The following is a 142,308-nucleotide window of genomic DNA, read 5'->3' as shown; positions in this document are numbered from 1 at the left end:
CTGAGCTCAGGAGTTCAAAACCAGCCTGGGCAACATGGCAATACCCTGTATCTACTAAAAATACAAAAAATTAGCCAGTCATGGTGACAGGCACCTGTAATCCCAACTACTCAGGAGGCTGAGGCAGCAGAATCACTTGAATGTAAGAGGTAGAGGTTGCAGTGAGCCGAGATCATGCCACTGCACTCCAGCCTGGGCAACACAGCAAGACTCTCTTTCCGAAAAAAAAAAAAAAAAAAAAAGAATTCCTACATCTTTCCTATCAAACCTTTTGAATTGAGCTGCTGCTGCTGACCGGGTAGGAAAGGAAGGGGTTTAAATGTTTCTCTGCTTACTCTTTGATCGAGGAGCTAAAATGGCAAAATTAGAGTAAGATTCTGATGTGCAGCTGATTGGAAGGCAGGAGACACATGCCCTGACCTCAACTCTGCTTCTTGACCAGCTTGATTTCCCATGTGTACAAGGAGATCATTAAAGTACATCATTTTCCAATTACATTTTGAAGATCAGAAAGGAACTCCTGAGAGATAATTTAGGGTCGACAGGCGTTCAACAAAAATAGCACATTTTTAAAACGTTTTTGGGCCAGGCACGGTGGCTCACACCTGTAATCCTAGTTCTTTGGGAGGCCGAGGCGGGTACATCACTTGAGGTCAGGAGTTCGAGACCAGCCTGGCCAACATGGTGAAACCCTGTTTCTACTAAAAAAAAAAATTAGCCAGGCGTGGTGGCACATGCCTATAGTCTCAGGTACTTGGGAGGCTGAGGCTGGAGGATTGCTTGAACCCAGGAGGCAGAGATTGCAGTGAGCTGAGATTGCATCACTGCACCCCAGACTGGGAGACAGAGTGAGACTCCATCTCAAAAAAAAAAGAAAAAGAAAAAGAAAAAATGTTATTGGCTTCCAGGTCAGCTATAGCTTTTAAAAAATGACTTTAAAACACTGACCAGCTGGGTGCAATGGCTCAGGCCTGTAATCCCAGCACTTTGAGAGGTCAAAGCAGGAAGATGGATTTAGGCCAGAAGTTCAAGACCAGCCTAGGCAACATAGTGAAACCTCATCTCTATTAAAAATTTTGGCCAGGCATGGTGGCTCACGCCTGTAATCCCAGCACTTTGGGAGGCCGAGGTCGGCAGATCACCTGAGGTCAGGAGTTCAAGACCAGCCTGGCCAACATAGAGAAACCGCATCTCTACTAAAAATACAAAAATTAGCTGGGCATGGTGGTGGACGCCTGTAATCCCAGCTACTCAGGAGGCTGAGCAAGAGAATTGCTTGAACCTGAAAGGGGTTGTGGTGAGCCAAGATTGTGCCACTGAACTCCAGCCTGGGTGACAAAGCAAGACTCCATCTCAAAAAAAAAATTAATTTTTAAAAATTAGCCAAGCATGGTGGTGCACACCTATAGTTCCAGCTACTCAGAAGGCTGAGGTGGAAGGATCACTTGAACCCAGGAGGCTGAGGCAGCAGTGAGTTGTGATGAGGCCACTCCAGCTGGAGTGACAGAACAAGATCCCATTTCAAAAAATCAAAAACAAAAAACACTAACCTAGTTCATCCTTAAAGTCCCTGCCAACTCTGAAATGCTATGATTGTAATTAACAAAACAAACAGTCCAAAGTTGAGTGGTAATATAACAAATTGTGTTCAAGCAAACAAGCAAGCCTAACTTGGATCCTGTCTCAATTATCTGCCACTACCATTATCAATGCATGCACAGGTAAAATTCAGCAAAGCTTAATGACTGTAGTCTAGCCTGCTGAGACTATTATCTAGCTGATTCTGCAGTGGAATGATAACCTTCTGCGTTGAAATTTATGATGGAAAGAGCAGTTGTTTGGGAATGCAGAGATCTAACCCAGTGGAATGGCATAAAATCAGAGAGGAGAAGCGAGGTGTCTCATCCAAGGTGTCGTGGAAAGAACTTGGTCTGGGAATTAGAAGGCCTGTGTTGTAATGCTGACCCTGAACCTAGTTTGCTCTGGAACCTAAGGGTCTTTCCAACTCTGACACTCTTTCCATTCTTGCTCTCACATCTAATTGCTATTAATAACCACTGAAGAATGTCTACATAAAATTTCTCTTTCATTGCTTTATCTCCCTGGAATGTAGCATTATTGTGTGTGTATTGAACGTGTACTGCATACCAGAACATGTGCCGGCAGGCTTCACATCAGGCTCAGCCACTTGTATCTGCAACAAAGACAAATTTATCCACACCCCTAAAGTGCAAATATGTTTCTTTTTTTTTTTTCCCTGCAGAGGGAGATTCGCTGTTGTTGCTCAGGCTGGAGTGCAATGGCTCCATCTCGGCTCACTACAACCTCTGCCTCCTGGGTTCACAGGATTCTCCTGCCTCAGCCTCCCGAGTAGCTGAGATTACAGGTGTGTGCCACCACACCCAGCTAATTTTTGTATTTTTAGTAGAGATGGGATTTCTCCATGTTGGTCAGGCTGGTCTTGAACTTCTGACCTCAGGTGGTCCACCCACCTTGGCCTCCCAAAGTGCTGGAATTACAAACATGAGCCACAGCGCCCAGCCTCTTTTTTTTTTTTTTTTTTTTTTTTTGAGATGGTGTTTCACTCTTATTGCCTAGGCTGGAGTGCAATGGTGGGATCTTGGCTCACTACAACCTCCGCCTCCCGGGTTCAAGCAATTCTCCTGTCTCAGCCTCCCAAGTAGCTGGGATTACAGGTGTGTGCTACCAAGCCCGGCTAATTTTTTTTTTCTTTTTTTCTTTTTTTGGTTTTTTTTTTTTTTTTTTTTTTTTGTATTTTTAGTAGAGACAGGGTTTCACCATGTTGATCAGGCTGGTCTTGAACTCCTGACCTCAGGTGATCCGCCCACCTCAGCCTCCCAAAGTGCTGGGATTATAAGCATGAGCCACCACACCAAGCCTCCTTATTTTTTTCTAAATCAAATCTAGCACTGAACTAGCTTGCACTCACCAAGATCAGTGAGAGGTCTCTCTTTAGTCATTTTTTGTCATCTTGTCTCCTCCCCCTTGGATATTGATCCACTCACTCACTCATTTAACAAGTATTTATGGTGCCAGGCACTGCGGATAAACAGAATAAAGTCCCTTACCTCTTAGAATGTAGTCTTGTGGAGGAGAAACAAACAAGTAAGCCAGGCATGATGGTGTGTACCTGTTGTCCCAGATACTCAGGAGGCTGAGGCAGGAAGATCACTTGAGCCCAGGAGTTCGAGGCTGCAGTGAGCTGTGATCACATCACTGCACTCCAGCCTGAGAGACAGAATGAGACCCTATTGCTAAAAAATTAAAATAAATTAAATTTTAAAATTTAAAGAAACAAGTAAATATACAGCATGTCAAGTGGTAATAAGAACCAGGGAGGAGGCTGGGCGTGGTGGCTCATGCCTGTAATCCCAGCACTTTGGGAGGCCAAGGTGGGTGGATCACCTGAGGTCAGGAGTTTGAGACCTGCCTGGCCAACATGATGAAACCTTGTCTCTATTAAAAATACAAAACATTCGCTGGGCGTGGTGGCGTGCGCCTGTAATCCCAGCTACTCGGCAGGCTGAGGCAGGAGAATCACTTGAACCCAGGAGGCGGAGGCTGCAGTGAGCTGAGATACACCATCGCACTCCAGCCTGGGCAACAAGACTAAAACTCCATCTCAAAAAAAAAAAAAAGCAGGGTGGGGGGCAAGGCGCGGTGGCTCATGCCTATAATCCTATCACTTTCGGAGGCCAAGGTGGGTGAATCACCTGAGGTCAGGAGTTCGAGACCAGCCTAATCAACATGGCAAAACCCCATCTGTACTAAAAATACAAAAATTAGCTAGGCGTGGTGGCAGGTGCCTGTAATCCCAGCTGCTTGGGAGGCTGAGGTAGGAGAATCACTTGAACCTGGGAGGTGGAGGTTGCAGTGAGCCGAGATCACGCCACTGCACTCGAGCCTGGGCAACAGAGACTCCATCTCAAAAAAAAAAAAAAAAAGAAATAACACCCCGGTTAGTAAGTGAAATGTTCTACTCACTCAAGACGGGCACCAAAAAGAATGCCTTCACCTGTGCCTTCCCTGTTCTGGTCCCCCACTCCTGTTGTCACATTCACTGTCTGGTCCCCAGGCAGGCCCTCCACCCTCCTCACCTCCATGGAGACACGCTGTGCCCTCATCTAAGTCCTGACGTGACTAATGACCCTGCCCCCTCTGCTAAGGAGTGCCCCCTTTCTGCACAGCTCTGGGGTCTGAATCTCTGCGTGTGTGTGCTTGAAAGAGAGAGGCTGGCTCACTCACAGTGGGCTGTTCGCACTCACTCCCTCTGGGCTGAGGGACAGTGTGGGGCTGCTCGCAGGTATTTGCTCATCCCTACACGCCTCACAGCTACCTCCGCTTTGTGGCTGTGCAGCTGGTAGGTCTCGAGGAACACGGGGGAGGCTGCCAAACAGAGAACCCCAGAAGGAACAAGGAGGCAGAGGCCTGCTTTGCTCTCGGGGCACCAGACTTAAGAAAAGGGTTCTAGGCTGGGTGCAGTGGCTCACGCCTGTAATCCCAGCACTTTGGGAGGCCGAGGAGGGCGGATCATCTGAGACTGGGAGTTCGAGACCAGCCTGGCCAACAAGGCGAAACCCCATCTCTACTAAAAATACAAAAGTTAGCCGGGCGTGGTGGCAGGCGCTTGTAATCCCAGCTACGTGGGAGGCTGAGGCAGGAGAATCACTTGAACACAGGAGGCAGAGGTTGTGGTGAGCCGAGATCGCACCATTGCAACAAGAGAGAAACTCCATCTCAAAAAATAAAAGAGAAAAAAAGAAAAGAAAGAAGGAAGGAAGGAAAGAAAGAAAGAAAAGAAAAGAAAGAGAAAGAAAGAGAAAGAAAAGAAAGAGAAAGAAAGAAAGAAAGAAACAAACAAACAAACAAACAAACAGAAGAAAAGAAAGAAAGAAACGGTTCTCAGGCCGGGCGCGGTGGCTCATGTCTGTAATCTTAGCACTTTAGGAGGCTGAAGCGGGTGGATCACCTGAGGTCAGGACTTCAAGACCAGCCTGGCACATGCCTGTAATCCCATCTCCTTGGGAGGCTGAGGCAAGAGAATCACTAGAATCTGGGAGGTGGAGGTTGCAGTGAGCTGAGATCACATCGTTGCACTCCAGCATGGGCAACAAAGTGAGACTCCATCTCAAAAAAAAAAGAAAAGGGTTCTCTTACCCATCAGCAGTACCAACCCACCTCTTCCATTAGGGTTTGGCCTAAGCGGGGGAACAGAAACTTCCACTAGTCTGCTCACACACTCTTTGCTTGCAAATACATACTCCTCACTCTTCTCAAGGGTCTCGGGTAGAGAGGGGACAGGGAGCAGAGAAATGTTTCCGTACTTTTCTAAATCTTTCTTTCCTAACCCCGGTCTCTCACAACTTTAACTTCAAAAGGAGGCATTTGCTGCCTTTGTTTTCTGTTTCAGACTTGTCTGGACTGGAGAGGCCTCCAGGATATATGCAAATACATGAGGAAGGGTGGGTGGGGGTTGCCACCATTAAGGCTTCCTGTGTCTTCTTCGTATCATGGTTGTCCCAGCCCTCAAACCAAAAACAAAGTCTGATTAGGATTGTCTTTCACACAGGACAGTTTTGGCATTTTTTTTTTTCAAGACTGCGTCTTGCTCTGTTGCCCAGGCTGGAGTGCAATGGCATGATCTCAGCTCACTGCAACCTCCGCCTCCCAGGTTCAAGCAATTCTCCTGCCTCAGCCTCCCAAGTAGCTGGGACTACAGGCACACACCACCATGCCCAGCTAATTTTTATATTTGTAGTGGAGACAGAGTTTCACCATGTTGGCCAGGCTAGTCGCCAACTCCTGACCTTGTGATCCACCTGCCTTGGCCTCCCACAGTGCTGGGATTACAGGTATGAGCCACCATGCCCGGCCCAGTTTTGGCATTTGGAAGCACAGAAATGCTGGGTGTGGTGGTTCATGCCTGTAATCCCAGCACTTTAGGAGGCCGAGGCAGGCGGGTCACGAGGTCAGGAGATCAAGACTATCCTGTCTAACAGCGTAAAACCCCCGTCTCTACTAAAAATGCAAAAATTAGCCGGGCATGGTGGCGCATGCCAGTAATCCCAGTTACTTGGGAGGCTGAGGCAGGAGAATCACTTGAACCTGGGAAGAGGAGGTTGCAGTGAGCTGAGATTGTGCCGTTGCACTCCAGCTTGGGCAACAAGAGCGAAACTCTATCTCAAAAAAAAAAAAAAAGGAAGCACAGAAATACAAAAGCTGCTGGGTTTTTTGTTTTTTGAGGCAGGGTCTTGCTTTGTTGCCCAGGCTGGCCTTGAACTCAGGCTCAAAGTGATCCTCCCACCTCGACCTCCCAAAGTGCTGGGATTACAGGAGTGAACCACCATGCCCGGCCGCAAAAGCTACTGTTAACACTTTGGTAGGGCAAAGGAGACCCAACACAGGGCGCAGGTTACCCTTCCTATGAGAATAGAGAGGACAGCCTTTTTTCTTTGGCTAAGGAGAGCACAGCAGGAAAAAACATTAGCTGCTGATTTTTTCCTCCATGGCCCATCCTATTGTTACTGGAAAGGGGTCCCAATCCTGACCCCAGAAGAGGGTTCTTGGATCTTGCACAAGAAAGAATTCAGGGTGAGTCCATAAAGTGAAAGCAAGTTTATTAAGAAAGTAAAGGAATAACGAATGGCTACTCCATAGGCAGAGCAGCCTCCAAGGGCTGCTGGTTGGCTACTTTTTAATGATTATTTCTTGATTATGTGCTAAACAAGGTGTAGATTATTCATAAGTTTTCTGGCAAAGGGGTGGCCAATCCCCAGAACTTAGGGTTCCTCTCCTTTTTAAACCATATAGGGTCTGATGTTGCCATGGCATTTGTAAACTCTCATGGCACTTGTGGGAGAGTCTTTTAGCATGCTTATGAATTATAATTAGTGTATAATAAACCGTGAGAATTACCAGAGTTTGCCACCTTGGTTTAGGGCTTTTTTACCACATGCGGTTTGTGTTTTTTTTGTTGTTGTTGTTTGGTTGGTTGTTTTGTTTTTGTTTTTGTTTTTTTTTACGGAGTCTTGTAGTCTTGCTCCGTCACCAGGCTGGAGTGCAGTGGCACGATCTCAGGTCACTGCAACCTCTGCCTCCTGGGTTCAAGCGATTCTCCTGCCTCAGCCTCCCGAGTAGCTGGGACTACAGGCATGCACCATCACGCCCAGCTAATTTTTTTGTATTTTTAGTAGAGACAGGGTTTCACTGTGTTCGCCAGGATGATCTCGATCTCCTGACCTCATGATCTGCCCACCTCAGCCTCCCAAAGTGCTGGGATTACAGGTGTGAGTCACTGCGCCCGGCTACATGCTGTTTTATCAGCAAGGCCTTTGTGACCTGTATCTTGTGCCGACCTCCTATCTCATCCTGTGACTAATAATGCCTTAACCTCCTAAAAATGCAGCCCAGTAGGTCTCAGACTTATTTACCCCTCCCCTATTCAAGATGGAGTCGCTGTGGTTCGAACACCTCTGACACCGTCACACATTTATGTCCCAAATTCACAGCAGCAAGAAGCACCTAAGAGACCTTTTCAGATGGCCCAATTAACTCCTGTGGTCAGGCACTGTGCTAAATGCCAGATATGCAATAAATAAAACATAGCCCCCGCCCTCAGGTTCTCAAAGTCTACTTGGGGAGACAAACATTTAAACAAATAACTCCAGCGACGTGAGAGATGCTCTCACAAAGATGCATGCACAGTGCGATGGGGGCACAGAAGAGGAAACCCAGGTCTCAGAAGGGAAAGGCTCACAGAGGTGGTGGTACTTGGGGCACATTTTTTAAAATAATAATTTTGGTTTATTGTCGTTGTTGTTTCAGAGACAGAGTCTTGCTCTGTCACCCAGGCTGGAGTGCAGTGGTGCAATCATAGCTAATCATAGCTCACTACAGCCTCAAATTCCTGGGTTTGAACAAACCTCTTGCCTCAGCATCCCCAGTAGCTGAGACTACAGGTGTTCGCCACCATGCCTGGCTAAATTTTACAAAAAAATTTTTAGGCCGGGCACGGTGGCTCACGCCTGTAATCCCAGCACTTTGGAAGGCCGAGGTGGGCAGATCACAAGGTCAGGAGTTCGAGACCAGCCTGGCCAACATAGTGAACCCTCATCTCTACTAAAAATACAAAAAAAAAATTAGCTGGGCATGATGGTGTGCGCCTGTAATCCCAGCTACTCAGGAGGCTGAAGCAGGAGAATCACTTGAACCTGGGAGGCAGAAGTTGCAGTGAGCCGAGATTGTGCCACTGCACTCCAGCCTGCGGGACACAGCAAGACTCCATCTCAAAAAAAAAGAAAAACAAAAATTTTTTTAGAGCAGAGGTCTTACCATGTTGCCCAGGTGCAATAGATACTTTTTTTCTATAAAAATGACACTCAGCTGGGCGCGGTGGCTCACGCCTGTAATCCCAGCACTTTGGGAGGTGGAGGTGGGCGGATCATCTGAGGTCGGGAGTTGGAGACCAGACCGACCAACATGGAGAAACCCTGTCTCTACTAAAAATACAAAATTAGCCGGGCGTGGTGGCCCATGCCTGTAATCCCAGCTACACGGGAGACTGAGGGAGGAGAATCGCTTTAACCCAGGAGACAGAGGTTGCGGTGAGCGGAGATCGTGCCATTGCACTTCAGCTTGGGCAGCCAGAGGGAAACTCCGTCTCAGAAAACAAAAAAACACTCAATCTTTGTAAAACTTCAAGCAGTAAGAGTCCAAAGAAGAAAGTAACAAAACACCTCAGCCCCATAACTGAGAAAGAGCCAGTATAAAGTTTTAAAGTGTGACTTTACTGGAATTTTACATGAGAAAAAGAAGCTGCTGTTAAAATGAAGGAACTTAGGCCCAGCGCAGTGGCTCACACCTGTAATCTCAACACTTTGGAAGGCCAATGCGAGCAGATCACTTGAATTCAAGAGTTCGAGACCAGCCTGGCCAAGATAGTGAAACCCCATCTCTACTAAAATAGACAAAAAAATAGCCGGGTGTGGTGGCACACACCTGCAATCCCAGCTACTTGGGAGGCTCAGGCATGAGAATTGCTTTAACCCTGGAGGCAGAGGTTGCAGTGAGCCGAGATCATGCCACTGCACTTCAGCCTGTGTGACAGAGTGAGACTCTGTCTCAAAATAAATTAACGGGCCGGACGTGGTGGCTCACGCCTGTAATCCCAGCACTTTGGGAGGCCGAGGCAGGTGGAACACCTGTGGTCAGGAGTTTAAGATCAGCCTGACCAACATGGAGAAACCCTGTCTCTACTAAAAATACATAAATTAGCCAGGCATGGTGGCACACGCCTGTAATCCCAGCTACTCGGGAGGCTGAGGCAGGAGAATCACTTGAACCTGGGCGGAGGTTGCAGTGAGCTGAGATAGCGCCATTGCACTCCAGCCTGGGCAACAAGAGAGAAACTCCATCTCAAAAAAAAAGAAAAATTAACTAAATTAAATTAAGGAACTCAGTGGGGCTTGGTGGCTCATGCTTGTAACCCCAGCACTTGGGAGGCTGAAGCTATCAGAGGCATTTGAACCAGGGCAACTTCATCTTGAATAGGGGCTGGGTAAAATGAGGATGAGACCTATTGAGCTGCATTCCAAGTCAGTTAAGACATTCTAAGTCACAGGATGAGATAGGAGGTCAGCACCAGATACACGTCATAAAGATCTTGCTGATAAAACAGGCTGCAGTAAAGAAGCCGGCCAAAACCCACCAAAACCAAGATGGTGACAAGAGTAACCTCTGGTCGTCCTCACTGCTGTACTCCCACCAGTGCCATGACAGTTTAACAATGTCATGGCAATGTCAGGAAGTCACCCTGTAAGGTCTAAAAGGGGAGGCATGAATAATCCACCCCTTGTTTAGCATATAATCAAGAAATAACTATAAAAATGGGCAACCAGTAGCCCTCAGGGCTGCTCCATAGATGGAGCAGCCATTCTTTATTCCTTTACTTTCACTTTACTCTATGGACTCACCCTGAATACTTTTTTTTTTTTTTTTTTTCTCTCCTTGAAACAGAGTTTTGCTCTTGTTGCCCAGGCTGGAGTGCAGTGGTGCAATATTGGCTCACTGCAGCCTCCATCTCCCTGGTTCAAGTGATTCTCCTGCCTCAGCCTCCCGAGTAGCAGGAATTACAGGCACGCACCATTACACCCAGCTTTGTATTTTTGGTAGAGATGAGGTTTTACCATGTTGGCCAGGGTGGTCTGGAACTCCTGACCTCAAATGATCTGCCCACCTCGGCCTCCCAAAGGGCTGGGATTATAGGCGTGAGCCACCGCGCCAGGCCTGTCCTGAATACTTTCTTGTGCGAGATCCAAGAACCCTCTCTTGGGGTCTGGATCAGGGCTCCTTTCCAATAACAAAGTGGGTGGATTGCTTGAGCCCAGGAGTTCGAGACCAGCCTGGGCAACATGACGAAACCTTGTCTCTGCAAAAAAATACAAAAATTAGCCAGGCATGATGGTGCGCGCCTGTAGTCCTAAGTATTCAGGAGGCTCAGGTGACTGCTCCACTGCACTCCAGCCTGGGTGACACAGTGAGACTCTGGAAAAAAAAAAGAGAGAGAGAGAGAAAGAAAGAAAGAAAAGAAAGAAAGAAAGAAGAAATAAAACAGAAGGAACTCGCATAAAGGCCCAGAATACAAAAGTGACAATGAACTGGGTCTGCTTGGAATGCAGTGTGCAGCTGCAAGACGGCAGCACGCCTGACTGGCCACTTTGCAGTAAGGACTGTCTGTTTTAGGTACAAATCCAATGCCTAGTGCAATGCCGTGGGAGATGTCCCATCAATATGTATTTAAAGCATAAAGTAATACCTGGGAGGCAGGCAAGTAAGCATCAAGAAAAGAGAAAGGCCAAAGGGGGCCATTAAGAATAAAGAAATGAGTTAGTGTCATAATAGCATAATAGCAGCCCCATTTAATGAGCTCTTAAATACGCCTAGTCCTAAACCAAGCATTTTTCATTGTTGGCCCAATTAATTCTCACAACATTACATAAGTAGTAGTATTATTGTCATTTTACAGCCAAGGAAACACCCAAAAAGATTAAATGAACTGCTAAGGCCAGCCAGGTAGTAATTTAGAACTTGAACTCAGGTTGATGCTTTGAACATGTGCTTTCTGCCTTCACAAAGAGAACTTCTGGAAAGTTTCTGGTGTTAGCAACATCATGAAAATAACACATAGTTCCCCCATCCCCACCAAGGGACTTTGTGGACTTAGATACATAAATTATTTCTATTTAAAACCAATCTTAAGCCAAGTGCTGTGGCTCATACCTGTAATCCCAGCACTTTGGGAAGCCTAGGCAGCTGGACCACTTGAGCTCAGGAGTTGAAGACTAGCCTGGCCAACAAGGCAAAACCCCGTCTCTACAAAAAATACAAAAATCAGCCAGGCATGGTGGCATGTGCCTGTAATCCCAGCTACTTAGGAGACTGAAGAAGGAGAATCACTTGAATCCAGAAAGTGGAGTTTGCAGTGAGCCTAGATCATGCCACTGCATTCCAGCCTGGGCGACACAATGAGACTCTGTCTCAAATAAATAAATAAATAAAACCAGTTTAGGGCCGGGGCGGTGGCTCACACCCGTAATCCCAGCACTTTGGGAGGCTGAGGCAGGCGGATCACCTGAGGTTGGGAGTTTGAGACCAGCCTGGCAAACATGGTGAAACTCCATCTCTACTAAACATACAAAATTAGCGGGTGTGGTGGCGCATGACTGTAATCCCAGCTACTCGGGAGGCTGAGGCAGGAGAATCACTTGAATCTGGGAGGCGGAGGTTGCAGTGAGTCAAGATCGTGCCATTGCATTCCAGCCTGAGTGACAGAGCAAGACTCCGTCTCAAAAAAAAAAAAAAAAAACACAAAAATAACAGTCTAGGCCAGGTGTGGTGGCTCATGCCTGTAATCCCAGCAAGTTGGGAGGCTGAGGCAGGCAGATCACAAGGTCAGGAGTTCGAGACCAGCCTAGCCAACATGGCAAAACCCCATCTCTACTAAAAACACATAAATTAGCTGGGCGTGGTGGTGAGCGCTTGTAATCCTAGCTACTCAGGAGGCTGAGGCAGGATAATCACTTGAACCCAGGAGGCAGAGGTTGCAGTGAGCCAAGATCATGCCATTGCACTCCAGCCTGAGCGACGAGCAAGACTCCATCTCAAAAAATAAATAAATAGGCTGGACCTGGTAGCTCACACCTGTAATCCCAACACTTTGGGAGGCCAAAGCAGGTGGATCACAAGGTCAGGAGTTGGAGACCAGCCTGGCCAATATGGTAAAACCCCGTCTTTTCTAAAAAAAAAAAAAAAAAAAAAAAATTAGCAGAGCGTGGTGGTGCACACCTGTAGTCCCAGCTACTCGGGAGGCAGAGGCAGAAGAATCGCTTGAACCCAGGAGGCAGAGGTTACAGTGAGCTGAGATCATGCCACTGCATTCCAGCCTGGGCGAAAGAGCGAGACACCTTCTCAAAAATAAATAAATAAATAAATGTTTGTTTGTTTGTTTGTTTTTGAGGGGAGTTTTGCTCGTTGCTCAGGCTAGAGTGCAATGGTGCGACCTCGGCTCACTGCAACCTCTGCCTCCCGGGTTCAAGCAATTCTGCTTCAGCCTCCTGAATAGCTGGGATTACAGTCAGGCACAACCACGCCTGGCTAATTTTTTGTATTTTTAGTAGAGATGGAGTTTCTCCATGTTAGTCAGGCTGGTCTCAAACTTCTGACCTCAAGTGATTCAGCCGCCTCGGCCTCCCAACTTGCTGGGATTACAGGCGTGAGCCACTGCACCTGGCCAAAAACCAGTCTTAATACTTTAGAATCCTGTCAGAGGCGTATGAACCAGAGCAACTCCATCTCGAATAGGGCCTGGGTAAAATGAGGCTGAGACCTATTGGGCTGCATTCCCAGACAGTTAAGGCATTCTAAGTCACAGAATGAGATAGGAGGTTGGCACAAGATATAGGACATAAAGACCTTGCTGATAAAACAGGCTGTAGTAAAGAAGCCGGCTAACACCCACCAAAACCAACATGGCCATGAGAATGTCCTCTGGTCATCCTCACTGCCACACTCCCATCAGCACCATGACCGTTTACAAATGCCATGGAACAACAGGAAGTTAGTCTATATGGTCTAAAAAGGGGAGGCATGAATAATCCAGCCCGTGTTTAGCATATCATCAAGAAATAACCATAAAAATGGGCAACCGGTAGCCCTTGAGGCTGCTCTGTCTGTGAAGCAGCCATTCTTTTATTCCTTTACTTTCCTAATAAAGTTGCTTTCACTTTACTCTATGGACTCGCCCTGAATACTTCCTTGGGCAAGATCCAAGAACCCTCTCTTGGGGTCTGCATCAGGACCCCTTCCCTGTAACACCTTTCTGGCAACCACTGAAGGGACTATAGTGCAGAAACCCCCAACCCAAAGGCTAACTCTGGGTAAGTGTTGGGGTCTGGTAACAATCATATGTAACATCCGACCCCAAAAAATCATGAAAAGTGGTTAAAACACTAGAGCAGGCTGGGTGCAGTGGCTCACACCTATAATCGCAGAATTTTGGGAGGCCAGGGTGGGCAGATCACTTGAGCCCAGGAGTTTGGACCAGCCTGGCTAACATGCTGAAACCTCATTTCTACTAAAAATACAAAAATTAGCCATGTGTGGTGGCGTGTACCTGTAGTCCCAGCTACTTGGGAGACTGAGGCAGGAGAATGGCTTGAGCCTGGGAGGCATAGGTTGTAGTGAGCAAGAGCATGCCACTGCACTTCAGCCTGGGCAACAGGAGTGAAACCCTGTCTCAGAAAAAAACAATATCAACAACACGAGAGCAATCGGATTTAAAACATACACTCCTTGGCCAGGTGCGGTGGCTCATGCTGTAATCCCAGCACTTTGGGAGGCCAAGGCGGGCGGATCACCTGAGGTCAGGAGTTGGAGACCAGCCTGACCAACATGGAGAAACCCCGTCTCTACTAAAAATACAAAATTAGCTGGGTGTGGCGGTGCATGCCTGTAATGCCAGCTACTCGGGAGGCTGAGACAGGAGAATTGCTTGAACCCGGGAGGCGGAGGTTTCGGTGAGCCAAGATCATGCCATTGCACTCCAGCCTGGGCAACAAGAGCAAAACTCTATCTCAAAACAACAACAACAACAACAAAATACACCCCATTTCCCAGGAACGAGTGTTTTTTGTTGTTGCTGTTGTTTTTTCCCTGCTATTATGATGAATCATTTCAGCTACCTACTTTTTGTTTTAGTTTGTCAGTTTGATTGGATTTTGCCCCATGGGGAAGGAAAGGAGAGCAGGATGAGGGGCACAGCCAAGGCCTGGAATCCTGGCACTCACCTGCAGTCTGAGGCAGGTAACTTGGGCAGCTGCCTCTAAGGTGGTGATTTCCCTGAGATGTGGGGGCAGGAGAGAATTGGACAACCAGAGGGAAGATTGGTCTAACTGCAGCAGATTGGGTAGATAAGATAAGTGAGGCCCTGAAATGATCACATGCAATGGAAAAGTTCTTTAAAAAAAAAAAAAATTTTTTTTTTTTTTTTTTTAATTAGCAGTCATGGTTCTGAGGTTTGGTTCCATGTGCCCTTTCCTTGTACTGCCTTCCAAGGTCCTGATTCTCACACAGTCCCTTATTGGTTCCAATGGCCCAGGACCCCAGTCCTTGCCACCAGCATGATGGATCTTGTGAGTAGTCCTAGTTCCTACTCAGACCTGATCCAAAGGAGAAGTGGGCAGAGACCCAGGTTCCAGCTCCAGCACCAGCTGCCTCTGAGCCATTTCTGCTTCCTACCAGGTGAAGCTCCTGGGAGGGAAGGGGCCCAGGACCTGGAATGATAAAGCTCCCTGGAAAGCCAGCCATGGCCAGTCTGCAGCCCCTGGGGACTCTGTGAGAGTCTGGATGCAGACAGGCCAGGGGCTGCCACCTCAGGAAAGCTGAGGACCTAAATGTCCACTGGGAAGAGATGGGAGGGAGGCATGGTTCTAGGAGGGTACTGCTGGTCTGCCCTTCCATTCATCTGGGAATCCATTTCCTTGTGGAAAGTGCAATCAGAGAGGTTCTTCACATCCTTACAACAGTCTTAGTGGCCCCTTCTCTTTGGACTCTCCCAGGATGCAAAGAGTGTTTCTGGAGATTAGTAGGCTCAAGAAGGGAGGGGAGTTAGCAATAAATTTTGAACAATCTTCAAACACTTTGGGTAGCTCTTAAGGATGAACTTGTTCAGCTTCTGAGACAGGTGTGTGACAAGTAAGACTGTGACTGATCTTCAGAAGAGCCCTGAGAACAGGAGATCACCAGCAGCCAGGAGCTGTGGAAGGTTGCCTTGGGGGAGCAGGGGTCCTGCTAACCCAGCATAACTTCTATTCTGAAGGTAGTGCCCAGAGCAGAGGTTCCCAAAACATGAAACACAGATGAGCTCCATCAAAATCACCTGAAAGCTCCATCAAATTCACCTGGAAAGCATCGATAGCCAAAGCCTGCCCCCTCTGCAGCCTCCACCCACTGAATCAGAAGAGGGTCCCGGAGATCTGCATTTCACTCTAAAAGGCAACCTCCAGTGCTCCTTAGACTTGCTTAGAAAACACTGTAAATCTGAAGACTTATAAAACTCTAAGTGTCTCAGAAACTCAGGGTGAAGAATCACAAGTTCTCTACTACCCTGCCCCATTTTTAATCACACTCATCACAGACCACAGAGCACCTGGCAAACCCAGGAACGGTGGGTTGAAGATATGTTTTCTTCTAGCAGATTAAGAGCTGAGCAGAGTTTCCTGTGCCCTGTGCTTCATTAGCACATTGGTGGTGTCGTTTCCGGTGACTGACTCTCTGTTTCCATTCTGGCAAAGTGGTTTGCTCTTTTCACTCTGCTTTGGGTGTTGAAGGAAGACGAGCTTCTCACGGAGCCTCTCTTGAGCCTCTTGGCAGTTTCCCCCTCTGTGCCCCTCACGTTTCCACCAGAAACGTGAAGGCAGAGGCCACAGATTCTCCCTGAGCCACCTCACTTGGAAGCACCATGTCCGGATGAGATCGCACTTCCTGCAGTGGGCATTAGCCACGTCCAGGTAGAACCAAACCTGTTGCTTTTGTATGTTGGGTCAACTTGGCCTGACGTTTCAGAGGTAGACACGAGATAGGGAGTTTGTTGCGGGGGTGGGGAGAAGTGGTAGACATGCTGGCTAACTGATTATGATTAAGAGAAACTTAGAAGCTGAAGCCAGAGAGCATCTCAAAGGTTCCTGATACAATGGATGGTGTCACTCCAACCCTTTCGACAATCAGAGGGAGGACCTTGGAGTCCAGCACTCTGCATGTGACTCCCCGCAGCCTGGACAGGTGAGTGACTCAGGGTGGTGAGCTCCACCCTGCCCTGATTTAGGCAGAAGGTCCTAGTCCACCCTTAGGAGCTTCTTACACAGCAGTGCTGCCACCTCTCAACACCCAGGCTCAGGTCTACTAAACCACCAAACTCCAGGCTTGGAGGCATTTGCTCAGGGGTGCTAGGGGGAAAGGAAGGTATTGAGGAAAGAAAGAAGATATTGTGGTAGAGGAAAAACTGTGATAACACTGGCCCTTAAAGCTAGTTGCTTAGACTGGTTGGATTTCTCACCTCTCAGAGGCCCTGAACCCTATCATCAGTCTTTCCTAGGTGTCACCATGACAGAAACAAAAGGCTGAGTTTTCCAAGGATGTGTTTTGAGATCCAAAAACTTGTCATGAATAAAAAATGTAGTGATAGATGTAATAAAGATACGTCCTTAGGCCGTAAAATCTTACAGAACTAATCATGGGTATGAATTACTGCTACTACTTTCAATCTCATACAAACAAAATTAAAAATCCATCCACAGTTGAAACTTTAAAAACATTGGTAGCTGACTGGGCGCGGTGGCTCACGCCTGTAACCCCAGCACTTTGGGAGGCCGAGTGGGGCGGATCACCCCCACTCTTGAACCAGCCTGGCCAAGACCAGCCTGGCCAACATGGTGAAACCCCGTTTCTACTAAAAATACAAAAATTAGCCGAGAGTGGTAGCATGCTCCTGTAGTCCCAGCTACTCAGGAGGCTGAGGCAGGAGAATCACTTGAACCCAGGAAACAGAGGTTGCAGTGTCATGTCATTGTACTCCAGCCTGGGCAACAAAAGCGAAACTCTGTCTCAAAAAATAAAATAAAATTGCAGTCGTTTGGGGAAATAAATGTTATTATCATGGCAAACACATGTCACTTGCAGGTAGATATAAGCATCAATGAGCAATGAATCAGAAGCCTGAAGCATCTCTCCAAAACTATTTCTTCATTTATTTTTATTTATTTCTAACTGGCAAATCAAAATTATATATATTTATCATGATAGCCTGTTGTTTTGAAATATGTATACATTGTACAATAGCTACATTAAACTAATTAAGATACACATTACTTCACAATTTTCTTTTGTGGTGAGAATACTTAAAATTTCTCAGCAATTTTCAAGAATATGACACATTTTTATTAACTATAGTCATCAACACTTTTTTTGTTTTGTTTTGTTTGTTTTTTTTATTTTTATTTTTTTAGACAGAGTCTCGCTCTGTCGCCCAGGCTGGAGTGCAGTGGCGTGATCTCGGCTCACTGCAGCCTCCACCTCCCAGGTTCAAGCTATTCTCCTGCTTCAGCCTCCTGAGTAGCTGGGATTGCAGGCATGTGCCACCACCCGCGGCTAACTTTTTTGTATTTTTAGTAGAGATGGGGTTTCTTCATGTTGGTTGGGCTGGTCTCGAACTCCCTACCTTAGGTGATCCGCCCACCTCCGTCTCCCAAAGTGCTGGGATTACAGGCGTGAGCCACGGGGTCTGGACCATCAACACATTTTTATGAACTATAGGCATCATGTTATACAACAGATCCCTTGAATTTTTCTTTCTAACTGATATTTTGTATCCTTTGACCAACATCTCTGCAACCCCTCCCTGGTAACCACCTTTCTACTCTCCACTTCTTTTTTTCTTTTTTTTTTTTTTTTTTTTGAGACAAAGTTTCACTCTTGTTGCCCAGGCTGGAGTGCAAGGTTGCAATCTAGGGTCACTGCAACTTCCACCTTCCAGGTTCAAGCGATTCTCCTGCCTCAGCCTCCCCAGTAGATGGGATTACAGGCATGAGCCACCATGCCTGGCTAATTTTGTATTTTTAGTAGAGTTGGGGGTTTCTCCATGTTGGTCAGGCTGGTCTCAAACTCCCTACCTCAGGTGATCCGCCCACCTTGGCCTCCCAAAGTGCTGGGATTACAGACATGAGCCACCATGCCCCGCCTTGGTAGTTCTATTTTTAATTTTTGAAGAACCTCCATAGTGTTTTCCATAATGGCTGTACTACACTTAAAACTATTTCTATATTAATTCATTTGTTTATTAATTCATTCATTTAACAAATATTCATCAGGGCCCTACTAAGTACCAAGCACTGTTTAAGGCACTAGGTGAACAGGATAAACAAGTCCATAACCTCCTGAAGATTATAGTCAAGTGGGAGAGTCAAATAATGAACAGAGCTGAGCGTGGTGGCTCATGCCTATAATCCAAGCCTTTGGTAGACCAAGGCAGGAGGATCAATTGAGCCCAGGAGTTCAAAACCAGCCTGAGCAACACATGGAGACCCTGTCTCAAAATTGTTTTTTTTTTTTTAAATAAAAAATGATAAACAGATAAGCATATGAATGTATAATATCAATCAATCGGGCTGGGCGAGGTGGCTCACGCCTGTAATCCCAGCACTTTGGGAGGCCAAGGTGGGCGGATCACCCAAAGTCAGGAGTTCGAGACCAGCCTGACGAATATGATGAAACCCCATCTCTACTAAAAATACAAAAATTAGCCAGGCGTGGTGGTGCGTACCTGTAGTCCCAGCTACTCGGGAGGCTGGGGCAGAAGAATCACTTGGACCCAGGAGCGGGAGGTTGTGGTGAGCCAAGATCATGCCATTGCGCTCCAGCCTGGGAAACAAAAGCGAAACTCCGTCTCAAAAAAAAAGATATATCAATCAGTCATCAGTGCTATGAAGAAAAAGTGGAGCACAGCAAGGGGACTGCAAGTAATAGGGTGTGGCCATGGAAGACGTGTCTGAGGAGATGACATTTGACATTTCAGAAGAGACCTGAATGAGAGGGACTCAGCCATGCAGACAGCTGGGAGAGGAGGATTCCTGGGAGAGGGAGTGGCAGGTCTGACACAGAACTGTGCTCTGCATGGGCAAGGGATCCTGGCAGTCAAAGTCAGAGGGAAAGTGGTAGGAAATAAGGTCAGAGGTAAGCAGAGGCCAGATCATATCGTGCCGTCAAGTCCTCTCTGAGGAAGGACTACAGACTTTATTCTAAGTCACTCGAAGCCGGGGAGAGTGATGAGTAGAGGAGAGATGTGATCTGATTTACCATTTAGAATTATCACACTGGTTTTTGTGTGAAGACAACGAATGTTGAGGCCAAGAGTTAAAGCAAGGAGACCATCCAGGAAAGTTATTGCAAAGATTCCTGTGAAATGCACAGCGGCTTAGACCCGAGTGGTGGCAACAGAGGAGCAAGAGGTGGTTGGGTTTGGGATAAATGCCCAGGGTAATGCAGTCAGAATCTGCTGGTTGACTGGAAGTGGCGCATGAAAGAAAAAGAGCTCCAAGAATGGCTCCAAGATTTTTGACTAAGCCACTAGATTATGGGAAACACCTGGGAGTAGCAGGTTTATGTGGGGAGAACAGGAGCTCTGTTTTGGTTTGAGCTGTCTGTTAGGCAACTAGTTAGAAATGCTCACTACAAACTTGGATGGGCTGGGCGCTGTGACTCACACCTGTAATCCCAGCACTTTGGGAGGCTGAGGCAGGCGGATCATTTGATGCCAGGAGTTCAAGACCAGCCTGGCCAACATGGTGAAATCCCATCTCTAATAAAAATACAAAAAAAAATTAGCCGGGCGTGGTGGCGTGTGTCTATAGTTCCGGCTACTCAGGAGACTGAGGCAGGAGAATCGCTTGAACCTGGGAGGCAGAGGTTGCAGTGAGCCAAGATCATGCCACTGCACGCCAGCCTGAGCAACACAGCGAGACTCTGTCTCAAAAAAAAAGAAAGAAAGAAAGAAAGAAAGAAAGAAAGAAAGAAAAGAAAAGAAAGAAAGTTGTATAAATAAGCCTAAAACTCAAGGGGACAAAAACCTTCCCTGTTAAATGCCCTGGTTTCTAATAATTGGGGGTAGCACGTCAGTTCCTGATTCCCGCTGTAACTTCAGTTGGCAGCTTCCTGTTGCATTAGGCATAGCCATCTGGGGTTGTAATCATCTGGACGCATTTCAACACCCAAGCAAAACCGAGCAGTGACACCAGCCCTGCCAGGGAATTGCAAGGTAGCACAGAACATGAATTGGTTAAACTTCACACAACAGCAGTGTGTTGCTTGGAGACCAGCTCCACAAATTGGTGCGGGGGGGCGGCGGGGGGGGGGTGTTATTCAAGTTCATGCAAGCTGGACTCTGTCACAGAGCCACTCCTTAATTGTACGTTGGCTAATCCTCTCCTCCAACCAAGCCAGGAAGCCCACGAGTAGGGAACAAGAAGGGGCAAGGCCAAATGACTTTGACTTTGCAGGTTTGGAGGACAGTGTGGCAGAGTGGAAAGAGCATGGTCTTTGGACGCAAACAGACCTAGATTCATATTCCTTCTCTGCTCCTTCCTACCTAGGTGATCTCTGACATGTTACTTTACCTTTCTGAGTCTAAAGCTCAGGTTACTTGGCCACAAAGTGTGATAGGATTGTTAAAGATTAAATAAGTTTCACAGGCCGGGCGCCGTGGCTCACGCCTGTAATTCCAGCACTTTGGGAGGCCAAGGCGGGCAGATGACAAGGTCAAGAGATTGAGACCATCCTGGCCAATGTGGTGAAACCCCGCCTCTATTAAAAATACAAAAATTAGCTGGGCCTCATGGCACGCTCCTGTAATCCCAGGTACTCTGGAGGCTGAGGCAGGAGAATGGCTTGAACCCAGGAGGCGGAGGTTGCAGCGAGCTGAGATCGTGCCACTGCACTCCAGCCTGGGCGACAGAGAAAGACTCCATCAAAAAGAAAGAAAGAAAGAAAGAAAGAGAGAGAGAGAGAGAAAGGAAGGAAGGAAGGCAGGCAGAAAGAAAGAAAGAAAGAAAGAAAGAAAGAAAGAAAGAAAGAAAGAAAGAAAGAAAGAAAGAAAGAAAGAAAGGAAGAAAGAGAGAAAGAAAGAGAGAGAGAGAGAGAGAGAAAGGAAGGAAGGCAGGCAGAAAGAAAGAAAGAAAGAAAGAAAGAAAGAAAGAGAGAAAGAGAGAGAGAGAGAGAGAGAAAGGAAGGAAGGCAGGCAGAAAGAAAGAAAGAAAGAAAGAAAGAAAGAAAGAAAGAAAGAAAGAAAGAAGTTTCACATGTGAATCCCTGGCACCCGGTAGGCATTTGAAAGGAATAGTTCCCTTCTCCCCTGTCCAAGTCCCCTCTCTCCATAAAGTCAATATTCAGAGATAACCCTCTCTTCCACCACACCCCACCTGGGCTTTCCTTCACTCGGCTCCCATTCCAAATCTTCAGGCTCTAACTCCTAAAGGAAATGTCTCCTCCAGCCTCTCCACCCTCCTACAGCTAGCACATGTCATTTGATTGTTTTTCTAGAAATAAAGACCAGATCACCAACATCTTTTCTGGGTTTGCGGGACTCCTCGCCATCCTCCTGGTCGTTGCAGTTTTCTGCATCTTGTGGAATTGGAATAAACGGAAGAAGCGTGAGTCCCTTGTTTGTCCTGAGTTGAGACACAGTAGGATTATTAATCTAGCCTGGAATTTAAAGCCCAGCTTATTTACCAGGGATAAACTATTGGCCTGGGGAGTCCTCAGTTCTTACCCGATACATTGGCCATTGCCTCACTCAAGATCCTGAACTGTGGCTCCAAAAGCCCAGTGCTGATGGAGTTCCCCTGGGAAAGACATTGCCCTGGTGCCCCTGTGTCCAGTTTCCTCTTTACGTTCTGTCCATCAAGTCCCCTATTCCTCTCACTCAAATGAAAATTCCTGTAGCTTGAGTCTGAAAGGGTATTTTTGTGAGAACTGGCAAGGATGGGGAGCATTTTCAGGGGCCATCTCATTCCCATGAGTCTCTTCACTCTGTGCAGCTGACCCCCGCCATGACTCCCATCTCTCTCATTGCCTTGCAGGACAAGTTCCTTACCTCCGAGTTACCGTCATGCCCTTGCTGACTTTGCCACAAACCAGACAAAGAGCCAAAAATATTTATGACATCTTGCCTTGGCGACAGGAAGACCTGGGTAGGTTTTTCCTTCTAATCTATGGAGTCCAGATATTCGAACTTCTACTCCCAGAATGTGCCTCTCACCCTCCAGAAGCAATTTTCTTTAAGTTCTCAAACCTGTTTGCCCTTCAGAGAGTATCAGGAAAAATGGGATAGAGAGACTGTCAGCTGCAACTCCAGGGGGGTCTGGAGGGCTCCAAAAAGGGAGCAGAGGGTCATCTGGGCTGGGAGTTTTGTTTTTTCTTAATGTTAAGGCAACAGAAGAAAGCCAAGTGTGTCCAGGCATGGGGAAGACACCAAGGAAGAGAACTCGGTGCCAGCATCACAGGCAGAGGATGGGGTGGGGAGGAGGTTCTCACACAGGAGCTTGTTTCTCAGCCTCCCAACCCCTGTGATAGCATCCTCCAGTGCCACAGAAGCTGAGGGGCTTCCGGTTCTCAGAGTGTCATCCCCATAACTCTGACCTCAGAACATGAGAGAACACCAGACCCAAGGCTGGAAATTCCAGACACCACGCAAACCCGCTTCATCCATGATGCAGGGATTATTTGGACTGAAGCACTCAGAGGACTGGCTATCTTCAGGATTTGTTCTCTGTCCTTTCAGGGAGACATGAGTCAAGGAGTATGCGCATTTTCAGTACTGAGAGCCTCCTCTCCAGAAATTCTGAGAGCCCAGAGCATGTGGTAAGAGTCAAGCTTCTTGGGAGAATGACATGTCTCTGGCAGAAGAACTGTGGGGAAAGAGTTATAGGGCTTAGATCTGGTTTCACTGCAAACAAACAGCATGCCCTTTGGCACTTGCCCTGCAGTCCTATTAATAAATTGGGAAGACTAGCCTCAGGATCTCCTATACCCAAAAAGAAAAATTAAGGACAGAGGCAAGTGCTTGGAGTTATAAAAAGGGCACCAGGGTACAGATATTCAAGTGCATAATGTCAGAACTAAAATTGATTGGTATATATATTTTTTTCTTTTTTCTTTTTTTTTTTTTGAGATGGAGTCTTGTTCTGTCACCCAGGCTGGAGTGCAGTGGTGCGATCTCGGCTCACTGCAACTTCTGCTTCCCAGGTTCAAGCAGTTCTCCTGCCTCAGCCTCCCGAGAAGCTGGGATTACAGGCATGCGCCACCATGCCCAGCTAATTTTTGTATTTTTAGTAGAGACGGGGTTTCACCATATTGGCCAGGATGGTCTCAATCTCTTGACCTTTTGATCCACCCGCCTTGGCCTCCCAAAGTGCTGAGATTACAGGCATGAGCCACCGTGCCCAGCATTTTTTTTTTTTTTTTTTTTTTTTGCTCACTCCAACCTCTGCTTCCTGGGCTCAAGCAATCCTCCCACCTCATCCCCCCAAGTAGCTGGGACCACAGGCACACACCACCACGCCTGGCTAACTTTCATATTTTGTGTAGAGATGGGGTTTCACCATATTGCCCAGGCTGGTCTCAAACACCTGAGCTCAAGCAATCTGCCCGCCTTGGCCTCCCAAAGTGCTGAGATTACAGGTGTGAGCCACCATACCCTGCCAATTGATTGTTTTAACAAAGACATGACAACATGTTTATTCAAATGAATGTTGCTCCTTTCAAAGTGATCACCTCAGGAGGGTATGCAAATATTCCAACAATGCCATTGATGCTCAAAACACACTTAAAAACCTGCTTTGGATATTACTTCCAGGCCTTATGTCAATTATTTCAATTACCCTCAGGAGCAGAAATATCTGTTAAGTCATTCAGCACTGTAGCTGATATAGAAAGTGTTTGATCAAATGAGGTTGTTATAGGACCAACAGGTTTGTGTGTCTGCTGCCCGGTAACAGAACATACACTGTCACTACTAAAAATACAAAATATTAGCCGGGCAGTGGTAGGAGGCACCTGTAATCCCAGCTACTCAGGAGGTTGAGGCGGGAGAATCGATTGAACACGGGAGGCAGAGATTGCAGTGAGCTGAGATCGCTCTACTGCACTCCAGCTTGGGCGACGAGAGCGAAACTCCTTCTCAAAAACAAAAATAAAAACAAACTTATGATGTAAATATTATGATAATCTTCATTTTATAAATTAGGAAATGAAGACACCGAGAGATTAGGTCAGGTGCTCATACTCACTTGGCACAAAGTGGTGAGGCTAGGATTTGTACCTTAATCTAAGCCTCACCTTTAGCCACTATGTTGTACTGCCTCTCAGTGGGCTCTTCAGTTGATAATATTTTCGTCCCACCCGCACCCCCCCACCAATTGATTCCCATACTGTGGCCAAAAACTAGTTGTGATTTATCATCACATTTGCACTGTTGCTCTTCTTTTTTTTTTTTTTTTTTCAAAATATGCCAGTGGTATTTTCCAAGAAGAAAGGCTTTGTCCATATTTCTGCTTGCATCTGACCACTGGCTTCCTTTTCTTCTTCATAGCCCTCCCAAGCAGGCAGTGCCTTCCAGGAGCATACAGCCCACATCCATGCCACAGAGTACGCGGTGGGTATCTATGACAACGCCATGGTCCCCCAGATGTGTGGGAACCTCACTCCCTCGGCACACTGCATCAATGTCAGAGCTTCCAGAGACTGCGCAAGCATTTCTTCAGAGGATTCGCATGATTATGTCAATGTCCCCACAGCAGAAGAGATTGCTGAGACTCTAGCTTCTACCAAAAGCCCTTCCAGAAATCTCTTTGTTCTTCCCAGTACCCAGAAGCCGGAGTTTACTGAGGAAAGAGATGAGGGCTGTGGAGATGCTGGTGACTGCACCAGTTTGTATTCTCCAGGAGCTGAGGACAGTGATTCACTCAGCAATGGAGAAGGTTCTTCTCAGATCTCAAATGACTATGTCAACATGACAGGGTTGGATCTCAGTGCCATCCAGGAAAGGCAGCTCTGGGTGGCTTTTCAGTGCTGCAGAGACTATGAAAATGTTCCAGCAGCAGATCCCAGTGGAAGCCAGCAGCAGGCTGAGAAAGATGTGCCATCCTCAAACATAGGTCATGTCGAGGACAAGACAGATGATCCCGGGACCCATGTCCAATGTGTCAAAAGGACATTCCTTGCTTCAGGGGATTATGCAGACTTTCAGCCATTCACACAGAGTGAGGACAGTCAGATGAAACATAGAGAAGAGATGTCAAATGAGGACTCCAGTGACTATGAAAATGTGCTAACTGCCAAGTTAGGAGGCAGGGACTCTGAGCAGGGGCCTGGCACTCAGCTCCTTCCTGATGAATGAAGACCCAGGTACCCAGCCATAAAGCCACATTGAGTAGTCTATCCCACAGGAATGACTACTGCAGAGTCTAGTGCAGACCCGTGATCACCTTAGTGCTTCAGTGGATTCACTGGTTAGATTAAAAAGAGGCTGAGATGAGCAGGGAACTAAGAGGCCACACAAAAGCAGAGGTTTGGGAATTCCAGAAGGGAATTCTTCTCAAGCAGAGTGTGGTTATCTCCTGTACCAGCCTAAGAATGTTTGCTGAAACTGCTTCCTAGAACTGTGAAGAAAGCAGGAAAGTAGTGCACAGTAGTCTAAGATTATTACCTTCATTAATACCAACAGGCTGCAAAGCAAGAGTATAGATTATTGTATAATCCAGGCAGAGGTCAAAAGGAAGGAAGAAGTTGGAGTGGAGTGGGGTGGGCAATTTCCATTTTAAAGAGTGTAGGCAGGCCAGGTGCAGTGGCTCATGCCTGTAATCCCAGCATTTTGGTAGGCCGAGGAGGGCAGATCACTTGGTGCCGGGAGTTCTAGACCAGCCTGGCCAACATGACCCATCTTTACTAAAAATACAAAAATTAGCCAGGCATGGTGGTGTGCCCCTGTAATCCCAGCTACTCAGGAGGCTGAAGCAGGAGAATCGCTTGAACCCAGGAGGTGGAGGTTGCAGCAAGCCGAGATTGTGCCACTGTACTCCAGCCTGGTGACAGAGCGAGACTCCCTCTCAAAAAAACAAAACAAACAAAAAAGAAGTGTGGGCAACCAAATGTAGGTAAGGATGCAGAAGAATAGGAACTCTCACTGGTGGCTGATGGGATTGCAAAGCGTCAGGGCAGCTTTGAAAAACTTTTCAGCAGTTTCTTATAAGCATAACTTATCATATGGCCCAGCCATTTCACTACTAGAAATTGACCCAAGTGAACTGAAAACTTATGTTCACACAAAAACTAGCACATGACTGTTTATAGCCGCTTCATTCATAATTACCAAAAACTAGAAATAACCCAGATATCCTTCAACAGGTGATTGGATAAGCTGTTGATATCCATTCCTTGAGTTTATCCATACTCAACAGTAAAAAATGAACTCTTGGTTCACACAATAATATAGACATATCTTAAATCCATTTTGCTAAGTGAAAGAAGCTAGGCCTAAAAGTCTACATGTTGGGCGATTCTATTTATATGACATTCTGGAAAAGGCAAAACTATAGGGATGAAGAACAGATCAGTTGTTGCCAGGTTTGGGAAAAGGAGGGAAGTTTGCTACAAAGGGGCTGCAAAGGGAATAGGCTGATGGAGCTGTTCTGTATTGTACCGTGTGGTGGATACACGACAATATCCATCTGCAAACACAACAACTATACACATGGCCAGGCGTGGTGGCTCACGCCTGTAATCCCAGCACTTTGGGGGGCCGAGGCAGGGGAACACAAGGTCAGGAGATCAAGACTGTCCTGGACAACATGGTGAAACCCTGTCTCTACTCTCTCTAACATTTGTAAACCTGTCTCTAATTTGTAATTTGTAAACCCTGTCTCTCATATTTGTAAAAATACAAAAATTAGCTTGGCATGGTGGTGTGCGCCTGTAGTCCCAGCTACTAGGAGGCTGAGGCAGGAGAATCACTTGAACCAGGAAGGCGGACTGCATTCCAGCCTGGGCAACAGAGAAAGACTCTGTCTCAAAAAAAAAAAAAAAAAAAAGAACTATACACTAGACAAAGGGGCTTTTATTGTATGCAAATTTTAAAAAAATGAACAGACTGTCAAGGGAACCCAGGATGGTATGCAAATTGTGGTAAATGAATCTAATTGTATTATAAATGTATGATATCAACTCACTGAAAGGGATGGGGAAAAAAGAACTGACAAAGTTGGAAAACAATGTTTTGACTTATAACTGTAGATAAGGACACAAAGAACTGTATACAAAAACTGCACTCTCATTGGTAAATTTGTATCTCACAGAGGCATGGCTTAGCAATTCTAAAACGACTTTATATGTATATTTGGGTTAAATAAGTCAATCTATTGTAGATAAGGAGAGACAGGTTAGTGTAAGAATTGAATTGCAGGGCACCCATCTGGTGTCCAGAAAGCTGGAAAATTGGTCAGCTGTTGGGGGGAGAAAACCCACACATCTGGTGTCAGAAGTGTCGTGAGTGAAAACAGACCATCACTCCACCAAGTGGCCAGCATTTAAATTCATGCCACACAGAGGGAACCATGACAGTCTGGTACTGATGACCAAGCAGGGTTAGCCAGGGCAGCAGCAAGCGCATCAAAAGGACAATCCCATAGTCACGTAAGGAGAAGTTTGTATCATATGTGAGAATGAAGCTTAAATGGACTGAACAAAATCTTAAACATTGGCATGACAGAATTCTCATAACTAAGAGGGGATGAAAAGTTATGGGATCTAAATTAGAAGTTATGAAGACATCTGTCACCCAGTAAGGGTGGGAGGGACAACGTATCAGTTGGGGGCAGGTCCTGGAATAAACTAAGCCAGCTCTTTTTTATTTTTTGAGACAGAGCTTTGGTCTTGTCACCCAGGCTGGAGTGCAATGGCATGATCTCGGCTCACTGCAACCTCCACCTCCCAACTTCAAGCAATTCTCCTGCCTTCGCCTCCCAAGTAGCTGAGATTACAGGCGCCTGCCACCATGGTTATTTTGTATTTTTAGTAGAGACAGGGTTTCACCATGTTGGTTAGGCTGGTCTCGAACTCCTGACCTCAGGTGATCCACCTGCTGTGGCCTCCCAAAGTGCTGGAATTACAGGCGTGAGCCACCACGCTGGGCCTTAAGGCAGCTTTTGCTTGTTTACACACCAACAAGCTGGATACCTCAATCAGCCAGTCACACTTACATACTCTCCCAAATCAAGAATGATTAATGCACTGTAGATTGTCTCATATTTAGATACGTAACTTTTCTGTTTATTTCTTGTTTTAAGAAATTTTTGCAAATGAATCAATGAAAAATTTTTTATTGAATGTTAATTTTTTTCTTTCCATTTATGGTTTTGTTTTCTCACATTAGTTGCCAGGAAATGTTGACTAATTGTCTTATCTCATACACTCGATGATGCTAAATATGAGGAAATTTTTTCAAGATTAGGATAGGATGAAAAAGTAGATATAAAGATAACCAAGTCCAGGCACAGTGGCTCACGCCTGTAATCCCAGCTCTGTGGGAGGCCACGGCAGGCAGATGACTTGAGCCCAGGGGTTCAAGACCAGCCTGGGCAACATGGTAAAACCCATCTCTACAAAAAATACAAAAATTAGCTAGACATGGTGGTGCCTGCCTGTAGTTCCAGCTACTCGGGAGGCTGAGGTGGGAGGATCACTTGAGCCCAAGAGGTTGAGGCTGCAGTGAGCCATATTCTTGCCTCTGCATTCCAGCCTGGGTGATAGCAAGACTCTGCCTCAAACAAACAAAGATAACTAACCCATTTTGATTCCTTAATTAGTTAAATAAAATGAATTAATTACCCAAACCTACATTATATTGATTGTGTCTTCATTCAGGATACTGTTTAGTACAAAATACAGAGGTTTGCTAAGTTCCCTCCTTCCCTCTAGAAGCACCCACCCTCTAATGGTGAATGGAAGATGAGGTCTTGCTGTCCCTCTGGCATCTGTTCTCCTTCAGCACCCCCTTACTATGACAGGCTTTATCGTCAATTCTGGGTTTCCTGTGGGCTGAGGGCCTATACTGACTTGCAAATATTTCCAGAAACTCTCAGTCAATAAGCCGGTGTCCTGCTCCCCTGAAGTTAGAGAGAAATGGAAGTAAACAGGCCTCCCTTTCCTCTTACCAATCGTTTCCTTCAGCATTCCCAGCTCCAGACTGGGAAGGTAGATATCTGTTTCTACCCTGAAGAGTTAGGATCATTTCAGAAGAATATGACAACATAGCCAGAAAACTCTAACCTTTTCTTTTGTCTCCGATGCTTCTTTGACTCTCCAGGGGAAATGAAAGGCACCTGAAGCCCTTCACAAGAGCGCAATTTCCCACGCAGGGCCAGCTTCCTGGGCGTGCTGCCTAAGCAGTTGCATGGGGCCTGGCACTCAGAAGGGCCCTGCACTTGGTTTAATATTGTGATCTTGCCATCTTGAAATTCTTACCTTTGAAAGAAATTCTTATCTTTGAACTTGTGTTTTGTAAATGAAGTCTGTTGGGACAATGGAGAATGCACATGGGAAGAGAAGATACTCATAATATGCATGTCCATCATCCGTTGCCTCCCATTTATATATAGTTTTTGCAGTGCCTTATGAGTAAAGAATTCTGGCAGACCCACATTTCATAGAAGTTCAGCATGATTCAGAGTGGGTAAGTCAGAGGCACTGGAACCAGAGCGACTCCATCTTAAATGGCAGCTGGGTAAAATGAGGCTGAGACCTGCTGGGCTGCATTCCCAGAAGGTTAGGCATTCTTAGTCACAGAATGAGATAGGAGGTCGGCACAAGATACAGGTCACAAAGACCTTACTGATAAAACAGGCTGCGATAAAGAAGCCAGCCAAAACCCATCGAAACCAAGATGGCGACGAGAGTGACCCCTAGTCATCCTCACTGCTCATTATGTGCTCATTAGAATGCATTAGCATGCTAAAAGACACTCCTACCGGCACCATGACAGTTTACAAATGCCATAGCAATGTCTAGAAGTTACCCTCTATGGTCTGAAAGGAAGATGAACCTTTAGTTTTGGGAAATCTCCACCCCTTTCCCAGTAAACTAATGAATAATCTGCCCCTTGTTTAGCATATGATCAACAGATAACCATGAAAGGCCAGGCGTGGTGTCTCATGCCTGTAATCCCAGCACTTTGGGAGGCCGAGGCAGGCAGATCACTTGAGGTCAGGAGTTTGAGACCAGCCTGGCCAGCATGGTGAAACCCCGTCTCTACCAAAAATAGAAAAATTAGCCAGGTGTGGTGGCACACACCTGTAATCCCAACTACTTGGGAGGCTGAGGCAAGAGAATCACTTAAACCTGGGAGGCAGAGGTTGCAGTGAGCCAAGATCACTGCACTCTAGCCTGGGTGACAGAGCAAGACTCTATCTCAAGAAAAAATAAATAAGTAAAAAATAAAGCTGGCATTAGGCTGGGCACTGTGGCTCATGCCTGTAATCCCAGCACTTTGAGAGGCAGAGGCAGGCGGATCACCTGAGGTCAGGAGTTCGAGACTAGCCTGGCCAACATGGTGAAACCCCATCTCTACTAAAAATACAAAAATTAGCCAGGCTTTGTCACGGGCACCTGTAATCCCAGCTACTTGGGAGGCTGAGGCAGGAGAATTGCTTGAACCCAGGAGGCGGAGGTTGTAGTGAGCCGAGATTGCTCCATTGCACTCTAGCCTAGGTAACAAGAGTGAAACTCTGTTTCAAAAAAATAAAAAATAAAAAAATAAAACCATAAAGCTGGCATTGCACAATATAAAGATGAAGTCATGCTAACTATGTTAAATGCTAATTTTCTTGGCTGGGCGTGGTGGCTCATGCCTGTAATCTCAGCACTTTGGGAGGCTGAGGTGGGTGGATCACCTGAGGTCAGAAGTTCGAGACTAGCCTGGCCAACATGGTGAAACCCCATCTCTACTAAAAATACAAAAATTAGCTGGGCATGGTGGCATGTGCCTGTAATCTCACCTACTGAGGAGGCTGAGGCAGGAGAATTGCTTGAACCCGGGAGGCAGAGGTTGCAGTGAGTCAAGATCCCGCCATTGCACTCCAGCCTGGGCAACAAGAGGGAAACTCCGCCTCAAAAAAAAAAGAAAAAAAAGTTAATTTTCTTTACTTAGAATGGCATTAAATAGTAAATTTAAAACACCATGTCAAAAAAGACTAGATAGGCTGGGAGCGATGGCTCACGCCTGTAATCCCAGCACTTTGGGAGGCCAAGACGGGTGGATCACGAGGTCAGGAGATTGAGACCATCCCGGCTAACACGGTGAAACCCTGTCTCTACTAAAAATACAAAAAAAAAAAAAAAAAATTAGCCGGGCGTGGTGGCGGGCACCTGTAGTCCCAGCTACTCGGGAGGCTGAGGCAGGAGAATGGCATGAGCCCGGGAGGCGGAGCTTGCAGTGAGCCCGAGATCGCGCCATTGCACTCCAGCCTGGGCTACAGAGCGAGACTCCGTTTCAAAAAAAAAAAAAAAGAAAAAGAAAAGAAAAAAGAAAGACTACATATAGGGATGTCCAATCTTTTAGCTTCCCTGGGCCACATTGAAAGAAGAATTGACTGGGCGCAGTGGCTCACGCCTGTAATCCCAGCTCTTTGGGAGGCCGAGGCGAGAGGATTACCTGAGGTCAGGAGTTCGAGATCAGCCTGGGCAACACGGTGAAACTTCATCTGTACTACAAATACAGAATTAGCCGGGCATGGTGACACATGCCTGTAATCCCAGCTACTCGGGAGGCTGAGGTAGGAGAATCGCTTGAACCTGGGAGGCGAAGGATGCGGTGAGCCAAGATCACGCCCTTGCACTCCAGCCTGGGCAACAAGAGTAAATCTCCATCTCACCAAAAAAAAAAGAAAGAGGAAGAATTGTCTTGGACTACACATAAAATATGCTAACACCAATGATAGCTGATAAGCTAAAAAAACAAAAAACAAAAAACAAAATCTCCAAAAAATCTCGTTTTAAGAAAGTTTATGAATTTGAATATGTGTTGGGCTATTTTCAAAGCCATCCTGGGCTGCATGGAGCCTGCAGGCTGTGGGTTGAACAAGCTTGGACTAGAAGAAAGGGGAAAGCTTTATATTTTAGCACCTTTAACAGTATGTTTTTTTTTTTTTTTTTTTTGAGACGGAGTCTCACTCTGTTGCCCAGGCTGGAGTGCAGTGGCGTGATCTCAGCTCACTGCAAGCTCCGCCTCCCGGGTTCACGCCATTCTTCCGCCTCAGCCTCCCGAGTAGCTGGGACTACAGGTGCCCGCCACCATGCCCGGCTAATTTTTTTGTGTTTTTAGTAGAGATGGGGTTTCACCGTGTTACCTAGGATGGTCTCAATCTCCTGACCTCGTAATCTGCCCGTCTCTGCCTCCCAAAGTGCTGGGATTATAGACGTGAGCCACCACGCCCGGCCTGTTTTTTTGTTTTTGTTTTTTTTTTTTTTTTGAGAGGAGTTTTGCTCTGTCACCGAGACTGGAGTACAATGGCACGATCTCGGCTTGCTGCAACCTCTGCCTCCCGGGTTCAAGCTATTCTCCTGCCTCAGCCTCTTGAGTAGCTGGGATTACAGGCATGTGCCACCATGCCCAGCTAATGTTTGTATTTTTAGTAGAGGAGGGGTTTCACCATGTTGGTCAGGCTGGTCTCAAACGCCTGACCTCAGGTGATCTGCCAGCCTTAGCCTCCCACAGTGCTGGGATTACAGGCGTGAGCCACCATGCCCAGCCAACAGTATTTTTTTTCTATTTTGTGAACAAGTGTTTCCACATTTTCATTTTGCACTGGGCCCTACACATTATGTAGCCAGCCCTGGGCCCACGGGCCTGCCCTCCCTGCCCTCATGCTTATGTGCTTATTTGAGTCTCTTCTCAGGAATGTGGACGTCCCACCTCTCTACTCCAACTGAGGAAAACACATCCTTTCTCACAAAAAGAGCTCCTGCTCTCTTTCCTTCACTCTCCCCAGCACGCTGTGCCCCAAGCCAAGATCACACCACTGCACTCCAGCCTGGGCGACAAGAGTGAGACTCCACCTCAAAAAAAAAAGAGGACTTTGCAGGTATGAGTAAAGGTCTTGAGATGAGGAGACTATCCTGGATATCAGAGTGGGCCCAATGTAATTAGAAGAGCCTCCCAGGTTCAAGCAATTCTCCCGCCTCAGCCTCCTAAGTAGCTGGGATTACAGATGCATGCCACCATGCCCGGCTAATTTTTGTATTTTTAGTGGAGACAGAGTTTTACCATGTTGGCCAAGCTGGTATCGAGCTCCTGACCTCAGGTGAGCCGCCCGCCTAGGCCTTCCAGAGTGCTGGGATTACAGGCGTGAGCCACTGCGCCTGGTCTTACAAAATCCTTTTTACCATGCAAGGTAACACAGTCACAGGTTTCAGGGATTAGGATGTGAACATCTTTGTTGGGGGGCATTATTTTATCTACTACAATGACATAATTTAATATGTCTGATGATAGAAGAACATGATAATATCTGAAGCCCTGTGGTCAGATTCAGAGAAGTAAAAAGATATGAGCATACGTAGGCATGCACACAAATCTAGGTTTCTAAAGGAGAAACGAGGGCCGGGGACAGTGGCTCACGCCTGTAATCCCAGAACTTTGGGAGGTCGAGGCGGATGGATCACGAGGTCAGGAGATCGAGACCATCCTGGCAAACACAGTGAAACCCCATCTCTACTAAAAATATAAAAAATTAGTTGGGCATGATGGCACGCACCTGTAGTCCCAGCTACTTGGGAGGCTGAGGCAGGAGAATCGCTTGAACCCGGGAGGCAGAGGTTGCAGTGAGCCTAGATTGCACCACTGCACTCCAGCCTGGGCGACAGAGCCAGACTCCGTCTCAAAAAAAAACATGAGCCTAGATTGCACCACTGCACTCCAGCCTGGGCGACAGAGCCAGACTCCATCTCAAAAAAAAACAAACAAGAAAAAGAAGAAACGAGGAAGTGGAAAAAAAGGCTGTTGGGCCTGAAACATTTGCTGGTTTCTTGATAAATTAATTTCTTTTTTTTTTTTTTTTTTTTTTGAGACAAGGTCTCGCTCTTGTTGCCCAGTCTGGAGTGCAATGGCACAATCTCAGCTCACTGCAACCTCTGCCTGCCAGGTTCAAGCGATTCTCCCATCTCAGCCTCCCAGGTAGCTGGGATTACAGACGCCTGCCACCATATCCAGCTAATTTTGTATTTGTAGTAGAGATGGGGTTTCATCATGTTGGCCAGGCTGGTCTCAAACTCCTGGCCTCCAGTGATTTGCCCAAGTCAGCCTTCCAAAGTGCTGGGATGACAGGCATGAGCCACCGCAGATGAACTGATTTATATTATGTATCAGATATGGCATTCATTTAAGGAAGATGTTTCTTCCCTGGAGCTCATAGCAAACATCAGAGCAGAAGCCAGCCATGTAAAGCCATCATTGCTCAGAGAGACACCAGGCAGACACATCAGGGGAGGTCTCTACGTGGCTAAATAAATGCTAGGTCCATAAGTAAGCTGTACTCAGAAGCAGAGAATCTCTGACAAAGTTTGAGTTTGCCGTAGGTGTCCTGGAAAACTGACTCTGTAAGAGGGGGAAGCCCATTCTTGACAATCTCAGGTCAAGACATAATTCTCCAAGTTTCTTGTGGGATTTCACATGAAAAGAATGTGTATTCAACTGCTGTTGAGCAAAATGCTTTGAAAACATCAGTGAACTCAAGTTGGTTGACAGGGTTTGTTGTTCAGGTCATCTATATCTTTACTGATGTTCCATCTACTTGTTCTATCAGTTGCTCAGAGAAGAGTGCTGATGGATTCAAATATAATTGTGGATTTCTCTGTTTTTCCTTTCAGTTCTACCTCCGTAAAGCCTTCATGGGTTTTGAAGCTCTATTGTTAGTTGCATGCATATTTAGGATTGCTAATGGCTTCTTGGTGAATTGACTCCTTTGTCATTATTTAATGCCCCTCTTTATTGCTGGTAATATTCCTTGTTCTGAAGTCTATTTATCTGATATTAATATAGCCTCTCCTGCTTGCTTGCTTGCTTGCTTGCTTTGACTTAGAAAATGTTTCAAAGGGCCAGGCATGGTAGCTCACCCCTGTAATCCCAGCACTTTGGGAGGCCAAAGCAGGTGGATCACTTGAGGCCAGGGGTTTGAGAAAAGCCTGAGCAACATGGTGTAACCCCATCTCTATGAAAAAATACAAAAATTAGCCAGACGTGGTGGTGTGCACCTGTATGTAGTCCCAGCTACTCAGGAGGCTGAGGTGGGAGGATCACTTGAGTGCAAAAGGTTGAGGCTGCAGTGAGCCGAGATCACACCACCGCACCCCACCCTAGGCAACAGAGCAAGATCCTGTCTCAACAACAACAACAACACACAGTTAAATGAGGGGAGAAAGAGGAAACTGCCAAGGAACTAGAGAATGAGCAGCCAGAGAGTTTGGGGAAAAAAAAAACAGGATAGAATTTTGTCTTGGCCAGGCACAATGGCTCACACCTGTAATCCCAGCACTTTGGGAAGCTGAGGCAGGCAGATTACTTGAGACCAGGAGTTTGAGACCAGCCTGGCCAACACAGCAAAACCCTATCTCTACAAAACATACAAAAATTAACCAGGTGTGATGGCGGGCGCCTGTGGTCCCAACTACTCAGGAGCTGAGGCATGAGACTCATTTGAATCTGGGAGATGGAGACTGAAGTGAGCTGAGATCATGCCACTGAACTCCAGCCTGGGTGACAGAGTGATACTCTGTCTCAAAAAAAAAAAAAAAAAAAAAAACCATGAAAGAATTTTGTCTTTTAAATGAAGGGAGGGGAGTTTAAAGAAAATGGTGGATGAGGTCAAATTTTTGCATATTGATTTGTAGTTGGACAGACCTGGTTTACAACTTTCCTTTGCCACTTCCCAGCAATGACACTTTTAACAAGTCACTAGTTTATAAACATTTGTAAGAAGAGGTTAATAATCATACTTATTTTATAAAGTTATTGTGTGGATTAAATTAGATAATGTAAATAAAGCTATTAACACAGTGCTGGCACATAATAAACTACCAATAAATGCTGGCTAATAACATGAAGAAAAATAAAAACTGAAAAGGATCTATTGAATTTAAAACTAATGACTTTACCACAGTAATTTCAGGGAATCCATGAGAACATACACCCAAATGAAACAGATTAAAGAGTGTATGAGAGCCAACAAAGCAGTCAAGGAAATTGGAAGGAAGATAAGATGAGAAATTAGGAGTGCCAGAGGGAAAGGCAAGATTGAGCATAATAGAATAGGATGCATGTATGTTACTAGGCTTTGGGGAACAACTAGAGTGGGATAAATTAAGCTGTGAGAGAAAGAGGGGACAACAGATAGGACCAAGAGGGACCACTCACTGATGCTTTCACTGACTATTGCAGTCACTTCTGCCCAACATCACCACTAGTTCAGTCTTTCTGAAACACAACTTTGCTAATGTCACATCTTCTACCATTTTGTCTCCATTTCAAAGCCTTCCAGGAATTCTTGTCGCCAATGGAGTATGATCCCGATGCCTTCTCAACATTCAAAACCCTCTACAATCTAACTCAAACCTACCTTTACAATGTCCTCTCCTCCTGTAACCTGTGAGCTCTTCTCCATCATCCCTTCAGGGATCTCTGTAATATAATTTCTTTCTTCCTTGAAGTGGTTTGGCTATGTCCCACCCAAATCTCATCTTGTATTTCCACGTGTTGTGGGAGGGACCCATAATTGAATCATGGGGGCAGGTCTCTCCCAAGATGTTCTCATGATAGCAAAGTTTTAAAGGGATCTGATAGTTTTAAGAAGGGGAGTTTCCCTGCACAAGCTCTCTTCTCTTGTCTCCCGCCATGTGAGATGTGCCTTTCACCTTCTACCATGATTGTGAGGCCTCCCAAGCCACAATTCCCTTATATTGGAGTAAGTCCAATAAACCTCTTTCTTTCTTTTAAAGTGCCCAGTCTCAGGTATGTCTTTATCAGCAGTGTGAAAACACTAATACACTCCTCTTCACTTACCTCTCACCTCTGCCCAGGTTAAGGTTAAGCTCAAGTCTCACCTGCTTCAGAAAGTACTTCCTGAAACACCATTTTCCAATGACCATCTCCTCCTTTCTAACTCCGCTAGAACTGAAGTAAAGGGTGCACATGCCCATAAAATGATTATTTTGTTGTTCTGTTTGAATTAAGTGCTAAATTTACAAATCAGAAACTTTCACTAAAAATCTGAATTCTTAGCTTTTCTTGAAAAATCAGAAGATGCAGCAACACAGGGACTGATTACCTCTCTTTTTTGTTTTTTTTGAGACGGAGTTTCACTCTGTTGCCCAGGCTAGAGTGCAATGCTCCATCTCAGCTCACTGCAACCTCTGCCTCCTGGGTTCAAGCAATTCCCCTGTCTCAGCCTCCTGAGTAGCTGGGACTACAGGCGCACACCACTATGCCCAATTAGTTTTTACTTTTTTTTTTTTTTTTTTTTTTAGTACAGACGAGGTTTCACCATGTTGGCCAGGCTGGTTTCAAATTCCTGACCTCAAATGGTCCAGCTGCCATAGCCTGGGATCACGCCAGCTGCCTCAGCGGTGGCTCACGTCTGTAATCCCAGCACTTTGGGAGGCCAAGGCAGGTGGATCACCTGAGGTCAGGTGTTCGAGACCAGCCCGACCAACATGGAGAACCCCCCGTCTCTACTAAAAATACAAAATTAGCCGGGCACGGTGGCTCATGCCTCTAATCCCAGCTACTTGGGAGGCTGAGGCAGGAGAATCGCTTGAACCTGGGAGGCGGAGGTTGTGGTGAGCTGAGATCCTGCCATTGCACTCCAGCACAGGCAACAAGAGTGAAACTCCATCTCAAAAAAAAAACTGTAATCCCAGCACTTTGGGAGACCGAGGCAGGCAGATCACTTGAGGTCAGGAGTTCAAAACCAGCCTGGCCGACACGGCGAAACCTCATCTCTACTAAATATACAAAAATTAGCCAGGCATGGTAGCAGGTGCCTGTAATCCCAGCTACTCGAGAGGGTGAGGCAGGAGAATCACTTGAACCTGGGAGGAGGAGGTTGCAGTAAGCCAAGATCACGCCACTGCATTCCAGCCTGGGTGACAGTAAGACTCCGTATCAAAAAAAAAACCTACATACAGTAAGGTTCTCATTTAATATTATCAATATGTTCTTGGAAACTTCAACTTTAAGTGAAACAGTGATAGCAAAACCAATTTTACTATAGGCTAACTGATATAAACAAAAGTTGAGTTCCTACAGCATATTTCTGGTCATATAAATATCCTCAAACATATTTCTTTTAATTTTAATTTTTTTAGAGATGGAGTCTCACTCTGTCACCAAGGCTGGAGTGTAGTATCATGATCATAGCTCATTGCACCCTCAAATTCCTGGGTTCAAGTGATCATCCTGCCTCACTCTCCCAAATAGCTGAGGCGACGGGTGTGCATCACCATGCCCCACTAAATTTTGTATTTTTTTTGTTTTTTTAAAGACAGGGTCTTGCTGTGTTGCCCAGGCTCAAACTTCTAAATAAAGACCAAAACATTGAACATTAAACATTCAATATTAAACACTGAAATAAATGCGAGTTATAGATACATTTAAGAAAGGTCAGTAGGCCGGGAGCAGTGGCTCATGCCTGTAATCCCAGCACTTTGGGAGGCTCAGGCCAGTGGATCACTTGAGGTCAGGAGTTCGAGACCAGCCTTGGCCAACATGGTGAAACGCCCTTGTATTAGTCAGGGTTCTCTAGAGGGACAGAACTAATGGAATAGACACACATATAAAGGGGAGTTTATTAAGTATTAACTCACACCATCACAAGGTCCCACAATAGGCTGTCTGCAGGCTGAGGAGCAAGAAGAACCAGTCTGAGTCCCAAAACCGAAGAACCTGGAGTCCAATGTTTAAGGGCAGAAAGCATCCAGCAAGGGAGAAAGGTGTAGGCTGGGAGGCTAGGTCAGTCTCTCTTTTCACATTTTTCTGCCTGCTTATATTGTAGCCATGCTGGCAGCTGATTAGATTGTGCCCACCCAGATTAAGGGTGGGTCTGCCCTTTCCCAGGCCAGCACACTGATTCAAATGGTTTTTTTTTTTTTTTTTTTTTTTTGAGATGGAGTCTCACTTTGTTGCCCAGGCTGGAGTGCAGTGGCACAATCTCGGCTCATTGCAAGCTACGCCTCCCGGGTTCACGCCATTCTCCTGCCTCAGCCTCCCCAGCAGCTGGGACTACAGGCACACGCTGCCACGCCCGGCTAATCTTTGTATTTTTAGTAGAGACGGGGTTTCACTGTGTTAGCCAGGATGGTCTGGATCTCCTGACCTTGTGATCTACCAGCCTCGGCCTCCCAAAGTGCTGGGATTACAGGCATGAGTCACCGCACCCAGCCTCACTGATTCAAATGTTAATGTCCTTTGGCAACACCTTCACAGACATACCCAGGATCAATAGTTTGTATTGTTGAATCCAATCAAGTTGACACTCAGTATTAACCATCACACCCGTCTCTACTAAAAATATAAAAATTAGCTGGGCATGGTGGCAGGCACCTGTAATCCCAGCTACTCAGGAGGCTGAGGCAGGAGAAACACTTGAACCCAGGAGGTGGAGGTTGAGTGAGCTGAGATTGTGCCACCACACTCCAGCCTGGGTAACAGAGCAAGACTCTGTCTAAAAAAAAAAAAAAAAATTAGTAAGAACAAGCTAAGTATTTACCCAGTTATTCCATTTCAGGGCCTTGGTAGCTGGATCTTATCCCAGCAGCTCAGGGAGAAGAGCAGAAACCAAACCTGGACAGGCTGCTGCTATTCCATCACAGGGTACACTCACATCCAGGCTCACTAAGACTGGGATCATTTAGACATACCAGTTCACCTAATTTGCACATCTTTGGGATGTGGGAGGAAACTGGAGTACCTGGAGAAAACTCACACAGACACGAGTGAAATGTGTAAACTCCACCCAGACAGTGTACTCGGCCTGGAATTGATTTATTTTTTCCTCATCATCATTTTAATGAAATGACATTGAATGAGACAATGTTATTTGAGGACCAAGTAAAAAATCCTTATGAGGAAATAAAACAGCAAAAGGATGCATTGGAAGCATTGGAAGGGGAAGGCAGGCCTAGAAGTGTTGATTTTTGATGATACCAGTTCAGATCCCACAGTCAGAGAAAGAAGTTTAAATTGTGTCATCTGCAGTTAGTAAGTTATTTGTGACTCCTGTCTAAGGCTTCTCGGTAGAATGCTCTGTTAGTCACTATCTTCTCACACATGTCAGACAGCTGAGACCCAAAGGCAGGGATAAAAAGAGGCAAGATGAGACTGGGCGTTGTGGCTCACACCTGTAATCCCAGCACTTTGGGAAGCCAAGGTGGGCGGATCACCTGAGGTCAGGAGTTCAAGACCAGCCTGGCCAACATGGTGAAACCCCGTCTCTACTGAAAATACAAAAAAAATTAGTTGGGCATGGTGGCAGGCGCCTATAATCTCAACTACTCGGGAGGCTGAGGCAGGAGAATCGCTTGTACCTGCGAGGCAAGATCGCAGTGAGCTGAGAGCGCGCCATTGCACTCCAGCCTGGGCAGAAGAGTGAAACTCTGTCTCAAAAACAACAACAATAACAACAACAAAAAGGCAAGATGATGGACGGTGGTGATGAACACTGTGGGGGAAGGGACTAGCTACTCACATGGTGGTTTCTCTCCCACTCCAATCTCTCATGTCGGGTAGTACAAACACAGGGTTACCCTCAGTTTGTAAAGCCCGCAGGGTGGACTAGAGCCTCAGGGTGAAGGCTGGGTCAGCATTTGAATCCAGATTATATGAGAGTCAACACATCCTACTACCGATCTGCTATGCAAATAATGAAGCTTAACCTTCAGGTACCCTTTCTTTCACAAGCTCCCTTCAAGGCTCTGGACAGGGCCTTAGCAATGCAGTCATTCTAAAACTTGCAAAAGTAAGATTTTAATGACAATGGTTAAAAGCCCTGTTTCTTTTCACTCTGCTGTCCTTTCTAGTACCTTCCCCTTATTGGGCATTTTGGGATCTGGCTAAAAGGGGGTTGGGATGCAATTATTTTGGGTTATGTGATTTACAGTCACTTTCATGGGGCTAGAAATAGTTTTCAAGAATACCCCTGTTGCCCACTGTAGTGACTCATCTAGCATTATGACCCAATGTTGTAGGGCCAGAGGTCACATTTTGTTTTAAACCTGCCCTACAGCATCTGGCACTGGAAGAATGTAAATCATTGAGGAGTGACAAGGTTTGAAACATATGGCATCAGAGGCTAGTCTGTGGAAAATTCTTCACACGTCTAAAATTTTTTTTTTTTGAGATGGAGTCTCGCTCTGTCGCCCAGGCTGCAGTGCAGTGGCGCAACTTAGGCTTACCGCAACCTCTGCCTCCTGGGTTCAAGCAACCTCTGCCTCCTGGGTTCGAGTGATTCTCCTGCCTCAGCCTCCCAAGTAGCTGGGACTACAGATGCATGCCACCACACCTGGCTGATTTTTGTATTTTTAGTAGAGAGGGGGTTTCACCATGTTGGCCAGGCTGGTCTTGAACTCCTGACCTCAGGTGATCCACCTGCTTTGGCCTCCCAAAGTGCTGGGAATACAGGTGTGAGCCACTGCACCTGGCCACACATCTAAAATTTTATTTTATTTTTATTTATGTTTTTTTCAGATGGAGTCTTGGTCTGTTGCTCAGGCTGGAGTGCAGTGGCGTGATCTTGGCTCACTGCAACCTCTGCCTCCCGGGTTCCAGCGATTCTCCTGCCTCAGCCTCCTAGGTAGCTGGGATTACAGGCGCACGCCACCACGCCCGGCTAATTTTTGTATTTTTAGTAGAGACGGGGTTTCACCATGTTTGGCAGGCTGGCCTTGAACTCCTGATCAGGTGATCTGCCCGCCTCGGCCTCCCAAAGTGCTGGGATTACAGGCATGAGTCACTGTGACTGGCCACATCTAAAATTTTAAATGGACGAGTCAGTTATCACTAACAGCTGGCATGGTAGCAAGCCTCCAAGAAAGACCCCAATGATCCCTGGCTCCTGTTACCATGCCCTTGCTTAGTCCCCTCCCACATAATGCCAGTGTTAATCTGTGTGATCAATAGAATACAGAAGAAATGGTGGTATGTAATGCCCAAGGCTAGGTCATAAAAGGCATTGCAGCTTATAGTGTCTATCTTTACTATTTCTCTCATCATTCATTCTGGGAGAAGCTTGTTGCCTATATCCTGAGCAGCCCTACGGAGAGGCCCTCAGGGTGAGAAACTGAGGTCTCATCTCCTGTTAACAGCTATATGAGTTGACTTGGAAATGTATCTTCTAGCCCCAGTCAAGCCTTCAGATGACTGCAGTCCTGGCCAACTTGATTGCAAACTCATTAGAGACTCTGAGTCAGAACCATCCAGCCAAACTGCTTCTGAATTCCTGACCCACAGACACGTGAAATAACAAATGTTTGTTCCTTAAGCCACTACATTTTTGGGTGATTTTTTACATAGCAATAAATAATAGATTTAGTAAAAATGGTAGCTCTTGCCTGGCCAAGAGGGTATTAAATAATTCAATAAAGTCTTAGTGCTTATATATATCTAAGAAACTTGATAGAAGCTGTACCAAATTTGACAATAATCATATATATATATTTTTTTCTTTCTTTTTTTTTTTTTTTTTTTTTGACTGAGTCTCACTCTGTCGCCCAGGCTGAAGTGCAGTGGTACACAATCTCAGCTCACTGTAATCTCCACCTCCCAGGTTCAAGGGATTCTGCTGCCTCAGCCTCCCAAATAGCTGGGATTACAGGTGCACGCCACAACATCCAGCTAATTTTTGTATTTTTAGTAGACATGGGGTTTTACCATGTTGCCCAGGCTGGTCTTGAATTCCTGGGCTCAAGTGATCCACTGGCCTGGGCCTCCCATAGTGCTGGGATTACTGGCATGAGGCACTGTGCCCAGCCACAGAGGTTTTTTTTTTTTTTTTTAATGTGTAATTTGTTGTGATTTCCTTTTCTAGTCTAAATAAAGATTCTCTTGAACCTAATTTTGTCTCAATAATTTTGCATTTTTTTCCCAAACTTTTGCTCTCAAAGCAAAAACACACTGAACGTCCCAAAAGGTTTTGTCATTCACTGAAGAGGTCTAGAGATGTTTAAAATCCATTTAGAATTTGAAGGGCAGTATGAATAGGGGGAATCTGGCATTGTGTCCTTGGTTTAGATACTTCACCCCCACTTATAACATACAAAGGGCAAGCCCAGCCCCACCCCTGAGAATTCTGTGTGTATATATGGGGGGGGGGTGGGGAAGGTTGGCATGTGCACTCTCCTGACTCTTAGAGGGTTTCCCAACTAGTTTTCTCTCTCTGCAACAGCCTTAGGCTTTTTCTTCTGCCTTTTTTTTTTTTTTTTTTTTTTTTTTGTGAGACGGGGTCTCTCTCTGTTGCCCAGGTTGGAGTGCAGTGGTGCAATCTTGGCTCACTGCAAACTCTGCCTCCTGGGTTCAGGTGATTCCCTGCCTCAGACTCCTGAGTAGCTGGGATTACAGGCGGGTGCCACCACACCCGGCTAATTTTGTATTTTTAGTAGAGACAGGCTTTCGCCACGTTGGCCAGGCTGGTCTTCACCTCCTGACCTCTAGTGATCTGCTGGCCTGGGCCTCACAAAGTGCTGGGATTACAGGCGTGAGCCCCTGCCCAGCTTGCCCTCTTCAATGTCCTTATTACCCTATTATTTTTTCTTTCCCCCCCTTGAGAGATACTAATGGAAAATGAAACATGATTGTTTCCATCAATAAGGGACTGGTGAAATAAATTGTAAAAAGAGGCTTACAGAGAGCGGGATGGGAGCTATTAAAAAGAATGTAGACCGACGTGGGCAGATTACCTGAGGTTAGGAGTTCCAGACCAGCCTGGCCAACATGGAGAAACCCCGTCTCTACTAAAAATACAAAATTAGCCTGGCGTGGTGGTGCATTCCTGTAATCCCAGCTACTCAGGAGGCTGAGGCAGAAGAATAGCTTGAACCCGGAAGGCGGAGGTTACATTGAGCCGAGATTGTGCCATTGCACTCCAGCTTGGGAAACAAGAGTGAAACTCCGTCTCAAAAAAAAAAAAAAAAAAAAGAATATGGTAGGCCTCTAAGTGCTGATGACCATTAAAAGATATTCAAGATATATTGTAAAGTGAAAAAAGCAAATTGCAAAACGGTATGTATAGTTTTAGCCTGTTCATATTTTCATTCATTCTAAGATGTACATCCTTTCCTAGCCTGTCACCTAGGCTGGAGTGCAATGGCGTGATCTCGGCTCACTGCAACCTCCACCTCCCAGGATCAAGCAATTCTCTTGCCTCAGCCTCCAAGTAGCTGGGATTACAGATGCGTGCCACTGTGCTGGGCTAATTTTTGTATTTTCAGTAGAGGCGGGATTTCACCATGTTGGCCAGGCTAGTCTCGAACTCCTGACCTTGTGGTTCGCCCGCCACAACCTCCCAAAGTGCTGGGATTAGAGGTGTGAGCCACCCTGCCCGGCCGGCCTGTCAGTTTAATTGGCAGTTGTTGGTTTTTTTCTTCCACTTAGAGGCTTGTAAAATAAAAGTGTATCTTACAATCAATGATACTTTAGGTTTACTGAAATATAACTATAAACTATATATAGCACACTAGTCAGGCCAGGACTGCATCTTGGAAAGTCCTAGGTTGGAAAACCCTTAAGCTATGTGGAGAGCCCTCTGGTAAATTTTAAAAACCCTAGGTGTCGTGGCACAGACAGAAATTGGTTACCAGTAAGAGTCACACAGACCAAAAAAATGAAGACCAAAACAAAAGAAAAAGAAAAAGAAAGAAAAAAAGAAATTGGCTACCAGGAACTTGCTTATTAGGTCTGTTGACATGGCAATGCCAGAGCACTGTCACGTAAGGCAGAGATTGGAGCTAAGATTCTAAAGTTGTGGTTCTTACTTTGAAAGGAGATAAAAGCCCAGATATGAGGAGGCTCAGGACCCCTCTGCTCTGATAAATTCCTAGTCTTGGGCTGCCTGGGACTCGCACATCACCAACCCGGCAGCTGGAAGAACAAGCACACGAGGAAATAAAAAGTGCCTGAAGTCCCATCTGCTTTATCAAGTGTTTCCTTTCTTAGTAGCACAACTATATCCTTTACCCAAGTTAGGTAAAATGTTGCCACCTAATTAGAGTTCTGCTGAGCCACTACCCCAGGGGGACCTTGGGCTCCTATTATATGTGTAACATATTTAAGTATATTTTCAGTGTAAAAGCCAGAAAGGATATATGGTAAGTTAATGAGAGCTATTTCTCAAGAATGAGATTAATAGAGATTTTAACTTTCTACTCTCTATATTTCTGTATTGTTTCTAAAAAAACTTACGTGTATTAAGTTTTTTACGTGTTTTTTTTTTTTTTTTTTTTTTTTTTTGAGATGGAGTCTTACTCTGTCGCCAGGTTGGAGTGCAGTGGTGCGATGTCAGCTAATGCAACCTCTGCCTCCCAGGTTCAAGCGATTCTCCTGCCTCAGCCTCTCGAGTAGTTGGGACTACAGGCGAGTGCCACCACGCCTAGCTAATTTTTGTATTTTTGGTAAAGATGAGGTTTCACCATGTTGACCAGGATGGTCTCGATCTCTTGACCTTGTGATCCGCCTGCCGAGGCCTCCCAAAGTGCTGGAATTACAGTCGTGAGCCACCGCACCGGCCACGTGTATTACTTTTATAACCGGGGGAAAAAGTAAAAACATTCAAAAGGGAAAATAAGGGACAATGTTAATAATGAAGCAGGGATGAGACTGCTGATTGCGACCTCCAACTAACTCTCCTGAATTTTGTCACGAGCATGAATTACTTTTCCAATACACAAATTTGCTTTAAGAAATCAAAGAAACACCCCCAAAGCCCAATCTCACTTCTTCAAGTAAAAATAAACTAACAAATCATTCTACATTGCATGCTTAGGAAAAGTACAGTTTATTTCTAAATTAAATGTATACATGGTTTGGGAGATTTACTCATTAAGCAAACACTTTGGTAAGAATAAACTGAGCGCTTACTGAATGGCAGTCTCAGTTCCTGCGGCCCTCCCGCTTATTACCTCATTTGATTTAAAAACAAAAACAAAACGTTATGAAAGCCGGCTTCGAGGCATTCCTCTGAAGGGAAGGGACTCCCCGACCCAGCGCCTCCCCCGTCACGTGACCCTGTGACCCGGAGCAGCCATCTTAGGCATCGCCTCATAGAAGAACTACATCTTCCAGAATCCTCGCGCCCTGCGTCGTGCTGGCACTTTTACCGGCCGGGCCTTAGAGCGGAGCCTGTAGCCAGGCGCCATCTTTGACGCTGGCAGTCTTGGTTTTCTGCTAGTGCTGCTGCTGCTGGGAGGACGACGGACGGCAGCGGCCAAGCAAGAAGAAAGACGTGGCAGCAAGCGGGAGTCGGGCATAGTGTCATCGGTTCGGTAAAGTTTCTGTTCTCTGGTAACTAGACCCGTTTTTTTGATTCCCGGGTGGCTTGGGGCCGGGGAGGTGGGGGAGAGGGCGAGGGGAGTGGCAGCGGCCTCCCCTCGCCCCTGGGTCGCGGCCTATCCCGGGAAGTCAGAGCGGATCCTTCAGCTTCGCCGTAACGACCCCTCCCCCCCACCTCCCGGTCGCGGCCCTCGCCGGGGCTGGCTGGGAGCCCCAGGCTCCCGCTCACTTTTCCCATCCTCCCCACCCCCACCCCGTTCACCCCACCCCCACGGCGCCTGCTCCTTTCCCAGCCAACCTTCCTCCCCTCCCCCACATCCGGTGTTCGCTAATCTCGAGGAGCCCGGAGCAGCCCCCGAAAACCGACTGTTCCCCCGAATCCCGAAGAGAGAACTGACACTAGATTGCTTTCTTCGGGGCAACAGTTTCTCTAGTTGAGCGGACCCTCACTGCCTAAATCAATCAGACTGAGTGCCGGGCGCTGAATTTACCTACTCTCATTCCTCTCCAGGGTCCCAGTACTTTGGAGCTTGTCTCAAACTCCACATACAGAAAGCCACCGACCTTATTCCGGTATCCTACACCCATTCCCCACTCTCATTACACTCCCACCCCTGGCCCTCAGCGTCGGAGTCAAGAGCAACAGGGACACTCCGTTCTCCTTGTAGGATTGGTGAAACCGTAATGAAGAACACCCCTAAACTCCCATAATCGGTGCGGATTCCTATGGGGAAGGCCTATATTGTTGACATCTTCCAGGCCTTGGTTCTGGACCTTGAGAAGGAGGCTGTGGAACTAGAGATAGCGATGCTTTTTAGGGTAAATGTATGTAGGTATTGGGGGAAGGGGAGGGATCAATCGAAAAGAAATGGAAGTGGTTTAAAGTTCATATTTCACTTTTTGCTATCTCTATAGCGTACAACTTGTGAGTTACTTACAGGCTGTAAAAGCTTCTCCAGTCTAAAAATATCTGAAAACTAAACTTGAATTAACTCTTAATACAAACAGTACTTTGAAAATGCAGCATTTAACCTTGTTTTAAAATTTTTTTCTCAAAGCATTTTTTTCCAGCCACTCACATTTTAAAAGGTTGTATTACTTTTAGTTAGAACTGAAAGGGCTCAACTAGCATTTGCTGTGACCAGTATGCGGAGTCTGTGTTGGCTTTCCAGAATTGACTTTTTGGGTTGTATTGGCAAATCACAGTCCTAAATGATGAATGTTGAATGATGCACTATGTTTTTGTTTAAATGAGATTTCCTGAAAATAGTTAATTTCAGAATTAAGGGAAATTGATGTCGCTATCATGAGGCATCATAAAAATATGTATTTTACAAGGTGAAGGCATTTCAAGTAGATATAGTTCTTGATGAAGCAGGAAGAACATGGATCTGGGATTTGGAAGACCTGGCTTCTAGCTGCTACTAACCAACTCTGTGACTCTGGGAAAGGGGGACTCAGTTCTTACTTCTGTAACATGAGGACACTGGACTATTTGAATTCAGAACTTAGAAAATTGGAAGGGACCTTAAAGCCCTCTAAGAAAGAGTTCGGGAATGTTCTCCATTGCTGTCAGTTTTCCTCCAAAAATAACCTGGCTTGGAAGTTATCGGTCCAGTGGGAATTTGATTCCCCATAGAAACTGGAGAAAAGGTAATGCAAGTAGAGAGGAACAGCTGTATTTCTGCTTGAGTAATAAACCCACTAACAGATTCTGGTACGAATTGTGGAGACATAAAGAGAATGAGTGTATGTACTCTAAGTGTACCAGTTTCTTCACTCTCTCCTGGCAGAAGATGCAGCACTTTTAGTGATTCTGGGATTCTGGGATGTGTTCCTATTAATTCTAATACAGATGAAGAAGATGTGGTAGAGGAAAAGATGGTAGCAGAAGGAGTGAATAAAGAGGCAAAACAGCCTGCTAAAAAGAAAAGAAAGAAGGGTTTGCGAATTAAGGGGAAAAGGCGTCGAAAAAAATTGATTCTTGCCAAAAAGTTTAGTAAGGATTTGGGATCTGGGAGGCCTGTTGCAGATGCCCCTGCTTTGTTAGCTTCCAATGACCCTGAGCAGGATGAAGAAAGTCTTTTTGAGAGCAATATAGAAAAACAGATCTATCTACCTAGTACTAGAGCCAAGACCTCCATTGTGTGGCACTTCTTTCATGTTGACCCCCAGTACACCTGGCGGGCCATTTGTAACCTCTGTGAGAAAAGCGTCAGCAGGGGTAAACCAGGTAGCCATCTTGGTACATCTACTCTTCAACGACATCTGCAAGCAAGGCATTCACCTCATTGGACCAGGGCCAACAAGTTTGGAGTTGCTAGTGGAGAGGAGGACTTTACCTTGGATGTGTCTTTATCTCCCTCTTCTGGAAGCAATGGAAGCTTTGAATATATTCCTACTGATCCATTAGATGATAATAGAATGGGTAAGAAGCATGATAAATCAGCATCTGATGCCCTAAGGGCAGAAAGAGGGAGATTTCTCATCAAAAGTAACATTGTCAAGCATGCTTTAATTCCTGGAACTAGAGCCAAGACATCTGCCGTTTGGAATTTTTTTTACACTGATCCTCAGCACATCTCAAGAGCTGTGTGTAATATATGTAAAAGAAGTGTGAGCCGGGGTAGGCCAGGGTCCCACTTAGGGACTTCAACACTTCAACGACACCTGCAAGCCACACATCCTATCCATTGGGCTGTTGCCAACAAAGACAGTGGTGCTGTTGCAAATGGATTAGATGAAGCTGAGACTGAGAGAAGTGATCTCTTGAGTGATACCTTGCATGGAGAAAAGTCCACAGGCAGCCAAGATTTAACAGCTGAGGACCTTAGTGACTCTGATTCAGATGAACCTATGTTAGAGGTTGAAAACAGATCTGAAAGTCCTATTCCCGTTGCAGAGCAAGGCACTCTGATGCGTGCGCAGGAGAGAGAAACAACATGTTGTGGAAATCCAGTCTCAAGTCACATAAGTCAGGCAATTATCCAAATGATTGTGGAGGATATGCATCCTTACAACTATTTCTCAACCCCAGCCTTTCAGAGGTTCATGCAGATTGTGGCCCCTGATTATAGGTTGCCATCAGAGACTTACTTTTTCACTAAGGCTGTACCTCAGTTATATGATTGTGTCAGAGAAAAAATTTTCTTAACTTTAGAGAATGTTCAAAGCCAAAAGATACACCTGACTGTTGACATATGGACCCATGACCCATCCACTGACTATTTTATTGTGACTGTACACTGGGTTTCTTTGGAAACTGCGTCTTTTCTCAATAATGGCAGGATCCCCGATTTTAGAAAGTGGGCAGTGCTTTGTGTTACAGGTTTGGCTAAAGACTGTTTGATAACCAATATTTTACAAGAATTAAATGACCAGATTGGTCTGTGGCTTTCTCCAAATTTCCTTATCCCTAGCTTCATTGTTTCTGACAATTCCTCTAATGTGGTACATGCAATCAAAGATGGTGGTTTTACCCATGTGCCATGCTTCCTGCATTGTTTAAATATGGTCATTCAGGACTTTTTCTGCGAGCACAAAAGCATTGAGAATATGTTAGTGGCTGCCAGGAAAACTTGTCATCATTTTAGTCATTCGGTCAAGGCCCGTCAGATACTGCAAGAGTTCCAAAATGATCACCAACTTCCATGGAAGAATTTGAAGCAGGACGAAACTGGCCATTGGATTTCTACTTTTTATATGTTAAAATGGCTCTTGGAGCATTGCTACTCAGTTCACCATAGTCTTGGTAGAGCCAGTGGAGTTGTGCTCACCTCCCTTCAGTGGACTCTAATGACTTATGTTTGTGATATTCTTAAGCCATTTGAGGAGGCTACCCAGAAAGTGAGCGTGAAGACCGCAGGATTGAATCAGGTGCTACCCCTAATCCATCATCTACTCCTTTCCCTGCAGAAACTCAGAAAAGATTTTCAAGTCAGAGGTATTACTCAGGCCCTCAATCTGGTGGATAGTTTATCTCTGAAACTTGAAACAGATACCCTACTAAGTGCCATGCTTAAATCCAAGCCCTGTATCTTGGCTACTTTGTTAGATCCTTGCTTTAAAAACAGTTTGGAAGACTTTTTTCCTCAAGGTGCTGATTTAGAAACTTATAAGCAGTTCCTTGCAGAAGAGGTCTGTAATTATATGGAATCTTCACCAGAGATCTGCCAAATTCCAACTTCAGAAGCTTCTTGTCCCTCAGTTACAGTGGGAGCTGATTCATTTACCTCATCTCTAAAAGAAGGCACCTCCAGTTCAGGTTCTGTTGATAGCTCAGCTGTAGACAATGTTGCCCTTGGAAGCAAAAGCTTCATGTTCCCTTCTGCTGTAGCAGTTGTGGATGAGTACTTCAAAGAGAAGTATTCAGAGTTCTCAGGAGGTGATGACCCTTTAATTTACTGGCAGAGGAAGATAAGCATATGGCCGGCTTTGACCCAGGTTGCCATCCAGTATCTAAGTTGCCCCATGTGTAGTTGGCAATCTGAATGTATCTTTACTAAAAATAGCCACTTTCATCCAAAACAGATCATGAGCCTGGACTTTGACAATATAGAACAACTGATGTTTCTGAAAATGAACTTGAAAAATGTTAACTACGATTATTCTACGTTGGTTCTGAGCTGGGATCCTGAGCAGAATGAAGTTGTTCAAAGCAGTGAAAAAGAAATACTGCCTTAATTTCTTTTTCTCCATTTAAAATGGGCAACTTTTTGCTGTGTTACTGTATCTTAATAGCTGTAGTTGTTAAATATAATCATTATCTTTATAAACACATCTGGGGAAACCTGAAATCACACAAGGGCTGAAAATTCCTCAGAGGCAATATAATTTTGATAAAATGAAGATTAAAGATTTCATAGCTATAACTGTGGCGCTAGCACTTGAAAATTTTGCTTATACCAATGAGAGAGAAGATATTTTTAATTAAAAAAAAATATAGTGCAGCATTGAAAGGCCTTAGGCTTTCTTCCTGGTAGATTGAACTAGTAATTGGTTTTAAGTAAGATTTCCCCCACCATGGGAAATTTTATTGCTCTGAAATCAACGAAATGAGAAAAAAGTACACTGGCTGGCATTCCTCCTGCCCCTGTTTTTCTGTTTCCTTAAAAACCCTGATGCTTAATTACAACTTGGCAAAAAGAAAACCTGTGAAATTGTTTTATATTTGGAAATTTCTAATTGCCTCCTCATACTGGTCAGCTTTATAATTTCAAATTGTTGAGTGTGATAGTGTTACCCTTTAGAATTGGATCTTATATAAAAGGGAAATATTAGAAAACAATTAGGAAAATATACTTTTAGTCTTTGAAATGCCTGTTTTAACCTTTATAAAATATTATAAAAATAACAAAGATTGTGTAGGTACTTTCAAATAATTTATGGGTAAAAACAGACTAAAACGTTTGCAAGAATTGGAAAAGGTTGAATGGGAATTGTAATGAGAGCCCTTTGAACATGCTTGGAAAAACCCAGTAGACATTTCCCAAAGATTGTTTCTGTAATTTTAGGTAATCTTTTTAAAAACATACTTAATGACCCATAATACTGTATTAACTGTGCAGTTGTTTTGGCCACTGAATTCTTAATGAAAACTAAGCAGTCGGTATTTTTATGTGTTAGGAATCATTGGTGAAATGAGTGAATTGATCTCATTTTAAGATCCCTTTCTACTCTGAAAGTATGTTTCTGAGATTGAGTAGGAGGCCAGAAAATGATGACTTTTAGTAAAAGTCTATTAAAAGTTTCAGACTGAATAACTAATGTGAGATCCCAATTTTTCCTTTTTTTCATTTTAGATTTGGGGATATTCCCTGCCCAAAAAATTCCTGGAAAATTGACTAGTATTAAGTGTGAGTAAAAGGTGTCCACTTTTTTTTAAGTTTTGATTTTAGTTTTGTCTTGGATAGTATTTGGCAAGATTTAGCCTAGAAATTATGTAGTATTTATTACATAAGAATCAAAATTGCTTTGTTACTGGGCTGGTTTCAAAGTTTAGAACTCATTTCTATGTATCAAAATCGGGTTTTTTTTTTGTTTTTGATTTTTTTTTTTTTAATTCTTAAATGGTAAATATGCCATTGTGAAATGAAATCTCAACTCCAAAAGTTTACCCTTTTACTAACTGGAGTAAATGTATACTTACAAAGTCTTTAGCTGTAGCCATTAGTAGTAAAGAATTTGGACCTAGGCTGCGTAAGCAAGCCTTTCCAGGGCCACTATTTAATGGCAAACCAGTGATACTGGTGTTGATACAAAATAAGAAATAAATTTTCCCTTAGATAAAGGTTTCTGTGTTTTGACAGTGCCAGTTTAGAATGGCTATAATGCTGCTCTGCCTTCTACAGCTTGCTGCACCACTCTGTAGTTACTCTATTACCATACGTTTCTATCTTTTTTGGTTAAACACTCCCTGATGACGATGATGGATATATATACATACATCCATATTATACATAATGATATATGTGTAAGGATTTACCTTCGTCTTTATTTTGTGGGCTGGGCAAAATTTAGTGTAACAATAACTTCATGATACTTTGGTATAAGAGTAAGTTCTTTATTTTTATAATGAACCCAAATCTAAAGTCTTTTATAGTGCATTTTAAAAGGGGAAACTTATCCAAATGTTATATTTCTCTACATTTTTGTGTATATGTGTGTGTGTGTATAAGCCAGTTAGTATATATCTGTATGTATATTATATACATAAAACACTATATTTTTACATACAAGTATGCTTTTATTATACAGATAATAAAGATGGGGGAAGGTTTCTGTTTTTTTCTTAATAGGTGAAGAAATCTTGAAGACCAGAAATTGGATCTTACTGAAAAACTGATGTTTTTTTGTTTTTTTTTTAAATTATATTGTTCAGCTATGGAAGATGGATTTTTTTTTTCATGATCCTTTAACTCTCAAGTTCATCTTTAAATGAACTCTTTTGTTTTGTTTTGTTTTGTTTTGTTTTGTTTTGTTTTTGAGGAGATAACTAACCCTAGCTGTCTCCAGTCTGACAAAGGTTATTTGAATGGACTTAATCTCCCAGTAGTTGGGAGATGTTTTAAAAACACATGCTGTGTTTGAATTGTGGCTGAGAGGTTTTCTTGGCAATGTGAGGAGGAAATTTTTTTCTGCCTCATTATTATTAATTCATGGATTGAGTGTTGGTTCGACCTACAGGCGTAATAGATTGGAACTCAGTGAAGACACAGACGTTCCTGTTCAGAGCAACCAGCTAATGTAAGTGGGGAAGCAGGCATTTTTCGCATGAAAGGAGTGAACATTCTTGTCATTTAAGGCATACTTTTCATGGATCAGTAAGAAATTAAAAGGCCATTGTTCAGACATTTTTGCTTGTACATAATTGTTTACAAATTTTTAGTTTTGGGGTGGAAACATATTTTTTTCTTTCTTTTCTTTTTTTCTTTTTTGGAGACGGAGTTTTACTCTTGTCCCCTAGGCTGGAGTGCAATGGTGCGATCTTGGCTCACTGCAACCTCCTCCTCCCAGGTTCAAGCAGTTCTCCTGCCTCAGCCTCCTGGGTAGCTGGGATTACAGATGTGCACCACTACACCGGATAATTTTTGTATTATTAGTGGAGATGAAGTTTCACCATCTTGGCCAGGCTGGTCTGGAATTCCTGACCTCAGGTGATCCACCAGCCTCAGCCTCCCAAAGTGCTGGGATTACAGGCATGAGCCACCGCCCCTGGCCCATAGTTTTTCTTTCTTTGTTTTGATAATATATGTACATTGTAAAAAAGGTAAAAACAGCATAGCCAAAGTGAAATCTTCCTGTAATTCCATCTCCTTGGAGAAAAGCACTGGGTTATTTTGTTTCGTTTTGAAACAGGGTCTTGTGCTCTGTCACTGAGGCTGGAGTGCAGTGGCATGATCATAGCTCACTGCAATGTCAAACCCCTGGGCTTAAGAGATCCTATTGCCGAAGCCTCCTGAGTAGCTGGAACTACAGGTGTGCCCCACTGTACCTGGCTACTTTTTTAAACCTTTCGTAGAGATGGAGTTGCTCTGTGTTGCCCAGGCTGTTCTCAAACTCCTGGGTTCAAGCAGTCTTCCTGCCTTGGCCAACCAGTGTTGGGATTACAGGTGTGAGCCACCATGCCTGGCCTCCCATTCCTTTTTAAATAACAATTCTAGATGATTTTATAATCAAGTTCCAGTAATAAACTCTCATTGGGATTTTGACTTGAATTACATTCGATGTGTGCATTATTTTGGGGAGAAGTAATTTCTTTAATCCTCTATTTATTCATTATCCAGGTCTTCTGTGCCTTAGTAGTTTCATAGTTTTTTGGTTTTGTTTTTAATTTAATGTGGGTCTTGCATACTTCTTCATTTTCTTCCTGTATATGTTTTTTTTTTTTTTTTTTTTGAGACAGAGTCTCGCTCTGTCGCCCAGGCTGGAGTGCAGTGGTGTGATCTCGATTCACTGCAAACTCCGCCTCCCGGGTTCACGCCATTCTCCTGCCTCAGCCTTCCGAGTAGCTGGGACTACAGGCACCCGCCACCTCGCCCGGCTAATTTTTTTGTATTTTTAGTAGAGACGGGGTTTCACCGTGTTAGACAGGATGGTCTCCATCTCCTGTCCTCGTGATCCGCCCGCCTCGGCCTCCCAAAGTGCTGGGATTACAAGCATGAGCCACCACGCCCGGCCCTTCCTGTATATCTTTTTATTGTGAATGGTCTCTTCCTGTATATCTTTTTACTGTGAGTGGTACTCTGCCATCATCTGAATGATTATTGCTGGTATGAAGGAAATTTACTGCTTCTTGTAGATCTTACATTTTTATTATTTTCAATTTGTTTTAGTTGATAGATTTTCTAGTTTGCAAGCGTGTAATCTGCAGGTTCTGGATTTTTTCTTTTTTGCCTCATCTTTTTTTTTTTTTTTTTTTGATATGGAGTATTGCTCTCGTTGCCTAGGCTGGAGTGCAATGGTGCTGTCTTGGCTCATTGCAACCTCTGCCTCCCGGGTTCAAGTGATTCTTCTGTCTCAGCCTCCCAAGTAGCTGAGATTACAGGCGCATGCCACCATGCCCGGCTAATTTTTGTATTTTTAGTAGAGATGGGGTTTCATCATATTGGCCAGGCTGGTCTCAAACTCCTGACCTCAGGTGATCTGCCCAACTCGGCCTCCTAAAGTGCTGGGATTACAGGCGTGAGCTATTGTGCCCGGCCTGTCTCATCTTTTTAATATATGTTTGTAATTTATGCCTTTTTTTCCTTTTGAAAAAATTGAGTAAATAAATGTCCTATTCATCAAATATCAAGAAATATTCATTATTGATTTCAAGATGTAGTATTAAGGAAACCACAGAATCGAAATACCCACTTCTGATACAGTAGTGATTTTTTTTTTTTTTTTTTGAGACGGAGTCTCGCTCTGTTGCCCAGGCTGTGGGGCGATCTTGGCTCACTGGACCTCCGCCTCCTGGGTTCAAGCAATTCTCCTGCTTCAGCCTCCCGAGAGTAGGACTACAGGCGCCCGCCACCACACCCGGCTAATTTTTTGTATTTTTAGTAGAGATGGGATTTCACCATGTTGGCCAGGCTGGTCTCGAACTTCTGACCTTGTGATCTGCCTGCCTCAGCCTTTCAGAGTGCTGGGATTACAGGTGTGAGCCACCGCGCCCTGCCAGAATCAAGTTTTAGTACAAAGAAAGCATTTCCCAAGTAATGAGTCTCAAAGGAAAAAAATAGAAGAGCAATGTAATTAAACTTTCCTTCGAAGAAAGGACAGAAACGTATCTGTTACGGTAAATTTGGAAAGATCAGTATTTCATAGTCCCATAATATGTTTTACATGATGTACTTAAATGCAAATGTATGAAAGCAGGGATCTGTGGCAATCCAAATTCATCCACCAGAACTCCATCCTTGTTTTTTGTGACAGTGGGAAGACCTTCTGGAATTGCAGGTGCAGATGCTGCCTCATCTAAATAGAACTCTTGGTCAGCCACAAGCTCATCACCCAGTGTATCCAACTCTGCTTCTAGGTCGTCTTCATCTAATTCAGGGCCGCCATAACTGCGACTCAGTGCTTCTTGGATTTCATTTGCATCTTCCATCATGTCCACTAGCTGGTCTTGTAAATTCTCAATCTGGTCAGTTTTCACTTGCTTGTCTACCTTCATTTCCTTTGCTCCCAGTTTCATAGCATCAACCGTGGTCTTGGTATCCTTCAATGACTGGATGGTGTAATTAACTTGTTTCATGTTGAATGACTCTTGGGTGCGATTGTCCTGCTGCTGCTCATACATCCGCTTTTGTTTTAAAACTCACAAGGCTTTCTGCGTAATCATCTCCTTTGTAGGACCCCCTGTCATCTTGATCTGGTCCTTATACTTCACTAGCTCAGCATCCAATCTAGAAATCTTGTCAGTGGATTCTGCCCTGCTGTCCACCATGCCAATGCAGTCATTCAGGCTGGGCAGCGGAGCCTTAATTTCACTTTCCTGAAGAATCAGTTTATCTTGAGTGGCTGTAAAGGAACCCATACACCTTTTTTTCTTTTTCCTTTTTTTTTTTTTGAGACGGAGTCTCGCTCTGTCACTAGGCTGGAGTGCAGTGGCATAATCTTGGCTCACTGCAGCCTCCGCCTTCCGGGTTCAAGCGATTCTCCTGCCTCAGCCTGCTGAGTAGCTGGGATTATAGGCATCTGCCGTCATGCCCGGCTAATTTTTGTATTTTTTAATAGAGATTAGGTTTCACCATGTTGGCCAGGCTGGTCTCGAACTCCTGGACTCAAGTGATCAGCCCACCTAGGCCTCCCAAAGTGCTGGGATTATAGGCATGAGCCACCGTGCCCGGCCTAACACCTTTTTTTCTTAATGCATATACTAGAACATCTGGAACAGTGTTGAAAGATGGTGAAGACTGTTGAATGGGTGTCCTTTTTTCGTTTATCTTGAGTTAGTTTACCTCTAGTGTTTTACCATATTGCATATGCTGATGATTTCTGGTGATTATGTGCATTTATGCTAGGAAGTACCTTACAATTTACCAAGTTTTTGTTGAGTGGATATTGCTCCTCAGGTTCCTTTTTTTTTTTTTTTTTTTTTTTTTGCTATTTTACTTGATAAAGACTACTTCAAGTACTTTTCTTCACTTTTTAACCATTTTTTCTTTTTTGAAGTCTTTCAAAAATTACTACAGGATTTTGTTTTTTGTTTTTTACCCCTTTTACTCTAGTAAATATAATGAGTTTCCTAATGTTAACCCATTCCTAGTCCCAGAATAAACCTTTTTGATTATGTAGTGTTATTTTATTTATTTTATTTCAATTTTTATTTAGAGATGGGGTCTCATTGTGTTGCCCAGGCTGGTCTCAAACTCCTAGCCTCAAGTCAGTAATCCTCCCAAAGCTCCGGGATTACAGGCATGAGCTACCATTCCTGACCATGTTACTATTTTAATATACAGCTGGTTCAATTTGCTAATGCTTTATTTAGGGTTTTTTATCTGTGTCATAAATCAGATGTCCAAAGCAGCTGTTTTACACATTTTTAAAATTTGTATTTATTTATTTAGAGACAGTGTCTTGCTCTTTTGCCCGGGTTGGAATACAGTGATGTGATCATAGCTCAGTGCAACCTCAAACTCCTGGGCTCAAGGCTTCCTCCAGCGTCAGCCCCCTGAGTAGCTGGGATTACAAATGTGACTCACTATGCCTGGCTATTGGTAAAAATATTATGACTGTTTTTTGGGTTTGTAATATATGTGGCACAAAGTTTTGTTTTGTCTTACTATTTTTTTTTTTGTTGGTTTTTTAGAGATAGAGTCTCGCTCTGCCTCCCAGGCTGGAGTGCAGTGATGTGATCATAGCTCACTGCAGTCTCAAACTCCTGGGCTCAAGTGATCCTTCCAGCTCAGCCTCCCAAGTAGCTAGGACCACAGATGTATGGACCATGCCCAGCTAAATTTTTTTTTCTTTTGGGAGAGAGACATGGTCTCACTATGTTGCCCAGGCTTATTTATTTATTTTTTGAGAGAGGGTCTTGCTCTGTTGCGCAGACCAGAGTGCAGTGGGGCAGTCACGGCTCACTGCAGCCTCGACCTCTTGGGCTCAAGCAGTCCTTCTGCCTCAGCGTCCCAAGTAGCTGGGAGTAAAGACATGTGCCACCATACCTGGCTAATTTTGTAATTTATTGTAGAAACTAGGTCTCATTATGTTGCCCAGGCTGGTCTTGAACTCCTGGGTTCAAGTAGTCCTCCTGTCTCGGCCTCTCAAAGTGCTGGCATTACAGATGTGAGCCACCATGCCTGGCCTGTTTTGTTTTTTTTCTACTTTTATTGAGTACTTTTTTGTAAATTCTTTTTCTTAAGTTAGAATACTTGAGTATTTTTCAAAAGTATAAGTACATAGGTGATATACTTTTTGAGAATTTTTGTATCTAAAAACTTCTAAGTTCTGAGCTATCTGTGAAATGTAGTTTGAAATTCTAAACTTGAAGGTCATAATCTCCTTTACATTCTGGATGAATAGCATTTTGTCTTTTGGCATTTAGAGAGTCAGATGAGAAGTCTAATAATGTCAAGTCTGATTTTCTTTCCTTTGTTGTCAATCTGATTTTTCCTGAAAGTTTGTATGATTTTGTCTTTACCATTGGAATTCAAAAATTTTACCATGTCTGTGTATAGCAGAGATGTCTTTAAAGAAAAGTTCTGCCTGGCATTTGATGATACCCTTTAATGTAAAGACTCAAGTCCATCAAATTTAAGGAAATGTTCTTATATTGTTTCTTTCATAATCTCTACAAATTCCATTCCTTTTTAGGATTTCTATTTATAGAAATTGAGTTTTCTGGAATTATTTTCATTTCATATACAATTTCCCTCTTAGTGACATATGTTGGCATTTTTGCTTTGGATTCGTGGAGATGTCGTGTCAGTAATCTCTTGTAATTCAGTTATTATGTTTTTCATCAGTGTTTATTCTGTTCTTTCCTCTACTGAAATCTATTTTTGAAGGTAGGGGCTGGAAATTTGAGTCTTCATCTTCGTCGTCGTCATCGCCATCTTCTTTTTTTTCTTCATTATTATCATTATTTTATTTATTTATTTTTTTGAGAAGGCGTTTTTCCGTTGTTGCCCAGGATGGAGTGCAGTGGCACAATCTTGGCTCACTGCAACCTCCACCTCCCGGGTTCAGGTGATTCTCCTGCCTCAGCCTCCCAAGTAGCTGGGATTACAGGCATTCGCCACCACGCCCAGCTAATTTTGTATTTTTAGTAGAGACGGGATTTCACCATGTTGGTCAAGCTGGTCTCGAACTCCTGACCTCAGGTGATCAACCTGCCTCGGCCTCCCAAAGTGCTAGGATTACAGGCATGAGCCACCACACCCAGCCTGAGTTTTCTTATTTTTGAAGCTTTGTTTTCTTCTCACTGTTTTTTTTGTTTTGTTTTGTTTTGTTTTTGAGATGGAGTCTTGCTTTGTCTCCCAGGCTGGAGTGCAATGGCATGATCTCGGCTCACTGCAACCTCCGCCTCCAGGGTTCAAGCGATTCTTCTGCCTCAGCCTCCCGAGTAACTGGGACAACAGGCGCACACTACCGTGCCCGGCTAATTTTTTATATTTTTAGTAGAGGCGGTGTTTCACCATATTGGCCAGGCTGGTCTCGAACTCCTGACCTCGTGATCCGCCCATCTCCGAAATCCCAGGTTGCTGGGATTACAGGCCTGAGCCACCGCACCCAGCCCCACTCTTTTTTCATAGTGGTATGTTCATTTGTAGCAATGCTATATCCTTTAAAACTTGCTGAGAGCATGAAGATTTTAAAATAATATGTCCTTTTTCCTACATTAACTTCTAGAGAGTGGGTTGAGAAAGGTCCTATTATTTTTCTTGGCTTCATATTTTCAAACGGTTATTTTCTGTTGAAAAGTAACCAGGTTAACCGGGTGCGGTGGCTCACGGCTGTAATCCTAGCACTTTGTGAGGCTGAGATGGGCAGATCACTTGAGGTCAGGAGTTCGAGACCAATCTGGCCAACATGGTGAAACCCCGTCTCTACTAAAAATACAAAAATTAGCCAGGCATGGTGGCAGGCGCCTGTAATTCCAGCTACTCGGGAGGGTGAGGCAGGAGAATTGCTTGAACCCAGGAGGTGGAGGTTGCAGTAAGTCAAGATCACGCAACTGCACTCCAGGTTGGGCAACAGAGCGAGACTCTCTCAAAAATAACAAAACTAAACAAAAAAAAAGTAACTGGGTTTTTCTTGGCAACCTAGATACTTTTTTTTTTCCTTTTAAACTTAAGAAATTTATGGATGTGCATCTTTGTTTTGTGTTTTTGCATGGGATAGTATTGATTATAAAGTCATCGGAGCATCATTTAAAAGCTGGAGTGGTGTTTTTTTTGTTTTTGTTTTTTGTTTTTTTTTTAAGAGATGAGGTCTGTCTGTTGCCCAGGCTGTTCTTGAACTCCTGGTCTCAAGTGATCCTCTTGCCTTGGTCTCTCAAAGTGTTAGGATTATAGGCATGAGCCACTGCACCTGGCCTTGCCGTTTTCTTGAATGGCAATTATATTTGTTTTTATCCTAGTGAAAGTTACAGAAGCTTAGTGTATAAAGATGATATATAAAGAAAGTTTTCTTTTTTTCTTTATCTCTTATTTCCTTTTTCTTGTTTTACATTGTAGCTGTTAGGTTTTTTTTTTTTTTTTGAGACAGAGTCTCACTCTGTCGCCCAGGCTAGAGTGCAGTGGCGCGATCTCAGCTCACTGCAACCTGCACCTCTGGGGTTCACGCCATTCTCCTGCCTCAGCCTCCAGAGTAGCTGGGACCACAGGCACCCGCCACCACGCCCAGCTAATTTTTTGTATTTTTAGTAGAGATGGGGTTTCACAGTGTCAGCCAGGATGGTCTCGATCTCCTGACCTCGTGATCCACCCGCCTTGGACTCCCAAAATGCTGGGAATACAGGCGTGAGCCACCGTGCCTGGCCAGCTCTTAGATCTGACGAAGGAGTTTTTTCTGTTGAAACATTAGTAAGGGAGTGTTATCTACTCAGGATTCCATTTCTCCACACTCTGCCCAACTTTGAGGGCTCTTTGCAGAAGATGATTTGAAAATTAGTTGTGGGCCAGACGCTCACGCCTGTAATCCCAGCACTTTGAGAGGTTGAGGCGGGCAGATGACCTGAGGTCAGGAGTTTCACACCAGCCTGGCCACTATGGTGAAACTCCATCTCTACTAAAAATACAAAAAAAAAAAAAAAATTAGGGTGTGGTGGTAGGCGCCTGTAATCCTAGTTACTTGGGAGGCTGAGGCAAGAGAATTGCTTGAAACCAGAAGGTGGAGGTTGCAATGAGCCGAGATTGCGCCACTGCACTCCAGCAGCCTGGGTAGAAGAGTGAAACTCTGTCACAAAAAAAAAAAAAAAAAAAGCCAAGTGTGGTGGTGGGCACCTGTAATTCCAGCTACTTGGGAGGCTGAGGCAGGCGACTCGCTTGAACCCAGGAGGTGGAGGTTGCAGTCAGCTGAGGTCGTGCCGTTGCACTTCAGCCTGGGCAACAAGAGCAAAACTCGAAACTCCGTCTCCAGATAAATAAATAAATAAAATTAGTTGCCAAAAAATTGTAAATTCTGCTGTGTCTTTGCATTTCATAGCTACCATTTCATTGTTTCAATTACTTTGTTGCTGGTCTTTCTAAAACCGGTAACAGTTTCAAATATGTTCTTTGGAATGTTGATTTCGTGAGTGAAATTGACCTCTAAGCCTTTTATTCCCCTTAAAAACTTTTTTTTTTTGGAGGCAGAATCTTGCTCTGTTGCCTAGTCTGGAGTGCAGTGGCAAGATCGTGGCTCACTGCAACCTCTGCCCCCTGGATTCAAGCGATTCTTGTACATTAGCCTCCCGAGTAGCTGAGATTACAGTTGCGGGCTACCACGCCTGGCTAATTTTTTGTATTTTCAGTAGAGATGGGGTTTCGCCATGTTGGCCAGGCTGGTCTTGAACTCCTGACCTCAAATGACTTTTTTTTATTATTAAACTTTTTCCTTTGTTGCATATATGTCTGAAAAATATTCAGATAGCTTTGTCTTTGTCTTTTTTTTTTTTTTAGACAGGTCTCACTTTCACCCAGGCTGGAGTGCAGTAGTGTGATCTTGGTTCACTGCAACCTCCACCTCCTGTGTTCAAGTGATTCTCACACCTCAGCCTCCTGAGTAGCTGGGACTATAGATGTGTGCCACCATGCTTGGCTAATTTTTATATTTTTTGATAGAGACGAGGTTTCACCATGTTGGCCAGGCTGGTCTTGAACTACTGACCTCAAGTGATCCACCCACCTCGGCCTCCCAAAGTGCTGGGATTACACGTATGAGTCACCACACTGGGCCTTAACTTTCATTTTAAATTCAGGGGTACATGTGCAGGATGTGCAGGTTTGTTTCACAGGTAAATGTGTGTCGTGGGGGTTTGTTGTACAGATTATTTCATCACCCAGGTATTAAGCCTAGTATCTATTAGTTGTTTTTCCTGATCCTGTCCCTCCTCCCACCTTCTACCTTCTGATAGGCTCCAGTGTTTGTTGTTCCCCTCTATGTGTCCAAGTGTTCTCAGCATTTAGCTCCCACTTATAAGTGAGAACATGCTGTATTTGGTTTCCTGTTTCTGCATTAGTTTGCTAAGGATAATAGCCTCTGGCTCCATTCATGTCCCTGCAAAGGACATGATTTTGTTCCTTTTTATTGGATGCATACTATTCCATGTTTTGTATTTTTTTCAGACTTCTGTCTTGTTGCTTCCCGTCCTCACCAGCATTTAGTGCTTTCAGTATTTTGGATTTTAGCCATTCTAAATTTTTTGTTTTTTTTTTTTTTTTTGAGACGGAGTCTCACTCTGTTGCCCAGGCTGGAGTATAGTGGCATGATCTCGGCTCACTGCAGCCTCTGCCTCCTAGGTTCAAACGATTCTCCTGTTTTTGCCTCCTGAGTAGCTGGGATTACAGGTGTGTGCTACCACGGCCAGCTAATTTTTGTATTTTTAGTAGAGATGGGGTCTCACCATGTTTGCCAAGCTCGTCTTGAACTCCTGACCTCAGATGACCCACCTGCCTCGGCCTCCCAAAGTGCTGGGATTACAAGTGTGAGCCACTGTGCCCGAATGGATTTTAGCCATTAGAAAAGGAATTTGCAATCCCTAATGATGCATGATGTTGGGCAAGATTTCAAATGCTTATTTTCCATCTGTATACCTTCTTTTGCCTTTTTGAATTGGGGAGTTGTTTTCTTATTTTTGAGTTTCAAGAGTTATATATTTTGTATATCAGACCTTATCAGTTATGTTTTGCAAATATTTTCTCCCAGCCTGTGGCTTTTTCATTCTTTCTTAAGCTTCTTTTTTTTTTTTTTTCTTTCTTTCTTAAGCTTCTTAACAGAGCTTTCACAGAGCAGACCTTTTTAATTTTAATGAACTCCAATTTAATGTTTTTTTGTTTTTTGTTTTTTGTTTTTTTTCGGATGGAGTTTTGCTCTTGTTGCCTAGGCTGGAGTGTAGTGGCGTGATCTCAGCTCACTGCAACCTCCGCCTCCCGGGTTCAAGCAATTCTCTTGCCTCAGCCTCCTCAGTAGCTGGGATCACAGGCATTCACCACCATGCCTGGCTAAATTTTAATGGTTTTTATTGAAAACCAATTTATTGGTTTTCTTTTGTATTTAAGTTGTTATCCATGTTATTTTTTGTGAAAAGTATAAAGTCTGTGTCTAAAATTATTTTTTTATATGTGGATATCCATTTGTTCCAGTAACATATGTTGAAAAGACTATCCTTTTCCCCTTTGTCAAAGGTCATTTGACTATGCTTGTTATCTGTATTAGTTCCTAGGACTTCCATAACAAAGTATCACAAACTGGGTAGCTACAGAAGTTTGTTGTCTCACAATTCTGAAGGTGAGATGTCTAAAATGTTTTCAGCAGGGCCATTCTCCCTCTGAAGCCTGTAGAGGAATGATCCTTACCCATTCTGGCTTCTGGTGTTTGTTGGCAATCCTTGGCATTCCTTGGTTTGTAGATGCATCACTCCAGCCACATGGTCATCTTCTCCTTGTGTGTCTTCTCATCACGTTCCCTCTGTACATGTCTGTCTCTTTCATTTTAAGCTGGCAACGTTTTTTGCTAAGATGGTTGCCTGAATCTAGTCACACACCTAATCTCCAACAAACTGTTGCCCACCCATAGCCTTTTCTCTACAGAGCATACATTCTTGTTTTTTTTTTTGCAATATGGATAGAGTGAGAATTTTCTAAATTTTCAAGTTCAGATTCTTTATTCCTTTTTGCTTCATAGTTCTTGCCCCAATATATCTCTCTCCTTGTATTTCACTGTAAGCAGCAGGAAAAGCCCAGGCTGTTCCTTCCACACTTTGCTTAGAAATTTCCTCAGCTAAAACCCAAGTTCATTGCTTCCAGGTTCTGCCTTCTGCCCAACACAACCCAATTCTAAGTTCTCTGCCACTTTTTAACAGGAATAACCTTTCCGGCCAGGCGCTGGCTCACACCTGTAATCCCAGCACTTTGGGAGGCCGAGGTGGGAGGATCACCTGAGGTCAGAAGTTCAAGACCAGCCTGGCCAACATGGCGAAACCCTGTCTCTACTAAAAATACAAAAATTAGCCATACGTGGTGGTGCAAGCCTGTAATTCCAGCTACTTGGGAGACTGAGGCGGGAGAATTGCTTGAACCTGGGAGGCAGAGGTTGCAGTGAGCCAAGATGGCACCATTGCATTCCAGCCTGGGTGACAGAGCAAGACTCCATCTCAAAGAAAAAAAAAAGAATAACCTTTCCTCCAGTTTCCAATAACACGATCCTCATTTCTGACTGAAACCTCACCATAAGTACCTTAAGTACCTTTAACGTTCATATGCTTTAGCAGCAGTTTCTTCTAGGCCTTTTCTATCAAGTACCTCAAAAGTCTTCCAGCCTCCACCTATGACCCAATAACAAAGCTGCTTACATATTTTTAGATTTTTTTGTTTTTGTTTTTTTACAGCAGCATTCACTTTCTGGTATGAAACTCTAATGGCTGTATATTGTCACATTACATGAATATACCGTAATTTTTTTAAATCATTTGTTTATTTTTGAGATAGAGTCTCACTCTTTTGTCCAGGATGGAGTGCAGTGCATGATCTCGGCTCACTGCAACCTCCACCTCCCAGGTTCAAGAAGTTTCCCTACCTTAGGCTCCTGAGTAGCTGGGACTACAGGTGTGTGCCACCACACCTGGGTAATTTTTGTATTTTTAGTAGAGATGGGGTTTCGCCATGTTGTCCAGGCTGTTCTCAAACTCCTGACCTCAAGTGATCCACCAGCTTCCACCTCCCAAAGTGCTGGGATTACAGGCATGAGCCACCGTGCCTGGCCATATATCATAATTTTTAAAAATAGTCTCCAATTTTTGAACAGTTAGGTTTCTAGATGTTATTCCATTATTTTCTTCCTTTTCTTTTTTTTTTTTTTTGAGACAGTGTCTCGCTCTGTTGCCCAAGCTGGAGTGCAGTGGCGCAATGTCAGCTCACTGCAACCTCTGCCTCCTGGGTTCAAGTGATTCTTGTGCCTCAGCTCCCCCGTGTAGCTGGGATCACAGGTGTGTGCCACCACACCCAGCTTTTTTTTTTTTTTTTTTTAAGAGATGGGGTTTTGCCATGTTGTCCAGGCTGGTCTCGAACTCCTGGACTCAAGTGATCTGCCCACCTTGGCCTCCCAGAGTGCTGGGATTATAGGTATGAGCCACTGCACCCGGCCTATTTCATTATTAAAACAAGATTGTGATAACATTTATTGTGCATTGTTACCTTTAATACTTTTACATATTATAATACATTCTAGAAATGGAATTGTTTGTCGAAGGGTATGTAAACTTTAAACATTTGGGTACATGTTTAGTACCCATGTTCAGTGTCAGACTCTTAATCCAGGTTGTTAACATCAAGGTGACTTTTCATCATGGCATACCATTCTTGCATTAGGAATTATTAGTGGGAGATATGACTGAATTTGATTTAATTGATTTCAAGTTGTAGATCACTATTTCTGAAACCTGATCTTCTGGTATGTACGTTTGTGGAAACCCTTTCCATATTCTCGTATGTGCTCTTGTTATATGCTTTTGTAGAAGCTTGCTTGGACGTTTTAGTGTGGAGATCAGGGTATGCCATGGACTAGGGGAGAAAATATTTGTTGTTTTGTGGAATCACTATTATGGAAAGCCCCAAAGACTACTTTTGCGTCTTGTTTATAATTGGTGTACAGCTCTAGTCGTCTTCATTAACGTAAGCTAGATCGATAGACCTTTTCAGAAGTAATTGTTTTCATCAGTTATTCTAGCTAAACAGGGTTTTCTCACCTAGTTATGATTATATACTTTTGGAATAAAAATGCTTGTGAAAATATTTGAACTTTTTCATTTAGATGAAACATTCTACTTTATCATATTTTGTTAGCAAGTATTTTGTGTTAGTAACCCAAGTCCCATTAATAATCTAAAATGTATGTAGTCTTTTGAGACTTTCAAATTAGTAGGCAAAAATACATATATACATACATATATACATATATGTATAATGTAGATCAGGCTGGGCGGGATGGCTCACACCTATAATCCCAGCATTTTGGGAGGCCAAGGGAGGAGGATTGCTTGAGGCAGGAGTTCAAGACCAGACTGAACAACATAGCAAGGTCCTGTCTTTACAAAAAATTTTTTTAAAAAATTAGCTGGGCATAGTGGTATGTGCCTGTAGTCCTGGATACTTGGGGGAGGCTGAGGTGGGAGAATCCCTTGAGCCCAGGAGTTCAGTGTTGCTGTGAGCTGTGATCACATCATTGCACTCCAGCCTGGGCAACAGAGTGAGACACTGTCTCTAAAAAGAGTTAAAAATAAAATGTAGATCTTTAGTTAACAATGCTTATTTACAATGCTGTAACTGTGTAACAAGCATCACAGAGAATATAAAAGAAGGGCATGGCCTTTCTAGTCAAAATTTTACATTGTAGATGGGAATGTACAGTATTCGCAATCAGTGTGTTTACAAGGCTCTGTATAAGCAAGGTTGTATTAATAAAATTTGATTCTAACAATACGATCTCATTAGCCATGGTGATTTGAAGGAGGAAGAATTTACCTGAAATATTTTAATTCATTGTCTCCTCATTTTAGGATTACAGTTTAAAGACAATTTCTGTGATCAAGTTGTCATTTGGAAGATTAAACCCATTTCACGAGGACTTGGAGCCTGGTCCTTGCTTTGAGGAAGCAGTGGCTTGTTTCAAGAAGCCACTTCTGATCTAAGAATCTACCCAGCATGCCTAATCAAGGAGAAGACTGCTATTTTTTTTTCTATTCCACATGTACCAAAGTAAGAATTGACATCTTTAAATCAGTTCTTTCTACAATTTGCTTAATTGAATTGGATAAGATTTTCCCAACATTTTAAGTTGTTTTTATTATATATATATTTTTTGCCCACCTTTATTATTGGCTGTCAGTTTTTTAAAGGATAATGTATTTAGAGTAATTCAGTGTTTTTTTCTTTTCATTTTATATATAACTAATTTTCCCATCTTGTACAAAAGTGAAAAGGCACGTGGTATGTAGTCATCATTCAGTGTTCAAAATTAATCTGTTCAGGGTGCCTTTGGAAATGGGGCCACTTTGACCTATGCCTTACTCACTTTGATTTTATATACTTTATATTAAATGAGTGAGTGAATAGTTAGTGAATTGTGTTGTACTTCCAGAAACTGTCATGGGTTGAATTTGACTTCTTTCTTCTCCCAGATTTCCTGCTGAGTACTAAGAATATAGAGTCATCATACTAAATATGCTTTTGCAGTTTTTTGGCTTAATCTTTGTCAAAACTTCTGTTTTTCTCCTTGATTCTTTTGCAGCTCTATTTATGTATACCTACTGCTTTCTGTGATTTTATGACTAATTCTATAAACGTATATGTTAAAAAAATTTGTTCTTCAGTCATCTTGATTTTTTTTTTTTATTTTTTAGTTTTTGAGACGGAGTCTAGTTCTGTCACCCAGGCTGGAGTGCAGTGGTATGGTCTCGGCTCACTGCAACCTCTGCCTCCCAGGTTCAAGCCATTCTCCTGCCTCAGCCTCCCAAGTAGCTGGGATTTCTGGCGCCTGCCACCACACCCAGCTAACTGTATTTTTAGTAGAGACGGGGTTTCACTGTGTTGGCCAGGCTTGTCTTGAACTCCTGACCTTGTGATCTGCCCTCCTCGGCCTCCCAAAGTGCTGGGATTACAGGCGTGAGCCCCCACGCCCGGTGATATTATGTTTTAAATGATGAGTTTTGAGCAAAGCTGTGATAATTTTATCTTACCTATAGCAGTTTGCACAACAGTAGCGTTTTATTTCAGATATTACCGTTGCATAAAGTATGCAGTGGAGCACAGTTATATTGTATATATGTTAATTATATTTAAATTCTATTTACTTTCTGATTTTCCATCAAAAGCTAGAGTTACACAAGGCGAGATGTCAGTTTTGAAGATGAACTGTAAAATACATTTTTAAAGAGGACCTAACACTCCTACTTGTCTTTTTCAACTCTTTTTTTCAGCTTGTGTCACTCATGCCAGATCAAATGAAGGGTACTGTCAAGAAATAGGTTATAGGAAATAATTTGTTGCTCTCGGTTTGTTGCTGTCATTCCATGTCCATTGTTTTTTACCTTACCAGTCCTTTCTTACTCATTTGTGCTTGTCTAAATTCCAGGAGCTCTTGTTATGGATATTTTACCTAGGATGTATTTCAATGCTACAAATAGAGTGTTCTCTATTTGTTTACAGGGCGACAGCTGCGCATTCCGTCACTGTGAAGCTGCACTAGGAAATGAAACTGTTTGCACATTATGGCAAGAAGGGCGCTGTTTTCGACAGGTGTGCAGGTTTCGGCACATGGAGATTGATGTAAGTTTTTTATTTCCGTTATCATAATAAGTAGTCTGGAGACCTGGTGGGCCAATAAAAAATATAGGGACAAAAGTGACTTTTAAAAAATATATTAAGGCTGAGTGCAGTGGCTCATGCCTGTAGTTCCAGCACTTTGGGAGGCTGAGGCGGGTAGATCATGAGGTCAGGAGATTGAGACCATCCTAGCCAACGTGGTGAAACCCCATCTCTACTAAAAATACAAAAAATTAGCTCAGTGTGGTGGCATGTGCCTGTAATTCCAGCTACTCGGGAGGCTGAGGCAGGAAAATCGCTCGAACCAGGGAGTTGGAGGTTGCAGTGAGCTGAGATCGCACCACTGCACTCCAGCCTGGTGACAGAGCAACACTCCGTCTCAAAAATATATGTATATATATATACACACACACACACACGTGTATATATACATATGTATATGTGTGTATATACACACGTGTATATATGTATGTGTGTATATATATACACAACTTTCCTCTATGCAATTTTTTTTTCATTCTTTTTTTTTTTTGAAACGGAGTCTCACTCTGTCGCCCACGCTGGAGTGCAGTGGCGCAATCTCTACTTACTGCAACCTCCACCTCCCAGGTTCAAGCGATTCTCCTGCCTCAGCCTCCTGAGTAGCTGGGATTACAGGCGCCTGCCACCATGGCCGGCTAATTTTTGTATTTTTAGTAGAGACGGGGTTTTACCACGTAGGCCAGGCTGGGCTCGAACTCCTGACTTCAGGTGATTTACCCACTTTGGCCTCCGAAAGTGCTGGGATTACATGCGTGAGCCACCGTGCCCAGCTGACTCCAATTTTTTTTTTTTTTGAGACAGAGTTTTGCTCTTGTTGCCCAGGCTGGAGTGTAATAGCATCGGCTCAGCTTAGTGCAACCTCCACCTCCCTAGTTCAAGCGGTTCTCCTGCCTCAGCCTCCCGAGTAGCTAGAATTACAGGCATGCACTACCATGCCTGGCTAATTCTGTATTTTTAGTAGAGATGGGGTTTTGCCATGCTGGTCAGGCTGGTCTCGAACTCCTGATCTCTGGTGATCCACTTGCCTCGGCCTCCCAAAGTGCTGGGATTACAGGCATGAGCCACTGCGTCCAGCCGACTCCAGCAATTTTTTTAAAAAGATTAACATTGATATATTACCGTCATTTGATCCTTTGATCTCACTCAAATTTTGCCAGTTTTATTTTAATATCTTTTATTTTAGAAAGAGCAAGTCCAGGCTGGGCGCAGTGGCTCACGCCTGTAATCCCAGCACTTTACTAGGCCGAGGCGGGTGAATCATGAGATCAGGAGTTCGAGACCAGCCTGACCAACATGGTGAAAGCCCATCTCTACTAAAAATATAAAAATTGGTTGGGTGTGGTGGCACGCGTCTGTAATCCCAGCTATTCAGGAGGCTGAAGCAGGAGAATCGCTTGAACCTGGGAGGCGGAGGTTGCACTGAGCTGAGGTTGCGCCACTCCATTCTGGCCTGGGTGACAGGGCGAGACTCCATCTCAAGAAAAAAAAAAAAAAACAAGTCCAAATTCAAGTGTTGCACATAGTTGTCGCAACTCGTTTTGTCTCCTTCTGTTGAGAGCAGTTGCTCAGTCCTGCCTTGCGTTTCATTGCCCTTAACACTTATGGTAGCTATAGGGAAATTGTTTTTAAGAATGTTCTTCAATTTGGGTTTGTTTGTATTCCCCCTCATTACTAAATTAAGATTATATAGCTTTAGCAGGAATATCACAAATTATATGTGTGTGTGTGTGTGTGTGCGCGCGTATATATATATATATATATATATATATATATATATATATATATATATATATTTTGAGTTGAGACAGAGTCTCGCGCTGTTACCCAGGCTGGAGTGCAGTGGTGGGATCTCAGCTCACTGCGACCTCTGCCTCCTGAGTTCATGTGATTCTTGTGCCTCAACCTCTCGAGTAGCTGGGACAACGGGCATGCCTCACCACACCCGTCTAATTTTTTGTGTTTTTTAGTAGACACGAGGTTTCGCGATGTTGGCCAGGCTGGTCTCGAATTGTTGGCCTCAAGTTATTCACCTGCCTCAGCCTCCCAGAGTGCTGAGATTACAGGTGTGAGCCATGCCCAGCGAATGGTATTTTTGTTGCATATCATCCCGTGGCACACAGTTTTAATTTTCTCATTACTGGTGATGTTAACTTTGATCACTCAATTAAGATGGTATCTGCCAGATTGCTTCATTATAAAGGCTTTCTTTTTGTAATTAATAAATATTTTGTGGAGAGGTACTTTTAGACCCTTTACCCCATTTCTCATCAGACTTCAACTTTTTCCCCGTTATTGATGTGAATTAATGCAAACTTGTGGTGATACGTTTGGCTCTGTATCCTCACCTGAATCTCACCTCTATTGTAATCCCCATGTGTTAAGGGAGGGACCTGATGGGAGGTGATTGGATCATGGGGGCGGTTTCCCCCACGCTATTCTCATGATAGTGAGTGCGTTCTCGTGAGATCTGATGGTTTAAAAGTGTGGGACTCCCTTTGCTCGCGCTCTCTTGCTGCCATGTAAGACTTGTTTGTGTCTTGTGTCCTGTTCACCTCCTGCCATAATTCTAAGTTTCCTGAAGCCTCCCCAGCCATGCAGAACTGTGAGTTAGTTAAACCTTTTTTTAAAAATAAATTTCCCAGTCTCAGATAGTTCTTTATAGCAATGTGAAAATGGACTAATACATGTGGTTTTCTATTTTAATCAGTGTGTCGTACTCTGTTACTATCATTACTTTTATGCTCAGATTGATCCAGATTTGGCCAGTAGGAGCCTTTCAAACTGATTTTTGTGTTCTTTTGATGTTTCCGTCATTCTTTGAGCATCTCTGCTTTTTGGCCTGACAAGATTTTCCAGGCTCATCCTGTACTTTTCCTACTTCAGCCCTGTATTCGGCCATTTATCCAAGGTGCCCTGGTTTCTTTTAGTGAAGAATGGTATATAGAAGTTAAGATTTGGGCTGCTCCTAGAGTGTCATCACTTTCAGGTCCTCTCAGTGGACAGAGCTGAGGAATATATAAATGTATACACTTAACAGACATTTACATCATTATGGTTTTTGGTTTTTTTTTTTTTTTTTTGAGACGGAGTCTTGCTCTGTCACCCAGGCTGGAGTGCAGTGGTGCGATCTCCGCTCACTGCAAGCTCCGCCTCATGGGTTCACACCATTCTCCTGTTTCAGTCTCCCGAGTAGCTGGGAGTACAGGTGCCCGCCACCACGCCCGGCTAATTTTTTGTACTTTTAGTAGAGATGGGGTTTCACCGTGTTAGCCAGGATGGTCTCGATCTGCTGACCTCGTGATCTGCCCGCCTTGGCCTCCCAAAGTCCTGGGATTACAGGTGTGAGCCACCGTGCCTGGCCCTATGTATTTAATAATAGATACATAGTATTACAAATTGTGAGTTCATATAGATGCTTCCAGTTCATCAGTGCCACAGGACTTAGTCTAGGCTTCTCCTTTTCCATACCTGTAACTCTTCTCCAGAAGTGAGAAACTTGGTTTTCATTGTTCATAATACTTTTATTTATTTGATCAGTCTCCTAGTATAAAAACCAATATTGTGTCACAGCTTTTTCCTTCCTCTCAGGCTCTGACATGACACACACAGCTTCTCCACAAGGACACCTTTCTCACCATGTTTCAACTCTAGTACTCTGTGCTAAGCCTCCCTGCTTGCTTTACCATAGGGACCTCTTTCTCACCCTGCTTGGACCCCAACATCCTACTTTTGACCCCCAACGCGATCCCTATAATGGATACTGTTTTCACACCCTTGGGCTGTGATACTTTGTGCTGAGCGGCCCTCACATGTGAGATGCTGTCCTGACCCTGCGCACATACTCCAACTCTGTACCAGGTTCCCTTGGGAATACCCTGCCTTCCTCACCCCACTTGGTCTTTGATGCCATTCTAGACTGACCCTACATGAGTATATATTCTTCATCCTACATTGTGATCTCTTCTGCACAGAGACATTGCTAACCCTGCTCAGGCTCAACACTTGTCAGGGTACCCTTTCATGCACATGTCCTCTTAACCCTCCAACCCTCCGTGGGTTCCAACACCCTATGCCAGTTCCACATGGTCATGTGGATACCTTCCTATTCTCAGTCAGACTCCAATACCCTGCTCTGGGCCACCATGTCCTTCCCTTCTCCCATCTGAATGCCTGTCTCCCTCAACCCCATCTAATGACTTTGGACTGAATTGTTAGAGTGAGACTAAATATGCAGTTCATGTGCCTGGGGTCAGCTACTCCAGTCTGGTTTCGTATTTCTTGTCTCTTAACTACATTCTAAGCTACCTATCTTGCAAATAGCAGCAGATATCAAATAAATTGATAAAGGAGTACTCTGCAACTTTTATATTTTATGTTATAACATGAAAAGTCATGTTGTAACATTTTTAGTGGAGTGTATATTGGCACACCTCCTATGGAGGGTATGGCAGTGTCTCCAGGAGCATCTCTTCATTTAGAGATTCTCTAGGATGTATTCAGAGTTGAGATTTATTGCAGCAATAGAGTAAAGACACTGTCAGATCATAAGAGAAAAAGACACTGGAGGAATCTGGAAGAATCCGTGTGCCTGTTTTTTTATGCCCACTCCCTTTAGGGGTGACACAGAGCACACTCTTTTCCTAGTCATGAAAATGCAGCAATGCATGTGTGGTGTTCCTGCCCAGGGAAATCCATTAGAGACTCAGCATCCAGGATTTTCATTGGTGCTAGCCATATAGGCACTCTTTACCAAACATGTACCCAAATTCCAGACTCCCAGAAGGAAGGCAGATGTTCAGCATTAACCATATTGTTTGTACAAACAGTCTAGGCATACTCAGCCTTCTCCCTTCCCCACTTACCAATTAACTTGGAGCGTCTAAAAGCCAAGGTCCCAGATGCTAGCCAAGAGCAAGCCTTGCAAGCAGGCATTTCTAAGGACAGTAGTCTAAGAGCTGCTATGTTAACTCTTTTCTGCACTGAGGCTTATTGGCTGTATTGCTTGAAAGAACTAAATGCTTATACTTTTTACACATAGGTATTTACCTGCAAAATAAGATGTGTGCAGAATTGCTTATTGTAGCAATTTGTAATAGTAAAATACTGGAAATAACCTAACTATCCTTCATTTAAAATAAGGTTTTACTACATTCATACTGTAGAGTGCCAGGTAGCTGTTAACAAAAAATTTTGAAGGGGAAACTAATTTATTGATACGGAAATAATCAGGATATATTGTCAAGTGAAAAACCTAAGGTGAAGAGCAAGGTGGGTTAAAAAAGGAGAGGGAAGCCGGGCGCCGTGGCTCATGCCTGTAATCTCAGCACTTTGGGAGGCTGAGGCGGCTGGATCACCTGAGGTCAGGAGTTTGAGACCAGCTGGCCAACACAGTGAAACCCCATCTCTACTCAAATTACAAAAATTAGCCGGGCGTGGTGACGCAGCCATGTAGTCCCAGCTACTCAGGAGGTTGAGGCAGGAGAATCGCTTGAACCTGGGAGGTGGAGATTGCAGTGAGCCGAGATTACACCACTGTACTCCAGCCTGGGCTACACAGTAAGACTCCCATCTCAAAATTAAAAAAAAAAAAAAAAGAGGGAAAATAATTTATATTTGTTTTTCACTTGCATATGAATTTTAAAAATCTCTGGAAGTATAAAGGTGAAACTTAACAACAGTGGCTATGGGAAGGTGTCAGGGATGAGAAAGAGTCTTTTTATCATGTACCCCTTCTGTGTGCAATTCATTTTCATTATTCATTGGTTCCATATTTGCGAATTTGCCTACTTGCTAAAATTTATAACCCCCAAATCAGTACTTGGCCATTCGTAGGCATGTTCAGAGCAGCAAAAAATTTGAGTCATCTGATATGTGTCACATTGGTTCACAAATTGAGTCACATTTCCAGGTGAGGTGGAACAGAGCTCTGCCTCCTTCTGATACTGTAAACAAGTGTCCTTTTCATGATCTATTTGGTTCCACGGCTTTTGGTTGGTGGTGGTGCTGCTTAAAATGGCTCCTAGGCCTATTGCTGAAGTGCTTTATAGTGTTGCTGAGTAGAAGAAAGCTGTGATGTGTCTTATAGAGAAAATAGATGGTTAGGCCGGACACGGTGGTTCACGCCTGTAATCCCAGCACTTTGGGAGGCCGAGGCAGGCAGATCATCTCAGGAGTTTGAGACCAGCCTGGACAACATGGTGAAACCCTGTCTCTACTAAAAATACAAAAAAATTAGCCGGGCATGGTGGCACGTGCCTATAATCCCAGCTACTCGGGAGGCTGAGGCAGGAGAATTGCTTGAACCCGGGAGGTGGAGGTTTCAGTGAGCCAAGATTGTGCCACTGCACTCCAACCTGGGCAACAGAGCGAGACTCCGTCTCAAAAAAAAAAAAAAGAAAAGAAAATAGATGTTAGATAAGCTTTGTTCAAGTGTGAGTTACAGTGCTATTTGTCTTGCGTTTCATATTAATGAATGAAGAATATTAAATGCACCCAAAACAAAGTTATGTATTGATTAGTTGATGAAAATGTGACCAGAGGCTCACAGGAACCCAACTCTATTTCCCTTAGGAATAATGGTTTAGTATTTACTAATTCAGTGTTCAAAGTGACTTTATAGAACATAACTACTGCAAATAATGAGAATCAACTGTTTTATCTTTGGATCATGTGCTGTATTACTGTTAAAAATGTGAAGACATAATTATGTAGGAGAAATATTACTGTGGAGGATTTTTTTTTTTTTTTTTTTTTTTGAGGTGGAGTCTCACTCTGTCACCCAGGCTGGAGTGCAGTGGCTCCATCTTGGCTCACTGAAACCTCCACCTCCCGGGTTCAAGTGATTCTCCTGTCTCAGCCTCCTGCATAGCTGGGACTACAGGCACCCTCCACCATGCCCAGCTAATTTTTGTATTTTTTAGTAGAGACGGGGTTTCACCATATTGGTCAGGCTCCTGACCTCAGGTGATCAACCCACCTTGGCCTCCCAAAGTGTTGAGATTACAGGCGTGAGCCACCACGCCTGGCATGTGGAGGATATTACTAAGGAAAAATGTACAGAATTACATGGAATACCTTTCTTTTTAGTATGCATATAGTCACTTGTGATTTTTTTTTTTTACAAGTAAAAACTCATACCAAAATAAGTGATTCTCTGGGTAATAGCATAATTGGCATTTATTTCCATTTTCCAAGTTGTCTTCGTTGCACATATATTACTTTTCAATTAGAAACAAAATCTAGCAAATGTATTAAACAGATCAAATAAATGTCATGTGACTTCTGTGTATAGAAGATACTGTTACAGAAGTCATTCAGTAATTTGAAAATTGCTTCCAGGAAAGATGTAAAATTTAAGCAAAGGTAGGCTTAGGAACAAGGAAGATTGGCATTAGGTTCTGCCTTGAGAAAGGAAGAATTGAATAATTGTTATTCCTGTCTAAAAAACAGTGGTAGCTATTACATCTACCTTTCGGGTGTGACAGAGGACTAGTAAATTCTTCCTAGTTCTTTGAAAGTAACGGTATTTGCTGTACTTTTATTTTTACTTTATTTTTACTGCTCCTTGTGGAGCAGGGCTACTCTATAGGTAGTGTGCCCACAGTAGCCTATACTTTTAAAAAATATTATACTTTTAGAAAATATCAATAATATTAAAATTAATAAATATTGATTAATAATTATTTTTAAAAATTATACTTTAAAAATATTAATAGGTAATTATGCATATGACATAAACTTAGAACATAGTTTTAAAAAACTGATTTTGCCAAATCACCTTTCAGAGATGTGGAGCAAATTTACATTTCCATTATGTGTTTGAGACTGCCTGATTCTTCCACGTCCCTGAAAACAGTGTATAATTGAATTTTATCACTCTATCAATATAGTAGATTTTGACCTTTGCCCTTTTTGATACATTTAAGCATCTTTTTGTAATGGTTATTGTTTCTCTGTCTCTCTTCTCCATATTCTTAAATTTCAATGCTGGTGTTTTTTCCTGGAATTTTAAACTGTAGGCTGTTTATGATGATTAGAGATTCGACATAATGCAGTTCATCGGAGGTTAGTTAGTTTTTGGGAGTACTTCTCATATCTTTTTTCCCCCTTTTTTGAACTATTAAAATGTATCTAGAAAAGTGCAAAATCGTAATCTTACAACTTGAAGAATTTTCATAGAGTGATTATACTTATTTGATCAGCACCTAGTTCAAGAAATAGAGTATTAGCAGTAATCTATCTTCCCATTCATCCCCTTGTTACTAACCACATCCCCAAAGCTGATCAGCATCCCAACTACTCTACCATGGAGAAGTTTTGACTGTTTTCATCTTTTCATAAACAGAATCGTATAGTATGCACTCTTGTGTCTGGCTTCTTTCATTTCACATCTGTGGCATTGAGTATAGCAATGGTTTATTCCTTCTCATTACTAGATGATATTCTGTTGTACGAATACTTTACAGTTTCTTTATCCATTCTAGTATTGATGTACACATGGGTTTGCAAAATTATAGAGCTATTGAAAATAATATTGCTGTGAACATTGCTTATACACAGCTGTTGGAGAACTAATGTATATATTTTTCTAGGACATACATCCTATGATTCAGCAGTTTATTCTATTCTAGATGCACAGGTATTCTTTTTTTTTTTTTCCTCCCAATTTTCCTTTATAAAAGTAAGGTGACTGGCCGGGTGCGGTGGCTCACACCTGTAATCCCAGCACTTTGGGAGGCTGAGGCGGGCGGATCACGACGTCAGGAGATCGAGACCATCCTGGCTAACATGGTAAAACCCCTTATCTACTAAAAATACAAAAAAAATTAGCCGGGTGTGGTGGCAGGCACCTGTAGTCCCAGCTACTCTGGAGGCTGAGGCAGGAGAATGGCGTGAACCCGGGAGGCGGAGCTTGCAGTGAGCGGAGATCGTGCCACTGCACTCCAGCCTGGGTGACAGAGCAAGACTCTGTCTCAAAAAAAAAAAAAAAGTAAGGTGACTTGGGAAGGATACCTAACATCCTTAGTGTGTTGTTATAGGTGCCTTACTTTGAGAATTCATGAATGGGAAGAATTTTCTCAAACCCTTGAACTCTCAGCTTCAAGTAATAACTGCAGTTTATTGAGTTTGACCTATGTGCTTAGTGCTTTATATACATTATTTTATGTACTCTTCATAAGAAACCATTTATTCCCGTTTTATAGCTAAGGAAAGTGAGGCTTAGAGGCATGAATTATCCAAGGCCACCTGGCCAATAAGTAACATAATAGAGATTCAGACCGTTATCTTTGATTTCATAAACTTAAACTACTGTATCATCCTGCTTCTCTAAATTAAGTGTAGACATTTTAGGGGTTCCAGGATGAGGGTAAAAAGGGAAAGAATAACATAAACTACTCTCCTGCTCCATTCAGCTCTCCATCATGCCTAAGTTATGTTATTTTCAGCAATCTCTCTTCCTTCTAAAAATCATCTCATCTCACATGCCTCGGATTTTTGAACCCTGTATGAACTGTCTAGAAAACAAACTACCACATGAATATACGTATCACTGTTTTATTTGAAAGCAATGTGTTTTTCCCTCTTACAGAAAAAACGCAGTGAAATTCCTTGTTATTGGGAAAATCAGCCAACAGGATGTCAAAAATTAAACTGCGCTTTCCATCACAATAGAGGACGATATGTTGATGGCCTTTTCCTACCTCCGAGCAAAAGTGAGATCAGTTTTTAATTTTAAAAGAATATCAAATGAACACCTATTATGCACACTGTACAACAGTACTTTTCAGACATTGACTCCTTTCCGTCTTGTGAAACAGCAGAATTATTTCCACTTTACAGATAAGTGAACTGAATCTTATTAAGGTTAAATGATTTATCCTTGGCCTTAGAACCATTATATATCTTGGCATGCCATTTAAGTTATTATACTTACTTCATTTCTCATATTCTTATCAGACCCATAAACGTTTTCAAAATAAATTTGATTTTCTAGGTCAAAGGTTGGCAAAACTGGTCCTCTGCCTGTTTTGTAAAATAAGTTTTATTGGAATATAGCCTTGCCCATTCATTTACATATTTTCTATTACCAGTTTTGTGCTAGTGCTATAGAATTGAGTAGTTGAGACAGAAACCATATGGCCCACAAAGCCTAAATTATTAACTGGCTCTTTACAGAAAATATTTGCCAACCCTACTCTAGACTATAATCTAAAATAAAACTAAAAAGCTAGTAGTTATTCCCAAAGTTCATTTTAAAGTAATTTAAAAGTGGAATTGGCCATTTAAAAGCCACAGTTGCTACGTGATTAAAATTTGATGGCTACATCTTTTTACCTCAATTTAAGGGAAAAAAGTAGACTTATTCCTTTCTGGTTTGGTTCAAGTAAGTGTCATATGCTTGGTCTTAGAAGCTACTTCTTTGCTGAGCAAAAAGCCTAGAATTGCACTATTAAAATTAAAAGTCTAGAATTTGTGAACAGGTACTATGCTGCTTCTAGTCTTCTGTTTGTTCTGTTTTGAGTGCCCACTTTGTGTTTATGTACAGTGGAGAGTTAGTGGAGAGTTAATTAGGTAAAAGCACATCTTTTCCCTCCCTGGGACTTTAGAACTTAAATGAGGAAATTTAGTATAAATGCTCATAAGACAAATACACTATAGTTTTCATAGGTGGTCAGGAATTTTTGGTAAGTTGGGGTTGTATCTTCTGTTTTTAATTTATGACTGATTTTGTGCGTTTAGCTGTGTTGCCCACTGTGCCTGAGTCACCAGAAGAGGAAGTGAAGGCTAGCCAACTTTCAGTTCAGCAGAACAAATTGTCTGTCCAGTCCAATCCTTCCCCTCAGCTGCGGAGCGTTATGAAAGTAGAAAGTTCCGAAAATGTTCCTAGCCCCACGCATCCACCAGTTGTAATTAATGCTGCAGATGATGATGAAGATGATGATGGTAAGTTCTGTCTGGCTCCTTCTTTAAGGCAAATAAATAGGGTCTCATAGTGAATTGGGCAGAATCAGGATTAAAGCTATAGGCGTATTTTTAATTGTGAATTTGCCTTAAATGTTGATATATAGATCAGTTTTCTGAGGAAGGTGATGAAACCAAAACACCTACCCTGCAACCAACTCCTGAAGTTCACAATGGATTACGAGTGACTTCTGTCCGGAAACCTGCAGTCAATATAAAGCAAGGTAAGAAGAGGCTAGATTGGTGCCTCTTTATAGCACTGTTGAAACTACCTTTGAAATTTAGTTCACAATCATTGACCTCCCTCTTCTTTTTCCCATGCTACACGCATACTTACCTATACTTAGTTTCTGTTGATCATTTATTTAAAAATAAATGCCTGCTATGTACAGATAAAATACAAAGATGAAAAGGCTCCCGTTCCTCATAAAATTTCTATTTGAATTTTCAGGTGAATGTTTGAATTTTGGAATAAAAACTCTTGAGGAAATTAAGTCAAAGAAAATGAAGGAAAAATCTAAGAAGCAAGGTGGTAAGTCATCACGTTTTGGCTTGGATAGTTGTATGTTGCTAGGGAAGAATACTAAGGGACGCTTCTAGAAGCAACAGCCAAAATGAGCAAATAGATTTTCATTTCCATGGCCTGTTTGAAGTAAAACACAGACTTATTTAAATTGTGGTTGCTTTTAATTCACTGCAGCTGTGTTTCAGTCCCTAACTTTTCAGAGCTGGGTACAATAAAGAATCTGAAAGAACCTGTATATCTTGAAAAATATAGCTCTGAAGAACATCATATAAGAACTATATTAATTCTGTAAGTTCTTATAGTGGTTAAAAAGAAATTATATTAAGAGAGGAAAGGCTGGGCATGGTGGCTCACGCCTGTAATCCCAGCACTTTGGGAGGCCGAGGAGGGCGAATCATGAGGTTGGGAGATCCAGACCATCCTGGCCAACATGGTGAAACCCCGTCTCTACTAAAACAAAAAATTAGCCAGGCGTGGTGGCATGCACCTGTAGTCCCAGCTACTCGGGAGGCTGAGGCATGAGAATCGCTTGAACCCAGGAGGCGGAGGTTGCAGGAGCTGAGATCGCACCATTGTATTCCAGCCTGGCGACAGATCAAGACTCTGTCTCAAAAAAGAAAAAAAAGGAAGAACGTCATTTTCTAGTAGAAGAGTTCTTCCTCAAGAGCTGCTAGGATTTTCTTCTGGAGCTTAAGTCAGCCCGATTGCTCTGTATTTCCAACCCCCAATTTTTTTTTTTTTTTTTTTTTTTTTTGAGACAGAGTTTTGCTTTTGTTGCCCAGGCTGGAGTGCAATGGCGCAATCTTTGCTCACCACAACCTCCACCTCCCAGTTCAAGCTATTCTGCTGCCTCAGCCTCCTGAGTAGCTGGGATTACAGGCACGCGCCACCACGCCTGGGTAATTTTGTATTTTTAGTAAAGACAGGGTTTCTCCATGTTGGTTGGGCTGGTCTCGAACTCCCAACCTCAGGTAATCCACTGCGCCCAGCCCCCAGCCTTAAAATTTATCGTGTGAAGTGTAGTATATATAGAGAGAAATGGTTCTAAAAACCTTCTTTTAAGGCTTGCTTTATAGCAACCTTGGAGTTGTGTTTTCAGATGATTAAATAGAATAGGTTGGATTGATACACCTGATGGCTAGTGTACCTCTGAGGTTAATTTTAGAATAATATTAGCCTTATTGGTAAATATTAGCCTTATTGGTAAATAAAAGTAGTTTGGGTGCCTCAGTCACTCAAAATAATTTTATATTTTGTTTTCACATCATGCCCAAGGCTCCCCTCACCACTACTCCATTTGACTGTAGGCAAACAGATACAGAAAGGCTGATTGGCTTATAGTCATAATATCAGTCTGTATTGGACTTAACTGGTTACAAAAACAAATTTTTTGACTTGCGATAGCATTATTTTCCATAAATTATTTGCTGTTCTTTGACTTGCCTTATTCAGAGGGTTCTTCAGGAGTTTCCAGTCTTTTACTCCACCCTGAGCCCGTTCCAGGTCCTGAAAAAGAAAATGTCAGGACTGTGGTGAGGACAGTAACTCTCTCCACCAAACAAGGTAAGGTATAGATAGGTCTTAGAGTTGTCAAGCCTCTACTTTTATATAATTGGGAATGCAAAATCCTTGGGTATCTTTTACCTTTGATGAATTTTCAGGAATTTGTTAGTATGCTGATGAGATAATCTAAAGATGAAAAGTTGGTACATTCAACTCTAATATTTAAAAGGTTGAAATTCTTTGTCAAGCAGCCCTCACATATATTTTTCCATTTACTGTTTATATCCACTCAATACATTTATTGGCTTCCCATGTGACTAAAGAATAATAGGTATATATAATAAAGTTTTTTATTTATTTCTTTGAGACAGAGTTGCACTCCTGTTGCCTAGGCTGGAGTGCAATGGCACGATCTCAGCTCACCGCAGCCTCCGTCTTCTGGGTTCAAGCAATTTTCGTGTCTCGGCCTCCCAAGTAGTTGGGATTATAGGCATGTGCCACCAAGCCCGGCTGATTTTTTTGTATTTTTAGTAGAGACAGGGTTTCTCCATGTTGGTCTGGCTGGTCTCAAACTCCCGACCTCAGGTGATCCGCCCGCCTTGGCCTCCCGAAGTGCTGGGATTACAGGTGTGAGCCACCGTTCTTGGCCATTAATTTTTTTTTTTTTTTTAGATGGAGTCTTGCTCTGTCGCCCAGGCTAAAGTGCAATGGTGCGATCTCCACTCACTGCAACCTCCGCCTCCCAGGTTCAAGTGATTCTCCTGCTTCAGCCTCCCCAGTAGCTGGGATTATAGGCACCCGCCACCACGCCTGGCTAATTTTTGTATTTTTGGTAGAAACGGGGTTTCACCATGTTGGCCACACTGGTCTTGAACTGCTGACCTCAAATCATCTGCCCGCCTCAGCCTCCCAAATTGCTGGGATTATAGGTGTTAGCCACCACACCCGGCCTGTAACGAAGTATTTTCACTTAATAATTTTAAGCCTAATAAGGAATTATAGATATAGATATATTTAAATGTTTGTGCAATTCAAACAACAAAGAATTAGAAGAAAGAGAGCTCACTTCTTCCTGAGGTGATCAGAGATAGTTATATTGGAGAGTTAACATTGGAGTAGAGTACAGTTTCATTCAACATATCAAAGTGCATAAGCAAAAGGATAGTTTCAGCTTTATAATCAATTGGTTAAGAATACAATCTGTCTTATACTCGACTGCTATTAATAATTAGTACTATTCTAGGCTGTGCGCAGTGGCTTACATGTATAATCCCAGCACTTTGGGAGGCCGAGGCGGGCGGATCGCTTGAGGCCAGGAGTTCAAGACCAGCCTGGCCAACATGGTGAAACCCTGTCTCTACTAAAAATACAAAAATTAGGCTGGGTGTGGTGGCTCACGCCTGTAATCCCGGCATTTTGGGAGGCCGAGGCGGGCAGATCACAAGGTCAGAAATTCGAGACCAGCCCGACCAACGCGGTGAAACCTTGTCTCTACTAAAAATACAAAATTTAGCTGGGCATGGTGGTGCATGCCTGTAATCCCAGCTACTCAGGCTGAGGCAGGAGAATCGCTTGAACCCGGGAGGTGGAGGTTGCAGTGAGCCGAGATCGGGCCACTGCACTCTAGCCTGGGCGACAGAGTGAGACTCTGTCTCAAAAAAAAAAAAAAAAAAAAAAAAACCAGGTGTGGTAGTGTGCGCAGTAGTCCCAGCTACTCAGGAGGCTGAGACAGGAGAATTGCTTGAACCCAGGAGGTGGAGGTTGCAATGAGCCAAGATGGCACCACTGCACTCCAGCCTGAGTGACAGAGCAAGAGTCTATTATTATTATCAAAATAATAATAATAATTAGTACTATGCTATTGCTTCTGTTTAGGCTGTATGTTTGGCTGTTTATTATTAATAGGTTTTGGGTTTTTTTTTTTTTTTTTTTTGATATAATGGCCTTCCTTAAGACTGAGACCTGATTTTCAAGAGACTTTCTGGGTGGGTTCACACTAATATCAGAACATACTTTGTACCCATTAGTAGTTACTGAATACAGAAAAATTGACTAAGGATAGAGAAATTCTGCTTTTGCCATTTCAGGAGAAGAACCCTTGGTTAGATTGAGTCTTACTGAGAGACTGGGGAAACGAAAATTTTCAGCAGGTAAGATAAGTTTTGTGTATATCTTTTCTTTTCTGCTTGTTTGTGCATTAACATGATAGCTTCTCCAAACTCTTTTTATACAGATCTTTGTTATTGGTGCCCCTGTATTGGCTGAAAGCACTTATAAATTCCTCATGTTTTCATGAGTGCATTATACCTTTTATTGAAGATACAGAGATTTAAAGTGTTACAATTGAACTAGATTATGACCATGACCAGCGTTTTAGAAGGAACTAGATTTTAAAAATGGTAAAGAACACCTCTATTTCTCTGAACAAATTTAAATGTGAGTTTTTAGAGGCGAGAAAAATGATTGGTTAATATAATGTGTGTCTCTTAGAATACAGGAATCCCTAAGAAGAAAGAAGAAAGTATGTATATATAAAATTTGAGTCCTTGAGTCTATTGGTGCTTGCTTATTTATTTATTTATTTAGAGACAAGAGTCTTGTTTTGTTACCCAGGCTGGAGTGCAGTGGTGCAATCTCAGCTCACTGCAACCTCCACCTCCTGGACTCAAGTGATCCTCCTGCCCCAGCCTCTCAAGTAACTGGGACCATAGGCCTACACCACCATACCTGGCTAATTTTTGTATTTTTTATAATGATAGGGTTTCACCATGTTGCCCAGGCTGGTCTCCAACTCCTGGGCTCAAGTGATCTGTCGGCCTTGGCCTCCCAAAGTACTGCAGTTACAGGCATGAGATACCATGCTTGGCTGCTATTTTATTTTTGGGGGAGTACTTTACCATATTAGTAAATTGTTGTATAACTACCCTAACGTGTCTGACTCCAAAAAATTATTATTATCATTTGAAACGAGAGTCTTGCTCTGTCGCCCACGCTGGCGTGCACTGGCACAATCTCAGCTCACTGCAACCTCCACCTCCTGGGTTCAAGTGATTCTCCTGCCTCAGCCTCTCAAGTAGCTGGGATTACAGGCACTACCCTTGGCTAATTTTTGTATTTTTAGTAGAGATGGGGTTTCCACCATGTTGGCCAGGCTGGTCTCGAATTCCTGCCCTCAGGTGATCCACCCGCCTCTGCCTCCCAAAGTGCTGGGATTATAGGCGTGAGCCACTGCTCTGGCCTTCAAAAAATTATTTTGAAAATTTTTTCTGACTTCAGAGTTTTCTTCATACTGTTTTAAATGTCCTAAAAAGGAAACCTTATCTATCTCTATTTTGTGTTGTCTTTGATGCAGTTCTCACTACCCTATCTTCAGAACCGTTCTGAACTTAGTCACATTTCAAAGTTTCAGACAGTGAGAGATGGGAATGTATTGTTGAATCAGTTATGCACTTTACGCTCTAAGTAATAAAAAACTTTCAGCGATGAGATAATGCCCATGAATGAAATTAATATTTGCTGTGGCTTTGCTGTATATCAAAGAACATTATGTAAATTCTCATCGAATCCTTGGCAACCATGAGTAAACCATGCACAATGCTTGGCACTTGATATCAGTAAATATTTTCTGCACTGAGCTCAAACTCAGGAAGGGTTAAATAACTTGCCTAAGGTTATAGTCAGATGAATACATTACACGTTATACAGTCATTTACGAAAAAAGCTTAGAAGAGACAGAAATGAGGCAGTCTTTAGAAATCTCTTCTAGCTGTAAATCAAGAAACAATAACAGTTCTAGATTTTAAGAGCAGTATTTTATTTTTGTTTATTTATTTATTTACAATAGCGCAAATCCACTTTTACTGACTTTTCATTAGTTTAAACCCTTGTGGTGTACAGCGTCACTCAGATTCTGTGTCCAATAGCATTAGCAGGAAGATTGCTTTGGAATTTGGCATGAACCACACCACTGTTTCCATGGGCTTGAGTTACCTTTCCCCAGATGACTCTGGTTTTGTTTGGTTTGCCACCAGGAGTCACTATGTTGTTCTTTGCTTTGTATACATAAGCACATCTCTTGCCCAAATAGAATTTTGTTTCATCTGGGGCATAAACACCTTCAATTTTAAGAAAAGCTATGTGCTCCCTTTTTTTCCGGAGACCCCACTTATAGCCAGCAAAAATGCCCTTGGACCACAGCCTTCCAGACATACTTCCTTTAAGAAGTACTGTTCCCAGGAGGCCTCCACAGGATCCAAGATGGTGGGGAGAGCTAAGAGCAGTATTTTAATATCTCAGCATGTATTTAGAGTACAAACCAAACCAGGGTTCCAAATTAATAGGACTTTCAGCTTGGATAAAGCTGATCTAGAAATTTTAGGTAGAAAAAAATAATACTAAGCCAGGTATGGTGGTGCATGCCTGTCATCCCAGCTGCGTGGGCAGCTGAGGTTAGAGGATCCCTTGAGTCCAGGAGTTTGAGTCCAGTCTGGGCAACATAGCAAGACCCTGTCTCTAAAAATAATAATTAAAAGTTCTTAAAATATAGAAATGAGCTGTTTTAACATCAGCATACCTGTAAACTTTGTGATGGTTTTATATTTAAATTATAAATGAGGGGAGAGAAACAATCATACTCTGTGTAGGGTCTTTTGAAGCTTTGATACCTTGCAAACAATGTAACTTCAGTCAAGCAATCTAAAAAACCGTTTTTAAAAACTGGTGACTTTTAAACAACTGGTATTGAACAGTGTAATAAAACTAGAAGGCTGGGCGCGGTAGCTTATGCCTGTAATCCCAGCACTTTGAGAGGCCGAGGCAGGTGGATCACGAGGTCAGGAGTTCGAGACCGGCCTGATCAACATGGTGAAACTACTAAAAATACAAACATCTCTACTACAAAAAAGTCTACTAAAAATACAAAAATCAGCCAGGCATGGTGGCATGCGCCTGTAATTCCAGCTACTCGGGAGGCTGAGGTAGGAGAATCGCTTGAACCCGGGAGGCGGAGGTGGCAGTGAGCTGAGATCGTGCCACTGCACTCCAGCCTGGGCGAAAGAATGAGACTCCGTCTCAGAAAGCAGCTAGAATTAGGAAACTTGATTTAGGTCTTGGCTGTATCACTAACTAGTTGATGACTTGGGTAAGATACAGAATATTTCAGAACCTTAGATTTCTTTTCTAGAATTGGAGAGAGAGGGGTTATGTGGCTCTTAAAGTCTTCATACTAAAAAACTTAAAATTTAATAATTCTTAACCTGTCTTCCTCATCCTGTATGCATTTACTTAATTCAGCAGCTGACCAGTTAAGATTTTTGTGGGGGCCTGGCATAGTGCTGTAATCCTAGCATTTGGAGGCTGAAGTGGGCAGATCACCTGAGCTCAGGAGTTCAAGACCAGCCTGGGCAACATGGCAAACCCTTGTCTCTACTAAAAATACAAAAATTAACCAGGCATGGCATGTGCCTGTAGTCCAGCTACTTGGGAGGCTGAGGTGGGAGGATCGCTTGAGCCTAGGAGGTGGAGGTTGCAGTGAGCTGAGATTGCACCACTGCACTCCAGCCTGGGTGACAGAGTGAGATCCTGTCTCAAAAAAAAAAAAAAAAAAGGGTTCTTTTGTACATGAAGATTTTTCACATTTCTAATTCTGAACTTTAATCTCAACCAGGGTTTATGACCTTTCATTTGTAGGTTTAGTCAGTTAATTTTTTGTTCTTTCCCTTGTCTCTCTTTTTTTTTTTTTCTTGAGAATGGGGCCTTGCTGTATCGCCCAGGCAGGAGTGTAGTATTATGATCATAGCTCACTGTAGCCTTTCTACCTCCTGGGCTCAAGTGATCCTCCTGCTTCAGCCTCCTAAGTAGCTGGGACCACAGGTGTGTGCCACCATGCCTGACTATTTTTTATTTTAATTGTTTCAGAGACAAGGTCTTGCTGTGTTGCCCAGGCTGGTCTCGAACTCCTGGCCTTAAGTGATCCTCCTGCCTTGACCTCCCAAAGTGCTGAGATTACAGGCCTGAGCCACTGCACCTTGCCTTCCTTACCTCTTTTCTCCGACATTTTTATGTTTCTAACATTGAACTCTAAGGAGGCTGGTGAACAAACACGCCATATGTATGCAGAACACTTAACAGAATTATGCTATGTTGTCTGTTTTTGTTTGTATTTCTTGTCCTTCCTGAAGATTGACTTGAAATCTTAAACTAAGTTCTCCCTCTTTATAGGCGGTGACAGTGATCCTCCATTAAAGCGTAGCCTGGCACAGAGGCTAGGGAAGAAAGTTGAAGCTCCAGAAACTAACATTGACAAAACACCAAAGAAAGGTACCTGTGTTCTTACATACTTTGTGTGTGTATGTAATTATGACACTTGTGTCTTGTAATGCTAACAGCTATGGTTTTTCATTCTTTTGTTCAGGTAAATAGGTTATCTTGTATTTGTTATATTATTCACTCAACAAACATTTAATCCTTAGTCTGCTAGATTCTGGGTAGACACCATTGAAAACACCGTCACACTCCTCAGGAGCTTATAGTATAAATGGCAGGTAGGAATACTTATAAATGCGATAAATTTTGTAACAGAGAAAAGTACACAGTGTTATGGTAACACATAGGAGAGGCATCTGTTATTACCATCTGTTAGGGGAAGGTTCACAGAAGAAGTTATGTTAAAGTTTAGACCTAAGACATGAGTTAGAAATTAGCCAGGTGAAGTTCGAGAGCCAGAGACTGTGTCTCAGGCAGAGAAAATAACTCCTGTAGAGGCAGAGCTAAGAGTGGTATGCTCAAGGAACTGCATATGGCTGAAACATAGAAATGGGCTGAAGAGTATGGTGACTAGATCATAATATAGTCTTTAAGCCATGTTAGAAAGTTTGGACTTATTCTAAGATAGTAACAACCCATTGAAAGGTTATAAACAGGCCGGGCACGGTAGGTCATGCCTGTAATCCCAGTACTTTGGGAGGCCGAGGTGGGTGGATCACCTGAGGTCAGATGTTTGAGACCAGTCTGGCCAACATGGCAAAACCCCATCTTTACTAAAAATACAAAAAAATTAACTGGGCGGGGTGGCACGCACCTATAATCCCAGCTACTTGGGAGGCTGAGGCAGGAGAATTGTGTGAACCTGGAAGGCGGAGGTTACAGTGAGCCGAGATCAATCACCACTGCACTCCAGCCTGGGTGACCGAGTGAGACTCCATCTCAAAAAAAAAAAAAAAGAAAGAAAGAAAGAAAGGTTATAAACAAGGATCACAGGCTCAAATGTGCATTTTAAAACCATTACCTTGCCTGCAATATGGAGACAGATTAGAAGGGGGCAAGCATGCTGGCGTGGAGATGAGTTGGCAGGCTGTTAAAATAATCTAGATAAGACGAGGTAGTGGCATAGATTTGGTATTTTGGAAGTTGATTTGGAGACGTGGACTAAATCAAGAGATAGCTGGGAGTTAGATTTTTGTTTTGTTTTGTTTGTTTAAAGACAAGGTTTCACAGTGTTGCCTAGGCTGGATTCAAATTTCTGGCCTCAAGCCATCCTTCTTCAGCCTCCCAAGTAGCTGGAAGTACAGGAATGCACTATTGCGCCCCTCAGTGAATTAGAATTCTTTATAGTTGAAGGAGAGCAAAAAGCCAAGGTTAGATTTATGTTTTTTCTGCTTGTATGACTTGCAGTGAAACACTGGCGTTAAATTATTAAAGAATAGGTGTTTTTTTCCTTCTCATTGTGTTTGGTTTTAACTTTCTTTGAAATAAGAAACTTCTTTTAATTTTTCCCCTTGCCCAAGGGACTTTGATGAGTAGACGTTCCTGTTTGGAGGTTTTCTTGCATTCTCAGAGCAAGCAAAAGTTACTTTCTTTGCCACATTGTTTTCCTCCTTGTGTATTGACCATGTTGAAGATTTTCATAACTGAGGAGCATATTTTAAATTTACTTGGAGGAAAAATTATTTCAATGACAATAAGGTTTTAGAAGGCTCTACAATAACAAAATTATTTCCTTTAGTTCAGTAGTTTTTGCTTTTCAGATATAAAGTACGTTTTTCTTTGTTTCTTTTGGTACTTTTGTTTTTTGAGACAGAGTCTCACTCTGTCACCCAGACTGGAGTGCAGTAGCGCTATCTCAGCTCACCCCAACCTCCACCTCCCGGGTTCAAACGATTCTCCTGTCTCAGCCTCCAGAGTAGCTGAGATTACAGGCATGTGCCACCACACCCGGCTAATTTTTGTGTTTTTAGTAGAGATGGGGTTTCACCATGTTGGCCAGGCTGGTCTCGAACTCCTCACCTCAGGTGATCTGCCCGCCTCCGGCCTCCCAAAGTGTTGGGATTATAGGCGTGAGCCACCACCCCTGGCATGTTTTAAGCTTTCCAGAGTACTCTAGGGAATCTATGATTGACATAAATCTGTTCCGTGGAGAAGAAAATTTTAACTTTTTTTTTTTTTTAAATACAGAGTCTCTCTCTGTGGCCCAGGCTGGAGTACAGTGGTGCGATCTTGGCTCACTGAAACCTCTGCCTCCCGGGTTCAAGTAATTCTCCTGCCTCAGCCTCCCTAGTAGCTAGAATTACAAGCACATGCCACCATGCCCGGCTAATTTTTGTATTTTTAGTAGAAACGAGGTTTTACCATGTTGGCCAGGCTGGTCTCAAACTCCTGACCTCAGGTTATCCACCTGCCTCGGCCTCCCAAAGTGCTGGGATTACAGATGTATGCCAACATGCGCAACAAACGTGTATTTAACTTGTAAAAAGTTTCTGTTCAACTTTTGATTTTTTAAAATCTTTCTTTTTATTTTTTTGAGATAGAGTCTCACTCTTGTCACCCAGGTTGGAGTCCAGTGGCACGATCTCAGCTCATTGCAACCTCTACCTCCCAGGTTCAAGCGATTCTCCTGCCTCAGCCTCCTGAGTAGCTGGGATTACAGGCACCTGCCACCATGCCCGGCTAATTTTTTTTTTTTTTTTTTTTGTATTTTTTATTAGTAGAGATGGGGTTTCACCATGTTGGCCAGGCTGGTCTTGAACTCCTGACCTCAAGTGATCCACCCACCTCAGCCTCCCAAAGTGCTGGGATTACAAGCGGAGCCACTGCACCCAGCTAATTTTTGCAATTTTAGTAGAGATGGGGTTTCACCATGTTGGCCAGGCTGGCCTTGAACTCCTGACCTCAAGTGATCAGCCTGCCTTGGCCTCCCAAAGTTCTGGGATTACAGGTGTATGCCACCATGCCCAGCAAACCTGTATTTAAGCTGTAAAAAGTTTCTGTTCAACTTTTGATTTTTGAAAATCTTTCTTTTCACAGCTCAAGTTTCCAAGTCTCTTAAGGAGCGATTAGGCATGTCAGCTGATCCAGATAATGAGGATGCAACAGGTAAGTAAATCCTAAGACCAGATTCTGATTATTTTTTTCTTTGCTGTAACAGCCTTTGCTTTTTCTTAGATTTACCTGTTGCTTGCTAGGGCTTTTGATTTTTGTTCTTTTGTAGTTCTGTTTGTTTTTTAAGTAATTGATCAAGTCAGCTCAGACTCAACTGGGATCAATTCCTTTTTTGTGCTTAGAGATGGTAAAATGATTGTTCATCATAGCATTAATAGTAGGAAATTATTTATTTATTTATTTATTTATTTTATTTATTTTTGAGACAGAGTTTTGCTCTTGTTGCCCAGGCTGGAGTTAAATGGCAAGGTCTCAGCTCACTGCAACCTCCACCTCCTGGGTTCAAGCAGTTCCCCTGCCTCAGCCTCCCGAGTAGCTAGGATTACAGGTGTACGCCACCATGCCTTGCTAATATTTGTATTTTTAGTAGAGACGCGGTTTCACCATGTTGGTCAGGCTGGTCTCAAACTCCTGACCTTAGGTGATCCACCTGCCTCAGCCTCCCAAAATCCTGGGATTACAGGCACGAGCCACCACACCTGGCTAAATAGTAGGAAATTAGAAACAACTTGAATATACAACAAAAAGGGTTTAGATAAAATTATGATAGTTATGTGCTAAAATAATTGCTGTCATGAAAAGTCAAATGCTGAACAACAATGATATGGAAAAATCAACTTGCATTGTATCAAGTGAAGAAAACAGAGAGCACATACCGCTTTTGACCTCCTGATTTAGGGCAACATAAGAATCTTTTTTTTTTTTTTTTTTTTTTTTTTTTTTTTTTTAGTATTTATTGATCATTCTTGGGTGTTTCTCGGAGAGGGGGATTGGCAGGGTCATAGGACAACAGTGGAGGGAAGGTCAGCAGATAAACATGTGAACAAGGGGTCTGTGGTTTTCCTAGACAGAGGACCCTGCGGCCTTCCGCAGTGTTTGTGTCCCTGGGTACTTGAGATTCGGGAGTGGTGATGACTCTTAACGAGCATGCTGCCTTCAAGCATCTGTTTAACAAAGCACATCTTGCACCGCCCTTAATCAATTTAACCCTGTGTGGACACAGCACATGTTTCAGAGAGCACGGGGTTGGGAGTAAAGTTATAGATTAACAGCATCCCAAGGCAGAAGAATTTTTCTTAGTACAGAACAAAATGGAGTCTCCCATGTCTACTTCTTTCTACACAGACACAGTAACAATCTGATCTCTCTTTCTTTTCCCCACATTTCCCCGTTTTCTATTCGACAAAACCGCCTTCGTCATCATGGCCCGTTCTCAATGAGCTGTTGGGTACACCTCCCAGACGGGGTGGCGGCTGGGCAGAGGGGCTCCTCACTTCCCAGATGGGGCAGCCGGGCAGAGGCGCCCCCCACCTCCCAGACGGGGCAGTGGCCGGGTGGAGGCGCCCCCCACCTCCCTCCCGGACGGGGCGGCTGGCCGGGTGGGGGCTGCCCCCCCGCCACCTCCCCGGGGTGGCTGGCGGGGCGGGGGCTGCCTGCCACCTCCTGGACGGGGCGGCTGCCGGGCGGAGGGGCTCCTCACTTCGCAGACGGGGCGGCCGGGCAGAGACGCTCCTCACCTCCCAGATGGGGTGGCGGTCGGGCAGAGACACTCCTCAGTTCCCAGATGGGGCCGCGGCCGGGCAGAGGGGCTCCTCACATCCCAGACGGGGCGGCGGGGCAGAGGCGCTCCCCACATCTCAGATGATGGGCGGCCGGGCAGAGACACTCCTCACTTCCTAGACGGGATGGCGGCTGGGAAGAGGCGCTCCTCACTTCCCAGACTGGGCGGCCGGGCAGAGGGGCTCCTCACATCCCAGACGATGAGCGGCCAGGCAGAGACGCTCCTCACTTCCCAGACGGGGTGGCGGCCGGGCAGAGGCTGCAATCTCGGCACTTTGGGAGGCAAGACAGGCGGCTGGGAGGTGGAGGTTGTAGCGAGCTGAGATCACGCCACTGCACTCCAGCCTGGGCAACATTGAGCACTGAGTGAGCGAGACTCCGTCTGCAATCCCGGCACCTCGGGAGGCCGAGGCAGGCAGATCACTCGCGGTCGGGAGCTGGAGACCAGCCTGGCCAACACGGCGAAACCCCGTCTCCACCAAAACATGCAAACACCAGTCAGGTGTGGCGGCGCGCCGGCAATCCCAGGCACTCTGCAGGCTGAGGCAGGAGAATCAGGCAGGGAGGTTGCAGTGAGCCGAGATGGCAGCAGTACAGTCCAGCCTTGGCTTTCACAACTTTGGTGGCATCAGAGGGAGACCGGGGAGAGGGGGAGGGGGAGGGGGAATCTTTTTTTTTTTTAAAGTTTATTTTCTTATTATAGAAACTTATTCTCAGGAGAAACATGCATATGTATGAGATTATTCTAATTTTGTAAAGATATAAACATATACCTTTAAAAAATCTTCAAAAATACACGAGAATATAAATAAAATTGGTGTCATCTGGGTATTGAGGTTTTCTTTATATTCTTTCTGTGTTATAATTTTTAAATTTTTTAAATTATGAAATATAACTACATAAGTATATATATGTACAGTTTAAGGAATAATAAAATGAACATCCATGTATTCAGCCTTCCGTCTTTTTTTTTTTAATACCTTGCTGAATTCAGTTTGAGGCTTTTAAAAATTTTATATTTTTACATCTCTATTTATGAATGCTGTTAGCCACCTTAGGTTACTTTTTATCCCCCATCCTTATCTGATTTGGATGTTAAAGTTATATTAGCATCATAAAAAGGGAGTCCGATGTTGGACATTCTTATTCTGTTGTATGCAACCTGAATTATTCAGAGATTTCTAGGGTTTTATCTCTCCCTAGTATGCTGCAGGTTCACTGTTGTGGATCAAACATGGATCATTTTTGTTCATTCTGCTAAATCAGTATTTATGATAATCAGTATTTATGATAAATATTGATTCAGTAAATACATAAATACTGATTCAGTGGGCCCTTGAATCTAAAGATTTGTCTTTAGCTCTAGAAAACATTAATTTCTTTTGAGTATGACTGCCCCACATTTCTTTTTGTTTTCTCCTTGTGAAATTTGTATTAGATAGATGTTGGAACTTTGGGACATATGCCTGCATGTCTCTGTATACTTTTTGTTTCTTTGTTTTTGGCTAACCTTCTGTGAGCTTTGTTCAACTTTATTTTTTAGACAAGGAATTGACAATTTTTTTCCTGTAAAGGGTCGGATATAAATAACTTTGCAGTCCACAGTATTGCAGCTACCCCACTCTGCCATTGTAGAATGAAAGCAGCCATATGCATATGTATGCAATATGTAAATGAATGACTGCTGGTGTGTTCTAGCAAAACTTCATTTACAAAATTAGGTGGTGGCCATATGGGCTATATATAGTTTGCCTATGCCTTTTTAAATGGCTGATTTGGGGCCAGCCTTATCTTTATTATCCAGTCCTTCACATGAATTTATTTTGGCACTTGGTGTTTTTATTTTTCAAGAACTTTCTTTGTTCTCTTATTTTTTTTTCTTTATTCTCGGCCTGGGATTTCTTTTTTTTTTTGAGATGGAGTTTCGCTCTTGTTGCCCAGTCTGGAGTGCAATGGTGCGATCTCGGCTCACTGCAACCTCTGCCTCCCAGGTTCAAGTGATTCTCCTGCCTCACCCTTCCGAGTAGCTGGGATTACAGGCATGCGCTACCACACCCGGCTAATTTTGTATTTTTAGTAGAAACGGGGCTTCTCCATGTTGGTCAGGCTGGTCTCGAACTCCCGACCTCAGATGATCTGCCCACTTTGGCCTCCCAAAGTGCTGGGATTACAGGCGTGAGCCACTGTGCCCGCCTTTATTTTTTATTTTTATTTTTGTTTGAGACAGAGTCTCACTCTCATCCAGGCTGGAGTGCAGTGGCGTGATCTCAGCTCACTGCAACCTCTGCCTCCCAGGTTAAAGCGATTCTCCTGTCTCAGCCTCCCGAGTAAATGGGATTACAGGCATGTGCAATCACGCCTGGCTAACTTGTATTTTTAGTAGAGACGGGGTTTCACCATGTTGGCCAGGCTAGTCTCCAACTCCTGATCTGCCTCACCTCAAGTGATCTGCCTGCCTTGGCCTCCCAAAGTGCTGGGATTACAGGTGTGAGTCACTGCGCCTGGCCTGCTCTGGGATTTCTAATTCAAATCTTTATTTTTATTTTTAAAAGTTTGTGTATTATTTTGGCTTCTTAACCACTTCTTTTTATTTATTTTGGTTTATCTTAAATATTGTTGTTTTTCCATAGTTGTAAGTACCTGGCTTGGGTTTCCTTTCATTTTAAAGACCCTTTCCCCAAGTTGTCCTCTCTCCTGACTGGGAGACTCCATTTATGTCTGGCTAAGTGGAGAGGGTGTACTAACAGGCAGCTTGTATGGACTGAAGATGGGAGGTCTGGGGGCTCATACAATTGCCACAGTAAGACTTTATTTTCTGAGTGGAAACAACTTCTTTCCTTTTTCAGATTTGCTGTTCACTTTTATCCCTCCTCCCTCCCCTTTTTCTGCTTGGTATTGTGAAAGCTTGGGATTTTCATGCTCTACTTCTCTCCAGCCCCAACATCTTCATAATGTGCTCTTCGTGGGCAAACTTGCCTCTTTTTAGGGAGCAGTTCTCAGGAGGAGGTCATGACTGGCCCAACTGTTCTATAGGCAGTCCTTAAATTTCTACCCTAATGGTTATGTCAAATCCCACCGTTGCTTTTAATATTAGTTAACCCAAGTTTGACAGTTTCCTTTGACTGTATTGGGAGGAACAGAACTCACGCCTATGGTTTTAACTATTATTTTTCCATTTTTCTGTAAATTCAGACATCTGCTTTCTGTTTTAGAAATTCTTCAAGATGTATGCTCTGCCAGTGACATCCTTATTTCTCATTGCTGGTGTGGATTTATTTTATATTTAATGTTTTATCATTTCAATGAAATTTTGGTAGGGGAGGGAAACAGGGCCTCTATGTCACCATTCATGTTGTACTTTCTTGGAGTGGTAATTTTGAAATGTTTGCCACCTTGGATTGAAAGAATTTGTGATTTTTTATTAAAGAACTTGAAGAAATAATTCAGTAAGTGAGTGCTTCCTTTGCAATATTACAGGTACCTAAATACAGTTGTTGTTCTCATGAAGTCTTTAGTGTGGTTGAAGATGCAATTACAGTGTACTGAGTGTTCAGTGCTTTGATCAGAAAAACTAAATTGGAGGGTATCAGGTTTTAAGCTGAATTCAGTTGAAACTAACCAGGCCTGGCGTGGTGGCTCAAGCCTGTAATCCCAGCACTTTGGGAGGCCAGGCAGGCAAATCTCTTGAGACCAGGAGTTTTGAGACCAGCCTGGCCAACATGGCAAAACCCTGTCTCTACAAAAAATACAAAAATTAGCCAGGCGTGGTCGTGGGCACCTGTAGGCCCAGCTACTCGGGAGGCTGAGGCAGAGAATCACTTGAACCCAGGAGATGTAGGTTGCGGTGAGTCAAGATGACACCACTGCACACTCCAGCCTGGGCAACAGAGCAAAACTCTGTCTCAAAAAACAAAAAATACAGGTAGCAAGAGAAATGAGAACAGCACGGAATACTCCAAGTAGAGGGAATAGTATACTCAGGAGTTTGGAAAGTGAGACAGAACACAGTATATTTAAGATTTCAGACTGGGTATGGTGGCTCACACCTGTAATCCCAGCACTTTGATTGGCTGAGGCAGAAGGATCACTTGAAGCCAGGAGTTTGGAGACCAGCCTGGGCCACAGAACAAGACCTCATCTCTACCAAAAAAAAAAAAAAAAAGATTTTGAAAAGATATAATTTTTTTGGGGGGGGGTTCATTAAAAGCTGTTATTCAGTGATTACATATATATGTGTATGATCTCCAAATTATCATTTATTTCATAGCACTATCTCTTTTCATTATTTATTTTCTTAGCCCTTCAGTAATGAGAATGGTTCTATCTGTGAAGTGTGACATTTGGTCTTCAGTTTAGACAGATATAGAACGATTAATGTATCATTGAAAATAGCTCTTCAGTGGCATGCCAATTTCTGGGCCTTCTGCATTTTTCTTCTATCTTGTCACCTGTTTTACCTTCTTTTTATCCTTTAAATTTAATATTTCCTTGTAGACAAGTGTAGGTGTTCCTGCTGTGTCCTTTTATAGCATTATACCTCCCTTATCAAAGCAGTTATCATTACCATACTCTGCTATAGCTTGTTTAATTATTGATCTGTTAGACTGTAAATTACATGTGGACAGAGATTTTATTTTGCTTACCATTGTATTTCTAGCCCAGTGTTCATTACATGTTTATAGCCATAAGTTAATGAAGAATTTATTGCTATTTTTGTTAAGATTTATAATGACAAATTTATCCAACTAGTAAATGGCTTTCAGTTTCTGAAGAATAAGCTTCTGAATAGAAATACAAATCAATTTTTGCCTCCAAAGAGTTTTCCTTGAGGACCACTGCCTGGAACTTGCAGTAATCTAAAATTGAAATAGAAACAATTAGCCGGGCTTGGTGGTGGGTACCTGTAGTCCCAGCTACTTGGGAGGCTGAGGCAGGAGAATCACTTGAACCCTGGGAGGCAGAGGTTGCAGTGAGCTGAGATTATACCACTGCACTCCAGCCTGGGTAACAGAGTGAGACTCTGTCTTAAAAAAAAAAAAAAAGAAAAAGAAAAAAAGGAAAAGAAATAAATGTTACCCTTTTGATCCTTTTAATTGCCTGCTTAAATGATAGCTCTCTGTTGGACTGTCTTGATCCAAGAATAGAGAGATCATAAGTCAGTAAGAGATGAACTTCAAGTATAATGACATGTTTTTCTCCTGTGAAAACAGATAAAGTTAATAAAGTTGGTGAGATCCATGTGAAGACATTAGAAGAAATTCTTCTTGAAAGAGCCAGTCAGAAACGTGGAGAATTGCAAACTAAACTCAAGACAGAAGGACCTTCAAAAACTGATGATTCTACTTCAGGAGCAAGAAGCTCCTCCACTATCCGTATCAAAACCTTCTCTGAGGTCCTGGCTGAAAAAAAACATCGGCAGCAGGAAGCAGAGAGACAAAAAAGCAAAAAGGATACAACTTGCATCAAGCTAAAGATTGATAGTGAAATTAAAAAAACAGTCGTTTTGCCACCCATTGTTGCCAGCAGAGGACAATCAGAGGAGCCTGCAGGTAAAACAAAGTCTATGCAGGAGGTGCACATCAAGACGCTGGAAGAAATTAAACTGGAGAAGGCACTGAGGGTGCAGCAGAGCTCTGAGAGCAGCACCAGCTCCCCGTCTCAACACGAGGCCACTCCAGGGGCAAGGCGGCTGCTGCGAATCACCAAAAGAACAGGTAACAAGAGAACTTGGTCTCTAGTACCACGTCCCCACATAATATTCCAGAGGAGTGTTCCATGGGATCTTCCTAGGAGTTGTTTGACAACCTTTCTTTACTCAGATAACGTTGAAAACACTGAATTAAATGAAGTTTTTCAGTAGTGCTATGTAGACCTATGCTATTTTGTTTTATTTTTGAGACAGAGTCTCACTCTGTCACTCAGGCTGCAGTGCAGTGGCATGACTTTGGCTCACTGTAGCCTCCACCTCCTAGGTTCAAGTGATTCTCCTGCCTCAGCCTCCCAAGTAGCTGGGGCTACAGACATGTGCCACCACACCCCGCTAATTTTTGTATTTTTAATAGAGATGGGGTTTCAGCATGTTGGCCAGGCTGGTCTCAAACTCCTCACCTCAAGTGTGATCTGCTTGCTTCAGTCTCCCAAAGTGCTGGGGTTACAGGTGTGAGCCACCATGCCCGGCCAACCTTTGCTATTTTAATGTGTATTTTGAGACTTTAGGAGCACAGATGGGCTTTATCTGTAATTTTATTTGTCCTGTCTTACTACTTTCATTAAATAAAGTTTTGTTTAACATATCTATCATGAAGTTGCAGCTTAAATAAAATAACTAATGATGTCTTTAATGTGAATACAGGGATGAAAGAAGAGAAGAACCTTCAGGAAGGAAATGAAGTTGATTCTCAGAGCAGTATTAGAACAGAAGCTAAAGAGGTAAATTTAAGATCATTGTATGGTTTTGTTCATGGCAAACAAAGGCTAGATAATTGGTAGTTTTACCTTACAGTAAATTTCTAAGTACTTCATTCATATATTAGGTAAACAGTCTTTCTTTTTACTTACAATTTCTTATGAGAATTTCCTATAGTTTTATGTATATCAGTATTCGCTGCCCTTTTAAAGTTTTTTGTTTGCCAGGCGCGGTGGCTCACGCCTATAATCCTAGCACTTTGGGAGGCTGAGGCGGGCGGATCACGAGGTCAGGAGATCGAGACCATCCTGGCTAACACGGTGAAACCCCGTCTCTATTAAAAATACAAAAAATAAAGTTTTTTGTTTAATTGGCCATTACTTTTTTTTAACTGAGTTTTTTCTAATGCTATGCATCATACAAAAGTTGGAAATTTTATTTTTTTTAAAACTGAACAAACCCTAAAAATATACAACTCAGATGTAACCATCATTATCTTTTCCATGGATTTCTTCGAGCTTTTTCAGTCTTGCTCTGTTGCCCAGGCTGGAGTGCAGTGGCATGATCTCGGTTCACTGCAACCTTTGCCTCCTGGGTTCAAGCGATTCTTGTGCCTCAGCCTCCCATGTAGCTGGGATCAAAGGCATGCCACCACCAAGCCTGACTAATTTTTGTATTTTTAGTAGAGACAGGGTTTCTCCATGTTGTCCAGAGTGGTCTCGAACTTCTGGCTTCAAGTGATCTGCCTGCCTTGGCCTCCCAACGTGTTGGGATTACATGTGTGAGCCACCACACTTGGCCTTCTTCGACCTTTTTGTTTATATATGCATGCATGTGAATTTGTTTAATGTTAAACCCATGTTTAGAACATAATGGAGAACTCTACAGTGTATCATTTTACAGCCTGCTTTAACTTTACCATGTTAATAATTCTTCAAGAAGTTTGTTTTTACTGACCACATGATTCTCCATTATACAAATACAGTCTTTTTCTGGACATTCAGATTTTGTTTTACACAATTTAAAATAATATATTTGTACATAAATCTTTGTGCAAGTATTTGATTATTTAGGAATCATTATTTGACTTAGAGTCATGGTTGTCTAGCCTGTGGAATCTGGGTTTTTTATTATTCCAAACATCTGTAATTCTAATCTTTCATCTTTAACAGGGTATTGTCTATTTAACATGAAATAAAGAGCTTTCTCTCAGATTCTGGATCATGTGAGATTCTGCTTAACTTAGATGTTAGCCTGGTACTTACATCATACAGGTTATTAGAGGTACCAGATTTTAATTCTGTCATTCAAATTTATCCACAGGCTTCAGGTGAGACCACAGGAGTTGACATCACTAAAATTCAAGTCAAGAGATGTGAGACCATGAGAGAGAAGCACATGCAGAAACAGCAGGAGAGGGAAAAATCAGTCTTGACACCTCTTCGGGGAGATGTAGCCTCTTGCAATACCCAAGTGGCAGAGAAACCAGTGCTCACTGCTGTGCCAGGAATCACACGGCACCTGACCAAGCGGCTTCCCACAAAGTCATCCCAGAAGGTGGAGGTAGAAACCTCAGGGATTGGAGACTCATTATTGAATGTGAAATGTGCAGCACAGACCTTGGAAAAAAGGGGTAAAGGCAAGTATTTCTATACTGTGTATTGCTTTAGGTTATCAAAATTACCAAATTCAACCCAATTGTTGCCAGTAACTTCCTGGCAACAATTGGGTTGAATTTCATTTGCCTTCTATCCACAGGTAGATAGTAATATTTCTGATATTTTTATACAGAGGCAAAACGAGATGAATTCTTTTCTCAGAATTTAAAATTGCTATTTAAAAAGCTTTGTGTAAAACTTTCTATGGTGCATCTTTCCTCTGGTATTGAATAAAAACAAGGAATAGAGGAATGGTAACAAATTTAAGTGGTATTGTATCTACATGGTGACCACCTGTAGTGACCACCATGTGACCACAAATTGCCTTTGAATCATTTTCAGTCTCTTTTTAAATAAATAATTTGTGGTATTTCTAGTACTGAAGGAGTTTTGATATTTTATTCTGAATTATTCTCCATTTAAAAGAGTTTATTCTCACTGCTTATCAGATATTTTCTGCCCTTTGTAGCTAAACCCAAAGTGAACGTGAAGCCATCTGTGGTTAAAGTTGTGTCATCCCCCAAATTGGCCCCAAAACGTAAGGCAGTGGAGATGCACACTGCTGTCATTGCCGCTGTAAAGCCACTCAGCTCCAGCAGTGTCCTACAGGAACCCCCAGCCAAAAAGGCAGCTGTGGTAAGAAGTATATTCACTTTGTGGTGCTTTATTCTGTGTGGTAGGAAAGCAGGAAAGACTAACTCTCCACTAGCATTCTATCTTGAGTATATCACTTCCTGGCATTTCCTAGCATTTTAGTAATTTGGGTTACTACTGTATTTTATACTTACAGTTTGATATTTGTGAAGTAGCAGGACAGGATTTTTTAAAAGCTAATTTTTAGGTGGCAAGATATTTTGCTTATTTATATACTCAACCTTTAGATTATCGATTCTTAGATTCACAGGCTTAAAGAATCATAGCCACAATTCTAAGAAGGCAGCAAAAGAAAATGAATATGCTCAAATTAAAAAGCCTGACTCTCACTGAATTACCTGACTCTTCCTTTTGTAGGCTGTTGTCCCGCTTGTCTCTGAGGACAAATCAGTCACTGTGCCTGAAGCAGAAAATCCTAGAGACAGGTAATACTTTGTAATTCTTTCTAAACAAACTCCAGGCCCCTGTTACTGTTTAGGCTCTCTAGAGAATAACACTGATAAATAACTTTAGCAACATTCAAATAAATCTGTTGCACTTCAAATTAATTGCAAGAAAGTATGAAAATCTAGGGTTGCTGTTCTTCTTTGGTGCCATTGTTTACATTTTGCTATATTACCTAAAAGATGTTTTTTTGTTTTTTTGTTTGAGGCAGCGTCTCACTGTGTCACCCAGACTGGAGTGCAGTGGCACAATCTCTGCTCACTGCAACCTCCACTTCCCGGGTTCAAGCAATTCTCCTGCCTCAGCTTCCCAAGTAGCTGGGATTACAGGTGCCTGCCACAAGACCTAGCTAATTTTTGTATTTTTAGTAGTGACAGGGTTTTGCCACGTTGTCCAGGGTGGTCTCAAACTCCTGACCTCAAGTGATCCACCTTCCTCGTCTTCCCAAAGTGCTGGGATTACAGGCATGAGCTACCATGCCCGGCCCCTGAAAGATGTCTTTAACACCTACTTTGAGTTATAAAAATGCTTGGTGCTGGCCAGGCAAGGCGGCTTATGCCTGTAATCCCTACACTTTGGGAGACTGGGGCTGGAGAATCACTTGAGCTCAGGAGTTCAAGACCAGCCTGGACAACATAGTGAGGTCTTGTCTCTAATAAAAATCAAAGAAATAAAAAAAAATCACATGGTGACACACACCTGTAGACCCAGCCACTTGGGAGGCGGAGGCAAAATGATCACTTGAGCCCAGGAGGTCGAGGCTGCAGTGAGCCATGATTGTACCACTACACTCCAGCGTGGGTGACAAAGGGAGACTCTGCCTCAAAAAAAAAAAAAAAAAAAAAAAAAAAAAAAAGCTTGATCCTAAATCAGTAAAAGAATTATTTCTTTATGTATGTTCTTAAAAACAAATTTTTGCTCACTTTGTGTCCATGAGACTAGGTGATTCAGCCAACTATTTTTAAAAGGGCAGTTTTCTAATAATCTTTTTTTTCTTACAGTCTTGTGCTGCCTCCAACCCAGTCCTCTTCAGATTCCTCACCCCCGGAGGTGTCTGGCCCTTCCTCATCCCAAATGAGCATGAAAACTCGCCGACTCAGCTCTGCCTCAACAGGAAAGCCCCCACTCTCTGTGGAGGATGATTTTGAGAAACTAATATGGGAGATTTCAGGAGGCAAATTGGAAGCTGAGATTGACCTGGATCCTGGGAAAGATGAAGATGACCTTCTGCTTGAGCTATCAGAAATGATTGATAGCTGAAGGTGGTAGTGAGGACACTTTAAAAAAAAAATCGCCAAAAAACTGGACTTAGTTTCATCTATTGTAACATTTACCTGAGATGATCATTTCTTTAGTCTAGAATTTGCCCCAAATCAGAAGTATACCTCTGAATTATCTGTATGTGTCCTGGATTCCTTGGGGTCAGATTTTTAAAGTTACTTTATAACCATTTTGTCCATTTGATGCCATTGTTTATCATTTTTTGAGAAAAAAGTTCTGTCATACCCTTCTCTCCACAAAAAAGAGACTGAGAGGGAGATCAAGTGAAAGGGTGCAAGCGAACTTAGTGACTCCTTGAGGTGTTTGTCAGTTTTGGCTTTTTTCTTCTTTGTTGTATTCTTTATGTATTGTCTTGATGTACTTAATATTACCTGAGTTTGAAATGGATGAAGACAGCTGCTACCATTAAGGACCAAATTTTATGCTACCACTAAACAAAAATACCCACTCAGTCTGTGTTAAATTGTATGTCTTTTTAAAGGTATTTAAAGATTCAACTAAGCTTTAAAGAGGGCTGAGCAGCTCAGGAAGCCTGTAATGTGGGCATAACTCTTTGGACCTGATCTTGATGCTTCTGCTGCTCTGTTAGCCTCTGAAGAGCAATATCTAATTTATTATTACTGTAATTTTTTAAAAGGCTTTAAAGTGCCTCAGGGGTCCCCTGAAACTAATTTTCTATTTCTGGGATTCCCTGGATTCATTATATGAGATGGTGACATGATTAGAGGAATTCTTTTTTAGTATGAAAATTGTCCCTTTTCTTCTTCAGTACTTGCCTCCTTGCTGGCATTGAATTAACACAGGGACAAAATTTGGTTAATTTTTTATTTCTAACTCTCCCAACAAACCCCTGTTGCCCAGTATTTGTTTGGTGGCCTTTAACCACCTGAGGGAAAAAATGAGCTTATTCAAGCTGCCAGTATTTATCTATGGGCTGTAGCAGTACACTGAATTGTACTGTGCCAGGGATATTGAGATGCTCTGGGGGTGTATTGTATACCTGCCAGTTTTCTTCATTTCTGAATTGAGTTTTCTTTTCTTGATGTTGGTTTCCTTCATATCACCTCAAGGTTTAGATTTGTGAAGGAATAAGCATGATGGAAATAATAGTCTTGAAAGGAGATATGTTGTATATAATCAGGAGGAAGAGGAAGGAAGGACTTACCCATTTTGATATTTTGCTGTAGGTGGCCAGTTTTGTTTCTCATAGGGAAATCTGACCCACCTGTCATGTTGGCTCCTAAGGAACTGCTGTTGTAAGCGGCTCATCAAGAGTTGAACTTCACGTAGCCTTGTTGGGAATATGGAAAAGGAAGAAAGCCACAGGACTGCCCATTCAGTCTTGGGAAGATTGGGATGATTCTGCACAAGCAAAAATGACTGAAATTTATGTATAGACACACCTCTACCAATCCATCTTCAGCTGACTGAATGTTGTATGATAGCCCTTCTCCAAAGCAGGGGTAGAATGTTCAGGTTTCACCGTGGATTTTCTACTTATTTCGTTTTTGGAATCAGCTTACAGATTCCAGGTCCCTTTTGTATATATTCTTTATTCTTTTGCTTTTTTAAAAAATAATTTTGTTTCATATTTAAAGCACTTGTATTAGTCAATGTTTCGTGTTCCGCATTATTTGAACCATTTGCCCTTACAGAAAGAGAAATACTTGTTTGTGTTTTAAATAAAACTGATGTAGGAAAGTCTTGATGTTGTGAGCTAAGTAATCTTATATCATCATATCAGCCTGGGATCCATCTTGACAAGAGACCCCAAACAGAATGCTATTGGCCTTTCGTGTAAGTGCCGAATTTCAGTTATTATTTGGCTTAGAAACCTTTCATCTGGATATATTGCCAAATTTACAAGTGTGCTCAATTTTAGCTGCATATGCTTTAGGTAAGAATTTATATTATTATAATGTGAGGATTTTTTTTCTGACACAGATACTCCTTAGTGTTGTAACTCAAGCAATGCCATTAAGTTTTTAAAAGGAGGGAGGGTTTAAAAGTGATCTTAGGGAGTCTCTCTGGGCCTACTCTGGCTCAAGAGGCTGATAAAAAATAAATAAATGAATAAACTTGATCTTTAGAGTCAACGATTTAGAATTTTCAAGCATGAAGGTGCAGCAGATAAGAAATTTAATTTATGGAAGTCCAGGTTTCTTAATATGTGTGCCAATTTTTAAAATTGTAGGAAAGTATATGTTTGTTAGCTACCAAAGAACATAGATTTTTCCTATTAGTCTAAAAGTCGTCCCAACAAGTTGAATCAACTTTTCACAAAAAGCAAAAGACTATAGTTTTGAATGATAGTTTTTCATTTTAACAGTAAGAAAAGGGCCCAAATATTCCAGTTTGGTTATAGCCAGAAATAAGATAGTTTTATGTTTCATATATTTTATCTCAAGATAATAATTCCTAAAGTTCTAGCCTTAACCCTAAATCTCAGTGGTTCTTCTTTAAAGCTAGAACATAGTGTGTTTTCATCTTGATCAGTATTTGAAAGATGAGACTGATGTTTACTAATTACAATTGCAGTAACAAAGCTTGATCTATTAATATATTGATCAGAGTTCCATGATCCTTTTCTAAAATGGTGGCTTTATTTTGCCAGAATAATTCTGCAGGGTGTTTTTTTTAAGACAGAGTCTCACTCTGTTGCCCAGGATAGAATGCAGAGTGGCACAATCTTGGCTCACTGCAACTCTTGCCTCCCAGTTTCAAGCGATTCTCCTGCCTCAGCCTCCTCAGTAGTTGGGATTACAGGGGTGCACCACCACACCTGGCTAATTTTTATATTTTTAGTAGAGACAGGATTTCACCATGTTGGCCAGGCTGGTCTGGAACCCCTGACCTCAAGTGATATATGCCTTCCTCGGCCTTCCAAAGTGCTGGGATTACAGGTGTGAGCCACCACGCCCAGCCAACAGTTCTGCAGTTCTGTAAAGTATTTGATTGCTTTGAATTTGGCTGTAGCACAGGAAATACATGGTCTCCAGTTGTAACTGCTTAATAGGTAAAACTTAAATTAGCTAACATTTATTGAGTACTTATTGTGTATCTTTAATTCACGTCCTCATTTTGACACTAAATTATACAGTACATTAAAGATGACTATTCCCGCACTGAAGTTTCAGGGTCAGTATGTTTATATATTATGTGCCATTGGGTTTGATTAGTAGATCTTTTCAAGAGTGTTTTTTAAAATCTTGACTTTATGAAGCTGCTCAGTAACTCTTTGAAAGTTCCTACAACCCAGACATTTAACTGCATTAATAATTAAGACTCCAAACCACAATTTATTTTGAATTTGCAAAAAGATATTAGTTAAGGGGCATGAACACAATTAAAATCCTTGACCATTCTCTTAAGTTTGTTCAATAAAGTGGGCAAAAAATAAGTAATGACCGTAAATAAGAACAGCAATCAAGAATTTAGTTTTACATTTAAAAAAAGTAATTTTGGCTGGGCACGGTGGCTCACGCCTGTAATCCCAGCACTTTGGGAGGCCGAGGTGGGTGGATCATCTGAGGTCAGAAGTTTGAGACCAGCCTGGCCAACATGGCAAAACCCCATCTTTACTGAAAGTACAAAAAAATTAGCCGGGCGGGGTGGCATGCACCTATAATCCCAGCTACCTGGGAGGCTGAGGCAGGAGAATTGTGTGAACCTGGAAGGCGGAGGTTACAGTGAGCCGAGATCAATCACCACTGCACTCCAGCCTGAGCAACAGGGCAAGACTCCATCTCAAAAAAAATTTTTTTGGATTTATATTTACTGAGAGGGTCTGTTACTAAGGTATTTAGATTTGGTTGGATTTAACTGCTAAAATGTTGTAGAGTCTGAATCTATGGCATGGTAAAGAATAATCACAGCCATTCAGCAAGTTGTGAAGCTTCTGGTTGGGATGAAAGAAACTTCAAGCTGAGAGGAAGAATGTTCTGAAATATTTGGGAGGTTTGGCAGACTCCTTTCTCAGGGGTATGTTCATTTGGGCCAGTGATTCTGAAGCCCACTTTGCAGATATCTTAGGTGTGTCATGAAGTTTTACAAGAACATTGTGAGTAGTTGCAATAACAAAAGGAAACAAATGTTTCATATTACTTTCCATTATCTGTGTCTCAGGTATTCTTCCAGAGATACTTTAGCCATGTGTAAGTGAATACACTTCCATACAATATCATGCGTAAAACACATGACATTCTGAACCCTGCCATTTTTATTAAAGAAAATTTCAAATGTATTTAGAATTAAAGTATAATAAACTCCACATAGTCACCCAGTTTCAACAATTGCAGATTCATGGCCAATCCTCTCTTCTTTACCTTACCAACTATCCATCACCCCCTATTCTGACCTACTTGACTGGGCTGAGGGTGAGGCAAGCAAGGTATTGGGCACAATTTAAGGAGGCACTCACTTTTCAAGGCTTGTATTTGCACATGTGATTGTGATTCCTACAATTATGCTCAATCCTTAGCCTTGCCTTATCTGAGATCTGGCCCTGCTGGCTCCACTGAGTTATTTTGAAGTAAATCTCAAGCATAGTATACCTTGCTTTTTTTTCATCATGTATATTGAATATCGTTTCATATCGGGACACAAAGACCTTTAATCTTAGTAACAGTTGCATAGAATTGCACCCTATGAAGATGCAGTAATTTATAATAGTCCCTATTGATAGACATTTAGGTTGCTTCCCATCTTGGTATTTTAAACAATGTTGTGATGATTACATTATACCACACATGTAAGTTTGTATGGAGGATAAGTACCTAGAAATAGAGCTTAATAATTTACAGTACCACTATTTTTTCATTTCCAATCTAATAAGAGAAATAGTATTTCAGTGTAGTTTGGTGTGCCTTTCTTTTTTTTCTTTTGTGACAGACATTCTGAATGTAGCCTTTCTGTTATGAGTGAAGCTGGGCATCTTTTCATGTTTAAAGACCACTCCTATATCCTTTGCTACAAACTGATGCTCACATCCATTGCCAATTTTAATTTTGAGTCTTTTTTTGTTTTGAGACGGAGTCTTGCTCTGTCACCCAGGCTGGAGCGCAATGGCGTGATCTCCACTCACTGCAACCTCCGCCTCCTGGGTTCAAGCAATTCTGCCTCAGCCTCCCGAGTAGCTGGGATCACAGGCGCCCGCCACCACACCCAGTTAATTTTTGTATTTTTAGTAGAGATGGGGTTTCGCCATGTTGGCCAGGCTGGTCTTGAACTCCTGACCTCAGGTAATCCGCTGGCCTCAGCCTCCCAAAGTGCTGGGATTACAAGAGTGAGCCACCGTGCCCGGCCCAGGCTTGGCTTTTAAAAGTGCTGGTAGAGCAGCTGGGCGCAGTGGTTCACACCTGTAATCCCAGCACTTTGGGAGGCCAAGGCAGGTGGATCAAGAGGTCAGGAGATCAAGACCATCCTGGCCAACATGGTGAAACCCTGTCTCTACTAAAAATACAAAAATTAGCCGGGCGTGGTGGCACATGCCTGTAATCCCTGCTACTCGGGAGCCTGAGGCAGGAGAATCGCTTGAAGCCAGGAATCGGAGGTTGCAGTGAGCCAAGATTGTGCCACTGTACTCCAGCCTGGAGACAGAATGAGACTCCGTCTCAAAAAAAAAAAAAAAAAAAAAAAAAGTGCTGGTAGCTTCAACCTTGGTTTCCTAGACCCCTAATCCCCCATATAAGAAAGCATACCACCCTTCTAGAGAAACCGTGTGGTGAGGGCTGAGACTACATAGAGATAGGGACCCAGCTGAGGCCAGTCTTCCAAAGATACACACCAAAGCCGTAGATATGTCTTGTGGAGCAGAAGAATCACCCAGCTGAGAACCTGCCCAAATTCCTGACCCATGAAGTCATGAATTATAACAAAACGGTTGTTGTTTTAAGCTACTAAGTTTTGGAATATTTCTTACACATCAGTAAAGACCAGAATAGCATTCTTTTTCAGGAACTCTACATATTAGTAAAATTAATCATTTTTCAGATGTAATGCAAACATATTTGTCCTAGATGTTTTGACTTTGTTTATTGTTTCCCTTTTTAGTCATGCATAATTTTATTTTTATGTAGTTGCATTTATCATTCTTTTTTTCCCCTAAAAACCAGCTAGAGCATACAATTGAGGAAAAGATAGAATTTTTAAGAAGAAGAGAGATGAAATAGCTAAGGTTGAACTTAAGAAATCACAAGGTCTATATGAAGACAACCAAAAACTTTTGAAAGATTCAAAGGAAAGTTTGAACAAATAAAAAGACATCATGTACTTGGATTTAAAAAAGTAATCCTGGCCAGGTTCAGCTAACACGTGTAATCCTAGCACTTTGGGAGGCCAAGGCAGGAGAATCACTTGAGGCCGGGAGTTCAAGACCAGCCTGGTCAATATAGCAAAACCCTGTCTCTACTAAAAATACAAAAAGTTAGCCAGGTGTGGTGGTGCACACCTGTGGTCCTAGCTATTCCAGAGGCTGAGGTGGGAGGATCGCATGAGCCCTGGTGGGGAGGTTGCAGTGAGCCGAGATTGTACCACTGCATGTCAGCCTGTGCCATATCAGGAGATCCTGTCTAAAAAGAAGGTGGGGGAGGGCAGTGGGGAAAAATAAATAAACACGCTGTCTTAAAGTCAGACAACATGACACTCTATTGGGTTTGGGTGGGGGGATGATTTTTTTAAAGACTGGGTCTCACTGTGTTGCCCAGGCTGGAGTGTAGTGGCTATTTATAGGTGCCATTACAGCTCACTGCACTCTTGAACTCCTAGGCTCAAGCAGTCCTACTACGTCAGCCTCCCCTAGTTCTTGGGAATACAGGCCATGCCACAAAACCCAGCTAGGGAATCTTTTTTTTTTTTTTTTTTTTTTTTGACAGGGCCTGGCTCTGTTGCTCAGGCTGGAGTGCAGTGGCATGATCTCTGCTCACTGCAACCTCTGCCTCCTGGGTTCAAGAGATTCTCCTGCTTCAGCTTCCAGAGTAGCTGGGACTACAGGCACGCACCATCAGGCTCGGCTAATTTTTAAATTTTTTTGTAGAGCCAAGGTCTCATTGTGTTGCTCAGGCTGGTCTTGAACTCCTGGGCTCGAGCAAGCCTCCTGCTTCTGCTTCTCAAAATGCTGGGATTACAGGCATGAGCTAGCGCACCTGGCTGAAATTTTTTTTTTTTTTTTTTTTTTTTTTTTTGAGACAGAGTCTTGCTCTGTCACCCAGGCTGGAGTGCAGTGGCGCGATCTCGGCTCACTGCAACCTCTGCCTCCCAGATTCAAGCAATTCTCCTGCCTCAGCCTCCTGAGTAGATGGGACTACAGGCGCCTACCACTACGCCCAGCTAATTTTTGTATTTTTAATAGAGACGGGGTTTCACCATATTGGCCAGGCTGGTCTCAAACTCCTGACCTTGTGATCTGCCCGCCTCAGCCTCCCAAAGTGCTGGGATTTACAGGCATGAGCCACTGTGCCCAGCCCTGGCTGAAATTTTTTAAAGGAAATAGTTATCCCATGCATTTGCCAGCTTTGTGTAGTTTATTTATTTATTTATTCTTATTTATTTTTTTGAGACGGAGTCTCGCTCTGTCACCAAGGCTGGAGTGCAGTGGCATGATCTCGGCTCACTGCAACCTCTGCCTCCTGGGTTCAAGTGATTCTCCTGTCTCAGTCTCCCAAGTAGCTGGGATTACAGGCATGTGCTACCATGCATGGCTAATTTTTGTATTTTTAGTAGAGACAAGGTTTCACCATGTTGCCCAGGCTGGTCTCGAACTCCTGACCTCAGTTGATCCACCTGCCTCGGCCTCCCAAAATGCTGGGATTACAGGCGTGAGCCTGGCCGCTTTGTGTAGTTTAAAAATCACTTTCAACTCAACCCCTTTCTGAAGTCGTTATTACTATTATCCCCATTAAACAGAAGCCCTCAGAAAAGCTAATTTTGATTCTGCCATTTGCCCTAATCCGTGTTCCCTTAGGCAAGTCCTTTCAAAAGTCTAAACTTCAGTTTCCTCCTCTATAACATGTGTATGCCAATTAAATGAAATCTCTGCCAGGCCACAAGCCATGACACAATGGAAAGGTAGGTGGACTTTGGGGTCAGGCACACCTAACAAATTCCAGCTGCTCCACTTAGTAGCTGTGTTATCCAGGGAAGGACATGTTCTGACACTGGCTGACGCCTAACTGTGTGCACACATAGACAATTATTTCATTGAATCTTCAAGCCCCTGAGTAAAGTTAATCTTTACTATAATCTCCGTTTTGGAAACTAAGCCAAGACATGGCGAGGCTGAGTAATTTATCCTTGGTCACCCAACTCTAAAAGAGCTGGATTTGCGCCCAGCATGTGGATTTCAGCGTCTTCCTGGTAAATCGCCACCCTCAGTTGCCACCTGAACAGTAACTCTCCACGAAATGGATGAGAGTTGAATCCGTAACTGGAGGGAACCAGGCATCTGGCTTTGGAATGCAGACCGCCCCTGGCCGACTGCCAGAGGTGGGAGGCCTGAAGTTTGGGCTCCTTGCCGCCCTACCCTTTCCACCACAACGCTGCTATCAAGCCTAAACTCCAGCAAAATAGGCTTTAGGAAAGGCACGAAATTAACTCATTTTACACATAGAGATACACACTGGGACGATTTTGGCTTTTCAAGCTAACTCAGAAAATGGAGATACAGGCCGGGCGCGGTGGCTCACGCCTGTAATCTCAGCACTTTGGGAGGCCGAGGCGGGCGGATCATGAGGTCAGGAGATCGAGACCATCCTGGCCAACATGGTGAAACCCCGTCTCTACTAAAAACACAAAAAATTAGTCGGACGTGGTGGCAAGCGCCTGTAGTCCCAGCTACTCGGGAGGCTGAGGCAGGAGAATCGCTTGAACCCTGGAGGCTGAGGTTGCAGTGAGCTGAAATCGCGCCACTGCACTCCAGCCTGGGCGACAGAGCGAGACTTCGCCTCAAAAAAAAAAAAGAAAAGAAATTGGAGACAGGACGGCACTCCCCATACCACGGCCACTATACAACCGAAGGCACCTCCTCCCGCCTCCCTCCAAGTGGCGCTGTAGGACCGGCCCACCTTCCACAGCGCAGCCGCCTCAGTTTGGCCTCCCTCGGAGGCCATGCAGCGGAGAAACGTGACTTCATGGCTAGAGGGGCATTTCCCAGGAGCCGCCCATGCCGCCGCGTGACCTTCACACTTCCGCTTCCGGTTCTTTATTCCGGAAGTTGCTCTCAGAGGCCGCGTGCGGTTGTTCGCTTTGTGAAATTCCACCATGGCGTACCGTGGCCAGGGCCAGAAAGTGCAGAAGGTTATGGTGCAGCCCATCGTATCCTACGCGGGATGTCAGGACTAGGAGGTTCGGGTCAGAATACGGGGTGCGAAGGCGCAGGCTGAGAGCAGGCCTGGGATAGCGGAGTACGGATCCACATCCCATGAGCCCCCGGGGCTACCAAGACTGGAAGAAAGCGCGGGTAGTTGAACCGTGATGGTGGGGAGGTGGTCTTGGGTGGACCCCTGCCGTGGGGAATGCAGGAATGGACGCGGCAAAAGGAGGGAAGAGAACTTTAGGTGCGGAGTGAAAACGGGAGTTAACGGTTTTGGGAAACTCCAGGGGAATGAAAGTGGAATGGATGTTCTTTAGTCTTTAGAAGACCCCTAATGAATGCCCAGCTGGGCACTTGTTGTTTGCGTAAGCACCAGACCTCGCGTTTAGTAAACAAAGGTGAGACGGGAATAGGGTCGTCCAGTTGTTTCAGGAAGCAGAGTCTATGCTGCTTTTGTATTTTTTCCTTAGCCACTGTGGTGCAGAACCTCATCTTCAGATACTTACAAAATGTACGTAAGTTGCTTGTTTCGTAACTACTTTTTAAATAAGAGGTGAACTGATTTAGTTTTTTGTGTTAACCTGAGCGATTGCTGTGTTCTAGAATTTAAAAATAGATGTAACTGGAGATTGGAGGGTAATTGAGGGGAAGGAGTACTTAGCACTAATGTGATGAAGTGGTGTGTATCCATGCCACTTCCCAACATGCAAAGAATTGTATCCATTACTTTGCAAGATCAAAAATACTTTTTAATTCCAAAAAGTATTATTAGCAGACTTGACCATGGTATTTGGGCATCAGTAGTTTTGTTAGTAGTGATTATGGCTAGAACATTGGAACCTCTCCCCTTTAGGATGAAACATTGGAAGAAAAACCCAGCCAACTTAAACCATGTCAAGAGGTGGTGTGTTTAATACCTGTGGGAAAACTTAAAGACGAAAAAAGGAAGAGAGAAGGGGTAGCTTCAGAGGAGTTTAGTGGCAGCTGCTTTCCTTTGAGGGAAGTTTTAGCAACTTAAATTTTATAGTGTGATAACACAACTGAAAAACATTAATTTCAGGTGATAATAATTTTTAACCACCTGAATTGAGGGCTCCTGTCCTAGTTGTTAGGTGTGTGACATGAGAAAGCTTTGTTTTGGAACTGGATTTTGCTGCAGGAGATAAGCCCTTGGTCATTAGAAATTACTGCTTTGTGCTATGCTGTCAAAAACTTTCACTCTTAATAGATTGAGACCAGAAGCAGTAAGAAATATTGAGTCCCAAAATCACAGGAAAATTATTAGCTTATACAGTTCCAATATAGAACTTATTAAATGAAAATTCTCTTTGAGGTTATTATTATTGGTGAATAATTCTTAGATATGGGCTAAATAGTTAAAACTTTTGACTTACATTCATTACAATTTTTTTAGGAGCCATATTTCTCTTGTCGTTTGACCAAAATGGTTAGGTTTTGTATACTTCAATTTTTGGGGGGGCGGGGGGCGGGGAGATCTTGCTTAATGTTGCGCAGGCTTATATTGAACACCTGGCCATAAAGCGAATTATTCCGCTTTGGCATCCCAAAGTATGGGAACGGTGTGAATCGAGGCACCTGGCCTGTTTTTCTTTTCTTTTTTTTTTTTGAGACGGAGTCTCACTGTGCCCAGGCTGGAGTGCAGTGGCGCGATCTCAGCTCACTGCAACCTCTGCCTCCTGGGTTCAAGCGATTCTCCTGCTTCAGCGTCCCGAGTAGCTGGGACTACAGGCGTGCGCCACCACGCCCAGCTAATTTTTTTTGTATTTTTAGTAGAGATGGGGTTTCACCATGTTAACGAGGATGGTCTCTGTCTCTTGACCTTGTGATCCACCTCCCTCGGCCTCCGAAAGTGCTGGGATTACAGGCGTGAGCCACCGCGCCCGGCCCTATTTTTCTTTTTTTAACGTTTCCACTTTTATGATTATTTCAGAGATCGCGGATTCAGGTGTGGCTCTATGAGCAAGTGAATATGCGGATAGAAGGCTGTATCATTGTGAGTATCCAGGCGATTTCATCTCATAGCAGTTCGGTCGTAGAAAAAGACTTAACAGAAAGTGTCTAGCCAGAACAGTGTATAAAAAGTCAAAGATCCAACCTAAGGAAAGTTTTTCAGGTGCTGCTGTTTAGCCTTTTTTATTGTTGATCGATAAGGATTGGGTAGTTTTTAATAGGGAAAATAACTTTTAATTCATTTTCTTTCCTCTGTCTATGTTGAGAAGAAAATTTGTATTTGATTTTTGAGAAAGGGCCTTGTTCTATTGCTTAGGCTGGAGTGCAGTGGCACAATCATGGCTCGTTGCAGCCTCAACCTCCCGGGCTCAAGTAGTCCTCCTGCCTCAGCCTCCCAGGTAGCTAGGATCAGAAGCGTGCACCATCACAGCCTGCTAAATTTTTATTTTTTATAGAGATGAGGTCTCACTGTGTTGCCCAGGCTGGTCTCAAACTCCTAGGCTCAAGTGATTCTCCCACCTCAGCCTCTCAAAGTCTTGGGATTACAGGCATGAGCCACAATGCCTGGCTGAAAATTAACTTTTAAAAATTATTCGAAAAAAAAATATTGAGCGACAATGTTAGTATGGAGAGGGGGGACAAAATAAATGAAATTAGGGAGGGTGGGGTTATTTGTTGTGGGTTAGGTGATACCTGAATAGAGAGCTCAGTGGGGTTAGTTAAATAAGGCTTCTGGGATAGCAGGCTACCCTAAATTTTTTTTTTTAAGTTGGGGGCCGGCTCTGTCACCCAGGTGCTCTCAGCTCACTGCAATCTTGAACTCCTTGGCTCAAGTGATTTTTCCACCTCAGCCTCTAGTAGCTGGGAACTATAGGCATACACCACCATGTCCAGCTAATTTTTAAATATTTTGCTGGGCAAGGTGGCTCACGCCTGTAATCCTAGCACTTAGGGAGGCCGAGCATGATGAATCACTTTAGCTCCAGAGTTCGAGACCAGCCTGGGCAACATGATGAAACCCTGTTTCTACCAAAAATACAAAAAGTAGCCAGGCATGGTGGTGCGCCCTGTAGTTCCAGCTACTTGGGGGGAGCTGAGGCAGAAGAATTGCTTGAACCCAGGAGGTCCAACTGCAGTAAGCCGAGGTCGCACCACTGCACTCTAGCCTGGAAGACAAAGTGAGATCCTTTCTCAAAAAAAAAAAAAAAAAAAAAAAAAAAAAAAAACTTTGGGTGGAAGGTGGGGTGGGGCTTGAGATGAGTGAATCTTTGAAGTTAGTTGGAGTTTTTATCTGCATAGGTATACTCATTTAAAATGGTTTGAATGTGATTTTCTTTGAAGATAACAGTTTGTTTATTTTTCTAGGGTTTTGATGAGTATATGAACCTTGTATTAGATGATGCAGAAGAGATTCATTCTAAAACAAAGTCAAGAAAACAACTGGGTAAGGATAGAAGTGGTCTTACAGAATTCTAGAAATATTTTATTCACTTGCAGAATTCAGTGACCTGCAACTCAGTTCATGTTTGAATTTATTTTGCATTTGAGAAGTTATTATTCAGAGTAGTAGTACACTTTTGAAATCATCCTCTACTACTCACTCCTCACCACACTCCATTTTGGCTTCTCCACCCAGAGAGCTCTCACCAAGGGAACCAAAGACTAGTGGTATTAAATTTAATGATCAGTACTAATCCTCATTTTATTAAACTCTTCAACAGCATTTGGCACTGTTGGCTGCTCCCTCCTTAAAGTGCTTTGTTCCCTTGTCTGAGTGGCAGGAAAAACCCAAGTAGATTTTTCTGTTTCCTCAGTTGACAATAATTAACACAGAAGACTTCTGTGACCAGATGTATGGGCATATTTCCCCACACACCAAGCAAGCAATCAATTCGGCAGTGGACATCAGCTCGGAGTCGTCAAGTTGAGTTCAGTTCTAACACTATCTACCTGAGATAGCGTCAGTTCCCAGAGGTTGAGGGCTCAATCCCCAAGATTGCCTTCCATGCCCCTCAGTCCTCCACCAGATGCTAATTGTCAGCTCCAGATTGTTTTACCTGTGCTTCTTACTGACTGGCTATAAACTGGGTCCCATGACCCCTCCGTTGGTTTGATTAATTTGCTAGAGCAGCTCACAGAACTCGGGGAAACACTTATATTTACTGGTCTATTATAAAGGATATTACAAAAAGGACAGATGAAGAGATGCGTAGGGCAAGGCATATAGGAAGGGATGCGAAGCTTTTGTGCCCTCTGCAAGCTCACCACTCTGGGAACCTCCACATGTTGAGCTATCAGAACCCCATTGTTTTCAGTTTTTATGTAAGCTTCATTATGTAGGCATGACTGATTAAATTGGCCGTTGGTGATCAGCTTAACCTTCAGCTCCTTTCCTCCTCCCCGGGTGGGAGGGTGGGGCTGAAAGTCCGACATCACTAATGCCTTGGTCCTTTCAGTGAGCAGCTCCCATGCTGAAACGTTGTAGGGGCTGCTGGCCATCAGTCAATCATTAGCATACAAAAAGGCAACATCTTAGAGATTCTAAGGATTTTAGGAGTTGTATGGGATTGAAGACCAAATAAATATTTTGCAGTATCACACCTTGGCTCTACGATATTATACTTGGGTTTTTATTTTTCACTTCTGGCTATTTTTCAGACTTATATATTCATTCTTGGGACCCAGTCACTAAATGAGTTGCTCCAGGCTTGGTTCTAGGCCCTCCTGTCATTCAGTATTGTCTGCCTAGGCACTGGAGTACAGCTTCAGTTACCATCTATATATACTGACTCCCAAATTTGTTTGTCTGGGCCTATTCACCATTTCTACTTAAATGTTTCAAAGGCTTCTTAAAGTCAGCATATCAGAAAGCAAACTCAATTCCAACTCACACTGTTTAGAGCTATTGTATTATTATTTCCTGCTTTATTGAATGGCACCAGTTTCCAGTTCAGCTTACTAATTGATTTCTCTGCAGCTACCTCCAGTTTGCTTTCCAGGCCTCACTCATCTTTTAAAAACACCAGTCTGAACATGTGTCATCCCTTTGCTTGAAATACTGCAATGACTTCCTGTTGCTGTTAGGATAAAAAAAAATCTAATGATTCTGCAAATCTAATGATCTTCATGATCTAGTCTTATCTCCCTCTGCTCATCTCGTATCACTGCCTCACTTTCTGAGCTTTAGCAACACTTGTCTTATTTCAGTTCTTTGAATCTGCAGATTTGCCCAACCATTAATCTTTGTATATGATATTCCTTGTGTCTGTAGAGCTCAGATCAAATATCACTTCTTTTAAGACAGCGGTCCCCTAGGCCAGGTGCAGTGGCTCACACCTGTAATCCCAGCACTTTGGGAGGCCGAGGCGGGTGGATTACGAGGTCAGGAATTCAAGACCATCCTGGCTAACATGGTGAAACCCTGTCTTTCCTGAAAAAAACAAAAAAACAAAAAAATTAGCTGGGCATGGTGGCGGGTGCCTGTAGTTCCAGCTACTCGGGAGGCTGAGGCAGGAGAATGGCGCGAACCTGGGAGGCAGAGCTTGCAGTGAGCTGAGATCACGCCACTGCGCTCCAGCCTGGGCGACACAGCGAGACTCTGTCTCAAAAAAAAAAAAAAAAAAACCAGTGGTCCCCAACCATTTTGGCACCAGGGACCGGTTTTGTGGAAGACAGTTTTTCTGTGGACTGGGGTGTGGGGGATGGTTTTCGGATGATTCAAGCACATTACATTTATAGTGCACTTTATTATTATTACATTGTAATATATAATGAAATAATTATACAACTCACCATCATGTAGAATCAGTGGGAGCCCTGAGCCTGTTTTCCCACAACTAGACAGTCCCATCTGGGGGTGATGGGAGACAGTGACAGATCATCAGGCATTAGGTTCTCATAAGGAGTGCGCAACCTAGATCCCCCTTTGCCCGGTTCACAATAGGTTTCGCGCTCCTATGAGAATCTAAGGCCTCCACTGATATGACAGGAGGCAGAGCCCAGGCGGGAATACTAGTGATGGGGAGTGGCTGTAAATACAGATGAAGCTCCGCCACCTCGCCCACTGCTCACCTCTTGCTGTGTGACCCAGTTTCTAACAGGGACCAGGACTGGTACTGGTCTGTGGCCCAGGGGTTAGGAAGCCCTGCTCTGAAAAGTTCAGAGTTTAATTTGGTTTTGCTGGGGATGGGGGAAGGCGGGATTATGTGCTCCCTGAGTTTGTAGTAAAACCTTTATTATTGAAATTATTTTATTAGTGTCTCTCCTGTTATCAGATGCTTCACCGTAAGTGTATGAGTCATGCCTTTTTTGATCCCAGTGTGCTCAGTACCTAACTCAATGCCTGGCACATAATAGAAACTAAAAAATATTTGAACAATGAATGGTATTTCTTTTGTTTTTGGAGACAGAGTCTCACTCTGTCGCTCAGGCTGGAGTGTAATGATGTGATTTTGGCTCACTGCAACCTCTGCCTCCCAGGTTCAAGCAATTCTCCTGCCTCAGACTCCCAAGTAGCTGGGACTACAGGCGTGTACCACCACGCCTGGCTGATTTTTTGTGTTTTAGTAGAGACGGGGTTTCACTGTGTTGCCCAGGCTGGTCTCTAACTTCTGAGCTCAGGCAATCCACCTGCCTCGGCCTCCCAAATGCTGGGATTACATGTGTGAGCCACTAAGCCTGGCAATGAATGGTATTTCTTAACCCAGTTAATGAATGGTCTTAGGATTCACGGTTTCATCAAGACTAACTGAATCATTTCTGTTAACATCTCATTCACTTGAGGTTTATTTAGGCATTTTGTCTTTATTTGTTAAATGCTCACTAATACTTTTATCAGTGGTGGGTTTCAGGTGTCTCTCTTTCAGACCCTCAGGATTCTCTTCAACCTGAACTAGATATGTGGAAAGTAGATTCTGAGAAGCAGTATGGTGTTTCGCTGGCTGCTTCCTGCTTAGACTATTTTTATGAAAGCCTGGGTTTTTTAGATTTATTGTTATTTATTTATTTATTTTTTTGGAGACGGAGTCTCACTCTGTCTCCCAGGCTTGAGTGCCATGGCACAATCTCAGCTCACTGCAACCTCCACCTCCTGGGTTCAAGCGATTCTCCTGCCTCAGCCTCCCAAGTAACTGGGATTACAGGTGCATGCCACCACACCTGGCTAATTTTTTGTATTTTAGTAGAAGACGGGGTGTCACCGTGTTGTCCAGGCTGGTCTCGAATCCTAAGCTCAGGCATTCCACCCACCTTGGCCTCCCAAAGTGCTGGGATTATAGGTGTGAGCCACCATACCCAGCCGGGTTTTTTAGATTTAAAGATGTCTTGCCAGGACGGGCAAGCTTAGCCTTACTGAGGTCATATTATTCATAAATTATTTACCAACTGTTGAATTCCCATGGTAGTATTTATCCTGTAGAATAGAATGTTATTAATACCTGCAGAAGCCTGGGAAAGTAGAACAGTTTAATTACTGTTGGAGTAGATCAACGTGTCTCAAACCGTTCTACCAGTGAACACCAGTGTTCCTGAAGATGTTTATAAATTTCTCAGAAAAGTATTGTCTTAAATAACCTTAGGAAATTTTGGGTAAAACAGGTTTGTTTATTGTAGGATGGAGTCTTTTTTTTTTTTTTTTTTTTTGGAGATGAATTTTGCTCTTGTTGCCCAGGCTGGAGTGCAATGGTGCCATCTTGGCTCACTGCAACCTCCGCCTCCCGGATTCAAGCAATTCTCCTGCCTCAGCCTCCCAAGTAGCTGGGATTACAGGCACGCGCCACCAGGCTCTGCTAATTTTGTATTTTTAGTAAAGATAGGGTGGAGTCTTTAATATACTAACAGCTTTAAGAATGGAGTTATAATATGCTGTATTTCCCAAACTTGACATACGACTCATTTCCAAACTTTTATTACAAATTCAGCATTGGGAAATGTTGTATGAGGCCTATTGAGTTGACTTAGTCCATAGAAATGATATTTGTCATGAAATGTCATCTACCTATGTTAGTCTCTTGAAAAGATAAATGTATTCTAATGGAGCCAGAAAGCCTTTCACTATATGGACACTTGAAAATGTTCACATATTTTTATAAGAAAGCATTTTCAAAATATTGTTCAAAAACTGGATACAAAATTCTGAGAGTAAAACATCTGAGTGTGTGGCTATTAATAGCTTTTTGTTGTTTTTGTGTTGCAGGTCGGATCATGCTAAAAGGAGATAATATTACTCTGCTACAAAGTGTCTCCAACTAGAAATGATCAATGAAGTGAGAAATTGTTGAGAAGGATACAGTTTGTTTTTAGATGTCCTTTGTCCAGTGTGAACATTTATTCATATTGTTTTGATTACCCTTGTGTTACTACAAGATGGCAATAAATACTATGGGATTGTTTGTATTAAAAAATTTACATTGCTTCTTACTATTCAGCAGTAGAAACTTTTTACACAGTAACACCATTCGTTGTTGGTATTTAGTTTTCTGAAGGGTCGCAGTTGCCTTGAGCACTTGGTATTCGCAGAGCTTGGACCTGTAGATTTTGAGGCAGATTAGGAATTCTGCCTGATGGGTAAGCTTCCAGTATTGGGAGGTGGAGAAGGGGAGGGTTCAGAAAAATAAATAAGAGTTATTGCACTAACAGATGTCTTCATCACTTGTAGTTCTGGATGCTGGAATACCAGAGTTTCTAACCTAAATACGTTGGGTACATTATTTAATGGGGTCAGTATTGCTCAACACTCTCATTGAGTCACTGTGAGGTCTTTGTGAATTTTATCGCTAAGATCAGAATGTGAGAAGTATTTGGATATAGGGAAAGAATGAAGTGCCTTTCAAGTACATTAAAAATCAGTTAAGAGTTTACAGGAAAGAGACTGAGATTGGTAATCTGAAAAGGACCACAAGCATAGCTGGTAGGCAAATTGTTAGGCAGAATAATGGTATGTTGGAGAAATACACCTGTCTCTTATTCTTATCTCTTAAGAATTTTGGTTCTTCCCCCAGTGATTGCTGGTTGAATTCTTATGTGGACAGGTTTCCCTTCCCCCAGTATCGCACATGGTTCTAGTTAGAATCCTGTTAGATAGTGAGCAGCTGCTGTTAGCTAGACACTGTTGAATCAATACAGTGAAACAGACTGGTAAGCAGGTGGTTTTAATGCCTCATTCTAAGTGCTATTTAAATTGGATCTTGAAAGATGAATAAGGCCTGCCTTAAGTTCTGCTAAAGGCAATGTTGTTATTAAGGACGGGTGAGGAAGGACCAAGAAGTCTGGCTCCTGCTTTTCTACATGCCTGTGAAGGAGACTTTTCATGAAACTGAATAAAAGAAATCCTTTCTGAGATAGAGGAGATTTGTAGGTGAATGCAGAAGTGTATCCAGCTTTGAACCGTGCATTCCATCTATATTCCTCCTGTCTGAACTCATGCTCTTTTGATTATGTTTTGAAATAAAGGGCTGCATTAGTTCTTTTAACATTTGAGTTTGAAATTAATTAAACTGATCACAACATGCAAAGAAAACATTGGGCAGCAGAGGGAGTTACAGCCCTGAGACTGCTTCAGCCCTGCTGGTGAGAAGATTGAATTGAAGCTTTTTCAGAGCAGAGCAAAGACCTCCCTGCAGCTTTCTTGGCACCAGAATAGCTGGGAAGAAGGATAAAAGCCCAGAGGAGTATAATCTCTAAGAAAACCTGCTGGCTGCCTTTTCCATTTCCCTGTGTGGCCTTTCTGACCTGGCTGCCCTGTGGAAGCAGAGCTGTGCCTGCTGTGGCTTATTCTGAATGGATCAAGACATGGAAGGTTCTATTTTTGACAGAGCAAATGATGATAGTGAGAATTAAGGTACAGTGAACTCTTACAATTGAGCTCTGTATTTAGAAATCTCTGCTTGCTTTCCTGCTCTACTGGAGCCTGTGGTGTTTGCTTTTTAAGTTGTACTTTTCCACCATCTCTAGATTGTTTCTTCCAACCAGAATTTACGAGAGGCGTAGCTCTCTGCCTCATTAAGGTTACTAAAACATCCTGCTGGGAAGCTGCTCTTGTTGGCAGCCCTGGGTTATGTCAGCTTTTCTGGAATGGCTGTTGGTTGCTGAGGGGGTCTTGATAGACACCCCCAACCCTCATAGCATTCTTGAAGTAGGGGGTGGGAGGAATAGAGAATCAGGCTCTGAAAGAAAAGTGCTGATGTGGGCCTGCTGTTCAATTAGTAGCAGGTAGGCAGAAGGAAAAGTTTGAAAATCATAGGATATTGTGCTTTGGGCTGCCAACTCTTGCCATATCACACTTGTCAACAGTTTCAGGATTAGAGAGTGTACCTCTAATTTGGATTAAGGCATTATGGGCTGGGAAGTGTCATGGTGGGGTAAGCCTAATAGCATCTCAGGTTAACTGGATAACACAGGCATTTTCCTTAACTAAACTATCTACTCATTCATGCTTTTGTGAGGAATTGCTTGTTAGAACTTTATTGTTGAGACAGAGTCTTGCTCTGTTGCCCAGGCTGGAGTGCAATGGCACAATCACAGTTCACTGTGACCTTGACCTCCTGGGCTTAAGTGATTCTCCCACTTAAGCACCCTGAGTAGCTGGGACCACAGGCACACACCACCAAGCCTGGCAGTTTTTTTTTTTTTTTTTTTAAATGGCAGAGGTAGTTGAGGCTTTATTTTGGAAAAAACAAAAAACAAATTGTTTTATAGCTGGAGTCATGGGCCAGGGGGGTACCCCAGGCAATAAACTCCCTCCATGAGTGGGCTGAGAGCTAGGACTGAGCCTCACTTAGGTGAGGCTATGTTCACTTCTGTTCCCTATGCTCCCCTGCACAGTGGCCTCTTCCACAGGCTCTGGGGCATCCACAGGAAGGGATGGGCTGGGAGGGGCTGCCGTGGCCATTTACTTGGGCAGGACATCAGAGGACTTGGACACCAGCTTCCCATCTCGCGTCTCTATTTTCTTTACAACCACGGCACCTGGAGGAACCCTGGAGAAGCTGGTGCGGCTGAAGGAGCTAGAGCCCCTGCCAGAGCCAAAGCTGGAGCCTAGCCATAGATGAGGCCAGGGCTTGTGAGGCCCCATAGGCCAAGCTCAGTGCACCTGAGCAGCCATTGGTGGTCTTTATATATATACTTATGTTCTGCATCCCAGACTCCAGCCTGCTCTTGTTGCCCTCCAGCAGCTTCATGTAGGTGGCAACCTCTGTGTCCAGGGCCAGCTTGACATTCCTCAGCTCCTAGTATGCCTGCTTGGGGGTGGTGTCTTTTAAAAAAAAATTATTTTTAAATTTTTATTTATTTTTTTGAGACTGGGTTATAAGACTAGCTAATTTTTGTATTTTTGTTAGAGGACTTTGCTATGTTGCCCAGGCTGGTCTCGAACTCCTGGCCTCAAAACAATCCATCTGCCTCGGCCTCCCAAGGTACTGGGATTAACAGAGGTGAGCCACTGCAGCCAGCCGCATTGCTGTCCTTAATGGCGGCTCCCACGCTGCTTGGCATTCATGATGGCAGCCTCCAGGGAAGTCTTCTGGCCTTTGAGGCTCTCAGTCTCAGCCTGGAGCCAGCTGATGTTCTGGTTCATTTCAGAGATTTTCGTCTTTGTGCGACACATCATCCTCATGCTTCCCAGCCAGTGTCTGCAGTTCCTCGTACTTGATCTGGTATGTGTTCTCAGCCTGGCCCAGCTGTGGTTGGCAATCTCTTACTGGTCCTTGACCTCAGTGGTGATGCTGTCTGTGTCCGTGGAGTGGCTGTTGTCCATGGACAGGACCACAGATGTGTCCAAGATCTGGGACTGCAGCTCCTGGATCTCCTCTTCATACAGCTGCCTGATGAAATTGATCTCGTCAATCAGCCCTTCCATGCAAGACTCCAGCTCTACATTCTTCATGTAAGCTTTGTCCGTAAACTTCTTGATGAAGACAAATGCATTGTCCATCTCTGTACACTTATTGATCTCATCCTCACGCTTATTCTTGAAGTCCTCCAGCAGCCCCTCCATGTTGCCAAGCTCTGCCTCCAGCTTCAGCTGCTCCTGGCCCAGAATGTACAGCTGCTGCTGAAGGTTGTTGATGTAGCTCTCGAGCATGTTGTCCATGTTGCTCTGTGCCGTCTTCTGCTGCTACTGGAGGCTACACTTGCTCTGCAGCATCTTGTTCTGCTGCTCCAGGAGCTGTATCGTGTCAGTGATGGAGGCAAACTTACTGTTAAGAGTCTTGATCTGCTCTATCTCCTGGGTACACATGGCCTGGATGTTCGGTTACACCTCCAGCTTAAGGGGGCTCAGCAGGCTCTGGTTCATCATGATGGCTGTGATGCTCCCCATTACCACTGGCCCTGCTATAGCCTCCACTCAGACCCAGGCCACCCCAGAAGCACTGCTGCTACCCACTTGGGAGAGCCTTGAGGAGCTAATGCAGCATTGGGCCTATTCATTTAGAAGCAGCTGCTGAAGACCCAGGGACCAGAGGTGGATACCTTGTAGGACTTCTGGGTCACCCTGATGAACATGGTAGAGGCAAGAGTGGAGGCAGATGGTCCAAACCAGGCAGAGATTTGAGAGGGAGTAGAGAAGCTACATCTAGGTATAATTTTTAATTTTTTTTTTTGTAAAGATGGGATCGCACCTTGTTGCCCAGGCTAGTCTCAAACTCCTGAGGTCAAGCAATCCTCCTGCTTCGGCCTCCCAAAGTGCTGGGATTACAGGTGTGAGCCACTGCGCTCAGCAAAACTTTATTTTTAAGGTAGCTTGAGAACTTAAGTCTATTAGTACCTGGAGATGAACTTAAAAGTTATATCCAATGGAATTATTAAAAATTTAAAAGTATTAGCTTAGTACATTTTTATGATCAAAATCCAAACAGTATATAGAAATAGAAAAAAAATTGCTCCTTTTCCTACTAGTATTCTCCTTAGATGACCACTGTTAAGAGTTAGATACTTATCCTTCTAAACTTCATACTAATAGGTATAGGTTGTTTTGTTTATCATTTTGGTATTTTATTCCTTTTTTAAAAAATCAGTTTTACGTTGAGTGCAGTGGCTTACACCTGTAATTCCAGCACTTTGGGAGGCTGAGGCAGGAGGATCACATGAGTTTAGGAGTTCGAGACCAGCCTAGGCAACATGGTGAGACCCCATTTCTTTTTTTCTTTTTTTTTATTTTTGAGATGGAGTTTCGCTCTCTTTGCTCAGGCTGGAGTGCAATGGCACGATCTCGGCTCACCACAACCTCCACCTCCAGGGTTCAAGCAATTCTCCTGCCTCAGCCTCCCAAGTAGCTGGGATTACAGGCATGCACCACCATGCCTGGCTAAATTTTTTTGTAATTTTAGTAGAGATGGGGTTTCTCCATGTTGGTCAGGCTGGTCTCGAACTCCCAACCTCAGGTGGTCCACTGCCTTGGCCTCCTAAAAAGTGCTGGGATTACAGGTGTGAGCCACTGCGCCTGGCCTGTGAAACCCCATTTCTATAAAAAATAAATTTTAAAAAAGCCAGTTAGGGCTGTGGTCCCAGCTACTTCAGAGGTTGAGGCAGGAGGATTACTTGTGCCTAGGAGGTTGATAGAGGCTACAGTGAGCTACGTTTATGCCACTGCATTCCAGCCTGGGTGACAGTGAGACCCTGACTCAAAAGAATAAAAAATTGTTTTGAATTGTGGTAAAGTACACATATATTTACCATCTTAACCGTTTTTAAGTGTACAGTTCAGTAGTGTTAAGTATATTCACATTGTGCAACCAATCGCCAGAACTTTTCATCTTGCAGGACTGAAATTCTGTACCTATTAACTCTACATTTTCCCTAATCCCCTGGCAATCACCATTCTTCCTTTCTCTCTCTGATTTTTTCTGTTCTAAGTACTTAATATAATAGGATCATGCAGTATTTGTCTCTTTGTGACTGGCTTATTTTATTTAGCATAATGTCCTCAAGCTTCATTCATGTTATAGAAAACGTCAGAATTTTTTTTTTCCGTTTTTTTGGGGGGCCATGGGATGAAGACAGAGTCTCGCTCCGTCACCCAGGCTGGAGCGCAGTGATGCGATCTCGGTTCACTGCAACTTCCACCTCCCAGGTTCAAGTGATTCTCATGCCTCAGCCTCCTGTGTAGCTTGGACTACAGGTGTGTGCCACCATGCCTGGCTAATTTTTTCATACATTTAGTAGAGGCAAGGTTTCACTGTGTTAGCCAGGCTGGTCTTGGAACTCCTGGCCTCAAGTGATCCACCCGCCTCAACCTTCCAAGTGCTGGGATTACAGGCGTGAGCCACCATGCCCAGCCTCTTTCTTTCTTTTTAAGGCTGAATAATATTCCATTGTATCCACATTTCACATTTTGTTTATTCGTCCATTGATGCACCATCTGGGTTGCTTCCATCTTTGCCTATAGTGAATAATATTGCTATGACCATGGGTATACAAACATCTCTTTGAGAACATGCTTTCAGTTCTTTTGGATATATACCTAGAAGTAGAATTGCTAGATCATATGCTAATTTTGTTTTTAAATTTTTGAGGAACTGCCCTATTATTTTTCATAGCAGTTTCACCATTTCACATTTTCACTAGCAGTGGATAAGGGTTCCAGTTTCACCATATTTTTGCTGACACTTTCCTGGTTGTTTTGATAGCCACCATTCTAATGGGTATGAAATGGTATCATTGTGGTTTTGATTTGTATTTCCCTAACAATTAATTGATGTTAAGTATCTTTTCATGTTTATTGGCTATTCAGATGGAGAAGTGTCTATTCAAATCCTTTGCCCATTTTAAAACAGGTTATTTCGCTTTTTGTTGCTGAGTTGTAGGAGTTCTTTGTATATTTGGGATATTAACCTCTTATCAGATATGTGATGTTTTCTCCCATTCCATAGATTGCCTTTTTTCCCTCCATTGATTGGGTCCTTTGATGCAAAGAAGTTTTTTAATTTTGATGTTCATTTTATCTATTTTTACCTCTATTGCCTTTTTGGTGTCTTAGGTATTTTTACTTTGGAGAGGGTTTTTCTTTTTTTCTTGTTTTTACAGTTGAGTGTCCCAAATCCAAAATCTGACATGCTCCAAAATCTGAAGTTTTTTTGAGAGCCGACCTGACACTCAAAGGAAATGCTCATTGGAGAATTTTGGATTTTGGATTTTCAGATTTGGGATGATTAATGGGTAAGTATAATGCAAATATTTCAAAATCTGAAAAAACCTGAAGTCTGAAACACTTCTGGTCCGAAACATTTTGGGTAAAGGATACTCAAACTGTAGTTTTTGTTATAAGTAGACAGTTTATAATAGTACTTTTTTTTTTTTTTTTTTTGAGACAGAGTCTCGCTCTTGCCCAGACTGGAGCGCAGTGGCACGATCTCTGCTCACTGCAACCGCCACCCCTTGGGTTCAAGCAATTCTCATGTCTCAGCCTCCCTAGTAGCTGGGATTACAGGCGCCCACCACCACGCCCAACTAATTTTCATATTTTTATTAGAGATGGGGTTTTGCCACGTTGGCCAGGCTGGTTTCAAACTCCTAACCTCAAGTGATCTGCCCGCCTCAGCCTCCAAAAGTGCTGGGATTACAGGCATGAGCCGTCGCATCCGGCCTTAAAATAGTACTTATTTATGGAGCACAAAGTGATGTTACATTTATGACTACAATGTAAAATAATTAAATCAAGCTAATTAACATATTCATCACTTCAAACACCTTTTTTTATGGTGAGAACATTCGAAAGTTAGCAATTTTGAAATGTTCGATACACTGTTATGAACTACATTTGTAATGATGTATGATAGGTATCAGAGACTTACTTCTTATTTCTCTGTCTCATATCTTTTGTTTGTTTGTTTGAGACAGAGTCTCACTCTGTCACCCAGGCTGGAGTGCAGTGGTGCAATCTCAGCTCACTGCAACCTCCGCCTCCCGTGTTCAAGTGATTGTCCTGCCTCAGCCTCCCGAGTAGCTGGGATTACAGGTGTGCATCACCACATCCAGCTAATTTTTGTAATTTTAATAGAGACAGGGTTTTGCCGTGTTGGCCAGACTGGTCTCAAAGCCCTGACCTCAAGTAATCACCCCGCCTCGGCCTTCCAAAGTGCTGGGATTATAGGCCTGAACCACTGCACACAGCCGTCTGACATCTTTTTAAAGAGACCAGTTCTCACTATATTGCCCACTGTGCCTGGCTTAACTGAGATTTTTTGTACCCATTTACTGTTACCACACCATTCTGCTCACTCTCCAGCCTTTGAAACCACTGTTCTCAGCCTCTATGAGTTCAATGGTTTTAAATTTCACTTGTGAGAATTTGTCTTCCTGTGCCTGGCTTATTTTTTCTTGCATAATGTTCTCCAATTCCTTCACATTGTTTCAAATGGCAGAATTTCCTTTTTTAAGGCTGAGTATTATTTCATCATCTATATATAACACATTTTCTTTATCCATTCATCTGTTGTTTGTTTGCTTGTTTGAGACAGGGTCTTACTCTGTTGCCAAGGCTGTAGTGCAGTGGCATGACTACAGCTAACTGCAGCCTCAAACTCCTGGGCTCAGATGTTCCTTCCACCTCAGCCTTCTGAGTAGCTGGGACTACAGGTGTGTACACCACACCTGGCTAATTTTCTTTTTGTATTTTTTATAGAGACAGGGTTTATGCCATGTTGCCCAGACTGGTCCTGCAAACTCCTGGGATCAAGCCATCCTCCTGCCTTGGCCTCCCAAAATGTTGGGATTACAGGTGTGAGCCACTGCACCAGCCATTGATTCCTCTGTTGATGAGCACTTAGGTTGATTCCATCACTTGGCTATTGTGAATAGTGTTGCGATAAACATGGGAGTGTTGATATGTCTTTGACAAACTGATTTCAGATCTCCATACAGTTTTTCATAATGGCTATTCTAATTTACATTACCACCAATTATACATACGTTTTCTGTTTTCTCCACATCTTCTGCAACACTTAACCTTTTTTTGATAATAGCCATTCTGGCAAGTGTGAGATGATATCTCATTGTGGTTTAAATTTATGTTTCCCTAATGATTAGCAATATTATACATTTTTTCTTTTCTTTTTTTTTTTGATACAGGGTCTCACTTTGTCACTCAGGCTGAAGTGCAGTGGCACCACCTTGGCTCACTGCAGCCTCAACCTCCTGGGGTCAAGTGATTCTCCTGCCTCAGCCCTGAACAGGCAGTCTAGCTGTGTCATTATCCCCACTGTTCCTTTTGAGGTAGGACTAGGTTGGACTTCCTGAGAAGCACTTCAGAATGCTAGGGAAGCGGTGTGACTGCCTTCAGCCCTCTTTTCTCCTGTAGAAACCATGGGCCCAAGGAAATTCTCTCCCCCTGGTGATGTGCTAGCTTGGGGAAGGGGTGGCATGGTCGAAGTGAGACTGTATCTCCCTACCCCTCTAATTCAATTTTCAATCAGTCCTTTGGACCACACATGTGTTTTAGGCTTGTTTCCAAATATTGGGGTTTTCAAAAATATTCTAGTCTGTGGATAGTTGCTAGTTGAACTTTCTGGAGGTGTCAGGGACTGGAGTCTGAGACTTCCTATTCTGCCATCTTGCTGGATGTCACTTCCCACATTTTTACTCTTTATACGCACATACTCTCTGCAGCTTGGCTCTTGCCAGTAAAACTTGGACATAATTCTATGTTAAATAGCTGTGACATTCTCCATTGTACGCTCTCCCAATTTAAGTAATCAGCCCCTTATTTATGGATATTCTAGGGTCTTTCCAATTTCTTGCTGTTACAAAGAGTTTTTGTAATGTACATCTTTATATCTGTTTGTGTCTATTTACATGTTTCTGTGAGATGAATTGTTGCAAGTGGAATTGCTAAATCAAAGGATATGTACATTTAAAAAAATTCTGTCGGTACTTCTAAATTGCCTTCTAAAGAACATATGAGAAAATTGTTTTCCTTATACCAGCCAACCATCAGGCAGCAGTTTTAATAAAAATGAAAGTCTCAATCAGGGGCCATGGCTCACGCCTGTAATCCTAGCATTTTGGGAGGCTGAGGTGGGTGGATCATCTGAGATCAGGAGTTCGAGACCAGCCTAACATGGTGAAACTCCATCTCTACTAAAACTTTAAAAAATTAGCCGGGCATGGTGGTGCACGCCTGTAGTCTCAGTTACTCGGGAGGCTGAGGCAGGAGAATCGCTTGAACCCAGGAGGCAGAGGTTGCAGTGAGCTAACATTGCTCTACTGTACTCCAGCCTGGGTGACAGAGTGAGACTCCGTCTCAAAAAAAAAAAAAAAAAGAAAAAAAGAAAAACCTGAAAGGCTCATTGTGATGCTAGTATGAAAGAATTGCCAACATCCTAAGGATGCTGGAGTAGAAAAAAAAAAACAACAACCCTATTCTTTAGTGACTATTAAACCACTGAATTAATCAATACCAGAACTGCCTTAACAACAAACTTATTATGCAAGATAATAAATTTTCCTGTTGTTTAAACCAGCTTGGGTTGAATTGTGTTACTTACAGACTAATGCATTATAACTATTACAGCTTCAGACCAGGAGTCCCTCTCTTCAGTACCTTTTAATCTTAGAAGGGGATCATGTGTCCAATGAAGAATTGTTAAATGCTAAATCCTTGAAAAAGTTGGCAGTTGAAGAGATAATCTTGGACTGTATGGGGGAATACAAATGAAGAAGTGACGCAACTGATTTTACTCAGTAAACCAGTAAATATTACTCCCTCCTCTAATTAAGAAAATAATTCGGCCAGACACAATGGCTCACGCCTATAATCCCAGCACTTTGGGAGGCTGGGGCAAGCGGATCACGAGGTCAGGAGTTCCAGACCAGCCTGACCAACATGGTGAAACCCCGTCTCTACTAAAAATACAAAAATTAGCTGGGCATGGTGGTGGGCACCTGTAATCCCAGCTACTCAGGAGGCTGAGGCAGGAGAATCGCTTGAACCCAGGAGGCAGAGGTTGCCGTGAGCCGAGATCACGCCACCATTGCACTCCAGCCTGGGTGACAGAGCAAGACTCCGTCTCAAAAAAAAAAAGAATTCCTGGGAAAGATGATCTGGATTTTCATTTCATGTCCATAGAAACTGCTATCTCTGGAGTGCTAAGAGATTAGCTGTGTCCCCAGGGCCATCCTGAGATAAAGGTGTTTTGCTGGGCAGGGAAATTGCAGAGGGGAACTGGGAAGAAAGAACAAATGAATACTTCTTCCTGATGAATTGATTGCTAAATCAGAGATATGGTAGACAGTAGGAATGGAATGGGTGATGGAGTATTTTCTTTAGAAAAGCCAACTTCTTTAGATTCTGAACTTGATAGGGGACTCAGTTTTTGTGGATATATTTTAGTTCTCACCATTGTTGGCTTTTATTGGATATTATTATATGCTAGGCACAATGAAGAACATAAAATTCAGTCTGTCTTTGGAGATTTGGTGGTACAGTACAGTACAGAGGGAAAGATGACATTGAGACATTTAAACCCAGTCCAACATACCTGGGTTTAAGTCCCAACTTTATAATTACCTATACCTCTCAACCTCAGTTTCATAGAGCTGTTGGAATAACGTAATGAGATAGTACATATAAAGTACCTTATCAGGCCCCAAAAATGAAAATGATTTATAGTTTAAATGATTTATCTAGGAATATGTGTGGGGAAAAGGTAAACTCAAACTTCTGTTCCACATAGAGCAAGATAAGAAATTACAATTTTGAGGATCAGTTTTGTTTATTTAGGCAAGCTTATTAAGGTATAATTTATAGGTACCAAAACTCATGCTTTTTACCTGTATACTTTGATGATTTCTGACAAGTGTATACAGTCATGTAACCGTTACCACAGTCAAAATATACAATATTTCTATGATCTCAAATGTTGCCCTAGGCCCCTTTACAGTCAACCTGTCTCACTCACCCACAGCTCCTAGTAACCACTGACCTGATTTCCGACTCTATAGTATTATATTTTTCCAAATTTATATAAATGAAATCTTATAATATGTAACCTTTTGTATCTAGCTTCCTTCATACAATTTTTTTTTTTTTTTTTTTTTTTTTTTTTTTTTTTTTTTTGACAGAGTCTCACTCTGTTTCCCAGGCTGGAGTGCAGTGATGCAGTCTCGGCTCACTGAAACCTCCGCCCCCCAGGTTCAAGCAATTCTCCTGCCTCAGCCTCCTGAGGAGCTAGGATCACAGGCACATGCCACCACATCAGGCTGATTTTTGTATTTTTAGTAAAGATGGGGGTTTCACCAGGTTGGCCAGGCTGGTCTTGAAATCTTGACCTCTAGTGATCCACCTGCCTCAGCCTCAGCCTTCCAAAGTGCTGGGATTATAGGCATGAGCCACCACGCTCGGCCCATACAATACTTTTGAGATTTATTAATTTCTTGCATGTATCAATAGTTTGTTCCATTTAGTTACTGATTAATATTTCTTTGTATGGATGTACTTTTGTTGATTAATAGTTGACATTAGGCTGGGCACTGTGGCTCATACCTGTAAATCCTAGCACATTCTAGGAGGCCAAGGCAGGTGGATCACTTGAGGTCAGGAGTTCAAAACCAGCCTGGCCAACATGGTGAAACCCTGTCTCAACTAAAAAAAAAAAAAAAAAATAGCTGGACGTGGTGGTGGGTGGCTGTAATCCCAGCTACTTGGGAGGCTGAGGCAGGAGAATCGCTTGAACTGGGGAGGCGGTGGTTGCAGTGAGCTAAGATCGTGCCACTGCACTCCAGCCTGGGGGCAACAGAGCAAGACTCCATCTCAAAAAAAAAAAAAAGAAGTTGACATTAAGGATGTTTACAGCTTAGGGCAATTTTGCATAAAGTGAAATTTATGTGTAGGCCTTTTGTAAACATTTGAACTTTTTTGGATGAATATCTAGGAATGTGATGGTTAGGTCAAATGATTAGTTGTGTTTAACTTTGTGAGAGGTTCTCAGACTGTTTTTGAAAGTGGTGGCACCATTTTGCATGCCCACTAGCAATGTTTAAGAGTTCTGGTTGCAGCTAGGCACCATGGCTCACACCGGTAATCCCAGCACTTTGTGAGGCCAAGATGGGCGGATCATGAGGTCAGGAGATCGAGACCACCTGGCTAACACATTGAAACCCCGTCTCTACTAAAAATTAGCTGGGTGTGGTGGCATGTACCTGTAGTCCCAGCTACTTGGCTTGGGAGGCTGAGGCAGGAGAATCACTTGAACCTGGGAGGCAGAGGTTTCAGTGAGCCAAGATCATGCCACTGCACTTAACCTGGCAACAAAGTGAGACTCCGTCTCCAAAAAAAAAAAAAAGTTCTAGTTGCTCTGTATCCTCACCAACACTTGGTATTGTCAGATTTATTTTTTGTTTTTGTTTTTTTCTCCATGCTAATAGATGAATAGCAGTATCTCATTGTTTTAATTGTCATTTTCCTGTGACAAATGATTTTGTGTGTCTTTTCATGTGCTTATTTGATATCACATATTTCTTTGGTGAAGTATCTCTTAAGACTTTGCTGATTTTTAAAAATTGGGTTGTTTGATTTCCTTTTTTATGTGTGTGTTGGGAGGGTTCTTCTGGATGAAAAGTTCCTTATCAAGTGTTTTGCAAATATTTTCTGCTGGTCTGTGGCTTGTCTTCATTTCTCTATAATATCTTTAAAGAACACAAGTTTTAGCCTGGACAACATGGTGAAACCCCATCTCTACAAAATTTAGCTGGCTGGGCATGGTGGTGCACACCTGTAGTCCCAGCTACCTGGGGGACTGAAGTCTGGGGGGCTGAGGTGGGAGATCATTTGAACCTGGAAAGTCGAGGCTACAGTGAGCTGAGATCATGCCACTGCACTCCAGCCTTAGAAACAGAGTGAGAACCTGTCTCAAAAAAAAAAGAACACAAGTTTTATGTTTTTATTTATTTATTTATTTATTTTGGAGACAGAGTCTTGGTCTGTCGCCCAGGCTGGAGTGCAGTGGCGCAATTTCAGCTCACTGCAACTTCCACCTCCCTGGTTCAAGCAATTCTCCTGCCTCAGCCTCCCGAGTAGCTGGGACTACAGGTACACGCGGCCACACCTGGCTAATTTTTTATATTTTAGTAGAGACGGAGTTTTACCGTGTTGCCCAGGCTGCTCTCAAACTCCTAAGCTCAGGCAATCCGCCCGCATCGGCCTCCCAAAATGCTAAGATTACAGGCGTGAGCCACCACACCTGGCCTCTTTTAAAATTCTTATATTTTTACATTTATGATATATTTTGGGTTAATTTTTAAAATAATGGTGTGAGTTATGGATTATGGTTCATTTTTTTTCATATGGATGATCAGTTATTCAAGAACCATTTGTTTAAGGCTATTGGTTTTCAATGAATTGCCTTAGTACCTTTTTTCAAAACCAATTGACCATATATGTGGGTATTTTTCTGAATTCTCTTATTGTTTCGTTGACCTATAGGTCTGTTGTTTTAATGATACCACATTGTCTTGATTACTTTAGCTTTATAGTAAACTTTGGCCTCGGGTAATTTGAATCCTCCAATTGTGTTCTTCCTTTTCAAAGTATTTTGGCTATTCTAGGGTCTTTACCTTTCCATTTAGATTTTAGAATCAGTTTATTGATTTCTTTAAAAAAAACAACAACCTGGGATTTTGGTTGAGATTGATTAACTCTATTAAGCATTTTGGGGTAAATTGTCATCCTAACAATATTGTTGGCCGGGCGCAGTGGCTCATGCCTGTAATCCCAGCACTTTGGGAGGCCGAGGCGGGTGGATCACCTGAGGTCAGGAGTTCAAGACCAGCCTGGCCAACATGGTGAAACCCCATCTCTACTAAAAATACAAAAAAATTAGTCAGGCGTGGTGGTGGTGGTGTGTGCCTGTAATCCCAGCTACTCGGGAGGCTGAGACAGGAGAATTGCTTGAACCTGGGAAGTGGAGGTTGCAGTGAGCCGAAATCGAGCTACTGCACTCCAGCCTGGGCAACAAGAGCGAAAATCTGTCTCAAAGCAAACAAATGAAAAACAATATTGTCTTCCAGTGGTGAATATGGTATATCTCCCCATTTATTTGGATTTTTCTTCTGTTTCTCTCATCAGTATTTTGTAGTTTTCAGCTTTACCACATTTTGTTAGGTTTATCCCTTCATGAGTATTTCTCTTTTTTTCTTTTTTTGAGACAGTGTCACTCTTGTTGACCAGGCTGGAGTGCAGAGGTGGGGTCATGGAGCACTGCAGCCTTGACTTCTCAGGCTCAGGTGATTCTCCCACCTCAGCCTCCCAAGTAGCTGGGACTACAGCTGCATGCCACCATGCCCAGCTAATTTTTTGTATTTTTAGTAGAGGAAGGATTTCACCATGTTGCCCAGGCTGGTCTCAAACTTCTGGGCTCAAGTGATTGCCCTGCCTTGGCCTCCCAAACTGTTGGGATTGCAGGCATGAGCCACTGTACCTGGCTGTTTTATATTTTTGATGCCACTGTAAATGGTACTGTTTTTATAATATTGACTTCCAATTGTTTTTATTGACCTTGTATCCTATGACCTTACTAAACTCAGTTCTTTGTTGTAGTAGGTGTTTTTTTGTAGATTGCTTGGGATTTTCTTTTTTAAGTTGTCTATAAGGTATACAACACTGAAATAATTACTACAGTCAGGCAAATTAACCTGTCACCTTCCATAGTTACCTGTTTTTTTGTCTGGTAAGAGTACTTAAAATCTACGGTCTTAGCAAATTTTTCATATGTAATACAGTATTATTAACCGTTTTCCTCATGCTGCCCATTAGGTCTCTAGACCTGCTCATCGTACACAACTGCCAGTTTTTGCCCTTTAATCTACCATTCCCCATTTCTCCCCCTCCCTGCCCCTGGTAACTGCTGTTCTCCTCTGTTTCTATGTACAGAGATGATCTCTAACTTACAATTTTTCAACTTTCGGATGGTGAGAAAATAATATACATTTAGTACACTCCTTGACTTACTATGGGGCTATAGCCAGATAAACCCATTGTAAGTTTAATATATAATAAGTAAAAAACAAAAGTTTCTTTTTTTTTTTTCCAGATGGAGTCTCACTCTGTCACCCAGGCTGGAGTGCAGTGGTGCCATTGTGGCTCACTGCAACCTCTGCCTACCAGGTTCAAGCGATTCTCATGCCTCATCCTCTTGAGTAGTTGGGATTATAGGTACCTGCCACCATGCCCAGTTAATTTTTGTATTTTTTGTTTTAGTAGAGACAGGGTTTCACCATGTTGGCCACGCTGGTCTCAAACTCCTGACCTCAAGTGATCCACCTGTCTCGCCTCCCAAAGTGCTGGGATTACACGCATGAGCCACTACACCTGGCCTTATTTTCTTTTTTCTTTTTGAGATGGAGTCTTGCTCTTTCATGTAGGCTGGAGTGCAGTGGTGCGATCTTGGCTCACTGCAACCTCCACCTCCAGGGCTCAAGCGATTCTCCTGCCTCAACCTCCCAAGTAGCTGGGATTACAGCAGTGAGCCACTGTGCCCAGCCCTTATTTTCAATTTGTGGTATTTTCAATTTAGAATGGCTTTATTAGGACATGACCCCTTCATAAGTCAAGGAGCATCTGTATTTGACTTTTTTAGAGAGTCTACATATAAATGAGATTATGCAGTACATTTCTCTTTTTTTTTTTCCTGAGACAAGAGTTTTGCTCTTGTTGCCCAGGCTGGAGTACAATGGCGAGATCTTGGCTTACTGCAACCTCTGCCTCCCGGGTTCAAGCGATTCTTCTGCCTCAGTCGCCCAAGTAGCTGGGATTACAGGCGCCTGCCACCAAGCCCAGCTAATTTTTTGTATTTTTAGTACAGACAGGGTTTTGCCATGTTGGCCAGGTTGATCTCGAACTCCTGACCTCAGGTGATCCGCCCACCTCGGCCTCCTAAAGTGCTGGGAGCACACAGTGAAAACGACATTTGCCTGTGCAATAGAAATTAAAATCCTTAGCATGACTTTCAATGTTTTCTATAATCTGCCTTCAACCTGCCCTTCACCCTTATCTCGCAGGACTACCCTATAAGAATACTCTGTATTCCAAACAGATACTCCAACTCCCTCCCCCTAAGTTTACCAATCTCCATGGTTTGTTTTTATGGCTTTAAATATGAATTCAATTACTTTAATAGATCTAGAACTATCCAGGTTATCTACTTCCATTTGAGTGAACTTTGAGAGTTGTGTTTTTATTCTATTGCTCCTTGCAGAGCAGAGGTACCCCATAGGCAGTGTGCCCAGAATAGCCCAGGGGAGCTGGAGTTGTGTTTTTTAAGGGATTTGTCCATTTCATCTAAGCTATTAAATTTATTGGCACAAAGTAGTTCACAATATTCCCTTATCCTTTTAATGCCTGTAGGATCTGTAGAGGTATCTTTACTTTCATTCTTCATCTATTCTGTTCTTTATTATTTCTGTGTATCTCTTTATTTGGGTTTAATTTGATCTTTTTCTAGTTTCTTAAGGCAGAAGCTTTGGTTACTGACTGAAAACATGCCTTCTTTTTTAAAAAAAATTTTTATTATTTTTTTGAGATGGAATTTCGCTGTGTTGCCTAGGCTGAAGGGCAGTGGAGTGATCTCAGCTCACTGCAACCTCCCCTTCCCAGGTTCAAGTGATTCTCCTGCCTCAGCCTCCCAAGTAGGTGGGATTACAGGCGTGTACCACCAGAGCATGGAGCAGACATCGCATAAAAAATTTGGTTCCTCAAATTCAAGGTTTTTCTGCTCATAACACAACCCATTGCACGTGAGTATCATTTGGCCATCCTTGCATTGCCTTTGAGAATTAGGATTTGGGGAACTTGTAAGAAAATGCTGATATATTGGATATTGTCCTTGATAAGAGTAGTAAACTGTCCTCTGACTCACATTTCACGTGTTTTCTACTAGCACCCATGAAACCATGTGGGGAGGGGGGCTTGCTTAGCCTGCAAGTAGGGTAAAACTAAGGATACTTAATGGTTCTTTACATCACCTTACTTGTTTTTTGTTTGTCCCATCCCCATCTCTTTTTTTCCTCAAAATTTTTGTTTTCCTTTGGATGATTTTTATGATTTCATTTTATATCTACTGTTAAACTTATTAGCTATACTCCATTTTTTAAAAGACTTTTACTTGATTACCTAGGGATTACAGTATACATCTTTCTTACTACAGTTTACTTTCAGTAGCTTTTTTTGTTTTGTTTTGTTTTTGTTTTTGTTTTTGAGATGGAGTTTTGCTTTTGTCGCCCAGGCTGGAGTGCAGTGGCACGATCCAACTCACTGCAACTTCTGCCTCCTGGGTTCAAACGATTCTCCTGCCTCAGCCTCCGGAGTAGCTGGGATTACAGGTGTCCACCACCACACCCAGCTAATTTTTGTATTTTTGGTAGAGATGGGGTTTCACCATGTTGGCTAGGCTGGTCTTGAACTGCTGACCCCAGATGATACACCCACCTTGGCCTCCGAAAGTGTTGGGATTACAGGCATGAGCCACCGTGCCCAGTCTGCTTTCAGTAGTATTTTAACACTCCATGTATGCTATGAGAATCTTATACCTCCAATTCCTCCCTTCATTGTGCGTTTTTGTTGTTGTTGTTGTTTGTTTAAGAGACAGGATCTTGCTCTGTCTCCTAGGCTGGAGTGCAATGGCACAATCATAGCTCAGTGCAGCCTTGAACTCCTGACTCAAGTGATCCTCCTGCCTTGGCCTCCCCTATAGCTAGGACTACAGGGATGCACCACCATGCCTAGCTAATTGTTTTGTTTTTTGGGTTTTTTTTTTTTTTTTTGCGTGTGTAGAGATGGGGTCTCTCTGTGTTTTCCAGGTTGGTCTCAATCTCCTGGGCTCAAGTGATCCTCCTGCCTCAGCCTCCCAAAGTATTGAGATTACAGGCATGAGCCACTGTGCCCAGCCCTCTTTGTACTCTTTTCGTCATACTTTTCGTTCTCAGTCCCATAATACATTGTTACTATCTTTGCTTTAGGCAGTTATTGAGATTCACATCATGTGCCTGAATATTGGGTTGGGAAGTCCCATATTTTCTCTTATGAATTTTAAAAATTTTATCAAAATTTTGGACTAGAAATAATTTTTTGGGTCATTCTTTTTGAAAAGGTGTATGGTTTTTTGCTAAGTGGATCTTTTCTTGGCTTCTAGTTGAGACCTTTCCACACATAACTTTCCCACCCCCTCTTGAGGAAACCTGAAGCCTGATTCCATTTATGTATAGGATCCTTCTAAAGTCTTGGCTGGAGTTCAGTTTCAGGGAATTAGCAGCAGGAAAGGCTGGAGGGAAGGTCAGTGAGGGCATTTCATTTTCTTCTCTTATTGTTAATTTCCTTGAGACACCTAAAGAAAAGAAAAAGTACTTTCTACTCCAATCTTTCTACCTTGTTTTAACTCTAGGGTGTTTCTTTTTTTCCCCATTCCATTGTTAAGACAGGACATCAGGGTTTTTTACAATGTATCACCCATAATCATGCTTTCTACAATAGTCATTTCCTGTTGCCCTCTAAGCTTTGTTCATGGTATTCCATTGAGTTGACAAATCATAATTTATAATACATTTCCTTGTGAAGCTCAGCTTTTTCATTATTACAAATTATGCCACAGTAAACATCTTTGTGCATCTTTTATACCTCATGAAGTGTATTTCTATGAGCAGGTATCTATATTTTATAACAGCATTTTTATAGTTATTACGTATTATAAATAAGATTTAGAAAAAGAAGGACATTGGGAATGTATACACCCTGGGGGAAAAGGTCTTATGACTTTGCCTAGAGAAAAATAAATAGATTGAATTGATTATAGACTTGTTGGAGACAGGTTATTGAGAGGGAAATGTCAAAAATTTGGCTATGAATTTCAACTATGCTTTTTTCAGAGATCAGTATTTGAGGTTTAAATACCTCTTAACTGTTTTTTAAAATCAGTATGTTGAGTCCATTCCTGAGTTGAAATTTTGACATACTTCTTCCTGTTGTGAAATCTGCTTACAAAGATTTAGGCAATGTTTTAATATATATGTATGTGTGTGTGCTAGTGTGTTGTGTAGGAATAAAGCAAAATCACCATGGAAATGAGGTATTCTGTAACTCTTCATAAAGGACCTATGCCTATGCTGTTTAATATAGTTGTCACTAACCATAAGTGGCTATCGAGCACTTAAAATGTGGCTACTAAGGCTAAGGAACCTACTTTTTGGTTTAGAAAACCTTTAAGTATGTTTGGAACAACTTGTGTACGACAGTCTACTTTTTAAACTAGACATTTGGCCAGGCACGGTGACTCACGGCTGTAACCCAGCACTTTGGGAGGCCGAGGCGGGTGGATCACCTGAAGTCAGGAGTTCCACATCAGCCTGGCCAACGTGGTAAAACCCCGTCTCTACTAAAAATACGAAATTAGCCAGGCGTTGTGGTTTATGCCTGTAATCCCAGCTACTCGGGAGGCTGAGGCAGCAGAATTGCTGCTCAGAATGAGCTGAGATCACACCATTGCACTCCAGCCTGGGCAACAAGAACAAAACTCCATGTCAACAAATATATCTATTTATATATGTTATATTATATTATATTATATTAGTATTATATTACATAATATATATTTATATATGTATTTCTATTATATATTTATAGGTTATATTTTATATCTATCTATCTATCTATCTATCTATCTATCTATATATATATATATATATATATTTTTTTTTTTCCTGAGATGGAGTCTGGCTCTATCACCCAGGCTGGAGTGCAGTGGCATGATCTCTGCTTACTGCAACCTCCGCCTCTCGGGTTCAAGCGATTGTCCTGCCTCAGCCTCCCCAGTAGCTGGGATTACAGGCATGCGCCACCACACCCAGCTAATTTTGTATTTTTAGTAGAGACGGGGTTTCTCCACATTGGTCAGGCTGGTCTCGAACTCCCGACCTCAAGTGATCTACCTGCCTC

At 43.0% G+C, this 142,308-nt stretch overlaps 6 protein-coding genes and 1 pseudogene across 64 annotated transcripts; 5 read left to right on the top strand and 2 right to left on the bottom strand.

Annotated features, from left to right (window-relative positions):
* Positions 1–15,875: 15,875 nt before the first annotated feature.
* Positions 15,876–27,212, top strand: LAX1 (lymphocyte transmembrane adaptor 1). 4 transcript variants are annotated; one of them, XM_009441035.5, is made up of 6 exons: positions 15,876–16,085; positions 16,219–16,356; positions 21,664–21,773; positions 22,203–22,313; positions 22,904–22,983; positions 24,713–27,212. In XM_009441035.5, the coding sequence occupies exons 2-6, from the start codon at positions 16,268–16,270 to the stop codon at positions 25,517–25,519; spliced, it is 1,197 nt and encodes a 398-aa protein (XP_009439310.1). In that variant the 5' UTR covers positions 15,876–16,085; positions 16,219–16,267; the 3' UTR covers positions 25,520–27,212. The 4 variants fall into 4 exon arrangements, with proteins under 4 accessions (XP_009439310.1, XP_001156566.1, XP_001156451.1 ...); XM_001156566.6 differs by having other exon boundaries at positions 15,876–16,356; XM_001156451.8 differs by lacking the exon at positions 16,219–16,356 and having other exon boundaries at positions 15,885–16,085.
* Positions 27,213–46,424: 19,212 nt separating this feature from the next.
* ZC3H11A (zinc finger CCCH-type containing 11A) lies at positions 46,425–105,823 on the top strand. Of its 50 annotated transcripts, none has more exons than XM_063793292.1 (20): positions 46,425–46,692; positions 47,211–47,413; positions 52,501–52,554; positions 53,497–53,944; positions 67,884–68,082; positions 69,532–69,651; positions 79,280–79,403; positions 80,431–80,634; positions 80,760–80,876; positions 81,104–81,184; positions 82,631–82,741; positions 84,769–84,831; positions 88,901–88,999; positions 91,982–92,050; positions 98,887–99,390; positions 100,029–100,105; positions 101,406–101,721; positions 102,210–102,376; positions 102,752–102,819; positions 103,840–105,823. In XM_063793292.1, exons 5-20 carry the CDS (start codon positions 68,029–68,031, stop codon positions 104,096–104,098), a joined length of 2,433 nt encoding a protein of 810 aa, XP_063649362.1. In that variant the 5' UTR covers positions 46,425–46,692; positions 47,211–47,413; positions 52,501–52,554; positions 53,497–53,944; positions 67,884–68,028; the 3' UTR covers positions 104,099–105,823. The 50 variants fall into 50 exon arrangements, with proteins under 50 accessions (XP_063649362.1, XP_063649452.1, XP_063649464.1 ...); XM_063793382.1 differs by having other exon boundaries at positions 46,438–46,692; positions 53,885–53,944; XM_063793302.1 differs by having other exon boundaries at positions 46,454–46,692; positions 53,580–53,944.
* Positions 47,531–52,185, top strand: ZBED6 (zinc finger BED-type containing 6). The gene has a single exon (XM_054657996.2). It carries the CDS (start codon positions 48,443–48,445, stop codon positions 51,380–51,382), a length of 2,940 nt encoding a protein of 979 aa, XP_054513971.1. The 5' UTR covers positions 47,531–48,442; the 3' UTR covers positions 51,383–52,185.
* LOC129135928 (uncharacterized) lies at positions 53,020–53,118 on the top strand. The gene has a single exon (XM_055078615.1). The coding sequence runs from the start codon at positions 53,020–53,022 to the stop codon at positions 53,116–53,118; it is 99 nt and encodes a 32-aa protein (XP_054934590.1).
* Positions 56,496–57,221, bottom strand: LOC104004589 (charged multivesicular body protein 5-like; annotated as a pseudogene).
* On the bottom strand, positions 86,585–86,890 carry LOC107969787 (large ribosomal subunit protein eL33-like). Its single transcript, XM_054658016.1, has one exon. The coding sequence runs from the start codon at positions 86,888–86,890 to the stop codon at positions 86,585–86,587; it is 306 nt and encodes a 101-aa protein (XP_054513991.1).
* Positions 105,824–113,281: 7,458 nt separating the features above from the next.
* SNRPE (small nuclear ribonucleoprotein polypeptide E) lies at positions 113,282–121,798 on the top strand. 7 transcript variants are annotated; one of them, XM_001158544.7, is made up of 5 exons: positions 113,282–113,428; positions 113,911–113,937; positions 115,378–115,440; positions 116,763–116,841; positions 121,591–121,798. In XM_001158544.7, exons 1-5 carry the CDS (start codon positions 113,375–113,377, stop codon positions 121,644–121,646), a joined length of 279 nt encoding a protein of 92 aa, XP_001158544.1. In that variant the 5' UTR covers positions 113,282–113,374; the 3' UTR covers positions 121,647–121,798. The 7 variants fall into 7 exon arrangements, with proteins under 7 accessions (XP_001158544.1, XP_016792020.1, XP_054513981.1 ...); XM_016936531.4 differs by having other exon boundaries at positions 113,293–113,458; positions 113,897–113,937; XM_054658006.2 differs by having other exon boundaries at positions 113,294–113,428; positions 113,906–113,941.
* Positions 121,799–142,308: the final 20,510 nt, after the last annotated feature.

Source organism: Pan troglodytes, chromosome 1, assembly GCF_028858775.2.
Source record: "Pan troglodytes isolate AG18354 chromosome 1, NHGRI_mPanTro3-v2.0_pri, whole genome shotgun sequence".
NCBI classification, from domain to species: domain Eukaryota; kingdom Metazoa; phylum Chordata; class Mammalia; order Primates; family Hominidae; genus Pan; species Pan troglodytes.
The sequence above is the reverse complement of the archived record's forward strand: the minus strand, read 5'-3'. Positions and strand labels throughout refer to the sequence as shown.

Coding starts and splice junctions, on each gene's coding strand:
- LAX1 (XM_009441035.5), top strand. CDS start 16,268: ATGGATGGTGTCACTCCAACCCTTTCGACAATCAGAGGGAGGACCTTG. Junction 16,357..21,663: donor ACTCCCCGCAGCCTGGACAG/GTGAGTGACTCA, acceptor TTGTTTTTCTAG/AAATAAAGACCAGATCACCA. Junction 22,314..22,903: donor TTGGCGACAGGAAGACCTGG/GTAGGTTTTTCC, acceptor CTGTCCTTTCAG/GGAGACATGAGTCAAGGAGT.
- ZBED6 (XM_054657996.2), top strand. CDS start 48,443: ATGAGTGTATGTACTCTAAGTGTACCAGTTTCTTCACTCTCTCCTGGC.
- LOC129135928 (XM_055078615.1), top strand. CDS start 53,020: ATGGCTATAATGCTGCTCTGCCTTCTACAGCTTGCTGCACCACTCTGT.
- ZC3H11A (XM_063793292.1), top strand. CDS start 68,029: ATGCCTAATCAAGGAGAAGACTGCTATTTTTTTTTCTATTCCACATGT. Junction 68,083..69,531: donor TCTATTCCACATGTACCAAA/GTAAGAATTGAC, acceptor ATTTGTTTACAG/GGCGACAGCTGCGCATTCCG. Junction 100,106..101,405: donor TTAGAACAGAAGCTAAAGAG/GTAAATTTAAGA, acceptor ATTTATCCACAG/GCTTCAGGTGAGACCACAGG.
- LOC107969787 (XM_054658016.1), bottom strand. CDS start 86,890: ATGTCTGGAAGGCTGTGGTCCAAGGGCATTTTTGCTGGCTATAAGTGG.
- SNRPE (XM_054658003.2), top strand. CDS start 113,761: ATGAATGCCCAGCTGGGCACTTGTTGTTTGCGTAAGCACCAGACCTCG. Junction 113,938..115,377: donor TCTTCAGATACTTACAAAAT/GTACGTAAGTTG, acceptor TGATTATTTCAG/AGATCGCGGATTCAGGTGTG. Junction 115,441..116,762: donor GGATAGAAGGCTGTATCATT/GTGAGTATCCAG, acceptor TTATTTTTCTAG/GGTTTTGATGAGTATATGAA.